General features: G+C 34.4%; 1 pseudogene; it reads right to left on the bottom strand.

The window, feature by feature from the left end:
- Positions 1-109,459: 109,459 nt before the first annotated feature.
- On the bottom strand, positions 109,460-110,474 carry LOC149207382 (protein EXORDIUM-like 3 pseudogene; annotated as a pseudogene).
- Positions 110,475-144,179: the final 33,705 nt, after the last annotated feature.

The following is a 144,179-nucleotide window of genomic DNA, read 5'->3' as shown; positions in this document are numbered from 1 at the left end:
TACTTGTCTACCCGGATTTCCTCTCCTTAGAATTCTTGAGCTAGTTGGCCAGTGGAATTCTATGTTAGACCTGGTAAGGTCTCTATAAAAGAAACTATCTGGATGTGAAAATGACTCGATTTGGTTGTGGAAACCAGATCCCATGGGTTGGGAATTCTTTAGCCTATTATGGTACTCATAGCTAAAGAAATTAACGAATCATCTATATGATATGTTGAAGATGAATTCTATGTATAGTTGTGTAAAATATGTTATGCACATTTAACAGGAAATGAATTTAGTACTCAATAAGGAGTTATTGGAAATTTTAATTTCCTTTATTGTATCATTAATCTTGTAGGATATTTTAATTCCTTTGTTGTATTACTAATCTTGTGAAAGTCTTAGTAGGGGCTAAGACCATTTTCAAATGATGCAGTGATTGACTGTTTTGATGATTAGAGAGCTAGGTTCTCTTTTGGTACTTCTAGAAGTACTTTGTGGATGTATTTAGTGAAAATTCATTCAGTGTGCACGTAGAGTAGTGATTTATCATTTGATGATTAGTGTTAGTGCTCTTTAAGTAGTTGTAAAAGTACTGCGATTTAAAAATCATCTAACAATGCACAATTGATTGATAGTCAAAAGTATTTCATTTGACTCAAAATATATTAGCTAATGCGATTGAATTTTGTTAGTCATATATTACAGGGATTACTTACCATGGAGGGTTGAAGAGTTGTTCAACCACTATTAAATGTTTACGTGAAAGTGCTCATGATTTTCAGGAGTAGATGGTACGTAATGGTAAGTTGATATAAAGTTGTTTTTTGAATTTGAATAAAGTGGTGGCAATTAGAACCTGCATATTTTTGCAATTATGAATGCTTATGACTGTTGACGCTTATAACTAATGATCTTTTTTTATGATTATATCAATTCTATTTTGTTTGTCGTCTTTTCTTGGAATGAAATCGTTGATTTTAAAGAGGAAGGATCACATTTTGTGTGGTTTAGATGGTAATACCATGAGTAAAATCTAAAGTTCCAATGAAAGATGAACACCGAGGACGGTGTTCCTGTTAAGGGGGGGAGTATGTAACATCCCTACGGTAATAACTCAATGTAAATTTTCAGTTATGAGTAGTTGATAGTTAGTTACGAAACCGATTCTCAGTACGCAAAAACTGAATGAGAAGCATGGACGCCACATGGACTGACTGGTCAGAAACATGGACGCAATTCCATTATATGTGAAGGTCAGAAAGTTTATTTCAGTTCTACATTCTAGGTAACATGGGTTTTGTGGACTGGGATTCATGGAAGAGTTTAGCCTACTGTACCGTTTATGCCTCGGAGCTTCGGTTCTCTATCTCTTTCATTGATTCTTTCTCTGTAGAAGTTAGATACCGAGAGTAAAAGAGGAGGCACTTTAGAGCGTCTTGTAAAGTTGGTATTTGAAAAGGTCTGGTTTTGTTGCTTATCGTGGACTGTTGTCGTCCATTAAACCCACAGATGAACCCTGTTACAGGGATGACATGATATTTTCTTTAATATAAAGTATACAAGAAACTGGACCATTCATGCTCGGCATGTTCATCAATGTACCTGACTCGTCCCATGTGGAGAATATGTTTCTTCTTAGCGTCACATTCAATCATGATATGCCTCAGCACGCTGGTGATAAACGCAAAGTAGTTTTATTTTCTTGTCACCGGAGGAATGTGCAACTGTTTAAACGGAAAACCAGCCGCTCTCTATGCTCAGCTTGACGGTTATCATAGCGTAACTGGAACTCTACTCGACGTTGATATTCTGAGCGTATAAAGGGCAAGAAATCCGACATCTCAGCTTCGATATTGAATAGAGATGTTCCTTACGAATGGTGTTCTTTTCCTTGGGGAAACATGCAACCAAACCCATTGGGAAATGTTGCAGTTGATAATTACCATGGCGAGGTGAGAGAAGAAGAGAGTTCATATAGTTTCTCCTTTATGCAGGGAGACTACAGATTGAGCACCTTCAGTACTTTTTCTACTGCTGAACGAAACTACGTATCCCAGGTCTGTGAGAATTTAGCTGGACAAAAACACCCCAACAACGACCATGAAGGTCTTCAAGATCTGGCTTCGGCACTTCTTCGCAGAAGTAGATGAACCTGGACATGGACCGAGTTTTTTCCAAATGACATCTGGGAGAACGTGAAATAAATGTGTGGACATAAAAGCTAAGTATATGTAGTTTTTCCTTCTATAAAATTACATGTGAATCTTGTGTTAAATGCTTTATGATTCTAGCTAACTTTCGATGTTTTGAAAATGCATTACATGCATGAGGGAGTTAGCTAATGACGTGCTTTTGGCACATAGTTATTAATTTTTGTAGTTTCTTTTTGGTAAAAGAATGCATATTTCAAGCATGAAGATGAAGGATTCCAAGGGAGTTTTCTTGGAAACAAAATAGAGGTTCTTTCTTTTAAAAAATATATGAATAGTGTTCCTAATATATTGAAAACCCTTACTTGTATCATTAAAAGATTATGTGCACTGCATATACTAAAGAAGGGCTATTAGGATAAGCTAATGGATGCTCAAAGAATGGTCATTGTGTTATGGAGATGTGTTCTTTGTATGTTAGCAAAACTATGTTAATTTCTTGAAAATAACTATGTGAAAGGAACACATGTGCAAGGGCGTAGAACAATAGTTATTACCTGGTATGTAAACATAATCATTGTGTTATATGTTTTAAAAAGAAAATATGGACTTGTAAAACTAATGATTAGATCTCTTAGAGAGTGATATGTACCAGTGTGAATAAGCATTGTGAAAAGTAGAACAAGAATTTACTTGAATAGATGTACTAGTTAGCTAGTATGTTATGCCTGCTCATGCAGATGAGTAGATGTTAAAAGATCACTTTTAGAGATTGTTTAATGAATTATTAATAATGTATCTAATATTGTTGCCAAAGCTTGTTGACAACTACATTGACATGAAACAATGGCTGTTGGTGCCAAAGGGGAAGTGATGTTTAACATTATGGCAGGAAAAGGATTATTGGTCCATGCAGACGAGTTCAAGTTGCAGGGTTGTCCATTACTAGAACAATCATGCCACAAGGAATGTTGCATGTGGCGGTATGTAAGCGAAAGATTACATGGAAATTGTATTAGCTTTTAGCTAGTTATGTGATAACTTAATGATAACTCATTGTAATGATTTTATAACAATGTTTAAGGGATGGAATCCCTTATAAGCGATTGAGTGAGGGGTGAAATCCCTCACGAGCGTTCAATAATAAGATTAAACGTTTGCTAGTTTTCACCCTACGGGGTTTCCAGGGTGAATTGGTGTTCAAATGGTGTGATTGCCTTTTGTGTCAGTTTGATAATGATGAGTCCTTGATGTTGATGGTTCTTTATTTGATGTGACAACCATAATGTCCTAGTACATGATTATTTAATATGGTTAAGGATATCAAGAAATGGATGCAAGGATTCATGAGACAATTTATGTCATTACACTACCACAGTGGTGGTTAAAGGTTATGCAATGGTTATGCAACTTACTGTCTTGATGGGAATTTACTTGATGTACTAATGAATATTATATTTAATGGTTACTGATGAATTGTGGAGTTGTGAATTGGTTAATTACTTGTGGTAATTTGTATAAAAAAATTCTAACTCCCTACTTTTACATGCGAGGTTACCGGGGTATGTGACAAAAAATTACAAAAGGATTCATTCTTCCCATCGATCTAAAAGAATCTCAAGAATTTTACGCAATCTTCTCAAATTTGAGGAAAATTTCTATAGTATGCCTACCATATATTATTAGATATATTATCATAATGTAATAATTAAATATCGTGTGATAATTGCTCTCTAGCTAATCATTAAAACATATTAATGATTACACTATATAATAATTGTCATATGCCTATTGTTATATAATATTTGTTTATTATATTATAATCATAAATCTAATAAGATATATAAAGTATATTACACTTTTACAGAGAATAAAAAAATGACCAATAATTAAGAACCTGTGTCTTTTCATAAAAAAAACAGAGATTCAAATATAAAGGGCTTTTCCATAAACAAGTGTCTCATACAACAATTTTGGTTCAAACTTCGCTATGGCTTTAAAATTAATTATTATTATTATTATTTGTTGAACAACCATGAAAGATGTAAAACTAAATTTTCCTTTAATTGAAGAGAGTTATATTCTTAAACTTAAGTGTAGAATTTTACGTATTTAAAATAATGAATAATATATGTATATATATTTAAAGATCAATGTTTTTCATAGATTTGTAAGGAAATATAGAAAAGAGTATTCTCTATGATAAAATAGTTTCAATATTCACTAGTATAGATTCATTTTAACCCGAAATCTATCAAATGTGGAGAGGGATTAAATCCTTATGTGTTAATTTCTTTTAGAGGGCAGTGTACATTTTTTCATTGTTTAAATTGCATCCTTTTAAATATATAAATCTAATAAATGCCTTGAAAATCTGGTTGAGCACTTGGATTATGTAGAGTGCACAACTTAAATTTACAATTCCAACAAATTTTTACTACATTTCAAATGACTGAAAAATATACCCCAAAGGAGCTAACATGTAGAATAGTAAGACTAATTAAAATGTTTTAACCATTTTTTATTAATATATTTGATTTAAAACTCAATTTTTTTTTTTTTTTTATTAATAGTTTTTAAATGGCACATTAATTTTATATTAAGAATTTAACAAATTGCATATGTCTCTTTTATTATTCTTATTAAGAAATAACTAGTTTTTTCTTTATTTCAATTACTTATTTTATTTATACATTTAAATAATTTACCTAAATCCTATATTGAAATATCTTTGTGAAGTATAATGACTGTATATCTTCCACACTCAATGAAATATTTTTACCACATCTTTTGAGCTGTAATGTCAATAATAAATGGAGCTAGCATAGTGAAAACAAGATTAGTAATATTTTTTATTTTTTAATTATAATTAACCAAATGGATATATTCACTTTTATTTCTAATTATAGTTGGCATTTTTTTATTTAAAAAATATTTTTTCTCTTCTAAAAGATACATGTGTCAACTGGATGCACATAAATGTGTTTCTGAGCTTAATACTATTATTTTTTACTTTTAGTTACTTTTATTAGTTTGATATAAAGTTATATTATTTCAAATGAACATTGAAATACTTTATGTATGGTTGAGAGTAAGAATGAAATATTCTTACACATCTTTTGAGTAATAATAATGCATTTAATTAAAACTAATTGCTAACTAAATATATATATCCTTTTTTGTTTTTAATTATCGCGAACATTAAAAAAACTGATTTTTGTTTAAAAAGCATCAACTAAAAATTTGACATTGAACACATTTAAGTTATTAACTTTCTAAAAAATTAGGAAAAAAATAAATTATAAAAATTTAATATTCAATTTTTTTTATAAATTTTCAAATATAAAAAACTTTTGGTAAAATGTAACATCCCTAAATAACTGGGTGTAAAATTATTCAGTTGAGTAAATAGTAATTTTTAAAAAGAGTTACGAATCAGTTCAAAAACTGATTCTTGATTTCCGCTAATTTGGAATAAGGATGCACATATAGACTTAACCGCTACTGAAAACGAGGAGGAAGTTAGGAACATTCATCCTGGTATCCAATGAGGCCTCGTGGAAGTTGAAGTAATTACATTCATCTTCAGGGGATCCCCAAAATGTCATGATGATGAGATAAAAACTATGATACAACTTGACAACCATTTCCTAAAAATGGGTTTCACGAGGCAACTCTAATCAAAGATTCCTTTTTCCTCTCACTTATTAATTACATTACGTAGTTTTATTATACAGCAAGATGTTTTCTCTTCAACGTTTTTTATTTTTATTTTTATTATTAAATTTCCAAGGTAATATTTATTTTTACATTATACAGTTTTATTAATTATATAGTAAGATGTTTTCTTTTTCAACTCTTTTTATTAAATTTCCAATGCAATATTTATTTTTATGAAGAGAAATATATTTACCAACAATTTGCCTTGCCTATTTAGAATTTTACTAGATTATTCATTATTTTATTTTATATTTTAATTTGAAAAATACATATAACATTTAATGGTTGAGAATTTTATTTACTCAATAAATTTTTATTAATAAAAATATGTTATTGTTGTATTGAAGTTAAAAGATAATAAATATATATTTTTTATTTACTTTTAATATGTAATGGTTACATTTATTTGTTATTATATTAAATTTATAAATTATATTATACTTGTATCACTTTACATAATAATATTGATTCATGTTTTTTTCTTAATATTTTCTATGTATTATGGGTTTATGATTTTATATATATATATATATATATATATATATATATTATTGATTTTTTTTTATGAATTGTGTATTTAATTATGTTACAAGTTGTTATGAAAGGTTTGTATGCTAACAATATCATTTTAATGTTGTATGTTGCAGAAAATTTATTAATACCAAAGTTGCTTGAGGAAGACATTATCTATTTTTATGTTTTGTAATGTTGTAATTAGAAGAAATTATATATATTTTGTTTAGATGGGCCCATCAAAGAATGTACATGAACACAAACTATCATTAATAAAATGAGTAGGCTTTTTTGTTGTTGTTGGAGGGGAATTCAACCCCCCCAAAAGCCTCTTAGGAAGATTAAATGGTAACCCTCCTTTGAGTTGTTTTCCTTGTGCTCATGGTTTTCATGATCTTTATTTTATAGTAACTCCAATATGCACAAACACAGATATATCATTTTATTATAATAATAATTTATAAACATGTTTTAAACATCTTCCAAACATACACACAAATGGCAAAATAACTTTTATTCACATAAATCATTTTACATTGTTTCAATGTTTTAAACATCTTCCCCACATACACACAAATACCATAGTCACTCTTATATTTCACAAAAATTACTTAACATTTTTTCAATATTTTAAACAACTTCCCCACATGCACACAAATGGAAAAACCAATCTTATTGACATAAATTATATAACATTTATAACCTAAATTTATTTATATTTTTTGATTTTTTTTTTTTTTTTTTAAATTTTGAATTGGCTATATATTTTTATTTTAAGTATGTTATTATGATATTTATATTATATTTTTTCCTTCTTTTAATATATATATATATATATATATATATATATATATATATATATATATATATATATAATTTAATATTTTTATTGATATTTTTATAAATTTAAATTAAATATTAATATATTATTTAGAGTGTTTGTGTTTGTAATATTTAAATGTTTTTATTATTTATTTGTATAAATTTACTATATTTAAATATTTGTGTATTGGTTTTATTATTTATATATAATAAATATATTTTTAAAGGCTTTTATATATATATATATATATATATATATATATATATGAATATGTTCTTTATGTGTATATAAATCTATTCTTTGCTACACTCTTGTTTACTTATTCTTGGTATGTATATGAATATATTCTTTGCCACATCTGTATGTGTCTTGTTTACTTGTATTATTTGTATTTGTATGTGTCTTGTTTACTTGTATTCTAGATATGTGTATGAATGTATTCTTTGATGCATTTGTATGTGTATGAATATGTTCTTTATGTGTATATAAATCTATTCTTTGCTATACTCTTGTTTACTTGTATTCTTGGTATGTATATGAATATATTCTTTGCTACATCTGTATGTGTCTTGTTTACTTATATTCCTTGTATGTGTATGAATATATTCTTCATGTGTGTATGAATCTATTCTTTGCTATACTTGTATGTGTCTTGCATAATTGTATTCTTTGTATGTACGTGTCTTGTATACTTCTATGTGTCTTGCATAATTGTATTCTTTGTATGTATGTGTTTTGCATAATTGTATTATTTCTATGTGTATGAATCTATTCTTTATGTGTCTATGAATCTTTCTTTGTTATATTTGTGTATATATTATCTGTAGATATATGAATGTAATTTGTGTGAATATATATATATATATATATATATATATATATATATATATATATATATATATATATATATATATATAAATATTTATTTATATGATTATAAATATACTATCATTATTTCTATAGATAAATATATTATTTAGAATATTAACTTGTAAATACATTAGTTTAAAAATTTGTGAAAATATTATTATTTATTTTAATTTATTTTTTAATCAATTTTTTATTATTTTGTTTTTAACTTTTGATTTTTTTCCTATCAAAATTTGAAAGATTCATAATATTAATTTATCATTTTTAAAATGAAAAATAATATACATATTAAATAAACATTAAAAAGTACATAATATTAGCTTTCCAAGTACAACCTAATTAATGATTATCATGTTATAAAATATTATGCAAACCATGAGACTCAAGGTTAAAATCCCCTAGAAAAGAAGAAACAATAACATGACATTCCTAATAACATCAATTTGTAAAAACACATATCAATTAATTATTTAATATTTTTTTTTCTCAGCAAAGACTAATATCTATTAACTTAAAATAAAAATATTTTTAGAAGTAATCGAGGCCTCAGAAGATTCATGAGGCCTCATTACACAACAATTTCACCTCAGAATGGAAGGGTTCTGAGCATAGGTGCTACAAAAAACTACATGACAAAAGAACATGTCAGAGAAGGACTAGTAGATAAGAAGATTGTGCATGAGAGCACGGAAGCACGAAAGCGAGTAACCATTGCGAGTCTGACTGTAAAAAAATTGCCACTACCCTGGAACTGACCAAAATCATCAAGCTGATGGAATTGAGCAATGTGTGCCTTCAATGAAACCTGGAAGCGATCATCTGCTTGACAGACAAAAAGCAAAATGAAACAGAACCATGTCGCATGGCCTTAGGCTCCCTTGTCCCCTCCAGGAGTCTTCTCTTCTACTGGACGGTCACTAACCAAAAACAAAACTTCATTGTCAGCCTTATCATCCTCTGGGATCGAAATTGGGTGATTAGAGTCATTCAGAGTTCCATCCCCCTCAGCAGGGAAATTTCCTACATGGGGCAGAGTAATTCTTGGGCTGTCAATATGGCCTGGCTGATCCACCAGAACTTTCTCCAGGCTACCCATGGTTAATTTTTGTATGAAAACATATAATATTAAAAATAAAAGAATTAAGGATGAAAGAAAAATATATAAAATTTAAATAATCTAATAAAAGTTTTACAAAATAAAGATAATTTATTAATTAAGTTATAAGAATATAATATTTCATTTTGGCTTTTACACACTCTTCTATATTTCTCTAAGTGTGGGGTCCTTGTCATGGAAACCATTCCATACATTATGTTATATTAATGACCCATATGATAGGATGTAGATTTCATCTACTTTGAGTTGTCATGTTGGTTCCTCATTGAGGGTCTTTTTGGTACGCGCATCCCTTCCCTTATCAGACAAATGTGTCTCAAAGGAATTGAAGGAGTACCTATCTCTATCACCAGTGGCTTTACTGATTAACGTGTCTAAAAACACAAATGTATCGAAATTATTATCATCCACCACTTAAAGGACTCGTTGAGATGACTTTTGCACCCACTGCTTCTTCTTAGGTTTCTTGCCCATGTACAACATTATTGAATAGCTATCAGAATGAATTGACTGTAACAAGGAGGAAAATCAGAGTTATGGCATAATTTAGCAGTTCGGGGCTTATTTAGAACTATGAAACAAGACAATTATTGAAACTAAGGCTGAAATGAAGGATATTAACTATAAAAAAGAAGTGGTTGTATGTAGGACGATACTGACATGGACGATGGATAAACTTAATTTAAGTTGAAATGACCTATATTTACTTATGGAGACATTGTTATTAAACAAAATATTAAAGTTAAACATTTGATTAATCATTCATTAAGATTAACCCTAATTCGCATCATGGGAGTAAGGCCAGGTTTAGGTAATATGTTATAAGAAGGCCACGATGAGACAAAGAATTGTCTGTCGAGAATTTTAGCATATATGTACAAAGAATATGGCTATTTGTCATATATTGACATGGCGTAATGTGATAGATGGTAGCATCTGATAAGAGCATGTCTAAAGCATTCCATGTAGAAACAATGGCCATGTCATCCCACGAAAGGTTTCTCGAAAGGAAGTTAGATTTCAACATTTAAAAAGGGCCTAGGTCTGAGAACTAACAGAGTCTAAGAGACAAAATGTTTCAAGATATTTATTAGAAAAAATTATCATCCTGCAATGGGGCTTTGCGTAAGGTAAAATACTTGACAAGTGAATGGGCTAGAATGAGATTGACATAAAATTTTCTGAGAAAATATCAGTAATATGTCAAGAAATTTTGTGTCCTGCCATGGGATGATCAAGAAGTAAACGTGGAAGGGTCAGCTCGAGAAATGAGAGTCGGGATGGGAACAAAGATTGTTAATTAAAAAACAAGGTTTTGTCACACCTCGGGGTTTTGCCAAAAGTATTCCAATAAAAGAGAGTGTGTTTCGAGATATTCATGTCTTGGGAGACAAGAAGAATTGTTTATTGATGGCACACTTAAGAACTTAGACATTTTTTTTTGAAAACTTTATAAGTGATTTGTCTATGAAATATGTACAAGGTGGAAAGCGATTGAATTATATATATAAGTAGGATATGAAAACTTAAAAGGGTCCCCATTTTTTATGGATTAAGTACAAAATGGGGAGTTGTTGTTTTACTACAACAAAACCCTAAACTATTTAAAGTATTAATCTCTTAATCTATCTATGTATTGTGCTTACCCAATGACGACCACCACTAGTATACCAACATAATATGTATTTAATATATATTACTACTACATGAATGTTGGTATGTATACTACTATATATATAAACATAATATGTGAGTATATATATTGGTATATATACAACCATAATATGTTGATATATAATAAATGATATCTATATAGTATTATTTTGGTGTATATATACCAGTATATATATACCTTTACATATATTGGTATATATATGTTGACATATATATGAACATAATATTGATATATATATATATATGTGTGTGTGTGTGTGTGTGTGTGTGTGTGTGTGTGTGTGTGTGTGTACATACATATATACCTAATTTTGGTTATTCACCTAAGATTTCATGAGGACTTACAAAGTCTCAGGTGTGAGAAAGACATTGGAATTTCATTTTGAGGCCTTCACTACTATCAAAAGTGTGAGTTTTTCCCTTTAGACTCCCTCTTGTAGCCAATGATCATTCCTATTTTTTCACAATTACTTGCATTATGGTCATGACATGCTAATGTGTGATGTTAAATTCAAAGCTCTTCCCTTATTTTTAATTGAGTTATTTGAGCTAGAGCTTGACCTTTCTAATATGAGTATTAGATCTTATAACCTAGTAAAGATCTAGTAACCAAAATCATTAGTTGTCATATATATGCACCCCCAGGGTGAAAATTTCCACATGGTTTTCATTGTTAGGTAGTTTGAGATGGATTAATGTTGGTTGGATTTCTCCTAGTTTAAACAAGAAAGGCATTGAGTTACAATTAATGCTCTAGTCAAACACATGGTGGAAATGCATACAACACAAGCAAAGTTGGATAATTAATCAATTTCAAGGTTTTGGAAAATGGAATGGATATTTTCATGCATGCCATGTCATGAAAATATCCTATTCCAAAGTACAAGTAATTACCCACATTAGTGAGAGCTATATTTTCCAATGGCATTACAGCCTACTCTACTTTTGGGATGTAAACAATTAAGAAGTATTTTTGTACTCGAGAGGTATTCATGGTTAAATACACCCTCCCTATACTATATAACATCTATAATAAGTAAAGGTCAAAGGTCAATGTTTATAATATTACATGATTGGTCAAGAAAGAAATCAAACTGTGTATTGCAAAATTGTTCAAACGTTCCAATATGAAGGCCATATGTTGGTGTATATTACAGTTCAATGACAAGGCATATGTGGATCCATGCCAAGTATATGCATATTGTCTTTACAATTGTAATGCGGACTTATGTATTCCTCTTTTAAATGATGTTATTCTAAGTTTTATTTCATATAAGTACTTATACTATTGATCTAGAATGGATCTTGTTAAGTCAAGTCGAAGTTCGATCTATGTTTGAAGTCCAAGATGGACCTAGGTAGAAATAATGTTCTCGACATGCGTAGAGTTTTAACATCGCAGTTTCTTGCAAAATCAGCGACAGGTTGAAGAGCTCAACACACTGATTCCGGTGGTATTTCTAGATTCGTATTTGGCCTCCATACGAGGGAGAAAACACCCATTGAAGTTTATGGTGAATAGGTGAAAAGGGCCTTATTGACCATGTGGAATTCATGCAGTTCAACACGTGGCAATGGTCAAGTCAACAAGTCAAAGTTCATATCCGGTGCATATATCCAGGTGAATGGTGATATTTTGTGTTTTGGTTGGTTAAAGATTCATATTATAAGTTACGGGTGTATTAATAAGTTATTGTGTAGTTGCAAACCTATGGTTTCTAAACCATATGACATACCATATACGAAAATAAAGGTGCACAATTTTTTTAATGTTAAAACATGCCTAAGGTTCAAACTATGTGTAAAAACCATGGTGGGCGCAAGGGATAGATATGTTTTACAAACCATATAGTTATATGATAGGTGGGCGCAAAGAATTATGTTATCAAACCATGGTGGTAGAATATGTAATGAACCTATGGAAAATACGCAATATGGCGGAGTAAATAAAAACTTATGGAAAAAAGGTTATAAACTATGGTGTAGAATTATAACAAGGTATAAACAGGTTCATACATGGCAGATCCCAGTCTAGTCACATGGCACGAAGGTCCAGTCACATGGTGGTAGAGTTAATGGCCATGACCATTGAGGATGTGAGTCAACTTGCCAACAAAGTGCCGAATATATGGTGTTAAACCATATTTCAAATATATATGTTAAAGTCTAATGGAAAATATATATTAAAACAAAAACTATGGCTTTTATACAACGCAGAGGTGGCAACCATGTGGCCCGGTGATATAGCATGAAAAGGATGAGAACACACAATATGTGGTCTAGTCAACACGTCAGAGTAGGTCGAGACCACCAGGGTTAGATGCCATAGGTCTGTGGTTCTATAGACTATCGGTTATGTGGTTACAACAAGTGTTATCCGGTATAGAGATGTGTCACATGACACGGAGATGTGGACACAATTAAAACAACATGTCGAGTTATTGCCATGACTGTCAGAGGTTGTGAACGTGGAGTATTGAGTCAACATTTCCATGGGAGATGCCATCGAATCATTAGGAACAGGTAAGGAGTAGGTCCTGTTCATGTGGAAAATAGTGTACGACTATGTGGCATGGGGTTACTATTGAAAGCAGTTCACATGGCTACGGGTTGCCATAACACTTGACTGCCACACAGATGAGAGTTGAGTTATGATATGTTCTTTTGTCGAGTTATATGATAAAACTTTGGATTATCATTGTAACAAAAGCCACTAGTCCAATCTATATGCACCATGAATAAACCTTAGGATAAGACATTACATCATTGCGCGGAGGATATTGTATTCAATCCAACCTTTGTAAACCATATGCATTATATGGTTAGACCATACTAAAATGAAATTTTCCAAAGTTAATAGTTGTTATAACTATAGCAATTAATGTAATTTTGTTATTGCACCGAGTATAGGTTTGTTGACCTAATTAAAACAACTTGCCTTGTATATCTCGGTGGGTTCGAATCTGGGACTTGACCGAGGCATTATAAAAGGATTGCCATTGCACCACTGCAGAGGGGAGTTGAACAATGAGCTCCAAAATAGTCATATTGGTGCCTGTAATGTTCATTTAAGCATATCTTGGTCATCCTTGGGCATTTTTGTGAATGGCGACAAGCATTGGAAAGCTGAGATAGAGGCCTCCTTTCTGACAGTCACCAATAGTGCCTACGTGCATAGTTCTGCTGGGTGTAACTCTATTTAAAGAAGCAGTTCGAAGCCATTTCAGAGGCAAGAAGTTGTCAAGTTAGTTTTTGGCTTTCCAAAAGCATCCAAAAGCTGATTTGGAAACTTGAAGAGCCGAAACAAGGGTTTTGACACATTCCAGATTCAACGATAATACTTGTTCGTCAGTAGTAGTAGTGAAGTCTGCAGAAGTCTGTAATAGAATTGTGTCTCACTTAGACAAGTGGAGATAATCAATGTATTGATTAAACTTGAATTCTCGATTTTAGTAGAGGTCAGAGTCATTGTTAGAGACTCCATGTTTTTTCTATAAACGACAAGTCCTTTGTAGAATGTCAAGTGAAATTGCGAGAGTTCCCTAAAGGAGAACATTTCCATACTGGGGAAATAGCTACAATTGTATCAACAATTTTGATCTACCTCTTCTTATTCACTGAAATACGAGCGACCTAGCCTTTTAGAGGTGGCCCAAGGGGGGTGAATTCTGTCAACAATCTCAATGTCTTTCTATTTTACATTGCATGCTTATATGTGTCATGTCCTTTTTGGATAACTTTTTCAACTATATTAAATTACTGTTTTGAAAGGCCCATTTAAAACTTGCGAAGTGTCAGGCAACGATCTAATTCTGCAATTTCATATCAACTATAGTTTTATTTTGTAGCGCAAGTCAGTAGGTAAGGCTCCCTAGCTGGTTTGTATTGTGAATTCATTTATTTCTTAGTTAGATTATCTAATTAGATAATTTGTATTTCTATTTATCTGTAGATTAATATTTTAATTCTCTGTAATTTTAGTTCTTGAACTTTCATACATTCTTTATTGCAAAAGTGTGGATTCCCTATAGAGGTTAGGCACTGAAGGTTGATGAACAAAAGTTCTTTTTAAGGAATTGCAAAAATATTTGATGCTTATGCAAAACAAAGTATTGTGATAAGAGATCATAATATTGTTTTGTAAATGTTATCCTAGTGATCGCACAAGCCTGTAGCCTTTTACTTTCTTCTTGATTGAATTTTATCTTTCAAGTGTAAAGTGTGGATTCCCCCCTACAAAAGTTAGGCATTGAAGGTTGAAGAATGAAAGTGATTCATAATTAATCATAGAATCATTTTATGAAAAACAAAGGAATATGATTGGAGTCCACAAAGTTGTCTTGAAAACATAAGCTCATTGATCCAACAAATCTTTGTATCCCTTTAATTTTCAGTCTGATAGTTCATTTTATTGCCAATGCATGCCTTGGAGCATTAGATTGTAAAAGTTCTTTCATAGCTTGAAAATAATTTATGTACTAGTTCCACACATACAATGTTGGTGTTTAAAATTTTATGACCATAGATTGACAATTAAATATAATGGAATTTAAGTAGCTAAATTTCTTAACAATAACCTTCTCAAACTAAAGGAGATTGTATACAATCAATTTTGAGCAACCTCCTCAAATCAAAATAGGTTACTATAATGTAAAGTTCCTCAAATTTGATGTGGAATCTAGGAACCCTCTCCAAATTTAACAATAAGGGGTGACACCAAATCTATTTTAAATATCCTTCTCAAAAATCAATTTTGAACAGCCTCTTTAAACACATTTTATGTGGATAAACTTTCAAAAATCTAGGAAACCCTTCAAATTTGAGGACAAAATCTTAATATGAGGCATGTCTATCATAATAAACACATTTTAATTGAGAAAAACTACAAAAGGACTCATTCTTCCTATTGATTTAAAAAATATCAAGAATTTTACGCATTCTTCTCAAATTTGAGGAAAATTTCTATAGTATGCCTACCATATATTATTAGATATATTATAAATAAATATAGTGTGATAATTGTTCTATAGCTAATCATTAAAACATATTAGTGATTACATTATATAATAATTGTCATATGCCCATTGTTATATAATATTTGTTTATTATATTATAATCATAAATCTAATAAGATATATAAAGTATATTACACTTTTATAAAGAATAAAAAAATGACTAGTAGTTAAGAACCTGTGTTTTTTCCTAAAAAGACGAAGATTCAAATATAAAGGACTTTTCCATCAACAAGTGTTTCATACAACAATTTTGGTTTCAAACTTGGCTATGACTTAAAAATTAATTATTATTATTATTATTTGTTGAAAAACTATGAAAGATGTAAAACTAAATTTTCCTTTAATTGAAGAAAGTTATATTCTTAAACTTAAGTGTAGAATTTTGCGTATTTAAAATAATGAATAATATATGTATATATATTTAAAGATCAATATTTTTCATATATTTGTAAGGAAATATAAAAAAGAGTATTCTCTATGATAAAATAATTTCTATATTCACTAGTATAGATTCATTTTTACCTGAAATCTATCAATTGTGTTAATTTCTTTTAGAGGGTAGTGTACATTTTTTCGTTTTTTTAAATTGCATCTTTTTTAATGTATAAATCTAATAAATGCCTTGAAAATATGGTTGAGCACTTGGATTATGTAGAGTGCACAACTTAAACTTACAATTCCAACTAAGTGAGGAAGATATGATGTTAAACCATATTTCAAACATATATGTTAAAATCCGATGGAAAATATATATTAAAACAAAAACTATGGATTTTATACAACGCGGAGGTGGTAACTATGTGGCCCGATGATATAGCATGACAAGGATGAGAACGCACAATATGTGGTCCAGTCAACACGTCAGAGCAGGTCGAGACCACTGGGGTTAGATGCCATGGGTTTGTGGTTCTATAGATCATTGGGTATGCGGTTACAACAAGTGTTATCTAGCGCGGAGATGTGGCACATGACACAGAGATGCGAGCACAGTTAAAACAACATGTCGAGTTATTGCCATGACCATTGGAGGTTGTGAACGTGGAGTACTGAGTCAACATTTCCATGGGATATGCCATCGAATCGTCGGGAACAGGTAAGGAGTAGGTCCGATTCATGTGGAAAATAGTGTACGACTATGTGGCACGGGGTTACCAATGAAATCAGTTCGCATGGCTGCGGGTTGCCATAACATTTGACTGCCACACCGATCAGAGTTGAGTTATGATATGGTCTTTCGCCGAGTTATATGATACAACTTTGGATTATCATTGTAACAAAAGCCACCGGTCCAATCTATATGCACCATGAATAAACCTTAGTATAAGGCATTACATCAATGCGCTAAGGATATTGTATTCGGTCCAACCTTTGTAAACCATATGCATTAGATGGTTAGACTGTACTAAAATTTTTTTTGATAAAGTTAATAGTTGTTATAACTATAACACTAAGTGTAATTTTTTTATTACACCGAGTATAGGTTTTTCCACCTAATTAAAACAACTTTCCATCTATATGCTGGTGGGTTTGAATCTGGAACTTGGTCGAGGCATTATAAAAGGATTACCATTGCACCACTGCAGAGGCAGAGTTAAGCAATGAGCTCCAGAACAGAGTCATATTGGTGCCTGTAATGTTCATTTGAGCATATCTTGGTCATTCTTGGGCATTTTTGCGAATGGAGACAAGCATTGGAAAGCTGAGATAGAGGCCTCCTTTCTAACAGTCACCAATAGTGGCTGCATGCATAGTTCAGCTGGGTGTAACTCTATGTAAAGAAGAAGTTCGAAGCCATTTCAAAGGCAAGAAGTTGTCAAGTTAGTTTTTGGCTTTCTGGAAGCATCTGAAAGCTGATTTGGAAACTTGAAGAGCCAAAACGGGGGTTTTGACACATTCCAGATTCAACGACAGTACTTGTTTGTCAGTAGCAGCAGTGAATTCCGCAGAAATCTATACCTGAATTGTGTCCCACTTAGACAAGTGGAGACGAGGTAAATAATCAATGTATTGATGAAACTCAAACTTTCGATTTCAGTAGAGGTCAGAGTCATTGTTAGAGACTCTATGTTTTTGCTATAAATGACAAGTCCTTTGTAGAATGTCAAATGAAATTGTGAGAATTCCCTAAGGGAGAACATTTCCATTTGGGGAAATAGTTGCAATTTTATCAACAATTTTGATGTACCTCTTCTTATTCATTGAAATACGAGTGGCCTAGCCTTTTAGAGGTAGCCCAAGGGGGGTGAACTCTGTCAACAATCTTGGTGTCTTTCTATTTGACATTGCATGCTTATGTGTGTCATGTCCTTTTTGGATAACTTGTTCAGATGTATTAAATTACTGTTTTGAAAGGCCCATTTAAAACTTGCAAAGTGTCAGGTAGCGATCTAATTCCGCAATTTCATATCAACTATAGTTTTCTTTTGTAGCGCAAGTCAGTAGGTAAGGCTCCCTACCTGGTTTGCGTTGTGAATTCATTTATTTCTTAGTTAGATTATCTAATTAGATAATTTGTATTTCTATTTATCTATAGATTAATATTTTAATTCTCTGTAATTTTAGTTCTTGAACTTTCATACGTTCTTTATTGCAAAAGCATCGATTCCCTATAGAGGTTAGGCACTGAAGGTTGATGAACAAAAGTGATTTTTAAGGAATTGCAAAACTATTTGATGCTTATGCAAAACAAAGTATTGTGATCAGAGATCATAAAATTGTTTTGTAAATGTAATCCTAGTGATCACGCAAGCCTGTAGCATTTTACTTTCTTCCTGATTGAATTTTATCTTTCAAGTGTAAAGTGTGGATTCCCCCCTACAAAAGTTAGGCATTGAAGGTTGAAGAATGAAAGTGCTTCTTAATTAATCATAGAATCATTTTATGACAAACAAAGGAATATGATTGGAGTCCACAAAGTTGTCTTGAAAACATAAGCTCATTGATCCAACAAATCTTTGTATCCCTTTAATTTTTAGTCTGATAGTTCATTTTATTGCCAATGCATGCCTTGGAGCATTAGATTGTAAAATTTCTTTCATAGCTTCAGAATAATTTATGTACTAGTTCCACACATACAATGTTGGTGTTTAAAAGTTTATGACCATAGATTGACAATTAAATATAATGGAATTTAAGTAGCTAAATTTCTTAACAATAACCTTCTCAAACTAAAGGAGGTTGTATACAATCAATTTTGAGCAACCTCCTCAAATCAAAATAGGTTACTATAATGTAAAGTTCCTCAAATTTGATGTGGAATCTAGGAACCCTCTCCAGATTTAACAATAAGGGGTGGCACCAAATCATTTTTAAATATCCTTCTCAAAAATCAATTTTGATCAACCTCCTTAAACACATTTTATGTGGATAAACTTTCGAAAATCTAGGAAACCCTTCAAATTTGAGGAGATAATCTTAATATGAGGCATGTCTATCACAATAAACACATTTTAATTGAGGAAAAATTACAAAAGGATTCATTCTTCCTGTCGATCTAAAAGAATCTCAAGAATTTTACGCAATCTTCTCAAATTTGAGGAAAATTTCTATAGTATGCCTACCATATATTATTAGATATATGATCATAATGTAATAATTAAATATCTTGTGATAATTGCTCTCTAGCTAATCATTAAAACATATTAATGATTACACTATATAATAATTGTCATATGCCTATTGTTATATAATATTTGTTTATTATATTATAATCATAAATCTAAGAACCTATGTCTTTTCATAAAAAAAACAGAGATTCAAATATAAAGGGCTTTTCCATAAACAAGTGTCTCATACAACAATTTTGGTTCAAACTTCACTATGGCTTTAAAATTAGTTATTATTATTATTATTTGTTGAACAACCATGAAAGATGTAAAGCTAAATTTTCCTTTAATTGAAGAGAGTTATATTCTTAAACTTAAGTGTAGAATTTTACGTATTTAAAATAATGAATAATATATGTATATATATTTAAAGATCAATGTTTTTCATAGATTTGTAAGGAAATATAGGAAAGAGTATTCTCTATGATAAAATAGTTTCAATATTCACTAGTATAGATTCATTTTAACCCGAAATCTATCAACTCTGGAGAGGGATTAAATCCCTTATGTGTTAATTTCTTTTAGAGGGTAGTGTACATTTTTTCATTGTTTAAATTGCATCAATGCCTTGAAAATCTGGTTGAGCACTTGGATTATGTAGAGTGCACAACTTAAACTTACAATTCCAACAAATTTTTACTACATTTCAAATGACTGAAAAATATACCCCAAAGGAGCCAACATGTAGAATAGTAAGACTAATTAAAATGTTTTAACCATTTTTTTATTGATATATTTGATTTAAAACTCAATTTTTTTTATTTATTATTAATAGTTTTTAAATGCCACATTAATTTTATATTAAGAATTGAACAAATTGCATATGTCTCTTTTATTATTCTTATTAAGAAATAACTAGTTTTTTCTTTATTTCAATTATTTATTTTCTTTATACATTTAAATAATTTACCTAAATCTTATATTGAAATATCTTTGTGAAGTATAATAATTGTATATCTTCCACACTCAATGAAATATTTTTACCACATCTTTTGAGCTGTAATGTCAATAATAAATGGAGCTAGCATAGTGAAAATAAGATTAGTAATATTTTTTTATTTTTTAATTATAATTAACCAAATGGATATATTCACTTTTATTTTTAATTATAGTTGGCATTTTTTTATTTAAAAAATATTTTTTTCCTCTTCTAACAGATACATGTGTCAACTGGATGCACATAAATGTGTTTCTGAGCTTAATACTATTATTTTTTACTTTTAGTTACTTTTATTAGTTTGATATAAAGTTATATTATTTCAAATGAACATTGAAATACTTTATGTATGGTTGAGAGTAAGAATGAAATATTCTTACACATCTTTTGAGTAATAATAATGCATTTAATTAAAACTAATTGTTAAATATATATATATATATATATATATATATATATATATATATATATATATATATATATATATATATATCCTTTTTGTTTTTAATTATAGCGAACATTTAAAAAAAGTGATTTTTGTTTAAAAAGCATCAACTAAAAATTTGACATTGAACACATTTAAGTTATTAACTTTCTAAAAAATTAGAAAAAAAATAAATTATAAAAATTTAATATTCAATTTTTTTTATAAATTTTCAAATGTAAAAAACTTTTGGTAAAATGTAACATCCCTAAATAACTGGGTGTAAAATTATACAATTGAGTAAATAGTAATTTTTAAAAAAGTTACGAATCAGTTCAAAAACTGATTCTTGATTTCCGCTAATTTGGAATAAGGATGCACATATAGACTTCACCGCTACTGAAAACGAGGAGGAAGTTAGGAACATTCATCTTGGTATCCAGTGAGGCCTCGTGGAAGTTGAAGTAATTACATTCATCTTCAGGGCATCCCCAAAATGTCATGATGATGAGATAAAAACTATGATACAACTTGACAACCATTTCCTAAAAATGGGTTTCACGGGGCAACTCTAATCAAAGATTCCTTTTTCTTCTCTCCTATTAATTACATTATGTAGTTTCATTTATTATATAGCAACATGTTTTCTCTTTCATTACATTATGTAGTTTCATTTATTATATAGCAACATGTTTTCTCTTTCAGCGTTTTTTATTTTTATTTTTATTATTAAATTTCCAAGGTAATATTTATTTTTACATTATACAGTTTTATTAATTATATAGTAAGATGTTTTTTCTTTCAACTCTTTTTATTAAATTTCCAATGCAATATTTATTTTTATTAAGAGAAATATATTTACCAACAATCTGCCTTGTCTATTTAGAATTTTACTAGATTATTCATTATTTTATTTTATATTTTAATTTGAAAAATACATATAACATTTAATGGTTGAGAATTTTATTTATTCAATAAATTTTTATTAATAAAAATATGTTATTGTTATATTGAAGTTAAAAGATACTAAATATATATTTTTTATTTACTCTTAATATGTAATGGTTACATTTATTTGTTATTATATTAAATTTATAAATTATATTATACTTGTATCACTTTACATAATAATATTGTATTCATGTTTTTTTCTTAATATTTTCCATGCATTATGGGTTTATGATTATATATATATATATATATATATATATATAATATGGATTTTTTTTATGAATTGTGCATTTAATTATGTTACAAGTTGTTATGAAAGGTTTGTATACTAACAATATCATTTCAATGTTGTATGTTGCAGAAAATTTATCAATACCAAAGTTGCTCGTGGAAGACATTATCTATTTTTATGTTTTGTAATGTTGTAATTAGAAAAAATTATATATATTTTGTTTAGATGGGCCCATCAAAAAATGTACATGAACACAAACTATCATTAATAAAATGAGTAGGCTTTTTTTTTGTTGTTGGAGGGGAATTCAACCCCTCCAAAAGGCTCTTAGGAAGGTTAAATGGTAACCCTCCTTTGAGTTGTGTTCCTTGTGCTCATGGTTTTCATGATCTTTAGTTTATAGTAACTCCAATATGCACAAACACACATATATCCTTTTATTATAATAATAATTTATAAACATGTTTTAAACATCTTCCCAACATACACACAAATGGCAAAATCACTTTTATTCACATAAATCATTTAACATTTTTTCAATGTTTTAAACATCTTCCCCACATACACACAAATACCAAAGTCACTCTTATATTTCACATAAATTACTTAACATTTTTTCAATGTTTTAAACAACTTCCCCACATGCACACAAATGGAAAAACCAATCTTATTGACATAAATTATATAACATTTATAACCTAAATTTATTTATATTTTTTGGTTTTTTTTTTTTTAAGATTTTGAATTGGCTTTGATTTTTTTTATTTGTTTAATTATATATTTTTATTTTAAGTATGTTATTATGATATTTATATTATATTTTTCCCTTCTTTTCATATATATATATATATATATATATATATATATAATTTAATATTTATATTCATATTTTTATAGATTTAAATTAAATATTAATATATTATTTAGAGTGTTTGTGTTTGTAATATTTAAATGTTTTTATTATTTATTTGTATAAATTTACTATATTTAAATATTTGTGTATTGGTTTTATTATTTATATATAATAAATATACTTTTAAAGGCTTATATATATATGAATATGTTCTATATGTGTATATAAATCTATTCTTTGCTACACTCTTGTTTACTTATTCTTGGTATGTATATGAATATATTCTTTGCTACATCTGTATGTGTCTTTTTTACTTGTATTATTTGTATTTGTATTTGTATGTGTCGTGTTTACTTGTATTCCTTGTATGTGTATGAATGTATTCTTTGTTGTATTTGTATGAGTATTATTCACTTGTATTCTAGATATGTGTATGAATGTATTCTTTGCTGCATTTGTATGTGTATGAATATGTTCTTTATGTGTATATAAATCTATTCTTTGCTACACTCTTGTTTACTTGTATTCTTGGTATGTATATGAATATATTCTTTGCTACATCTGTATGTGTCTTGTTTACTTGTATTATTTGTATTTGTGTGTGTCTTGTTGACTTATATTCCTTGTATGTGTATGAATATAGTCTTCATGTGTGTATGAATCTATTCTTTGCTATACTTGTATCTTGTTTACTTGTATTATTTGTATTTGTGTGTGTCTTGTTTACTTATATTCCTTGTATGTGTATGAATATAGTCTTCATGTGTGTATGAATCTATTCTTTGCTATACTTGTATGTGTCTTGCATAATTGTATTCTTTGTATGTATCTGTCTTGTATACTTGCATGTGTCTTGTATACTTGCATGTGTCTTGCATAATTGTATTCTTTATATGTATGTGTCTTGTTTACTTGCATTCTTTGTATGTGTATGAATGTATTCTTCATGTGTGTATGAATTGATTCTTTGCTACACTTGTATGTGTCTTGCATAATTGTATTCTTTCTATGTGTATGAATATATTCTTTATGTGTCTATGAATATTTCTTTGTTATATTTGTATATATATTATCTGTAGATATATGAATGTAATTTGTTTGAAGATATATATATATATATATATATGATTATAAATATACTATCATTATTTCTATATATAAATATATTATTTAGAATATTAACTTGTAAATACATTAGTTTAAATATTTGTGAAAATATTATTATTATTATTATTTTTTATTTTAATTTTTTTTTTAATCAATTTTTTATTATTTTGTTTTTAACTTTTGATTTTTTTCCTATCAAAATTTGAAAGATTCATAATATTAATTTATCATTTTTAAAATGAAAAATAATATACATATTAAATTAACATTAAAAAGTACATAATATTAGCTTTCCAAGTACAACCTAATTAATGATTATCATGTTATAAAATATTATGCAAACCATGAGACTCAAGGTTCAAATCCCCTAGAAAAGAAGAAACAATAACATGACATTCCTACTAACATCAATTTGTAAAAACACATTTCAATTAATTATTTAATATTTTTTTTTCTCGGCAAAGACTAATATCTATTAACTTAAAATAAAAATATTTTTACAAGTAATCGAGGCCTCAGAAGATTCATGAGGCCTCTTTACACAGCAAGTTCGCCTCAGAATGGAAGGATTCTGAGCATAGGTGCTACAAAAAACTACATGACAGAAGAACATGTCAGAGAAGGACCAGTAGATAAGAAGATTGTGCATGAGAGCACGGAAGCGAGTAACCATTGCGAGTCTGACTGTAAAAACATTACCACTGCCCTGGAACTGACCAAAATCATCAAGCTGACGGAATTGAGCCATGTGTGTCTTCAATGAAACCTGGAAGCGATCATCTGCTTGACAGACAAAAAGCAAAATGAAACAGAACCGTGCCGCGTGGCCTTAGGCTTCCTTGTCCCCGCCAGGAGTCTTCTCTTCTGCTGGACGGTCACTAACCAAACACAGAACTTCATTGCCGGCCTTATCGTCCTCTGGGATCGAAATTGGGTGATTAGAGTCATTCAGAGTTCCATCCCCCTCAGCAGGGAAATTTCCTACATGGGGCAGAGTAATTCTTGGGCTGTCAATATGGCCTGGCTGATCCACCAGAACTTTCTCCGGGCTACCCATGGTTAATTTTTGTATGAAAACATATAATATTAAAAATAAAAGAATTAAGGATGAAAGAAAAATATATAAAATTTAAATAATCTAATAAAAGCTTTACAAAATAAAGATAATTTATTAATTAAGTTATAAGAATATAATATTTCATTTTGGCTTTTACACACTCTTCTATATTTCTCTATGTGTGGGGTCCTCGTCATGGAAACCATTACATACATTATGTTATATTAATGACCCATATGATAGGATGTAGATTTCATCTACTTTGAGTTGTCATGTTGGTTCCTCATTGAGGGTCTTTTTGGTACACACATCCCTTCCCTTATCAGACAAATGTGTCTCAAAGGAATTGAAGGAGTACCTATCTCTATCACCAGTGGCTTTACTGATTAACGTGTCTAAAAACATAAATGTATCGAAATTATTATCATCTACCACTTAAAGGACTGGTTGAGATGACTTTTCAACCCACTGCTTCTTTTTAGGTTTCTTGCCCATGTACAACATTCTTGCATAGCTAGCAGAATGAATTGACTGTAACAAGGAGGAAAATTGGAGTTATGGTATAATTTAGTAGTTCGGGGCTTATTTAGAACTATGAAACAAGACAATTATTGAAACTAAGGCTGAAATGAAGGATATTAACTATAAAAAAGAAGTGGTTGTATGTAGGACGATACTGACATGGACGATGGATAAACTTAATTTAAGTTGAAATGACCTATATTTACTTATGGAGGTGTCGTTATTAAACAAAAATATTAAATTTAACCATTTGATTAATCATTCATTAAGATTAACCCTAATTTGCATCATGGGAGTAAGGCCAGGTTTAGGTAATATGTTATAAGAAGGCCACGATGAGACAAAGAATTGTTTGTCAAGAATTTTAGCATATATGTACAAAGAATATGGCTATTTGTCATATATTGACATGGTGTAATGTGATAGATGGTAGCATCTGATAAGAGCATGTCTAAAGCATTCCATGTAGAAACAATGGCCATGTCATCCCACGAAGGATTTCTCGAGTGGAAGTTAGGTTTCAACATTTAAAAAGGGCCTAGGTCTGAGAACTAACAGAGTCTAAGAGACAAAATGTTTCAAGAGATTTGTTAGAAAAAATTGTCATCCTACCATGGGGCTTTGCGTAAGGTAAAACACTTGACAAGTGAATGGGCTAGAATGAGATTGACATAAAATTTTCTGAGAAAATATCAGTAATATGTCGGGAAATTTTGTGTCCTGCCATGGGATGATCAAGAAGTAAACGTGGAAGGGTCAGCTCGAGAAATGAGAGTCGGGATGGGAACAAAGATTGTTAATTAAAAAACAAGGTTTTTTCGCACCTCGGGGTTTTGCCAAAAGTATTCCAATAAAAGAGAGTGTGGTCCGAGATATTCATGTCTTGGGAGACAAGAAGAATTGTTTATTGATGACACAATTAAGAACTTAGACATTTTTTTATGAAAAATTTATAAGTGATTTGTCTATGAAATATGTACAAGGTGGAAAGCGATCGAATTATATATATAAGTAGGATATGAAAACTTAAAAGGGTCCCCATTTTTTAGGATTAAGTACAAAATGGGGGTTTGTTTTTTTATTACAACAAAACCCTAAACTATTTAAAATATTATCTCTTAATCTATTTATGTATTGTGCTTACCCAATGACGACCACCACTAGTATAACAACATAATATGTATTTAATATATACTACTACTACATGAACGTTGGTATGTATACTACTATATATATAAACATAATATGTGAGTATATATATTGGTATATATACAACCATAATATGTTGATATATAATAAATGATATCTCTATAGTATTATTTTGGTGTATATCTACCAGTATATATATACCTTTACATATATTGGTATATATATGTTGACATATATATGAACATAATATTGATATATATATATGTGTGTGTGTGTGTGTGTACATACATATATACCTAATTTTGGTTATTCACCTAAGATTTCATGAGGACTTACAAAGTCTCAGGTGTGAGAAAGACATTGGACTTTCATTTTGAGGCCTTCACTACTATCAGAAGTGTGAGTTTTTCCCTTTATACTTCCTCTTGTAGCCAATGATCATTCCTATTTTTTAACAATTACTTGCATTATGGTCATGATATGCTGATAAGGTGCGATGTTAAATTCAAAGCTCTTCCCTTATTTTTAATTGAGTTATTTGAGCTAGAGCTTGACTTTTCTAATATGAGTATTAGATCTTATAACCCTAGTAAATATCTAGTAACCAAAATCATTAGTTGTCATATATATGCACCCCCAGGGTGAAAATTTCCACATGGTTTTCATTGTTAGGTAGTTTGAGATGGATTAATGTTGGTTTGATTTCTCCTAGTTTAAACAAGAAAGGCATTGAGTTACAATTAATGCTCTAGTCAAACACATGGTGGAAATGCATACAACACAAGCAAAGTTGGATAATTAATCAATTTCAAGGTTTTGGAAAATGGAATGGATATTTTCGTGCATGCCATGTCATGAAAATATCCTATTCCAAAGTACAAGAAATTACCCACATTAGTGAGAGCTATATTTGCCAATGGCATTACAGCCTACTCTACTTTTGGGATGTAAACAATTCGGAAGTATTTTTGTACTCGGGAGGTATTCATGGTTCAATACACCCTCCCTATACTATATAACATCTATAATAAGTAAAGGTCAAAGGTCAATGTTTATAATATTACATGATTGGTCAAGAAAGAAATCAAACTGTGTATTGCAAAATTGTTCAAACGTTCCAATATGAAGGCCATATGTTGGTGTATATTACAATTCAATGATAAGGCATATGTGGATCCATACCAAGTATATGCAGATTGTATTTACAATTGTAATGCGGACTTATGTATTCCTCTTTTAAATGATGTTATTCTAAGTTTTATTTCATATAAGTACTTACACTATTCATCTACAATGGATCTTGTTAAGTCAAGTCGAAGTTTGATCTATGTTTGAAGTCCATGATGGACCTAGGTAGAAATAATGTTCTCGAAGTGTGTAGAGTTTTAACATCCCAGTTTCTTGCAAAATTAGCGCCAAGTTGAAGAGCTCAACACACTGATTTTGGTGGTATTTCTAGATTCGTATTTGGTCTTCGTACGAGGGAGAAAATGCCCATTGAAGTTTATGGTGAACAGGTGAAAAGGGGCCTTACTGACCATGTGGAATTCATGCAGTTCAACACGTGGCAATGGTTAAGTCAACACGTCAAAGTTCATATCCAGTGCATATATCCAGGTGAATGGTGATATTTTGTGTTTTGGTTGGTTAAAGATTCATATTATAAGTTATGGGTGTATTAATAAGTTATTGTGTAGTTGCAAACCTATGGTTTCTAAACCATATGACATACCATATATGAAAATAAAGGTGCACATTTTTTTTAATGTTAAAGCATGCCTAAGGTTCAAACTATGTGTAAAAACCATGGTGGGCGCAAGGGATAGATATGTTTTACAAATCATATAAATATATGATATGTGGGCGCAAAGACTTATGTTATTAAACCATGGTGGTAGAATATGTAATGAACCTATGGAAAATACACAATATGGCGAAGTAAATAAAAACCTAGGGAAAAAAGTTATAAACTATGGTGCAGAATTATAACAAAGTATAAACAGGTTCATACATGGCGAATCCCAGTCTAGTCACATGGAACGAAGGTCTAGTCACACGGTGGTGGAGTTAATGGCCATGACCATTGAGGATGTGAGTCAACTTGCCAACAAAGTGTCGAAGATATGGTGTTAAACCATATTTCAAATATATATGTTAAAGTCTAATGGAAAATATATATTAAAACAAAAACTATGGATTTTATACAACGCAGAGGTGGCAAGAGTGTGGCCTTGTGATATAGCACGACAAGGATGAGAACACACAATATGTGGTCTAGTCAACACATCAGAGCAGGTCAAGACCACAGGGGTTAGATGCCATAGGTCTGTGGTTCTATAGACTATCGGGTATGCGGTTACAACGAGTGTTATCCAGTACAAAGATGTGTCACATGACACAGAGATTTGGACATAATTAAAACAACATGTCGAGTTATTGCCATGACTATTAGAGGTTGTGAACGTGGAGTATTGAGTCAACATTTCCATGGGATATGCCATCGAATCATTGGGAACAGGTAAGGAGTAGGTCCAGTTCATGTGGAAAATAGTGTACGACTATGTGGCATGGGGTTACTGTTGAAAGCAGTTCACATGGCTACGGGTTGCCATAACACTTGACTGCCACACCGATGAGAGTTGAGTTATGATATTTTCTTTTGCCGAGTTATATGATAAAACTTTGGATTATCATTGTAACAAAAGACACTAGTCCAATCTATATGCACCATGAATAAACCTTAGGATAAGGCATTACATCAATGCGCAGAGGATATTGTATTCAATCCAACCTTTGTAAACCATATGCATTATATGGTTAGACCATACTAAAATGAAATTTGCCAAAGTTAATAGTTGTTATAACTATAGCAATAAGTGTAATTTTGTTATTGCACCGAGTATAGGTTTGTTGACCTAATTAAAACAACTTGCCATGTATATCTCGGTGGGTTCGAATCTGGAACTTGACCGAGGCATTATAAAAGGATTACCATTGCACCACTGTAGAGGGGAGTTGAACAATGAGCTCCAAAACAGTCATATTGGTGCCTGTAATGTTCATTTAAGCATATCTTGGTCATCCTTGGGCATTGTTTTGAATGGCGACAAGCATTGGAAAGCTGAGATAGAGGCCTCCTTTCTGACAGTCACCAATAGTGCCTACGTGCATAGTTCAGCTGGGTGAAACTCTATGTAAAGAAGCAGTTCGAAGCCATTTCAGAGGCAAGAAGTTGTCAAGTTAGTTTTTGGCTTTACAGAAGCATCCAAAAGCTGATTTGGAAACTTGAAGAGCCGAAACAGGGGTTTTGACACATTCCGGATTCAACGATAATACTTGTTCGTCAGTAGTAGTAGTGAAGTCTGCATAAGTCTGTACTAGAATTGTGTCTCACTTAGACAAGTGGAGATGAGGTAAATAATCAATGTATTGATGAAACTCGAATTCTCGATTTTAGTAGAGGTCAGAGTCATTGTTAGAGACTCTATGTTTTTTCTATAAATGACAAGTCCTTTATAGAATGTCAAGTGAAATTGTGAGAGTTCGCTAAAGGAGAGCATTTCCATACTGGGGAAATAGCTACAATTGTATCAACAATTTTGATCTACCTCTTCTTATTCACTGAAATATGAGCGACCTAGCCTTTTAGAGGTGGCCCAAGGGGGGTGAACTTTGTCAACAATCTCAATGTCTTTCTATTTTACATTGCATGCTTATATGTGTCATGTCCTTTTTGGATAACTTGTTCAACTGTATTAAATTACTGTTTTGAAAGGCCCATTTAAAACTTGCAAAGTGTCAGGTAGCGATCTAATTCTGCAATTTCATATCAACTATAGTTTTCTTTTGTAGCGCAAGTCAGTAGGTAAGGCTCCCTACCTGGTTTGTGTTGTGAATTCATTTATTTCTTAGTTAGATTATCTAATTAGATAATTTCTATTTGTATTTATCTGTAGATTAATATTTTAATTCTCTATAATTTCAGTTCTTGAACTTTCATACATTCTTTATTGCAAAAGTGTGGATTCCCTATAGAATTCTCTGTAATTTCAGTTCTTGAACTTTCATACATTCTTTATTGCAAAAGTGTGGATTCCCTATAGAGGTTAGGCACTGAAGGTTGATGAACAAAAGTTCTTTTTAAGGAATTGCAAAACTATTTGATGCTTATGCAAAACAAAGTATTGTGATAAGAGATCATAATATTGTTTTGTAAATGTTATCCTAGTGACCACACAAGCCTGTAGCATTTTACTTTCTTCTTGATTGAATTTTATCTTTCAAGTGTAAAGTGTGGATTCCCCCCTACAAAAGTTAGGCATTGAAGGTTGAAGAATGAAAGTGATTCTTAATTAATCATAGAATCATTTTATGACAAACAAAGGAATATGATTGGAGTCCACAAAGATGTCTTGAAAACATAAGCTCATTGATCCAACAAATCTTTGTATCCCTTTAATTTTTAGTCTGATAGTTCATTTTATTGCCAATGCATGCCTTGGAGCATTAGATTGTAAAAGTTCTTTCATAGCTTGAGAATAATTTATGTACTAGTTCCACACATACAATGTTGGTGTTTAAAAGTTTATGACCATAGATTGACAATTAAATATAATGGAATTTAAGTAGCTAAATTTCTTAGCAATAACCTTCTCAAACTAAACGAGATTGTATACAATCAATTTTGAGCAACCTCCTCAAATTAAAATAGGTTACTATAATGTAAATTTCCTCAAATTTGATGTGGAATCTAGGAACCCTCTCCAAATTTAACAATAAGGGGTGACACCAAATCTATTTTAAATATCCTTCTCAAAAATAAATTTTGAACAACCTCCTTAAACACATTTTATGTGGATAAACTTTCGAAAATCTAGGAAACCTTTCAAATTTGAGGACAAAATCTTAATATGAGGCATGTCTATCATAATAAACACATTTTAATTGAGAAAAACTACAAAAGGACTCATTCTTCCTATTGATTTAAAAAATATCAAGAATTTTACGCATTCTTCTCAAATTTGAGGAAAATTTCTATAGTATGCCTACCATATATTATTAGATATATTATAAATAAATATAGTGTGATAATTGTTCTATAGCTAATCATTAAAACATATTAATGATTACAATATATAATAATTGTCATATGCCTATTGTTATATAATACTTGTTTATTATATTATAATCATAAACCTAATAAGATATATAAAGTATATTACACTTTTATAAAGAATAAAAAAATGACCAATAGTTAAGAACCTGTGTTTTTTCCTAAAAAGACGAAGATTCAAATATAAAAGGGCTTTTCCATAAACAAGTGTTTCATACAACAATTTTGGTTTCAAACTTGGCTATGACTTAAAAATTAATTATTATTATTATTATTTGTTGAAAAACTATGAAAGATGTAAAACTAAATTTTCCTTTAATTGAAGAGAGTTATATTCTTAAACTTAAGTGTAGAATTTTGCGTATTTAAAATAATGAATAATATATGTATATATATTTAAAGATCAATTTTTTTCATAGATTTGTAAGGAAATATAAAAAAGAGTATTCTCTATGATAAAATAATTTCAATATTCACTAGTATAGATTCATTTTAAATTGCATCTTTTTTAATGTATAAATCTAATAAATGCTTTGAAAATCTGGTTGAGCACTTGGAATATGTAGAGTGCACAACTTAAACTTACAATTCCAACAAATTTTTACTACATTTCAAATGACTGAAAAATATACCCAAAAGGAGCCAACATGTAGAGTAGTAAGACTAATTAAAATGTTTTAACCATTTTTTTTATTAATATATTTGATTTAAAACTCAATGTTTTAATTTATTATTAATAGTTTTTAAATGCCACATTAATTTTATATTAAGAATTGAACAAATTGCATATGTCTCTTTTTATTATTCTTATTAATAAATAACTAATTTTTTCTTTATTTCAATTATTTATTTTCTTTATACATTTAAATAATTTACCTAAATCTTATATTGAAATATCTTTGTGAAGTATAATAATTGTATATCTTCCACACTCAATGAAATATGTTTACCACTTCTTTTGAGCTGTAATGTCAATAATAAATGGAGCTAGCATAGTGAGAATAAGATTATTAATATTTTTTTAATTATAATTAACCAAATGGATATATTCACTTTTATTTTTAATTATAGTTGGCATTTTTTAATTTAAAAATATTTTATTTTTCTTCTAAAAGGTACATGTGTCAACTCGATACACATAATGTGTTTATGAGCTTAATACTATTATTTTTTACTTTTAGTTACTTTTATTAGTTTGATATAAAGTTATATTATTTCAAATGAAAATTGAAATATTTTATGTATGGTTGAGAGTAAGAATGAAATATTCTTACACATCTTTTGAGTAGTAATAATGCATTTAATTTAAACTAATTGCTATCTCTCTCTTTCTATATATATATATATATATATATATATATATATATATATATACTTTTTTGTTTTTAATTATAGCGAACATTTAAAAAAAATGATTTTTGTTTAAAAAAAATCAACTAAAAATTTAACATTGAACACATTTAAGTTATTAACTTTCTAGAAAGTTAGAAAAAAAAAATAAATTATAAAAATTTAATATTCAATTTTTTTATAAGTTTTCAAATATAAAAACTTTTGGTAAAATTTCTAAGATAATTATTAACGTATCAATAATAATTAAATTTATAAATAATACTAATATTAATTTTAAGTATGACTTTTCCATAAATCTAAACTAATCATGTTTTAAATTTTAAATAAAAAATTCCAATAATTAAATGTAAATTGGCTTCACATGAGCCACTCCGGAAGCCAACAACTCAATCCAGTATGATATTATTTTTTTTTACCCAAAATTAGTGTTAAACATTTCTCTAGTTTGAATTGAATTCCCTATCTTGAGTTTTCCACCACATTTATACATGATCAGGTTTTCCAACCATAAGCAATTCCGATGAAGAGGTTAACTTCCATTTCTGTAAAAGGAGACGGCGAAGCGGGCCAAAACAGCCAGGTAAGTAAGTTTGGGAATCTGCAATCCAGATAAGGGTTGCCGAAACAGAGAACGGAAAAGCGCAGTAGGTAAAAACAAACTACACCAATATCCTAAATTATAAAATAGAATACTCAAATATACTGGAAAAGTAGAAAGTGAGAACTGAAAAACGCAGCCGGTGAAAAAAGTTACAACAATATCATAATTATAAAATAATAATACTGAGTTAAAAGATTGGTAATTAAAAGATCGGTTTAATGAATAGTAATTAAAAGATTGGTTAAAGCTAAGTTTGAACACAAAGGTCCAAGAACTCAAGCATAAAACTCCGGAATGCCCTAGTCATTATATACTGGGGCCTGATGAGTGAAGAATGAGAGGGATCAGTGATTGTGATGAATGAAGAATGAGAGGAGGAAATTCACATACAAAGACAATGTGATCGTAATTTTTGCAATCCAGTCCGAAAACAACAGCAGGGTGATCGAATGGATTATTGGTAATTTTCTGTTCCTTTTAATTTGTTTTGTCTATCTCTGTTTGGTTAACCAGGGAAAGGCTATTTTTATGTAACCTCACAAATCGTTTTCTCTGTGCAATCTACAGGTTAATCATGGGTGTTCTTTCTCTCTCAAGCAGTGCAAGGTAAAATTGTCTTGTCTTATGGAGCGCTCCATAAATGTTATGTTCTGTGTAGTGTTGTATGCATCAATTTACTGTGTAGTGTTGTGGTTGTGTCTTGTGTAGTGTGTAAATGTTTGTTTTGTGTGTTTGTTAATTTAGAGAGAAAGTCTACCTAGAAGACAATATGAACTGGAGGAGAATATGAACTGGTGGTTGAAGGGCCTAACTTCATCACCAAATAACGCATGCAGAGTGAGTTGGTACTCATGGCAATATTTTCATGAATTATTTTTATATTCATTCCAGGCCTTTTTTATGTTTCATTTTCTGATGAGTTGGAATTTTATATACAGGAGTTGGAGTAGCGTTTCCAGTGCTTTTGTAGCAAAGAACGAGGAATAGCGTTTCCAGTGCTTTTGTAGCAGAGAACAAGGATTTTCCAGCGCCATTAGTTTGCAGAGTTTCAATAGAAAATGAAAAATTCCTAAGAAGCAAGGTTAGTACAGCCTTGTTCTCCTTTGTTTCAGGATTTGTGTTTATTTCTAAATTTTGAGACGAAGGCTAACCTGTAATCTATTTAGTACAAAATATTAAAAATTATATAATAAAAGGTGTACAATTACTTATAAAATATGCATTAGAAACGATTTTATAAGATGTACATTCTTTAATAGTAAATTTTATAAGATATTTCTAGAGTATGTACAAGACCTAACGCACACCATAGCTGTTTTCAAAAACTACATTTATTGGGTGCTTTCTCCCGCTATCCTCACTGCCTTATTGGGTGCTTTTTCCCGCTATCCTCACTGCCTTAGTGCTTTTGGTCCTATAATCGAGGAGAAGACCGCTAAAATATCTCGAAAGCATATGTGATCATCCTTCCTTGACATTTCTGTTTGCGAATATTTTTCCATTTTGATTTAGAAAATCTATACAGAGAGTGCATCTCTGTCATCCCTTCTATATGGAATTTTAGTTACCGTTTGAATTTAATACCCTGAACTTTCACCATTGGTGTATATTATTATGTTCATCTAGCAAGTATCACCTACTACAACCTATGTTCTGCATCCATACTTATCATCTGTTCATCGACGTGTTTCCAAGTCCTCATCGATGTGTTCAAAGCCGATATAATGTGTTCAAAGCCGATATAACTGGTTGGTAGTCAATGAATTGTTAAGAAAGCGGGGTGAATTCCTTTTGATGGCGTTTTCTCCACACTCATGTTGGTCTGGTCTTATTATTGTTATTTATGATGCATCTGAATCATAAGGTTAACAAAATCTCTGCGTTATTATTGTTATTTATTATTTATAATGCATCTGAATCTCTCAACATTTTGGAATAACTGCAAGAAATTGAGTGGTAATTTCCTCTACCTAGCTCTTGTAAATACAAGTTAGGTTAACAAAATCTCCGCGTTATTATTGTAACTTCTGCCCGTCTCACGACTTTTCATTGCATACATAAACTTGTGGCAAGGGCTAACGAGCCTGCCATAGTTCATTGCATACATAAACTTGTGGCAAGGGCTAACGAGCTTGCCATAGGGCATCCTTAGCCATATTTAACGTTAGCCATATTTAACATGGGCGCGCGGTGACTTTAAGAACACTCCGTACTCACCCTCGTGTTATATGGCTAACGAACTTACAGGCATTTAATGCCCCATGGCAGGCTCGTTAGCCCTGGCCTAAACTTGTACCATTCTGTTGTGTTGGAAGTTTCCAGAGTCACATCTGCGCGTATCGTTGTGTTGGAAGTTTCTAGAGTCACTGCATCTGCTTCTAACCAGTCTGCTTACACTTGTAACTCCATAGGCGGCGTCTCGTCTGTCACTTGTACCTTATTACTTTACTTTAATTAAGCCTATATGCCTCAGATTAAGATAAGTCAAGGATGGGGATTTATTTAACATTCAACCAACATGTTGGTAATATTCTTAATAATATTTGAAAATAGAAAATTAAATTGATTTTAAAAATAATTAATACGATAAACACAACATAAAATAGAAAATTAAATTGATTTTAAAAATAATTAATATGATGAACACAACCCATAGCTGCCTGATCCATAAAGAGCATGGCCTCGTGCCCAATACAGTACCAATTAGCCACATAGGAAACCTAGAAACCAACACTTTGGCTAACGCCGAGGGCAGCCAAGATATGCATCATACATTACATAATTGATCGACTGATCGAAGAGTTTGCCATGGATGGTACGAGCAATAGTTTTGAGGTACTTCATATGTATATGTTTTTCCTATTAAACCAAATTCTACTTTCAATATATCCAACGAGAGAGGTGTACAACTTTCGTCCTCTACACAGGCCTCTTTGTCATCCTTCCACTTTCACTCATCCTTCCTCTTGGTTATAGCGGATCGACTCCCTCGGCTATCCATGGAGAGCATCTTCAAGCGGAATCTGTGGTGCTGCCTGCTCATCATCTCCCGCATGATCCGAGGCGGGGGAGCAGATTCTTTGGCCATTCACAAGTCGAGGATTTCGTGTCAGGGCAGCGACGCTCGATCTTCGCTACCTCTTCCAGAAAACCCCGACGGAGGGAGGATTTAGGATTTCGTGTCAGGACAACGGCGCCCGATCTTCACTACCTCTTCCAGAAAACCCCGACGGAGGGATGGTTGAGAAAGATTGAGAGCGGTGATATCGATCCGGGGAAGAAACCCGTAGTCGTCTTGAGGTTGTTGAAGCCCTGCATCGGCTCCTACCAACAAATTGAATCACCCTCTCTTTATCTTCTTCATTATTTTAGTTTATCCACCTCTTATTAATTTTAGTTTATTATCCTCTCTTTATCTTCTTCATTATTTTAGTTTATCCACCTGTTATTAATTTTAGTTTATTCTTTCTAATAAATTTAGTTCTTTCTGTCTCTGTTTCTTTTCACCTCAAACCCAAGCATTGCTTGTTTGAATTTATTCTTGAATAAATTCATCGAAGATTTTGTTTAAATCTATTCAAGGGCACCTCAAACTCAAGCAGCTGTCCCTGAATTTGAAACTTGTTGCTTTGGGTACGTTGGTTTGTTCTCATTGAAGATCTATTAGTCCACCTCAAACCCAAGCATTGCTTGTTTGAATTTATTCTTGAATAAATTCATCGAAGATTTTGTTTAAATCTGTTCAAGGGAACCTCAAACTCAAGCAGCTGTCCCTGATTTTGAATCTTGTTGTTTTGGGTACGTTGGTTCGTTCTCATTGAAGATCTATTAGCCTTTTGCTTTAAATTAGTAGGAGTTAACTGTTTTTACTTGGCAAGGATTTGTGGCTGGAAGCTCCAGCTTCTTCAAATAGAGAAGAACCCAGAAATTCCTACAACTTTATTTTTAATATTTATTTATTTCTTGTTATTTTCATTTCTAATATTTGTTTATTTCTTGTTATTTCCATTGTTCCTGTATCACAAAATGAAATTTAGAAAAAATATGTGGAAAGTCTTTATTAAGACCCACTAATGTCATTAGCTGTTCTTGATCAAAACAGCTAACACATTACCATTTTCATACGCCTAGAAAAGAAAATACAGAAAGAGAAACACCCACCCAACAACACCCACAAAGTTAGAGGACAAAGTATAATGTACGATGCATTCCAAATACCTGTGAAAACATTCGAAACAAAAATGAAATGCATTATAATTTGACATACGCCTATCACATTTCATGTGGTTGTTCAGCATAGTTTGACGTACGCCTCTCATTACTCTAGAGAGGGGTATCCTCATCAATTGTCATCCTTGATGCGTCACTTCCTCATCGGAGTTTCGAAGTAGATGTATTGTTTCTACTTCAAGCGGACATAACTAGTTAGTGGTTAGTAGTGAAGAGGAGGTAGTCATAAGTGGTTATGAGATGAAGCCCGCCGAATCCCAAGACAACATGGTAGTTTTATTAATTAGGACAGATCATATGTAATAATGGGCAACCCCAAAATGTAAAAACTATGATACAGCTTCACAACCATCTCCTAAAAATGGGTTTCACGGGGCAACTCTAATCAAATATTCCTTTTTTCTCTCTTTTATTAATTATATTACGTAGTTTCATTAATTATATAGCAACATGTTTTCTCTTTCAACCTTTTTTATTATTATTAAATTTCCAATCTAATATTTATTTTTACATTTTATAGTTTTATTAATTATATAATAAGATGTTTTCTTTTTCCACTTTTTTTTTAATTAAATTTTTAAGGCAACATTTATTTTTATTAAAAGAAATATATTTACCAAAAATCTGCGTTGTCTATTTAAAATTTTACCATGTTATTCATTATTTTATTTTATATTTTAATTTATATATATATATATATATATATATATATATATATATATATATATAGATATAGATATAGATATAGATATAGATATAGATATAGATATATAACATTTAATTGGTGAGAAATTTATTTACTCAATAAATTTTTATTAAAAAAAATATGTTGTTGTATTGAAGTTAAAAGTTATTAAATATGTTTTTTTATTTATTTTTAATATGTAATGGTTAAATTTAATTGTTATTATATTAAATTTATAAATTATATCATACTTGTATCACTTTACATAATAATATTGTATTCATGTTTTTTGCCTTAATATTTTTCATGTATTATGGGTTTATGATTATATATATATATATATATATATATATATATATATATAATATGGATTTTTTTTTTCTTTTTTTATATGAATTGTGCATTTAATTATGTTACAAGTTGTTAGGAAAGGTTTGTATACTAACAATATCATTTCAATGTTGTATGTTGCAGAAAATTTATCAATACCAAAGTTGCTCGTGGGTGGGTGGAAGACATTATCTATTTTTATGTTTTGTAATGTTGTAATTAGAAAAAATTATATATATTTTGTTTAGATGGGCCCATCAAAGAATGTACATGAATAGAAACTATCATTAATATCATTAATAAAATGAGTAGGCATTTTTTTTGTCGGAGGGGAATTCAACCCCTCCAAAAGACTCTTAGGAAGGTTAAATGGTAACCCTCCTTTGAGTTGTGTTCCTTGTGCTCATGGTTTTCGTGATCTTTAGTTTATAGTAACTCCAATATGCACGAACACAAATATATATAATAATAATTTGTAAACATGTTTTAAACATCTTCCCAACATACACACAAATGGCAAAATCACTTTTATTCACATAAATAATTTTACATTTTTTTAATGTTTTAAACATCTTCCCCATATATACACACTCTTATATTTCACATAAATTACTTAACATTTTTTCAATGTTTTAAACAACTTCCCCACATACACAAAAATGGAAAAACCATCTTATTGACATAAATTATATAACATTTATAGCCTAAATTTATTTATATTTTTTAATTTCTATATTTTTTGGTTTTTTTTTTTAAGATTTTAAATTGGCTTTGATTTTTCTTATTTGTTTAATTATATATATTTTTATTATAAGTATGTTATTATGATATTTATATTATATTTTTTTCCCACATATATATATATATATATAATTTAATATCTATATTGATATTTTTATAAATTTAAATTAAATCTTAATATATTATTTAGAGTGTTTGTGTTTGTAATATTTAAATGTTTTTATTATTTATTTGTATAAATTTACTATATTTAGAAATTTGTGTATTGGTTTTATTATTTTTATATAACAAATATATTTTTAGAGGTTTATATATATGAATATGTTATTTTGTGTATATAATTCTATTCTTTGCTACACTCTTGTTTACTTTTATTATTTGTATTTGTATGTGTCTTGTTTACTTGTATTCCTTGTATATGTATGAATGTATTCTTTGTTGTATTTGTATGAGTATTATTCACTTGTATTCTAGATATGTGTATGAATGTATTCTTTGCTGCATTTGTATGTGTATGAATATGTTCTTTATGTGTATATAAATCTATTCTTTGCTACACTCTTGTTTACTTGTATTATTTGTATTTGTATGTGTCTTATTTACTTGTATTCCTTGTATGTGTATGAATGTATTCTTCATGTGTGTATAAATCTATTCTTTTCTATACTTGTATGTGTCTTGCATAATTATATTCTTTGTATGCATGTGTCTTGTATACTTGTATGTGTCTTGCATAATTGTATTCTTTGTAGGTATGTGTCTTGTTTACTTGCATTCTTTGTATGTGTATGAATGTATTATTCGTGTTTGTATAAATATAATCTTTGCTACACTTGTATGTGTCTTTCATAATTGTATTCTTTCTATGTGTATGAATCTATTCTTTATGTGTCTATGAATCTTTCTTTGTTATATTTGTATATATATTATTTGTAGATATATGAATGTAAGTTGTGTGAATATTTGTAGATATATGAATGTAATTTGTGTGAATATATATATATATATATATATATATATATATATATATATATATATATATATATATATATATAGATATATATTATTTAGAATATTAACTTGTAAATACATTAGTTTAAAAATCTGTGAAAATATTATTATTATTGTTTTTTATTTTAATTTTTTTAAAATCAATTTTTTATTATTTTGTTTTTAACTTTTGATTTTTTTCCTATCAAAATTTGAAAGATTCATAATATTAATTTAGCATTTTTAAAATGGAAAATAATATAGATATTAAATAAACATTAAAAAGTACATAATATTAGCTTTTCAAGTACAACCTAATTAATGATTATCATGTTATAAAATATTATGCAAACCATGAGACTCAAGGTTCAAATCCCTTAGAAAAGAAGAAACAATAAAGAAACAATAACATGACATTCCTAATAATATCAATTTGTAAAAACACATATCAATTAATTATTTAATATTAAAATCAATACAATAAATAAATTTAATTAATTTTATTTAAAAAAATCCTTAATTTTAATAATTTATAATTTTATTTTTCATAATACTAAAATTTAATAATATGTGGAAAAAATATTAATTCTAAAATTTTGTTAATGATAATTATTGTTTTACAAATAATAAAGAAAATAAATACTTCTCAATTTTCATAATATATTAATTAATTGTAGAGTTGAGGCTTCTGTGATCCATAACAAGTTAATGATAGATTTTTCGGCGAAAATCACATGAGAAACCATTTGTCGACGCGTTTCGAACCAACCAGTGTGGTTCATCGTCAGGACAAGTTGAAAAACAGATCCAGTGATGAACCACACTGGTTGGTTCGAAACACGTCGACAAATGGTTTCTCATGTGATTTTCGCCGAAAAATCTATCATTAATATATTAATTAACTTATAAAATAAACGTAATTGTCAACATCATAATATATATAGATCTTCATGACAAGGTGTGTAATGTTTGTGGGTATGTGTATGTTTGTGTGCACCCTTTGTCTGTTGTATGAATGTATGCATGTGAGTAATGTCAACATCATAATATATATAGATCTCCATCACATGTATAAAATAATATTAATTCTCACACATATAAAATAATATTAATTCTAAAATTCATAATAAACATAATAAATGTGATGTGTGTGAACATGCCACCATGTGAGTCAAGGTGTGTAATGTTTGTGGATATGTGTATGTTTGTGTGCACCCTTTTTTTGTTGTATGAATGTATGCATGTATGCATGTGAGTAACTGTGCCTCATTGACAATGGATTGTGATGTTAGTCCCATGTCAATGATGGACCATTTTTGGGGTCATATAAGCTCTCACCTTCATGTGGAGGAGCTTTCTATATAGTGCTTTTTAATTAATTTAAAACATAACATTTTTTTTTGTAAGCTGCGGTAGATCTATTAATTATGAACAAATATAGTACAAAACAGAGGAGCCTCAATCTGCCCCGAGGGGAAACCAGATCTGTTGGCTCCTAACCGTCCAAGAGACAATTCTGTTTTCATTTTGAACACTATTTACTAGCACAAGACTAACACACCTCTTTCCCCCAATTGTCCAAAAGATGAACCAGATTTTCTCAGTCCTACTGATCCTGACTATGATCCTATTCATTTCTATTATAGATCCATTATACTATTCATATCTACTATAGACTCAAAAGCAAAATATTGGTTTTTAAAACAGGAGAAGAAACAGGAAACCAGCCTCTTAATCCTCTGCGAATCCACGGTCCCTTGCGTTGCTGTCTCGGTCTTTCTTCATCTCCATCAGCATTGATTTAATTTCTTTGAGGAGATCAATCTGCTGTCGCACCAGCTCCCCCATACTTTCAGCTTCCTGTTTTGCAATTGCAGAAGCTTGCGCTATCTCCAGCATTTCTGACGCCACCTGCTCCAGAGCTTTGGCGAGGAGGTGCTTGAGGACCCAATATGTGTGCAGGGCTCGGCGATACATCGTTAGCCTGCCTCTCGTGTTGCCAGGGTCTGGCAGTTGAGAGGCCCACTCGTTCATTTCAGGGTCCGAGGGCTCTTCTAAGACCCTCGCCTCCATCGCGTCCATAATGTTTCTGATGTCCGCATTGGTCTCCATGTTGTAAGCTTTTTCCGCTGCTTGCATTGCTGTGCTGGTCGTCCTATTACCCCTCCTTCTCCTGGTCGGCGGCCTGTTACCTTCCTCCGTGCTTGTTTGTTGCCGGGTATGCCCTCTTCCCCCCTGCTCCTTCCTCTTCCGTCCGCCTTCTTTGCTAACATGCCTCGGTCCCCTGCTGCTTTGGCCCGAATCGAACTGTTCCCCCTTGCCGGCTTCTTCTTGCATGTAATCCATCTCCTCGGAACTCTCTATGTCAATTCTCACACAGTCTTGCTCCGGGTACCTTCCCTCTACCGCTTCCTTTCCTTTTTGGCTCGCTAACCTCTTCCGGTCACTCATTGTCGGTTTTTGGGGTCGCTGGTTGCTATCCCTCTTCCCGAATTCCTCTGTTTTCTCCAACTCTCTCGGGCTAACAATGCCTGTTCTTCTTCCTTTGCTGCCCCTTATACTTATTTCGCCACCTTTGCTTGAATGATGGGATTTCTTCCCACTTCGTCTTGCGTCTTTACTTCGCATGATGTCTGTTTTCATGGGAATTGTTTTTTGCTTTGGGCGTCGTCCCTGTCTTGCTGCCAAATCATTAATTCCTGCTGTCCGTAATTTGAATGTGCCGTCCTTTTGTCCTCTAAAATTTTCCGCCTGCTCTTGCCAATTACTCCCTTGCCCGATCCACGCGGGGTAAAGATTATCCTTGTCCTGCATCATTGATATCACTGTCCAGCAGCTGCCTTAATCCTTCCCATTTCACCAACGTGGATTGGGTTGTCCAGCTGGCATCTATTTTGTCCGTTGGTTCCTTGCACCCCCAATTTGCCAAGCAATCAGCGGGTCTATTACCCTCCCTCCGGACATGCGCCGTTATTTTGTAATCAATATCTGTTAGCAGCTCTCCAATGTCCCTAACTATGCTGGCACTCCTCCAGCTTGTCACCACTTTCTCCCACGTCTTCCCTTGAATTAGTTTCCGGATCGTCTCAATGACCAGGGTGGAGTCTCCCTCGATTTCGACCTTCCTGTATGCATTTCGTCTGGCAATTTTAAGTCCTTGGTAGACGGCCGTAAACTCGGCCTCATTATTGGTCATAGTGCCTCCATTTTCCGCATATATCCACTCTGCTTCCCCCTGCTCATTTCTGAAAATTCCACCGAACCCCGCTGGACCCGGGTTTCCTTTTGCAGCACCATCAAAATTGAGTTTCACAAACCCTTCTGGAGGTTTTCTAAACACTGTCCTGCTTTGATTAGCTAAAGGTTGTCTCTGTTTGGTTCCCCGATGATATATCATTCCCTGCTCTAGGTTCAGTTTCTTTAATATTGCTGTCTCTGCTTCCGATGTTTTCCAGTCCTCATCATCCCAGTTCTCTGCTAAAATTGATTCCCGAATTTGACTTAGCGTATGCTTCCACACCTCCTCTGGCCCTGTTGCCTTCCCTCTGAATATGCGGTTGTTTCTCTCCTTCCACAAATTCCAAATGTTAAAACCCGCAGTAACACTCCACGCTTTTCTAACTATTTTGCTATGGAATTTACCTTCTCCCCAATCCGTAATAGTTTGAATTATGTCATTTGGGTTTCTGTTTGTTGTGGAAAAGAGATTTAACGTTTTTCCCCATTGAAATTGCGCCACGCTACAGCCGTTGAGGATATGTTCCTGCTCTTCTAAAGCCGATTCACAAAGATGACATCTGGATGGACCAGAGAAACCTCTTTTCTGTATTCTATCCCATGTTAGAATTCTCTTTCTACCTACCAACCAGGCGAATAATTTAACCTTTGGCCACCATTTGGGTCTCCAGATCTTTTTCCAGATTTGGTCTTCCTCTCCCTGATCTTCATGGATTTTTGTTTTGTAGGCCTCCTTTATAGTAAATATCCCTTTTGTTTCTTTGCCCCACCGGAGTATGTCTCTACCTTCTCTGTTCTTTATTTTCCTAGAGTCCATTTCCTTTTTAAAGGTTGTTCTTTGTTCTTCAGTTGGGCTCCTTTCCCATTCCTCCAAAGGTTTCCAGTGTCGCCACTCCTCATTGTCTTGCTCCTCAAGCCAGTAATCGTTAACCGTGATCAGGTTTCTGTGCATCCCTATTCTTTGGAGTTCTTGCATACCTGGAAGATTCACCATTTTTCCTCGCTGTTGCCAGGCTTCATCCCAAAACCTTGCTGTCTGTCCCCCTTTGATTTCCCAGAATATATTGCTATCCACTAAGTCCCTGTTTTGAATGGATAAGTTCCAAATATCTGATCCTCGGGGCATGTCCTGCTTCCTGATAATTTCTTCCGGATTGTTGGGCATATTATATTTGATTGTCCAAATTTCCTTCCACAAATCCTGTCCTCCTTGTAGCCATCTCCAGCGTATCTTGGCTGCTAACACCTGGTTTAAAATCCCTGGGTCTCTGAGGCCTAAGCCTCCCTTTTCCTTAGGTTTGGTTAGGCTCTCCCAAGAGCAAAGGGCCCACTTCTTTTCTTGCTTCGGCCCCCCCCATAGAAATTTCCTGTACATCTCGACAAGTTTGTTACATATTCCTTTAGGAGCGTTCATCACTGATAGGGAGTATATCGGTATTGCCTGGATGGTGGCTTTAAGAAGAACCACCCTTGCTGCTAAGTTCAGGGCTCTGAAAGTCCAATTTTCCATTCTCTTCTTGATTTTCTCAAGGATATTTTTCCAGTTCCCTATCCTGAGGGAAGAGGAATCTAGCATTGTACCTAAATATTTGGTCGGGAGCTCTCCTTTCCGGTATCCCAGGACTCTGGTTAGATGATTCTGTATAGGTTCCGCTATGTTGAAGAAGAAGGTTCTGGATTTCTCATTATTAACCTCCATCCCTGTGCCTTCCATAAATACCTCAAGGATTTTCTTTATCCTTTTCACTTCTCGCAGGGTTGCTTTGCAATATATCATTATGTCGTCCACAAACTGTTGGTGGGTGACAGTGGTTCGGTTGCCCCATAATCTTAGCCCTTGAAGGTTTCTGTCCCTTAATTCTTTTTTGATATATCTACCTAAACCTTCTGCTGCAATGATGAAAATAAAGGGAGATAAAGGATCCCCTTGTCTGAGGCCTCTAGTTGCATTGAATGTTGCTGTAGGCGCTCCATTTAGCAGAATGGAGAAATTTGGTGTAGAGATCATGCTTAGCACCCAATTTACCCATCTGTCACAAAATCCGAAAGCTTTTAGGATCACTGTTAAGTATTTCCAGCTTAGCCTATCATAGGCCTTTGATAGGTCTAATTTGATCAGCATGCCTTTTTCTTTTTTTGTTTTCAACGTGTGAATAACTTCTTGAGCCACCACTAGCCCATCCAAGATCTGTCGCCCTTCAACAAACCCTGTTTGCTCAGGGGAAATAATGCTTGGAAGGATGAGTTTCAGTCTTTGAGCCACTATGGATGCCACAATCTTATAAATGACATTACAGAGGGCTATGGGTCTGAATCCTTCTGCCTGGTCTGCCTGATTAGTTTTTGGAATAAGAGACAAAAGGGTAGCATTTACTCCTGGCCAGATTCTCTGATTTATCCTTGCTTCCTCTACAACATCCACTACTTCATCAGCAATGAAGTGCCATCCAGCTTGGAAGAACTCCACCGTATACCCGTCGGGTCCGGGAGCTTTATTTCGCTTCATATTTTTGACAATCTCTTCCACTTCCTCTTTAGTAATCTTCCTCATTAGAGCCTGATTTTGGTCTCTTGTCACAATTTGCGGTATTTCTCCGCTTATCTTGGCTATAGCCTCTGTTCTATTTGGCTGAGGTTCCTTCAATATATCTTTGAAGTGGTTCACTAGCACTTTCTCAATCTCTTCCTGTTGAAGAACTCTTTGTCCTTCTTTGTTTTTTATTGAGAATATTCTGTTTCCTTGTCGGTGCTGGACCATTGCTTTGTGGAAGAACTTTGTATTTCTTTCGCCCTCCCTTAGCCATTGAACCCTTGATTTCTGCTTCCATAAAATTTCCTCTTGTTTCCTTCTTTCCTCAAGCTGATTTAGAACCATTCCTGCTTCTTTTGTTCTCTCTTCCTGTATACCTTCTAAGATGTCCAATTGTTGTAGATCTTCCATTTTCTGTTCCAATTTCTTTTTTTCCTCTAAAATATTCCCGAATTCTTCTTTGTTCCACTTCTTTAATTTGGTTTTCATTTCCTTCAGTTTGAGTTGAAAAGTATGCATCTTGTTTTTGCCCCTTTGTTCACTCTTTCGCCACCAGTCTTCTAATTTTTCCATCAATCCTTCATTTCTTAGCCAAAAGGCTTCAAATCTGAAGGGTTTGTTGGGGGGCCTTTGCTTTAGGTCTATTTCTAGTTTGATTGGCCAATGGTCCGATCCTGCAACAGGTAGGATTGATGCTTCAATGAATATATCCTTTATCATTATTTGTTCTGAGATTAAGAATCTGTCGAGGCGCGAAGCTATTTGATTGGCTCCTCCCCTTCGATTGTTCCATGTGTGATTTCCATTTATGGTCTGGATATCTATCAGTTTTTGATCTCTTATTAGGTCTCCGAATTGTTCCGAAACCTTATCCAGTCTCCTTATTCCTCCTCGTTTTTCCCCTGTGGTTTTAATCATGTTAAAATCCCCACCTATTATCCACTGTTTTCCTGGCATCAGGCATCTTAATGCCTTTAAGTTCTGAAGGAAGTTTTCCTTTTCATTCTGGATGTGCGGGCCATACACCCCTGTCACAATGACCTCCTCTGTCGTTCCTAGTATGTGTGCTGTTCCTGTTAAAATTCTTGGGAAACTCATCCAGTTACTGAACTGTATTTCTTCTGGATTCCACATTACTACCAATCCGCCAGCGCTTCCAATAGCATCTTGTCCCATCATATCATATCTGTTTCTGTTTCTGTTTAAAATTTCTCTCATCTTCTCAGTACTTACTTTGGTTTCCTGTACTATCATTATACTGGGTTTTTCTTTTCTCAATCTCTCATTTAGATACCTCTGTTTGCCTCTGCTGTTGAGGCCTCTTATATTCCAAGTTGTAATTATCATCTTAACAGTTTTCGGGGGATTTGGAATACCTCTGAAAGGGGTATCACTCTTCCTGAGCTTACAAGCGCCTCTCCTACATCTTGTATGGCTTCACTGAGAGGTTTCCTTCCATGCTTTTTCCCTACTTTGCCAGCGCTGCCCGCTCCCACATCTGATTTCTCTGTTTTCTGACTTTCCCTCTCACCTGTAATTCCTTTTTTTTCCTTGTATCTTTGAAAAGCTTCCTTATACCTCTGTTTCTGTTCTTCTGGGATGAATCTATCATCTAGCCTCCTCCATTCTTGTATCAGTTTTACCATTTCTTGTTCTTCCTCTTCACCTTTCATGCTCTGTGTGTCTATCTCCATTTCTCTGAGGTCTTCTTGAGTTTCGCTTAGGTTTTCAGTACTCTGCTCTTTATCTCTTTTGTCCTTCTCTTTGCTTGCCTTTTCTCCAGTTATCTCCATTTCTTCCACTTCTTCTTCCTCGCTAACCTCTGTCTCAAGATCTTCCTCCTGTAGGACTGAGAACTTGTTTTGTGTTGCAGTTTTCTGAGGCTCCTTTTGTTTCGCCATCGGCATCCTTTTATTTCCTCCTCTTCTCCTCCTTTGTACCTCCCTGAATTCCTCTTCTTCTCCCTCTGTTGGCCTTGTTGCATTTTTCCTTGTGATCTCTGCTTCCCTCTCTTTTTCAGCTAGTGTTATGGGGCAGTCTCTGACTAGATGGCCATACTCGTGGCATCTTCTACAGCGGAATGGGATATGTTCGTAATCTATGGTTTGCTTCCATATCTCATCGTGATATTCCAGTTCAATAGATTCTGGGAGAGGTTCAGTTATGTTCATGTAGGCACATATTCTAGCATAGGTATTGTATTTGCCGCGCTTAGTTGATTCTGCTACTTTAACAAACGATCCTATTGAATTTCCAATACCTTTAAGGATATCCGGATTCCAGAATTCTGATGGTAGGCCAAAGAGTCTTATCCAGATTGGAACAGCTAATAGTTTTTCCTTGTCAGGGTTGTAGCATTCGACCCAGTGTCTCATGAACAGCCCCGCATTATTCATGAAGTAGGGTCCTTCCTCAAATATCCTAGTCCTATCTTCTAGATTAGAAAATATGACCGTAAAAAACCCCTTCGCACCCAACTTGACCTCTACATGGCCTTTTGGTTTCCATTTCAGATTAATCCACCTCATAAGGTCTTTCTCAGCTGGCCAGTAACCTATGAATTTACAAATCAATGCATAATCTCGCATATATGTTCTGTAGTTTTCTAATTTATTGGGCGGGATTACGAACCTTGGTGTGTTCGTTGACCGAGGTAGGCATTTGCTCTGTATTCCTGCTCGTCTTTGTTCTCCAGCTTCTGAAGTCTCTCCTGCAGTGGTTCGAGCTCCTTCATCTTTCCTTTCTTTCCTTGCTTCGCCTGTTATTACTTCTTTGTAGGAGGGGATCTCTCCCCTCCCTGCCTCCATCCCCATTCCTTTGGGTCAGTAGCCGTGTTCATTGTTTCACAGGTTGATATGCTCCCGTAGATGCGAAGGAAGAGGTCAGGTCATCACGAGTTGTCCTGCTGCTCAGGACTCCGTCCTCGATGCACTCCTCGACCAGAGAAGCGGCTGACCCTGATCCCCTGCTATCGTGTGGCCGACCCGCCGACGAAACCCTAGCACCGTCTGCTACCCCATCGCTCCAGCCCGCCTCCTAAATTGAATTCATCCTCAACATATCTTCAATTTAAAACATAACATTAACTTTAAAACATTAAAACAATTTTTAAAAATAATATTTAAATATTTTTTATTATTATTTAAAAAAGTTTAAATCTACAACCTTACAATAAAATAAATTGAAATATTCATTCATATATATATAATTAATTATTAAAATAAACAAATATAATTTAAACACACACATACATCAACATTTTGTAAACTATATTAATTATTAAAATAAACTAATATAATTTAAACAAATATATAATTTGAACAAATATGTAATTGTTGATTATTATCGTGTCTTATTATAAAATTTATTAAAAAAATACAAATATCAAGAATAATATGTTATTATATTTATCATTCACAAATAATTATTAAATTATAATAATAAAATAAAATAAATTATAATATTTGTTGTTATAATAAATATATATTTGTTTTGAGAAGTGCTCTCTAATTTAGTATGCTAGAGATGTTATAATAATAATAAAAAATAAATAAATTAAAAAGTTAATGTAATGTAAAATTTTTATTATAAAATAAAATAAAAATAAACCCATTAAAATAAAATAATAATAAAAACAAAAATGACCCATGGTATTGAAAACTCATGGTATTCATGTGGAGCTATACGACAAAGTTCCATCTCAAGATATTTTATTATTTTAAAAACCTATAAATATACCAACTTAATAAAATTATAACACAATAAAATAAATAAAATATTCATTAAAATATATATACTAAATTTTATTGGTTATATTAGTTTATTACTTCGTAGATATATTAAATTTTATTAAATATATATATTAAATTTTATTGGTTATATTAGTTTCCTACTTCATAGAGATTTTTAGTAAAGATTTTACATCTATGAACCAAAAGTTTTAGTAAAGATTTTACATCTTTAAACCAAAAAGAGTTTTACTTAAAACATAACATGAACTTCAAAACATTAATATAGTTTTTTAATAATATTTAAATAATAATTTTATTATTTTAAAAACTTATTTACATCTTTAAACCAAAAAGAGTGCTAGAGTGTTTTTTAATTTATTTAAAACATAACATTAACTTCAAAACATTAAAACAATTTTTTTAATAATGTTTAAATAATAATGTTATTATTTTGAAAACCTATAGATATACAACTTAATAAAATTATAACACAATAAAATAAATAAAATATTCATATATATATATATATATATATATATATATATATATAAAATTTTAGATATAATTTGAATAAATAAAATATTCATTAAAATATATATAATAAATTTTAGATGTAATTTGAATAAATATATAATTATTCATTACTATCATGTTTTATTATAAAAAGTATTTAAAAAAATATAAATATCAATAATATATTATTATATTTATCATTTGCATTTAATTATTAAATAATAATACTAAAGTAAAATAAGATAAGATAAATTATTTTGTTATTTATTTTATTAAATTTAAAATATATAAAATGTAATTAAAAATGATTTAAAATTAAATTATTAATAATTATTTTGAACTAAAATTAAAATAAATATAATTTGAATAAATATATAATTGTTCACTATTATCATTCAAAAGAGGTTGGTATAAAGACACCAGGGCCTGGTTAAACCATTGGAAGATCCACGAAAATGTTGCATTTCAAAACATTAATAACATTAAAAATATTGTTACTTCTAAGTTCAAAGAAAAAATGTGGTGTGAGAAAGATTTAGCAGTTAAAATAAAATTAAGATATTATAAAGAGGTCATCAACCCCACCCTAGAAGATCAAAAGTATTTCTGTCTTTCAACTAGCTTAAAGAAGAAAATTAATATAGCCAAGATTAGAATGAACTCTCATGAGCTCCATAGTGAAATCAGAAGAAAATTAATATAGCCAAGATTAGAATGAACTCTCATGAGCTCCATAGTGAAATCGGTCATTGGGCAGTTCCTAAAACAACATGGATGGAAAGGTTTTGCCATCATAGCCAAGATTAGAATGAACGCTCATGAGCTCCATAGTGAAATGGGTTGTTGGGCAGTTTCTAAAACAACATGGATGGAAAGGTTCTTCCATCTCTGTGAGAATAAGAACATGAGGATGAAAATCACTTCCTCTTAGAGTGCCTCACATAAAACCACATTAGATCTCAGTTTCAAAATCTTTGTTGCAATATTGACCTTCCTAGCCTTTTACAATGTCAAAATTAAGAACATGAGGATGAAAATCACTTCCTCTTAGAGTGCCTCACATAAAACCACATTAGATCACATAAAACCACATTAGATCTCAGTTTCAAAATCTTTGTTGCAATACTGACCTTCCTAGCCTTTTACAATGTCAAAATTAAGAACATGAGGATGAAAATCACTTCCTCTTAGAGTGCCTCACATAAAACCACATTAGATCTCAGTTTCAAAATCTTTGTTGCAATACTGACCTTCCTAGCCTTTTACAATGTCAAAATTACAGTGAGCTCGGGAGGCTTCTCTCCAAGTTTTTTGAGCATAGGAATAAAATCATCTTTGTTGCAATAGTGAACTTCCTAGCCTTTTATGATGTCAAAATTATAGTGAGCTCGGGAGGCTTCTCTCCAATCTTTTTGAGTATAGGAATAAAATCTTGAATCAAACTAAATAATTCGTTTCTTTAGGTCCGATAGACCAAAGTTTGGTCTCAGTGGATGTTAACCACCACCATCATCATCATTATTATAAAAAATATTTAAAAATAAATTATAAATATCAATAATATATTATTATATTTATCATTCAGATTTAATTATTAAATAATAATAATAAAATATATAAAATATTTTGTTATTTATTTTACTAAAATTTAAAATATATAAAATGTAATTAAAAATGATTTAAAATTAAATTATTAAATATTATTTTAAACTAAAAATAAAATAAATATATATTTGTTTGGGAGGTGCTCTCTCAAATATATAGTAGATATGTTGCCATCTCTGAATAAAAAATAAACATTTTTTTTTAAATAAAAGAAAATAAAATGAAAATATTAATGTAAAGTAAATATTTTAAAAGTTAAAATAAAAATAAAAATGAAAAAAAAAAGAAAATAAAAATTAAATAAAAATTAAAGAATGACTCATGGTATTTATGTGGAGTATAGCCTATTTAAAGGGTTAAATAAACTAACCTAGATCTAGAACTACAAAGCATCAAGAGAGATCCAAAGTGAGAAAATGAAAACAAAAATAGAAAAATAAAAATTAAATAAAAATAAAAAAATGACTCATGGTATTTATGTGGAGCATAGCCTATTTAAAGGGTTAAATAAACTAACCTAGATCTAGAATTACAAAGCATCAAGAGAGATCAAAAGTGAGAAAATGAAAAAAAAAATAGAAAAATAAAAATTAAATAAAAATAAAAAATTGATTCATGGTATTTATGTGGAGCATAGCCTATTTAAAGGGTTAAATAAACTAACCTAGATCTCGAAGAGAGATCAAAAGTGAGAAAATGAAAACAAAAATAGAAAAATAAAAATTAAATAAAAATAAAAAAATGACTCATGGTATTTATGTGGAGCATAGCCTATTTAAAGGGTTAAATAAACTAACCTAGATCTGGAACTACAAAGCATCAAGAGAGATCAAAAGTGAGATCAAATCTCCTCTAAAAAAAAAGTTTATGAAGAGATTTGATCCCTCTTGCTTGGCAAACCTAGTGTTAAGATAAAATCTAGATAAGTTAGGTGCTCTCTCAACTATATAGTAGAGATGTTGTAATCTCCAAATAAAAAAAAAAAAAAATTAAAAATTAAAAAATGACTCATGGTATTGAAAACCCATGGTATTCATGTGGAGCATAGCCTATTTAAAGGGTGAAATAAACTATATCCGGAACTACAAAGCATCAAGAGAGAACAAATCTCCTCTATATCAAGAAATTTGATCCCTCTTCCTCTTGCTTGGCAAATCTAGTGTTAAGATAAAATCTAGATAAGTTATATTAGTTTGTTGCCTAATACAAATTTTGGTAGAGATTTTACATCTGATTTTTAAATTATTTAAAATATAGCATTAACTTCAAAACATAAAAATGTTTTTTCTAATCATATTTAAATAATATTTTTATACCAACTTAATAAAATTAACACACACATTTTAAACTATATTAATTATAAAAATAAAAAATTGAATAAATATTTAACCTTTTAATTATGGTCATATTTTACTATAAAAAATATTTTAAAAAATTATAAATATCAATAATATATTATTATATTTATCAATCACATTTAATATCAATAAAATATTATTATATTTTAGGATCTAGAACATGAACATCCAAGATGAAAATCACTTCCTTTTAGAGTGCCTCGCGAACATGAACATGAGGATGAAAATCACTTCCTCTTAGACTGCCCCGTGTACAACCACATTATAGCTTAGTTTCATAATCTTTGTTGCAATACTCACCTTCCTAACCTTCTACAATGTAAATAATTCATTTCTTTAGATCTGATAACCAAAGTTTGGTCTTAGTGGACATTAACCATTATCATCATCATCATTAAATAATAATAATAAAATAAAATAAATTATTTTGTTATTTATTTGATTAAAATTCAAAATATATAAAATGAAATTAAAAAATATTTAAAATTAAATTCATGTATTCCGGCCATAATGAATTAAGAAAAGTCTTTCAGTAATGAATTAAAAAAAGTCTTTCATTAATGAATTAAGAAAAGTCTTTTAGTAGAAATCACATCAAAGAATGGCCGAATCATAAGACCAAATTAAAATTAAAATCATTAATTATTATTAAATTATTAAATTTAAAATTTAAAATTAAATTATTAAATATTAGAAACGTCATTATAAATATCAATAAAATATTATTATATATATCAATCACATTTACTTATTAAATAATAATAATAAAATAAAATAAATTATTTTGTTATTTAATTTATTAAAATTCAAAATATATAAAATGAAATTAAAAAAATTTAAAATTAAATAATAAATATTATTTAAAAATTAAAAATAAAATAAATATATATTTTATCTTGATGGTGAACCTCAATTAAGAGTTAGGAATGTAATCTTCAAAATATGAAAATATGGATTCAAAATATGAAAATATGGATGGGATGAATCGAGAGAAATTTTAAATATGAAAATATATATTTGTTTTGAGAAGTGCTTTCTAACCTATATTGTAGAGATGTTGTAACCTCCAAATAAGATAAAAAAATATTTTGTTTTTAAATCAAATAAAATTAAATGAAAAGATTAATGTAATGTAAATGCTTTAACCAAGTCAACACAAAATAAAAAATAAAAGTAAAAATAACAAAATAAAAATAAAAAATGACTCATGGTATTAAAAACCCATGGTATGAAAAATTATTACAAGCTAATAATCCGAGAAATCTTAAATATGAAAGTATATATTTGTTCTGAGAATTTCTCTCTAACCTATATGGTAGAGATGTTGTAACCTCCAAATAAAATAAAATAAAATAAAATAAATTGAAAAGATTGATGTAATGTAAACATTTTAACAAGTCAACACAGAATAAAAAATTAAATTAAAAATAACAAAATAAAAATAAAATAAGCTATGTTCCACATGAATACCATGAATTTTCAATGCCATAGATGATTTTTATTTTTATTTTTATTTTATTTTTATGGGTTTATTTTTATTATATTTTGACTTAATTAAAATGTTTACATTACATTAATTTATTATTATTATTATTATTAAAATTAAAATGAACACCTCTCAAAAAAAATATATATTTATTATAACAACAAATATTATCATTTATTTTATTTTATTTTATTATTATGATTTAATAATTAATTGTGAATGATAAATATAATAACATATTATTGATATTTATATATATTTTTAATAAATTTTATAATAAGACAGGATAATCAGCTGTTCAAATTATATATTTGTTTAAATTATACTCATTTATTTTAATAATTAATATAATTAATTTTAAATATTTATATTTCTATATATATATTTAAATTATATTAGAATATTTTAATAATTAATATAGATTTCAAATGTTTTTATATATATATATATATAGATGAATGAATATTTATTTTATAGTAAGTTTGTATATTTAAATGTTTTTAAAATAATAAAAAAAGTATTTAAATATTATTTAAAAAAACCATTTTAATGTTTTAAAGTTAATGTTATGTTTTAAATTAATTAAAAAGAATTATATAGAAAGCTCCTCTTGGTTTGGAGATGTAAAATCTCTACTAACAGGGTCAACCACGTGAAGGTGAGAGCTTATATGACCCCAAAAACGGTCCATCATTGACATGGGACTAACCACTGACGTGCACCCACACAATCCATTGTCAATGAGGCACAATTACTCACATGCATACATTCATACAACAAACAAAGGGTGCACACAAACATACACATACCCACAAACATTACACATATTGACTCACATGTTCACACACATCACATTTATTATGCTTATTATGAATTTTAGAATTAACATTATTTTATATATGTGATGATGTTGACAATTACATTTATTTTATAAGTTAATTAGTATATTATGAAAGTTGAGAAGTATTTATTTTCTTTATTATTTTTAGAACAATAATTATCATTTATTATTCTTATTATGAATTTTAGAATTAGCATTATTTTATATATGTGATGATGTTGACAATTACGTTTATTTTATAAGTTAATTAGTATATTATGAAAATTGAGAAGTATGTATTTTCTTTATTATTTTTAAAACAATAATTATCATTAACAAAATTTTAGAATTAATAAATTTTCTACATATTGATGATGATGATGATGGTTAACGTCCACTAAGACCAAACATTGGTCTATCGGACCTAAAGAAACAAATTATTTATTTTGATTTAAGATTTTATTCCTATGCTCAAAAAGCTTGGAGAGAAGCCTCCTGAGCTCACTATAATTTTGACATTGTAAAAGGCTAGGAAGGTCAGTATTGTAACAAAGATTGTGAAACTGAGATCTAATGTGGTTGTACGCGGGAAACTCTAAGAGGAAGTGGTTTTCATCCTCGTTGTTCCTATTCTCGCATATATGGCAGATCCTTTCCATCCATGGCATTTTAGGAACTGCCCAATGACCTGTTTCACTATGGAGCTCATGGGAATTCGTTCTAATATTTGCTATATTAATTTTCTTCTTTGAGCTAGTTAAAATAGAGAGATACTTTTGATCTTCTAGGGTGGGGTTGATGACCTTCTTATAATAACTTAATTTTCTTTTAGCCGCTAAATCTTTCTCACACCACATTTTTTCTTTGAACTTAGAAGTAACAATATCTTTAATGTTATATATGTTTTGCAATGCATCATTCTCATTGATCTCCCAATAGTTTAACCAGGCCCTTGTGTCATTATGCCACCCCCGATTGAGCCTTAGGTGGTTTTGGCTGGAATTTAAAGCTAGCTTAGGAAGTCTATGATTGTCTATGTTATTGAGTTTGTGCTTGTACAATAGAAACCTAATCATAGCTAGGCTCTCAATAGGGGAAATACCTCCTTCTATAAGGAGAATAGTATAGGGTGTATTACTTTTAATTTTTAGGTTATATAATTAGGCTTTGAAATTTTATATAATATGTAAATTTTTTATGTATATATATTTTTTAAATTTATAATATTGAGTAAGTTAATAAAACATTTTTAAAATATAGTAAATGATTTTTGTAAATAATAAAATTATATAATTTTATGACAGCAAAGCAGATCTCCTAGACCAAACTTATTCTCCGACTATTTTCAAAAGGATGAACACAATAGATCACAAAGCTAAGACACCAATGTCCCAAGAACGAGAAGAGATGAAGGAGATGCAAGATAAAGGAAGTTGGAAGACTGTAGAGAAAAAAAAAGAAAGCTACAGCACCAATCTCGCCAAGAAAGACGAGGAGACAAACAATTAAAAACTAAGAAAATTATAGGTCCGATAGACCAATTTGGTCTCAGTGGATGTTAACCACCACCATCACCATCATAAATATTGTTTTTGTTTGTTGCGTTTCTATTACAATGTTTCATTGAACTTGGGAGGATTATCGCCTTATTTGTAAAAGTGTGGTATATTCAAAGCATTTTGTTTGGGTGTATCTGGTTGATGTTTCCAGAGTAATTTGAGCCTTTGTATTAGGCCTTCACTCGATTAATTCAAGTGCAATTCTATTTATTTATTTTGGGTTTCACCTTGTTGGTGACATTGTTTGCTTTGGGTGTTAGAATTACTCTAGCCGTTAGTCTGGGTATCTCGAGCTTTCATGGTTTGGTATGGCTCTGAGGAATTCAGTGTACTATGTATCTACACTACGGTGAATTTTGAATTACTTGAATTTGTTCCTTTGGTGTGGCAATTGGGGGATGATTTGTTAGATTTTAGGTCAGGGGTTCAAGGGTCGGTATTCTGTCAGTTTTCTTATTTCTCAAGTCGAGGTTCTCTTAATGGTTGTATCATCAATCCCTTGCTACTACTATCATGCCTTCTCATCATATAATGATGAAAAAGAGAGGTGGCATAGGTAATGTCAAGTTCAAAAGAATTTGTCCTTTTACATATGACTCAGTTGCAACTTTCTTTGATGTTGTTCTTATTGAGGTGAGGAAAGAAATTTTATTGCTGAAGTATAAAGAAACACAGGAACACCCTTATTATTATGATATGGAGGTGGAAAGTGAATATATGAAATGGGTTCTAGATCTGGGTAGATTCTAGAAAATGTGACTTCATTTCATGCACTCTTTGGCTTTGCATCAAAAAATGGATACACTTTTGCATTTAATTTTTAAATACAAGCAAGTTGAAAACTATAATGTGTTCTTTAGGTTGGAGGACATCAAACACATGTTATGGAACCAAATATTCTGTCTAGATAATGTGGACTCTTGATTGGCTCATATGGAAAGCTTTCTGGTGTCAAATTCAACTTCTAGTGATCTTACAAATCCCCTGGTGATCCCACTGATCTGCCGATTGATAATGCTTAAGATCTAACTATCATTTCTTCTGATTAGGATTATAAATTGGTCTCAAGATTTTTTTCGCTATTTTGATAATCTTGTTCAAGTGTTGTAGATGGTTTTCTTATTTCTTAGAACATGGGCTTGCTAGGTATGAGGTGCTTTTTGTGGCCTTCCTGGATCTTTAACAGTTTTGGTGCAAGCAGGAATTTGAATCTTATTTATGCTCCTAGTTTGTTTTATGTAGGTTATTTTTACAACTCAAATTTGTTTGGAGCTTGTATGTAACAACAGCAATTTGTTTTATACCTATTCTTTCTTTGTGCTATGCATCCTAAGATAGTTTTCAATTTTGTCATGGAAATTAGTAAATGATGGCTGGTGCGTACACATGTTGTTTATGGATTGGATACATTACTCTTCATTGGTGCGAATTTGGTCTTCCTCATTGAGCATTATATATCCGGTGTGTTATAATTATGTCTTTGAAGTCTTGCCAAACATGGTACCATGGTTGTGCGTTTTTTGGTAACAATTCCATATACTAAACGGTTCATGGAGAAAAATGAATGCTATGCTGTATTGGAGATAGCTTTGGCTCTCATCTTCAAGGGATATGGTCCAAATTATCTTGTTCTTTCTAGTGTTGTCTCATCTTGTTGGAAAATGGTCTATCGTCTCATGCTGTCATGAGGAGAAATTTACTCCTCTGTCTCTGTAGTTCTTGCTACCAAGACTGTATGGTTCTGTATGTGATCCTTATGTAATCTCCTTTTTTCTAATGAATATCAATTGCTACAATTAAAAAAAAATACCCAAAAAAAATGTATGTTCATTTATCTCATGTAATTCTTCTCATCATTCTTTTAATTTTAAAAAAAGTAATTTTTTATTTGATTTATATTTTATTATTGAGTTTATATGGGTTTGTCCCAACTTGTATGAAGGAGATAATTTAAGGTTTAATATACTTAAAATATTCTAATAAAATAATATATATATATATATATATATATATATATATATATATATATATATATATATATATATATATTTATTTATTTATTTGTGAAAAGTTTAGTTTCATGTTTTTTTGATTAGTTTAGTTTCATGTTTTGTTTAATTCTTTGTTTGTTTGTTTTCTTAATATTAGAAAGATGATTATTTTTTAAAAGATTAATGTAAAATTTGCACATAACATTAAAAAAAGAAATTAAGGGTGATAATAAATTATATGTTCTAATGTTCACATTAAATAAAATATTTCAACACCAAATCAATATTTAAAAAATACAAAAAAATAATTAAAAGCTAGAGAAATGTTTAGAGATCAAAGCCTAAATTACTAATTTAAAAATGATAAAAAGAGAAACAATATAATGTAAAATTTAAAGCTTCCTTATCTTCATACTCTTCCCCAAAATACCTAAGGCCTCCTATTGATACATTTTATACTCACTAAATCCCCAACACCTATCATATTATATAAGACCCCATTATTTATATATTGGTTTGTGCTAGTAATGTTTCAAATTCAATTGTAAATAGACCAATGATATAATGAAATCCTTGCATCCACCTTAGATGGGGTTACCAACATGATGGATGGGGGGAACAAGATGCCATGACCCCACTTGGAAAACATGTGAGGGGACATGACACTGCCCTCTAGGGAGGTGTAATGAAGAGTTTGCATGAACTAAGGACTGTGCTTATGTGTAGGTTAATGAGGCCACTAATGGAGTTTAGTGCGCGGGAAGTGGATGGAGAGACAAGCCAGGGCCCATGAAGTGGATGGAGAGACAAGACAATGAACTTATGTGGAATTAATGAATTGAAACATGGTGAAAATCCTATAAAATCCATGGCAGAAGATAGAGTTGAAGTAGTTTGTGGGAAAATGTAAAATCAAGGAAAAAGCTAGCACCCTCTTGGCAACAACAAGTTTGGTTTATGAGGAGATAGGAAGAGAGGAGACTTGTGAGGCACAATCGACTCCATTTCCATTTCCTTGGAATGTGCATGTCCAAAGGATTTTGTTACAAAAGAAAAGGGACTATAGGATTCTACAAAAGTTAGAGTTGAAGCTTTTCAGAGCATCTTTTTATCCTAAGTTTTAGGAGACAATACGACAGGTGAGAAATTCTCTTATGCGCTTGGTTGTTGGTATTGGAATTTTCCTTTCCCCACTTTGCAAGTCAACCAACCTAAACCAGACATAGGGATGGCTCGGGGTCTTGGTCTGGAGTAATGAAGCAAGTGGTTAGAGGTTATGTGGATGTTGCATTTCTACTGTGGGTTGAGTTAGGTAGATACAAGTTGGTTTCTCTTTCCCCGCTTGTATCTCCTTTATGTTTGATATTAAGGCAGACTTTATCCCCTTGGATTTGAAAGGGAACATTTTGGTAAATATGAATGTAAGTAATGGTATGGGATTGTAGGAATTCTAAGGGGGTGAGGAGCCTGAATTGTGTTATTTTGTTCTTAGAATGGTTAATGTATGTCTGTAAGAGTAGGGGTACTTTGTTTTTGTTCTTCATACTCTCCAATATTCAAATAGAAGAGGGAGGGACTTCACCAACATGTTGTAATTTTATTCAATTATATAATCTCATTGTTCACTCATATGTTGTAGGTTTGAATTTGAATGCGTTGACCTTGGGTAAGGGGGGGATTTCTTTGTAATAGTTAATTTTAACATCAATATACCCAGTAAGAAGGTAGGGGATGATTCCCCTTCCAGGGGGAGGAAGACTAGTTTTATGATTTGGTGATAAGATCCAAGAATTTGGGAAATTGTTCTGACTCTGTAGATGAATATTTTGGATATGGGGGAGGTCTCAAAGCAAGCTCGTCTGGGTTAATCATATTGCAGGTGGATTCTAGAACCTGTGTTATATGACTGCTATACTTTTATGCTAGTAGACTTGATTGTCATTTGGCAATCATTCAAACCTACAATGCCTAACCTTGGATAAGTTGCACAAGAAACTCTTATAATTGACTTGCTAACATCGTGGGATATTTTCAGCTCTTTGGTCATTCCTGTTGGATGAAAATAGAGGTTGTATTGTTACTAAGAAGAATTAAGCGGGTTGGAAGCATAAATGTCCCTTGCATAGTTGGATGAGGGAGTTTGGAATCTATTTTTTGGATCCTTCTGTCCAAAACATGACATTCTTGATGGGATTTCAGGAGATAGGTGCATCACTCGAAGCCAAATCCTCAGATGTGACAAAAGTTTTGGGATCAATTTATTTTAGTTAAGATGCCACGTTAATGTGCTAGAGTTTGTAGGGGGGCTACTTATTATTAGGAGAGAGCTCAAAGGGGACAATCTCATAGGAAACGTCGATTGCAAGAATTTGCAGGGAACTTCAGAAGCTTACTCATGATCCTATTCATGAAGAAATAGCTAGAGTTGAGAGTGAGGCCCCCTCTCACATATCCTCTCTCTATGAAATAGAAGGGTTGTCTGGATCCCAAATATAGATCACACCAGAGGAAGATTCACCTCGTACATGAAAACCATTGATTTATATTGGAAAATGAAGTTTATTCTGGGGTACACACTAATAAACAAACATGAGTATAGGGATGATTCCCTCAACTCTATAGAGTGCCTCCACATCCACCTGAACACCATAGATCACATATTGGATCATATAAAACAACACCTAGGCTTGCCTCTTTTAGGAAGCATCACCCAGGAGAAGGGAAAAGCACTTGTTCAGATTGTTGTTTATGATTTGGAGCCTTTAGAGTAACTTCACATGTCTTTTGTTTTCATGTTTTTATTGTTTCTTTGTTTTTCAATGCATCTCAAGAATGATATCTAGGTATAAGGAGTCTTTTGTATTGTCTTTTTTCTCTATGGTATCTTAGTCCTCTCTTAGGAGAATACTTTTTTGGCTGTGGTTAGGACTCTGTAGCGAGAGACTTACATTGAATATCAATTTTATGATGCAATCTCTAGCTTTCTAGTTAATATAATATTCACCTTAACAAAAATAATGGAAGCTTTGCATCATTGAAACACTGGGATAAGAATCAAAGGGTTTTATTAAAATGTTAATTGGCATTTAATGAATTCGTTGCAAAAATCACATCGGGGTTTGCAAGACATCTTGCTCATTGGTGGGAATAGTTTGAGAAAATAAACAAACATGGAATAATCAAAGGTCCCAATCTAATGGAATATTTTGATGAATGCTCTTGGGAAAAAAAATATAATAATGTTAAATTTATAGGTAAATATTTTTTAATCTCTTCTCATTTGAAAAATTGTGTAACTTGCCACTTTGAAATAAGTAAAAATATATGATGTAAAATATCTTATATGCCATAGACATGTGACCCTACATATAAGATTGAATGAACACCATAGAACTTACAAACTCTATCAAAAAGGTATTGGAAAAGAAGAAAAAGTACTTTTTTTAGTCATATTTTAACTTATCTATTTGTAGGTTTACTCAAATTTTAAGTGTATATGTTTGTTGGATGTAAAATTAGATTTCAAATCCAACAAGTACCTACTCGACATACTTTTGATTACATCCACATTGAGAGTATTTTTAATTTATTTTGAATTTTTCTTGGTGTGAATGTACTCAAAAGTATGTCGAGTAGGTACTTGTTGGCTTTGTACATCCAACAAGTGACCCAGAATGAGATATATCCAAAATACAATAGGAAATATAGTTTTCTTTCTTTTCTTTTAAAAATTCATAACTTTAATTTTATTATTTTTACTATTATTTTATTATTTTCCTTAGGAGGCCCATTTTATATCTCAAAATTACCCTAATGGTTACTAGTAAATATTGTACAATAGACTGACTAAAACCAATAAATTCAAGGCCAAAAGAAATGTGAATAGATATGGAGAATTGGGAAGTACCTCAATGGTAGCATTCGACGTTGTCCAAAACTTCAAATGCTGCAAAACTAAAGATGGGGAGGTGACCACTGCAACAGAAAACACCAACTTCAGAATAAACCACAACATCCAGTGAGAAATCCCATAGGCATAGCTAGAATTTCCTACTCTCTCTACGAGCACCAAGTCGTCAAAAATCCATAAACTAGTTCAGGGCACAAACAAAACCAGACCACCCCCACTCTATTATCTGCCATAGGAAAGCATGTTTCAAGAAAATGTAGGAAGGGATTCACAATTATTACATGTAAATCGCCATGCACATGCCCCTCAATGCCGAAAGACCCTAGAAGTAATCCCGTCTACAACTGGGGAAGGACCATAACACACCATAAAAGTCACAGGGAGGAAGCTCTATAAACAGAGTTGAGACAGGAGTGAAGGCTTACCATGTTCATAAATTTAGAAAGGAACACTCACATGTTTGGTGCATGGGGTGTGTTGGCCACACCTCTACCCCTCTTAAATGAATTGTGAGGTGGTGCGGGGACGGGTTCACCACAACCTCCTGTGTACTCTCATTGGTGCGGTGACGGGTTCACCACAACCTCCTACATACTCTCATTAGCCACACTGGTTGGGGGAATAATAATATAATAATAATAATAATAATAACAATAACAACAACAACAACAACAAGATCATTTAAATAATATAAATTGTTACAGTGGTAATGGTATTAAATAGTTGTTATTAATGTTAATGTTAATATTATGTTTTTCATATTATTATTAACATTAATATTAGTAATATTATTATTAATTTTTTTTTTTTTTGGAGGAAATAACCTTTAGAGTGTTTAGAAAATTTAACCTAGGATCCTCGACCAATTGAGCTAACCGTGAAAGTTATATTTGTAAAATTTTTAATATTAAATTAATAATATTAATATTAATATAATAATTTCATTAATTGGTTATTTATTTTTATTGATAATTAGATTTTTATCCATAACTTTTAGATAAAATAATGAAATACTTAATGATTTGGAATTATCTTAAATGGTTGAGAAAAAAAAATAAAACATAAATAAAAAATATAGTACTTGAATACATTTTTTAAATTACTATAACCATAGTAGTTGACTTTCAAAGCAAGCACGGTTAACAAAATGGTAAATCCTTCAAGAATCCCTAATGATGTCGCCAAGATACAACTAATTCAACAGTTCACCACGGGAAACCCTACGACAACTAATTCAACAGTTCACCACGGGAAACCCTACGACAGCGGAATCCTACTGTTTTATCCACTTCGGCTTTTTATCCCATTTCTGGCAACTAATAAACAACCTTGATTATTGATTTTTTTATTGTTTTATTCCAATGTTGCAGGTAACCACTACGACGTGAGGCAGCGAGGAGAATGCAAGGCCGAGAAGGTTTATTACGCCAAGACAGGTTTCACAAACCACGTTAGCCAAGAAAATGCCAAGGGGGGGAAGGTTTCATATTCAAAGCAGGTTTCACAAACCACGTTAGCCAAGATAACGGATAAGGTTTTATATACCAAAGCAGGTTTCACAAACCACGTTAGCCAGAGAATGCAGGGGGAGGAGGTTTTATATGCCAAAGCAGGTTTCACAAACCACGTTTCAAGGCAGGTTTTATAAGTTAGGTTTGAAATCCACCTCTCATTAATTCATTCTGGTGGTTAACAACTAATTCTTGTGGTTAACGACCAGCATCACTGTAAATTTTATATTTAGTAAATGTAAACATATTTAATTCTCAGGATTAGAATCTATAATGAAGAAAAAATTATAACATGAATAATTTTTTTACATAATTTAATTTTTTATTATTATTATTATTAGTTTATTTTTTCAAGTTGTTTATGTTTTAAAGAGATAATTATAGGTTTAATTTTTGGTTGACCATCAAAATCACTTAAAATTCTTATTTAACTTTAACCACATCAACTTTTAACATGATTGAATTTTTGTCTACTAAATTTCAAAGAAATAACATTCACAATACATCATAACTTAACAACTTATTATTATTTTTAATTTATTAAATTTCTTTAAATTATAATCTAATTTATTTTATATAGATAGATATATATAGATATATAATGATATTTCCTCTAATTTTCCTATAAAACTATTTTAGTAAAATATCATAATGTAAGTGTAAATATCGTGAAACTGATTTACTTAAAAAAAAAACATATAAAAAATATTAATAATAAGCATCTTCTCAGTATGACCACCTAGCCTTTGCCAGGCAACCAATGCAAGTATGGGAAACCTTTGATCTACAGGTTCACTTTGAAAGCACACTTTCACTCACGTCAAGTAAAAGATGAGGGCCGTTGCATGGCAAATTTATCTTATGAATGAAATTTAGATGTTGAATTTTCCTGTATAAATCTGCCCATATCAGATACAAAGCTTGTTAATCAGAATGTATCAGAGACTTAGCCTGTCAATACATAAGTTGCCTTGTCAATACATAAGTTACCAAGGCAGCAAGTTCTCGCTATTAGTGTGAACAGTTATTACGAGGTCATGTTTACAAAGTATAAATTTTTGCACACTCTCTGATTATAATGCTGATCATTGAAATTATAATATGGATTATTGGAAAGAGATGTACATTTTACAGTTACGTATACCGTTATGTGTTATTTTGTTCGGTAAAGTTGATATATATTTTTCTTAAAATAAAAATAAAATATTTTTTAAATTGAAAAATAATTTCAGTTATAATTAAAAGAAAAATAAGATATATATATTTAATCAATTTTAATTAAAAACAATATAAAATATTAATAATTCCAATTTGATTGTGGATATTGCAATTTTAAGGTAAAAATATTTTACTCTTTTAATCATCAATAACATATTTCACTATCCACCAATCATAATATAATTTCATATATACTTTTCAAAAATATAAACTATTTAAGATCTATATTAACTAATTTATGTCCACATCAACTATATATATATAAAATATAGAAAGAAAATGTTAATAAAAAATATTTTATTATTGTATATAATAAAATTTTCAGTTTCCAAATAAAAAAAGAAATTGAATGATAAAAATAAAATAAAAACCTGTAACACAAATTTGCAAAAATATATTAATTTGTAAAAATATGTTACTTAATTTTTAATATGAACCAAGTGATTCAAAAACATTTAATTTACTACTCCCAACACCTAGTATGAGGGCATGAGTAAGTATGTGAGTGTCCAATAAATTAATAAAAAAAAATGTTGGCCCAAAAAAAATAAAAATTACCATAGATAACAATTCAACACAGAATAGAAAATCCTGCTCCAAAATCTTTTAATATTTATTTTAATTAAATATTTGTAAAATGAATCTTCAAAAAGAAAAACCACATCTTATGAATATATTAAAATATTTAAAGACATAAATATTTCCATGTCAAAGTTGTAATATTTCAAAATATTAGTTTGATGTAGTTTTATTATAAATTTTGTTATCATGCTATGTAAAAAAAATCATTAAATCTAATATTAATATGAAAAGATTAATATTAATATTATTATATTTCACAATTATGGATTAATAATTTGAGTTAAGGTTAGAATCCCAATGGATTTGATCTCTTTGGGGCATGTTAGATCCAGAGTGAGATGGATCTGGTGTATGAAGTTACATGAAATTATATTAATCTTTTTGTGTAATTGATTTACATATAACACAAAAATATATTATTTTAGCCTAAACTAGGTAATTACAAAAACATTTAATTTAATTAATGTATGACATACATGAGTTGAATCTTTATAACCTTATCTTAATGATTTTGTGTAATTAATCTAGACACATCTAAATGAACTTAACCTAAACTTGAATTTATAATTAATTATCTTCATAAAAATATTCAAATAAAATTATGTTCTATTAATTATCCAAAACATTATCACAAAGGAAATAACAAGTTTATATTTTTTTAATATATAAGAAACAATAATATACTTTATGTTTTTTTAAATATATAATAAACAATAATATATAAAAATGGTGAAATAACATTTTTTAAAATTTTCATATATATATATATATATATATATATATATATATATATATAACGCTTTAGTCACACTACATTATCATTATGTTTAATGAAATTGAACATGTGACTTCATATCATGGAGTGTCTTAATAAAGCATCTTATCACTATCTATCCAAGACCCATGAACAAATATTTATATATTTAAAAAATAAAAAACTATATATAAATATTAAAAAATATAATAACTAAAATTTTATTTTGTGCTTATTAATAACTTTTGTAATTAATTTTTTTAATAATTTTTAAAAATAAAATTATTATAATTTATTTTAAGTTTTATTAATAATTTATATAAATATTAAAAAATGTAATAACTAAAATTTAAAAATATATTTAAAAAAGTTTATGATACAGCTAAAAGAATATTGAATTATAACCCCTAAAAAAATAAACCCAACAACTCCAACTAATAGGACGAGATTTGATATAACTCAAAAAAATATAATATAGTTTCGAACAACCCAATAGTGTATAAAACTGTTATAACTCAAAAAAATATAATATAGTTTTGAACAACCCAATAGTGTATAAAATAAACTTATTGTAATTTATTTTATGTTTTATTAATAATTTATATAAATATTAAAAAATGTAATAACTAAAATTTAAGTAAAAAAATTTATGATATAGTTAAAAAATATTAAATTATAACCAAAAAAATATCAAATTAAAAATATAGTTTTAAACAACCCAACAACGGCAACTAATAGGACGAGCTCTGATATAACTCAAAAAAATATAATATAGTTTTGAACAACCCAATAATGTATAAAATGAGTTGTGATCTTACATTATTGATATTTTCTCATAAGTGTGAACAATTAAATTTGAAAACCATGAAACCATGGTAAATCATTGCTATTTTCCAATGCCACAACAAATATGGTGAATTGTTGTTACAAACAAGAATAAAAAGCACACAGATGCCACTAGTATCATACCAGACATTTGGACGAAGTATGGAAGTTCTATTTCAAAAAAGCATAAATGCCACTAGTATCATACCAGAAATTTGGTACAAATCATGGAAGTTCTATTTAACAACATGCTTTTAAATTTGTAAATTTACAAAAGTTGTAAATAATCTACGCGAAACTATAAAAAGTTGTACTTTTCGCGCAATAGACAAAGTTAGAAATCAATCGTCATATATTTAATAAAATCTACACAACTTGTTACCGTGGTGCACACTTCATCAAAACATGAAGGCAAGTGTATAGTCCAGAAATCAACTACATTCTCATGCTGGCATTCGTCTTTGTGATGCTACCAAGATCCGCAATGCCAAGTATCTATGTACGATTCGTGTTAAATTAAAATATATAACATAACCTTGCATTTAAATTGTATTTCACAAAAATTGATGTCAGTGTGCTTATTTGTTTCAACAACTGGTTGGAACATGTAATCTTATTCATACCACCACCATTGGAACATGTAATCTTATTCATACCACCACCATTCAGTGGAACTGTAATGTTTTTTTTGGGTTGATAAGTGGAACTGTAATGTTTTTTTGGGTTGATAAGTGGGTGAATTTTGAAAATCACTTGTACTGTGTAGTTGAGAGGCCACGGCTCAGGGCATCAAAGTCACCCGGGGACCACACCTTGCCTAAGCCGCATCATTGGAAACCATGCTGGATTTTTGGTATCTGAGAGACTAGAACCGGTGACCTTTGATTACAGAGCGCCTTATTGTTCTAAATCTCTTTCACAGTGAAACATGTAATGTTATTCATACGTAAACTATTCATTTTTCCGAAGTGAAATTTTTTAATAATGTAATGGAAATTAGTATAATCATATTAAAAAATATGGTTAACATCAACATTATTTTTCTTGTGTTTTATTATTTAACAATTTATATGCTAATTTTTTATAAAAATGAAAAGATAACTATATATTTAGAAATGTAATGCAATTAATATTAGAAATATTAATAGTTAATGTAGAGGATGTTATTTGGTAATTTATATGATAATTTTTTTTATGAAAATAAAAAAATAGATATACATTGAGAAATGTAATGTACCTTATATTAGAAATTTTAATAGTTATGTAAAAGATACTAAGTAAATAGTTATGTAAAAGATACTAAGTAAATATATTAATATAGTAAACCTAAAAATAAATAAATATTTTAATATTTTTATTTTATTTAAAAAATAAATAATGTTAAATGTGTATTTTTTTAAATAATAAATAAATTTATGATTAATGTTTCAAAATAATAATAATAATAATAATAATAATAATAAATATTTGAAATAATAAGTATTGATAAATCACATAATTATATTTAATTCCACAAATTAAATAAACTTAATGTTCAAATGAAACAACTTAAATTCACATATCTTCTTAGTGCATTAAATCCAATAAGCCATGGGTGTTTTAGCATATTAGTTATTAACAAGCCACAAGTAATTTATTTCAGAGCACTCTAACAATGCCACAATTTAGCTTTGAAAATAATCAAAATTTTAACAAAAATCTGGTTAAAATATTTAGAAATATAGATTATAGTGATCTAAGTTTAAGATTTTGAGTGCGTTAGACATTTTTGTTTTTAATATACTAAATCTATTTCACTATTAAAAATTATTCATGCTAATATATTTTTTGAAAACTTTCCCAACAAATAAAATTATAACCCCAATAAAATTATTGCATTAATTTCTTTGTTTTATTAGTGCTTGAATGCATCTTACCTGAAACGCAGGTGAATTCTCCCAAATTTTTGAATGCTGAGCAGATGTAGTCTCCTTTGCTTTATGCCCCATGACATCGACATTGCGAGTCCGTTAAAATTTGAGAGTTGCACTCGCCAGACATTAGAGGCCGAATAAGCGGTTCTTGAGTTGGAAGTCGTGATTTGATAGCAAGGTCAAATTAATGAAATTCGTTAAGATAATTTGAACATTTTCTTGAATTTTGTTCTTTGATGCAGGTTTTGTTTTTTGTTTTTTTGTTTTTTTATGCAGGTTTTGTTGGAGTCACGATTGCCGTTACAGTAAAACTCACAAAACTCACAAGTGTTAGTAAACAAACACATTGTTAGAGTTAACAGATCCACAAAACAACACAAGAGCGTTGGAGCGTTGGATCAAAACGGCCATTAACGGGGAGCATAACAATCTCCCCAGCTAGGTGTGTTTCGAAATCAAGACCTTTGGCTCTGATACCACTTGATTGCCTACACTAAAACTCACAAGTGTTAGTAAACAAACACATTGCTAGACTTAACAGATCCACAAAACAACACACAAGAGCGTTGGAGGGTTGGATCAACACGGCCATTAACGGTGAGCGTAACAATCTCCAATCTCCCCAGCTAGGTGTGTTTCGAAATCAAGACCTTTGGCTCTGATACTACTTGTTGGAGTCACTTACACCAAAACTCGCAGGTATTAGTAAACATACACATCGCTAGAGTTAATGGATCCACGAAACAGATGGGAACGTTGGATCAACACCATCATTAGGGAGCAGAACAGGTTTACATCTCCGCATAAAAATGTTAAAGTTTTTTTTAAGCTGGAATTGGAACGAGAATCATACATTTTGCTCCTACAATGGCAGTTGGCGCTTAGATTATCCTTCAAAAAGCCCCTAGTTCTGTAGATTTCCTACCACATTTAGCAAGAAAACATGACCAACAGATCTGCAGACACAAGGGGCGCTAGTCATTGTATCTATAAGTCAAAGATGGGCTGCCCCACAACCAGATCTGGGCCCTTATGAAACGTTGGATTGGTCGTTTCTCAAAACTCTGAAACATGCCACGTAATAGGAAAGGAAATACCGTTCTCGTTTTTTTTCTGATAACTCCGCCCGCACAGCTCTCAAATCTCTAGTTTTCAATCAATGCCCGTCACTGGTTCAACTTTGAACTGCCTGGTGAAATTTAAAATACCTGGCTAGCCTAAGCATAGATTTTGCTCCTATGCTCAACCTGAACACTGTTGAAAAGATCTTTGGGATTGTTTTCTTGATTGACTTCTGCGAAGGAGCTTCGCTGGGCCCTTCCTGTTGCCAACTTGGCTCCAGAAGAATTTGGTCTCGAATCCTAGCATCTTGTACAGAACAAAACATTATGCATATTGTATAAAACAGTATTATTCTGAGTAGTTACTCAATTCTAATTTTTCAATAATTCCTAGATATTTGAAAAACAAATACCTCATAAAGAACTGAAAAACAGTTACATTAATGAATCTCAATCGAAATAGTTACATTAATGAATCTCAATCGAAATAGTTAAATTAACAAAGCTCCCCTGCCCTAAGGAAAATGCAGTTGCAAAAATCTATTATTTCATTATACTTCATAGCTCGTGTTATGACGATGGAAATAAGATTTTCAAATATAAACCAATCATTACAAATTGATATTTTAATATATATATCTATATATATATATATATATATATATATATATATATATATATATATATATATATTATATTATATTATATTATATTATGAAATTAAACATTAGAAAATATATTGGTCAAAGCTCAAATAATCTGTAGTAGAAAGTAAATCAATTATTAAAGTTTTGCTTTGGTAAGAACTAATAATAATAAGAGGAAGATGTCTCATTCATTTAATTATTAACATAAAATTAATTTGTAACATTTAAAAAATTCACAATAATCAAAAATTTAATACACAAGATTAAGTAATATTAATAGTATACTTTAAAATATATATATATATATATATATATATATATATATATATATATATATATCCACTTTAATGTGAGAAACTAGTTCAAGATAAAATGTGTCAATGATATTTGAAATATTTTAAAGTCAATTATATATATATATATATATATATATATATATATATATATATATATATATAGTTTAAAAAGTATTATGTATATATCATATAAAATAATTGAAAAAAATATTCTTTTATGGTTAAAGCATTGATGTATTATCACTATTTCATAATGTAATATTCACATCTTATAAATTTTAAAAAATAACATAATACATTAAAAAAAAAATGTTTAACATGAAAACCTTAGTTATGGATATATATTACTCTGCGTAAAACATTAATGTTGATTAATGCCGCCGTAACAACAGACAACTTGCATTCATAACTTGTATGTGCTTAATATTTGTATAGTCCACAATGTTTCTAAGGTGGCTAGTGTTAAATGTTCACATGGCCTCTAGTGTTTTAGCCATTACTACCCAACGTTGGGTTAGCTGGTCCTTGCATGGTGGGACATGCGGCGTGATCTCGACTGAGGTTGTTGAATGCATATGCCATCTGGTTCTACTCTCCTGTGCCATTTGTCTTGTTTCATCTCCGTCGATTCCTGCCTGGCGACCCAACGATGGTGTGGGTCTAGGGTTTTACCCCCTAACCACTTTCTCACGCCCAACACTCGGTGGGGTCATTGTTACTATCGACCCGAGTTTTCTTGCTGTTCTGCAATGATGGTTTGGTATGTTGAAGGTTTCAGACCGACAACTACTCCTCCTATGACTTGCGCTGGTTATGATGTTCAGTCCGGAGAAGGCAAGTAACCTTGGTCATGTGGTTTTGAGCAAAGTCGATAGTTTCCCTTTTTTATGTGTCTTTGGAAATTCGCCCGATAACGAGACTGACAGGCTTCCGCCTCTGTTGATGGTATATCAAAAATATGGGAGAGGTTCTTCTCCAAGATTTGGATGGTAAGCTCATAAACCTCGAAATATTCTTGAGTAATGGATAATATTTGAAATTAGAACTATTCATTGAGGAGGTTTGATGTGATTGCAGGTGGTCGCTTGGTGAGGAAACCCTCCAATTTTAGGTATGACCCATTCCTCTTTCTAATATATGAATTTTGTAATTTTCACTATCAAATAACCTCATATTAACTCCATACTTATTTGTGCTTATTGGCAGGTATTATCCCCTCTCTGCTCCATTCGCGCAAGATTGGAACATCCTCTTAGGAGTTTAATCGCTTACAATTTTATTGGTCGTTTCCAGGTTGGCACTCTGGTTCACAACTGTTTAGTTTTCAAAGGGATTATTGCTCCATTGAGCTGAGCATTGAACATTACCTAGATTTCCCTTTCTTCTTAATTAGTTAGTTGTTTAAGAGAGTCGAGAGGCTCTATGCATGGCTTGACCAATTCGCGAAAATATCAGTCCCTGAGTCGACCATGAGCTTTTATGGAAATATCTATTTTGCATCTTATTCTTTTTGTGTTAAGTTATCAATTGAAAAGAACTCTGCGGGTTTTGGTCATATCGAACCAATAGAGTTATTCTTGAACTGTAAGCTATTTTCACAGTGAAAACATAAATATATATATGTGTGTGTGTGTGTGTGTGTGTTGTGTATTTTTAGTTTTGAATAATACTCTTGTTATGTCGTTTCAAATTTAATAATGGGCCAAAGTTGCCTCTGTTCTACTACTCAGAGTATTAAGATTTATTGACTTGATATAGTTCGCTCGGTCCCTATGGAATAATTGGTTTAGTTTGGGTTTATACTAGGAGTCACCTGGGTTACTTCTAGATAGACTTATAGTCTTTCATGCCTTCCATTTTTGCCATAGGCCTATAGCTTTTCACATGGATGATTATTGAGAATACACCTCTATTCGTTTGGTATTCCCGAACAGTTATTATTGTTATTGAATTTTACATAGGGTAAATGGATTATGTTGTGTTAATTAGAATGCGTTTGATTTCGAAAGTATAATACGCAAATGGATTTGTTAGAAAACCTGTAAGGTTTTGCATGTGCAGTTTGTTCCGTTGTTTATTGAATGAGAAGTACACTAAATATTTAAGAGCATAGGCTTGTTTATGTACTCTGTAAAGTCGTTATTCATACTAAAATTACTTGCTAAATCTTTTTCATAGTATCATCAGATATTTTCTATTGTTTTATTTACTGAGAAAATAGATAATCCATGTTTGTTGTTTTTAATGTACTTTTAGAGGGTTTCTTTGTTCAATCGTTCTAAATACAGAAAATTCTACTAGCATTAAATTGAAATGAGAATTCCTATTTTTTCATTTAAATCATTATTCCATAGTCCAACATCAATTCTTAATTAAAACATTTCATGGTACTTATTTGTTTAGTAATAGCACCCGCAATAATCAGTCCTCTCTAGAAAGTCTCTCCTCCCAGCCACGAGTCTGGCAATTATGTCCAGACCCTCCCTTGAGCACTTTCTTTGGTTCATAGTTAATTATTTCCATCTACAGTCAAGTACCTTCCTGTCTCACCTCAAGTCCTGTACTTTTTTCTGACTATTCTTGGGAATTCTCCCACTGGTTTATTTCACCCAGCTCAAGGATCTCCCCTGGATTCTTTTTCCCCCATTTAAATCTCCCTTCAGGGAAGATGGGTAACTATCTTTTGTAACTATTTCTTTTAATTAATGTAAACAATTTCTATTTTTGTTAAAGTATCATTACCAATAATTTAGGTAACCACAATATATATTTCTTGGCCTTCCAGCCTCAGTCACTTATTGTTTAACAACATAATGTAATAAAACTTAAAGTAACAAATAGTAAAGATCAACTTAGTAACCTCAGTAATTTTATGCATTTTGGGGTGTTACATCTTGCCCCCCATATGAGGAACATCGTCCTTGGTGTTCTCTCAACTTTCAGAAAACAACGCCGAATAAGCTTTCCACATAAATTCCTCTTCTTCCCAGGTGGCTTCATCCGGGCCAAAGTGATTCCACTGCACTTTAACCTGGGTGATGACTCGCTTCCGCAAGGTGGTTTCTCTCTGACCAAGAATACGGAGAGGTTATGCTAGAAATTCTCCTTCCGGTTCGACCTGCACAAAACAACTCATAGTCACAACCTCGTTTTTTTTTAAAACAATATATCCAAAATTCATATATCCCACTTAACCGTTTACCTGAATATTTTCCCAGTTAATGATATGCTGAGGGTTATACACATATTTTTTTAGTAAGGACACATGGAACACATTGTGGACCCGAATGTGGCTTGGTAGCACAAGCTTATAGGCCACCGACCCAATTCATTCCAAGACTTGAAAATATCCACAGTATCGGGGTGCTAACTTAGCATAACCCCACCACTGTAAGGAACTTTTCTGAGGCTTTACTCTTAAATATACGTGATCTCTCGGTTGAAATTCTCTATATGTCCTATTTTTGTCTACATACACTTTCTGTCTATCTTGGGCTGCCCTTAGATTTTGTCGAACCTTCTTAACAGTCTCCTCCATTTCTGCTAGCATGTCAGGACCCAATGCTAGCTTATTAACTAGGTTATTCTAGTCTATGGGCACCCTGCACTTTCTTCCATACAACACCTCAAAGGGGTTTGTCATGCGGAAAGAGTCAATTTTGCGGACAAAACCGACCTCCCTAGAAAACAAGGCTTTTCTAGTGACAAACAAAAAAATCAAGCACTATCTTTCCCTAAATATGAATTTAAAATAAAAGCAACCAGGTGTTTAAGGCTTACCCCTAGTCCAACGCTGTTTGTAGCAGCCAAGCCTCTTCGATCCAGATGAGATCCTTCTCCTTGAAGCCTGCATTCACTAACAAGCAAACAATTACATAGCACCTGAATAACTCATATAATAAAACATATTCATCATAAATACCAAGGAGTTTATGAAACAAATTATATATAACAACTTGTTGAGAAAAATGAACTTAATTGTATTAATTGGAAACAAAGGAAACCTTACAACCAGTGCCTTGGTGTTGTGCAGGTCCCTCTCAGGGTCCAGCAAGAGTTCTCCTCTACTTTGATCAGCTCACCCACTTCCAAATGAAGCTAAGAAAGGATTGGGATCTCTCCTCTCAAGCTCTATAAGGGAGTCCTAATTCCAACAGCATCTACCCTTAGGAATGTTTAGCTTTCAACCTCCCCTCCCTCTGGCCCAATGCCTGTATTTATAATGCTTTGGAGGAAGTTAAACAGGTCCACCATCAATGGGATAAGCCCCTCTTTCAAAGGGATATCTCCCCTCTTCACGGGATAAGTTCCTCTTTCATTGGGATGCATGAACCATCAGGAGGCACTCAATCCACATCAAACCATCTTCTAGAAGGCTCTAGAATCGACCACAAGTAATTTTTTTGAAGTAAAACTTGCGCCTTTTGAATTTTACAGGGGTACGCACCCACCCCTTTACAGATAGAGCGTACAAGTATGCCGGTATTATGTACTTGAGGTGCGTACACGCAGGTAAGAGTAAGAGAAAGTGCGGAACCAGAGTTATGTTGATTTTAAAAGGCTTTCTCTCTTTTTTGGAGTTTGACATGAGGAGCAGAGGTATAAGACTTGCCAAGGAGGACAGTATGGTTATTGATGGAGCCATACTGACTGCAAATAGTCATGGTGACAAATTTTAGTGTAACAGAATGCCCCCTAAAGTGCGAGGTCTGTAGTAGATTAGGGTTTTATATCATCTAGGAAGGGTGAAGCACTTTATCATTTCAAGGATTATCTTGTGGAGAGCCCAGTTGGAACCTGCAAATATTCAACACAAAATACATATATGAGATCATATCATCGCTGAGGTAGGCATTCCCATACTCAGATCAAAAACTTAACTAACAAACTAACTACTGCTCTGATATAGGAATGATTTCGCAGTACATCATAATCATAGACATATGTAGACACAGTATGGATGCAGCCATCTGTTTATGATTAGTCTACTGTATAATGAATACAAAACTCCTCGCAGCCTGGATGGCAGAAACTAGATCCAGGGTCTTCATTTCTACTTCCCAAAATAGTATGATTCTATCCATGCGAATAAATGAGTTGATGTCGAACATGGTAGAAACCACTTGATTACCAGTCAATGATGTAAACTGTTAACAAGTGTGAGAGAAACCACCAGTGATGTCAATGGCTCTCAAAGTACTCAGTACAATCCATGAGATGTGAATGAATGTGTTGATGTCGAACATGTCACAGAATCCCTTGATCGAAGGTCGTTGATGTAACCTGTCGTCAAAGGTGAGAAACCTACCATTGAGGCATGCAGATTTCAAGGTACTGACGATTTCTAGATCATCTTTCTAGATAATGAGCTGATGTCAATAGAAAGCAATCCGTCATAGGCAAGCCCACAACACGAAATCATAGATCAAGTTGAAGAAATGTAGCTGTAAGGACTGACTTAGGGATGGTCAAGATGGATGACAGATATTTTGCAGATGAATGGCTTATTTGCAGTGACCTCTTGAACACATAACGACACAACAGATGGCTTGGTGACAATTGACCCAAAGTTAATACCCAGAAACCGGCTGAAGACTTTCAATGTGGTTTGATCAACTATTAGGCAAAGGATTTCCCAACCCAGGTGAATGAAAAGTGTCGTGTTCAAGAGTGGTGATAAGGTTTTTTCGAGATAGAGTATAACAAATAGGCTCATTTTTCTCTCTTTTCCCCTACCATTTATGGCAAGTACCTCTTTATTTTTTTACAAGCTTGAGGAGGATAACATTTGCTTGATTATAAGCTCATCCTTCAGATGAGTCCAACTTAGTTTAGATTCGAACCCTAAGAAGGAGTGGTCTGTTCCTGTTTGTAATCGAACAGGTCCTTTACTGTGAAATTTTAACAAGTCCAGTATAGGAGAAACTCGACGTTTTTCAATTTTAGAGAGTCTGAAAAACTTAAGAAGACTCCAGGGTTGACCTTTTTCGTAAATTTGTGTCTCCCAAGCCTGAAAAAGTATAAAATAATACTTGAGAGAACCGCTTGATCTTTACGACCAAGGAGTACTTTCATGATTAGTGTCTCTGATCTGAAAAGTAGAAAGCGATCAAGGACACGTCGTTTTATTTCCAATATCGAATTTGAAACGACAAAAATCCAGCAATCTTTTCATGTTTTTATGATCAGAAAAGGGCTGTAAGAGGACCGTCTTTTTAATTTCATTTTAATGAGCTAAAAAGAAAACTCAGCAATCTTTTCACATTTTAGGAGTCAAAAAAGGGCTTAAAAGAGAACTCCAAGGATTCATTTTTTTGTAAGTTTTAATGAGTTCGAAAAAATGACAAAAATGTACTCATGGTTTTCACTTTTTCGTAAGTTTTAATGAGTTCGAAAAAATGATAAAAATGTACTCATATGGTCGACTTTCAATTTAATTTACGAGCAGGAAAAGACAGAAAGAACTCGGCATTTTCATTTGTTTTATGAAAATGAAAGATAGAAAAATAATCTCGGCATTTTCATGAGTTTAACGAGTCTTGAAAATAACTGAAATTGACTCGAAATAGGTTTCATTTTTACAAAAGCTTGAAACAGAGAAAAACTATGCTTCAAAGTAGTTTCATTTTTACAGAAGCTTGAAACAGAGAGAAAACTGTGCTTGATGTCCCCTAAGCATAATTGCTAGAGTGCATGCCCCCCCAACTTCATTTCATTCAACTAAGTACACTGCTGGTAATTATTAGCTGGATCGAATGAAGGTTCAGTTACGAGAATGAAAGATTCGACCTAAAACTGCAAGAAAATTATGCAAAAAACTGAAATAACTAACCTAAATATACAACTTAACATTTATGATATCTAGTCAAACTCTCAACTTAATTAGAGGAGGATTTGTTTCATTTTTTAACGAGCTTGACACAGGAAAAGAACTATGCTCGGATTTGGTTTCATGTTTACGCAAGCTTGAAACGAAAAACCATGCTTGTTATAAGTTCGCATGCCCCCATGTTATCGGGAAAAGTGTCTATTTAGAACTGCTCTATCCCACTAAGGTGTGACAGCTACCTTAGAAACAAACAGAGAAAACTACTTTTGTATTCTTCTTTATGAACTATAAACAAAGAGAAATAGGATGAACCAACCTGTGTCTTGCGCTAGTCCTTTGATCCAATCTCTCTCCTCTTTGATAGCTTCCAGCTACTTTCTCCCTTACTTGTCCAGCTTCACCAAGTACCTGTAAGATCACAGAAGAAGGAAACTATACAAAGACATGGGTTTATATTCATAAATAACTTAGGATCAGATTTAAGTTAACCATACAAATGTAACAAGCATCAATGAAACACAAGCATGGAGAAGAAACTCAAATAGTTTTATTGATATACAAGAAGATCCAGGAGGAGTTACAACCGATGACTCCTGACCCAGCATCAACCTCCCAGCAAAGAAGTCCGTTCTTCAACCCCAACAAAGCATAGATCACCCAATTCACTGATATGTATCTCAAAACCAACAGCAATTCCTTACAATGTGCAAAATTCCAGCCTCCGGATCTCTGGGATGAGGGATACATATATAGATGTATGCAAGGAGGATGAGTCAGCTCATGATTTGATTAGTGGCTTCTCTCTGTCAGTTCTTGCTTCCACTTGGAGACTGAAAGCCTCTTACTCATCCTTGGTCGAATTCAGTGAGGCAAGTGTCATTGGAGAAGATTCTGGAAGCTTCCATTGTCTCTCCACCTCGCGGAATGACACTGCCATTTGTCATTTCCCGCTCAATGCACCCTGGTAGTGCATTTAGGTGCATTGCAATGCACCTAGCTAGTGGACTTAGGTGCTATGCAACGCACTTGGCTAGTGGAGCAGCTGAAATGATCCTGATTTGACTTATTCTGAGCAGTTTCTGGTGGAGAACTTCTGGGAGAAGCTGTAATTTGTTGACCTTGTTCCTTTAGGGGTTGGAACAACACTTTTAGGGACTTAGGAGCCCTTGGTTTATGGACATTTCATGCTTAGAGCTGTAAGGCACAAAAATGTCTATAACAGTTGCCCCCTAAAGTATGAGGCCGTTTATCGGGTGAAATGCTTTATGGGGAGGATCCAAAGTTCTTTCAATGCTGGGAGGAGACCTGTAATAAGATACAATACAATACATTATCTTCATACTGTTTTCATGATCTAGCTGAGGCAGGCATTCCCATGCTCAGCTTTATAAATTCATTTTCATGTACATAGGACAGACAATTGTCTGATGGTAGATTGATGATTCTGATAGAGCCATCATCCTTTTGGTAGGATGATTATCTGTGCTGCAATGCTGTACATTTCAAGGTCTTTATTTTCTTGAATATATATCGTAGCCCAGATGGATGAAACTAGATCCAGGGTCTTCAATCTCGTCCGATCTTCACTCGAAGTACAAGTCGATCCATGTGAGAAATGTTTTGAAGTCGAACATGGAAAGACATCGCTTGATTACCAGTCAATGATGTAAACTGTTAACAAGCGCGAGAGGAATCATCGATAATGATAATGACCCTCAAGGTACTACAGTACAATTCACGTGGTGTGAATAAAGGACTTGGCGTCGAACACCATGCAAAATCTTTCAGTCGAAGGTCATTGATGTAAACCTGTCGCCGGAAGTGAGAAACTTGCCATTGAGGCATGCAAGCTTCAAAGTACTAAATGGGGTGTTCCTAGACCAACTTCTTGGATAATGAGCTGATGTCGAAAAGAAGTGATCCATCATAGGAGGGCCTTAATGAATCCCACATCAATGACACGGAACGGAGTAAATGATTTTGATGGAGGTGAAAACGATCTGATGATATATGGTTCAGGGTGGCGGTCATGAAAGGATGAAGTATAATGTATGGTAGTGGGCTAGACACAGGTGGCCTTTCTGGATGACTTCTCTTGAACATGTTGGCGACACTTATGTGATGGATTGGTAGCATTAACCCTAAATGTGGATGGTATGGCGAGACCATGATGATGTGACCGGTGAATGAAACGACCCAACCCAACTTGGGTACGGAGTGGAAGTGTCATGTTCAAGAGCGACTTGCTACCAATAAATATTCTTTGAGTTTTCTTCCCAATTTTTCCCCAGTCATTGCTGACCAGTACCTCTTTATTTTTTTCAAGCTTGAGGAGGATAACATATGCTTGTTCTATAATTTTCCCTTCGGGCAAACCCATCGCTATGTTTTAACGAGCCTAGCGATAGTGAAACTCGTTCTCGTCTAAAGACAAGTTTGTCGCTATTAATCTTTTTAACGAGTCTAACGACAAAGATAACTCGGTCCTTTTCATTTTTAGAGAGTCTGAAATGGTACGTAAAGATAACTCCAAAATTCCTTTTTCGTCATCTAATCCCTTAAGTCCGAAAAAGTATAAAACAATACAGAAGGGATGAATTTTCGATAGTTTTAACGAGCTGAACAAAACAAACGCTCGATCTTTTTGTGCAATAATCCCTTAGGTCCAAAAAGATTAAAATCTAGATGAGGGATAGCACTTCCTGTCCCTTTAACGAGCTGGAAGGCCAAGGACTCGACAATCTTTTCATATTTTACGAGTCAGTTGAAAAGAGCTTAAAGAAGACTCGTCTTTTGAGGAACGAGTGATAAAATGGGTAGCAGCTGATTCCAGGTAAGGTTTGGAATTTTCCAATCACAGCAGTGTCACAAGGATGGCTAGTGAAATCACTCTTCGCAGCTATTCCTCAAAATGGGTAAAAAATCAAATGGAGGTGAATGATCGGCCAATGAAAAAGTGGAGGTGACGGTGCAAACACGACCAAGGCTTTAATGGCTGAAGTACGACATTCATGGTGGTTATTTACCAGGGAATAGTTCATTTTTTAACGAGCTTAAACGCGGGTGGAAACATTTGCTCGGTGCGGGTTTATTTTTTAACGAGCTTGAACCTTGCGGTAACACTGCTCGATGCGGGTTTATTTTTTAACGAGCTTGAACCTTGTGGTAACACTGCTCGATTAATCTAGTCATATGATAAGAATGTCTCATAAAAATGGCAACTTTTAGAGTTTTGCCCCACATCGTTTCTTTATGCAAGTTAGGAAAACGATTAATCCAAAAAAACAGATAAATAATCGCTCTTTGCTTGCACTCGAAAAGGTTTGCATGCCCCCAGGTATAAAACAGAGTTTCAAGGTTACCTCTACTTCATTTCCACCAAAACATTTGTTTTACCAAGAGAGGCGTACCTCTTACAGGTTACCCAAAGATTGTTCTATTCACACTGCAAACAAAACACTTCTTCGGCGATGTCTATCGAAACAAACAAAGGTGAGAGACGATGCCCGCCAACTCACATAACTTTGACAAAAGAATCTTGTTCTAGAATAACCTCTCTTCCAATCACGGACGGGGTATAGACTAGTCATATTCTCCCGCGGAAACCTACCCTATACCCGAAGTCTTCCTGTCGAAGCAGACCAGGATGCATGCCCCCTGGGTTTCAGTCATATCTCTCCGAATTACTCGCGCTCATTGGGAGGACGGACTGGAGACCGAGACATTTCTTGCGTGAAAAGACCATTTAGGGATGGTATATGACTATTTTCTATGCGTGATCCGGGAAATGAAAGTTGGTCCACGAGCTTGACCACTCTTCCTTCGTGCGGAAAACACATTACTCTAAAGAGTGAGGAGACAATCGCTCCCATGCAATAAATATAGTCTCTTCCAAGGAGTAGATTGTAATCTAAGGGTCCTTGAACTACCATTACGTTCATGCGAACTGTCTTCCTTCTCAATGTTATGGGCACATCGGGAAGGATCCCTAAAGGTCGACTGGTTCCTTTATCAAAGCCTGTCAGATTTCTCATCTCAGGCAAAAGCGATGGCGAACCAAGCGCTTTCCAAGCAGTCGAGGAAAGGATACTCACAGAAGCCCCCTAATCTATGATGGTACCAACCATAACCATTCTATATATTTGAACGATAATTCAGAATGGTATGCTTGCTGGTAAACGGGGTCTGCCTAGTTGATTCTAGTCGAAGGAGAAAACTAGGTTGCTTGGAGGTGGGACCGAATAGACGGCCGTGTACGGCTCTGACAAACTTCCTTCCTACGGTAAAGGTACGGGTAAATTGCCCCCATGTTCATCGGAGTCTGTGTTTATGAAGAGAATTTGGACGGTGTCATCCTTGTTCTCTTCAGTGACTGTATCATCTGAAGATGAAACCTCTGAAGGCAAGACCGGGTCAACTGCCACCTCGACCTTTTGGCTTTCGTTTGGTATGGATCCAGATGGTTTATCTTCAATGATAGGTGCTTCAGCCGACCACCTGAGCGGGCCAGCTGGATTCTCAACTAGTGACGGACTTGGCAAGAGTTTTTTATATCCAGGAGGAAGTCGTAATGGTGAAACCGGACGATCATCCAAAACTCTTTTAGCTTCGTCTAAGAAGGGACAACGGTGGACGGCATGATTGCCTTCGCACAGTTTACAGGGAAATGTAGCTTTCCCTTTTTGTCCTGAGGCTTCACTTTCACTAGTTGACGGTGTGCTTTCAACATGATCATCAGAGGTTAATGACACCGGGTTGTGCAAACGAGGAGACCAGTCCCTTAGTATCTGGGGGATGCAAGGACAATCTCTGTGAAAGTGGTCTCCTTTGCAAATGACACATGGCGATTTAGGCCTGGTCGGTGCAGTGTGTGGATTTTCGTTAGACGACACTCGTTTTCCCACATTTGCCTTTGGCTCCTTCTTCTTCTTCTCTTTCTTCTTCTTTTTCTTCTTCTCCTTAGGAACTTGACTTTTGGCTTTACCAGCCCCATCAAGCGAAGAGGAAGGAGGAGAGGAAGAATTAGAGGAAGTAGAAGGTTGGTGGGTAACTCTGGACTCGTCTAATTGCTGATTCGATTGTTCAAGAATAGTGGTGTTCTGAACGACAGAGGTAGAGAAGAGCCATACAGGAAAACCAATTGTCAGTCCTGGAAGCGACAATGTGGCCATATGGGGCACACCAACATCTCCCCAAGAGGAGAAGGGACTAGGATTTCCACCAAGGGGAATTCCTTGGTTGGTAGGCTCCATTTTCTCAACCTAAGATCAACATAGGAAAGGGGTATGAATATTCCATTTAAAATAAATTTTAACACGCTTTGACACAACTTGTTTTTTCAGTTTTTAAGAGTCGAGAAAAAACAAAAGATGACTCTAGTCTCCTTCGATTTTTAATGAGCCTAAAGTGACAAGTGCTCAGATGGACCTTTTCCGTTAAAGAGTCTGAAAAGAAATGAAAGGGACTGCTCTGGATGTCTAGGTAGAGGGAGTACCAAACCAATCGCAAAACTGCAGAATGCTTTTTACGGTACGGAAGTCAATCTTCCCGAATTCTGTGTTCGGTGCATTGCAATCAGTAGGGCGGCCGACACGACTTCCTATGGATAAAGGATTTAAGCCTATAGGGGTCTCCCAATATGCACTCGACAGTACGTGGGAGCACAAGTCCGTACTGGCACTTATCGTCTCAAAGTGGAGGAATCACCCAACCATCAATGAGGACAATAGTTACCAGGCTTTACGACGCCGGAATACGTCTCTAGCCTAGACCTCTAAATGCTGTGCATTAAGTTCCAAAGCGTTGTTAGGTTCATTGAATTTATTTTAAGTTGATCTTTCTTATGAAGTTTTCCTTTTGGGATCACCACGAGATGTAGATGTAATTCCTAAAATGCAATCTAAAGATGATAAACAAACTTTTATCTCTTTTCAGCAATGAAAATCCTAGCTACTTAGGGGAAAAGAAAGACACAATCTTTTCGCAAAGAGCAAAGAGCACACTGTAAATGCACTTTCCTAAATCAAGCCAAATAGACTGTCAATATGCAAATGCACATGCATGTATTTGTTTTTCACTTTCTTAATATTGATGCCTAAAAAGAAAGTTGATGTACAAATCTGAATTTGCTTTCAAGTGACAAACACAAACAAGCTTCTTTTCGAAATCAAAAGGTAGAGATGATTACGACACTTTATGATTTTGAAATAAATACTCGTTTCGACACTAGAAAGTTACAAATTCAAACCAAAGGCAAAAGTAAAAGCATAATCAACCATCAACAGCAAATAAACTTTATCCTATGATCAAAATCGACACTTGCGACAAATCTAAATCAAAGGACGATAGTACGACTATTCTACTTTTGCAATGGAAAACTGTAAACGACTCAACAAACACATAAAAACATCTACAATTCTTTTATACAAATGAGGCAGAATATCAGTAAGGAAAAGGGGTCTGAAACAGTCATATACTGATCACAGGCTGCAAAAATCAGAGACAAAACTGGAAAGAATGAAGCAAAGAACCTCAGCTGCACAGGGCTAGGCTGATCAGCACACCTGTTACATAGAGAAACTGCATTGCAGTGTAGGTAGCCCTCTCGGGAAGTGCGTTGAAATGCAAAACCTCTTCACAGAGCCTGCGCTGGGGCAGAAACGAGAATTCTATCTGGGTTCTAGGTCACAGTTTGCAGTTTAATCTATGGTTTTTGGCCGAGTAAAAGCAATCAGTAATGCATAATCAGAGGTAGATCTAAGGGGGGGTCTAAGAGCTATCACAAGGGCAACCAGTTAGTCTATGAATCAGCTGTTCAAATCATAAATAGATCCAGTGAATGGATTGAAGCAGCAGATGTCTACTTTGCATTTGTTAATGGCAAATGCAGTTCGATTGCTACTTATAAGTTTATGAAATAAACAACAGGAGAAACACAAACAAACTAATTAGACACGATCCCCAGCAGAGTCGCCATTTTGTTATCAGGAAAAGTGTCTATTTAGAACTGCTCTCTCCCACTAAGGTGTGACAACTACCTTAGAAACAAACAGAGAAAACTAATTTTGTATTCTTCTTTATGAACTATAAACAAAGAGAAATAGGATGAACCAACCTGTGTCTTGCGCTAGTCCTTTGATCCAATCTCTCTCCTCTTTGACAGCTTCGAGCTACTTGCTCCCTTACTTGTCCAGCTTCACCAAGTACCTGTAAGATCACAGAAGAAGGAAACTATACAAAGACATGGGTTTATATTCATAAATAACTTAGGATCAGATTTAAGTTAACCATACAAATGTAACAAGCATCAATGAAACACAAGCATGGAGAAGAAACTCAAATAGTTTTATTGATATACAAGAAGATCCAGGAGGAGTTACAACCGATGATTCCTGACCCAGCATCAACCTCCCAGCAAAGAAGTCCCTTCTTCAACCCCAACAAAGCATAGATCACCCAATTCTCTGATATGTATCTCAAAACCAACAACAATTCCTTACAATGTGCAAAATTCCAGCCTCCGGATCTCTGGGATGAGGGATCCATATATAGATGTATGCAAGGAGGATGAGTCAGCTCATGATTTGATTAGTGGCTTCTCTCTATCAGTTCTTGCTTCCACTTGGAGACTGAAAGCCTCTTACTCATCCTTGGTCGAATTCAGTGAGGCAAGTGTCATTGGAGAAGATTCTGGAAGCTTCCATTGTCTCTCCACCTCGCGGAATGACACTACCATTTGTCATTTCCCACTCAACGCACCATGGTAGTGCATTTAGGTGCGTTGCAACGCACCTAGCTAGTGGACTTAGGTGCTATGCAACGCACTTGGCTAGTGGAGCAGCTGAAATGATCCCGATTTGACTTATTCTGAGCAGTTTCTGGTGGAGAACTTCTGGGAGAAGCTGTAATTTGTTGACCTTGTTCCTCTAGGGGTTGGAACAACACTTTTAGGGACTTAGGAGCCCTTGGTTTATGGACATTTCATGCTTAGAGCTGTAAGGCACAAAAATGTCTATAACACCCCAGCATAATGATGCAAATCAAGGTACATGCCCCCCAAGCTTCATTGCATTCAACCAGGTGGATGAAATGAAGGTTTACTTTCGAAATATTGGAAAGACTAGTGGGAGTTGTTTCATTTTTTAGTGAGGTTGACACAGGAAAATAACTATCCTCAAAACCCTTGTTTCATTTTTTAAACGAGCTTGACACAAGATAAGGAACTATGCTCATGTCTACTCTCTACAATCTACCTATATAACCTATCCTTATTTTATTTTTTAACGAGGTTGACACAAGACAAGGAACTATCCTCAAACCTGATTCATTTTTTAACGAGGTTGACTCAGTAACAGGAACTTTCCTCAAACAAATGATTCATTTTTTAATGAGGTTGACACAGGAAAAGAACTGTCCTCATACTCACTGATTCATTTTTTAATGAGGTCGACACAGTAAAAGGAACTTTCCTCGAATAACTGATTCATTTTTTAACGAGGTTGACACAGGAAAAGAACTGTCCTCATACTCACTGATTCATTTTTTAACGAGGTCGACACAGTAAAAGGAACTTTCCTCGAACCAACTGATTCATTTTTTAACGAGGTTGACACAGGAAAAGAACTGTCCTCATGGCAGCCTGTTTCATTTTTTAACGAGGTTGATACAGGAAAAAACTATCCTTGCCTAACTGATTCATTTTTTAACGAGGTTGACACAGTAATAGGAACTATCCTCATAACATCCAATTTCATTTTTTAACGAGGTTGAGAGAGGAACAAACTATCCTCGCTTCTACTCTCTACAATCTACCTAACAAAAACTCTACTCTAAAAACCTTGATTCATTTTTTAACGAGCTTGACACAAGACAAGGAACTATGCTCATGACGCCTTGTTTCTTTTTTTTAACGAGCTTGACACAAGACAAGGAACTATGCTATAAAAATCCTTGATTCATTTTTTAAGGAGGTTGACTCAGTAATAGGAACTATCCTCTAAGCTTCATTGATCATGGCTTCCAACTGGAAGAAAGACATGTCAATGGACACACCTTGATCATGGCTTCCAAGAGGTCTTCATCGGAAGGAAGAATAGTTCTCTGGAAAGAACATATGTCAAGGGACTCAAAAGGGATAAGAACATCGTGTTCAAGTAATCCCATAGAGTTTTCCATGTCAATTGCTGGATCTAAATCAAAGGAAGATGAGCAAACAGTGGGAGGCTCACTTACATTAGTAACTGAAAACATGGGACCAGTTGCCACATAATTAACCCGTGGCGGGGTAGATACCACTTTAGAATCAGGAACATTTAGGAGTGTCATATTATTGGTAGTTGAAACAAGACTAGGGAACGAAAGCTGATCTACAGTCAGAATATTTCCATTGTGAGGGAAAGACATCATGCAAAAGAGTGTCGATACGATAGCTTTCATTGCATAAACATAGTCTCGCCCAAGGAGTAAATTGAAATCCAAGGGACCTCGAACTACTATAAGATCAATACAGACAGTTTTACCTTCCAAGGTAATAGAAAAATTAGGAAGGATCCCTAAAGGTTCACTAATGGTTCTGTTAAAAGCTTTCAGATTCTGCGTAATAGGTGCAAGCTGAGGAGAACCCAAAGCTTTCCAAGAAGTTGAGGATAAAATACTAACAGAAGCACCTTCATCTACCTGTGTGTGGTGTATGTCCCTACCACCAACCTTGACAATGATTTGGAAAGGGATGGAGGAAGGAAGACGAGGTTTTGTCAGTCTATTCCAATCAAAGGAAAAGACCTCAGTACTTGGAGGGGGTTCTATAGAAATAGGTGAAATGCCCCCCGACATAGAAGAATCTGATGTAACAAGAAGAACCTGAGCGGTATGAAGTTCACTCTCTAAAGGGAAAGTGGGATCGATCGAATGTGAAATTGAATCGACCACTTGATCAACTAATGGATCATCAACCTGAGTGATATGAGTTTCACTCTCCAATGGAAGAGTGTGATCAACTGTACTTGAAACTAGATCAATCACTCCATCAGTTGACGGTAGGTTGGGAGAAAGTTTACGGTAACCAGTTGGAAATTCTTGCTGTGGAATAGTAAGGTTTTCCAACAATTTCGAGGCTTCATCCATGTGAGGGAAAATGTGAGTTTGATGACTCCCTTTGCATAACTTACAAGGAAACCTAACTTTACCCTTTTTCCCAGGAACCTGACTATCACTGGTTGATGGATCAATGGAAAGTTGATGTGATTTTTCTGACCATACTTCCAAGACCTTTGGAATACTAGGACAATTGATAAGGAAGTGGTCACCCTTACAAAGCCTGCAAGGGTATTTGGGTTTACGATGCATGTCAGAGTTTTCCTGAACACAACTAACACTTACAGCCACGGTTGGTTGGTTGACTTCTTTCTTATCTTGCTTCTTCTTCTTCTTTTTCTTCTTCCCTTTCTTCTTCTTCTTAGCCACCTGGTTACTAACATCAAGGCTTTTACCAAGCAAAGAGGAAGAAATGGAGGAAGAAAAATTAGGCGAAGAAGGTAAAGGGTCAACAGAAGGTTGTTGATGTTGAGATGGTGAACTTTGTTGAGGTGAAGCATTCGGTTGAGGTGGAACAATTGGAGTATTTGGGGCCAACGAAGTTGAAAATAACCATATCGGTAAACCTATTGTAAATCCAGGTAATGACAAAGTAGCCATGTAAGGCAGACCAACATTTCCAAAGTAAGGAAAAGTACTAGGATTCTCGTCAAGAGGGATTCCTTGGTTGGTAAATTCTGGAACATTTCCCATTATATTCAACTTCAGTGAATTTTATTAACAATTTTAAAACTAAAATTAATAATTCACAATTCACACCTAACAATTAAAATTCACAATTCACACCTATGGTCTCTAAAAGTAAAAACAAACAAATTAACACGCACTATCAAATATAGGAGTCAAACCACACACAAACAGTAACTTTCCGTACCGAAAACACTAGTTGGTGATGAAATCCAACGTCGCAGAATCCAATACAGAAATGGCGGTTGGAATAGTTACCCCGACAACCTGCTTAATGAATAGACTGGCACAAGTTCCTCCACTAAACCGTCTCGAGTGAAGAGAACCCCCCAGAAAATCCAAGTGAGTCTAGTCGATGTCTGCTCCAGGTACAGTGGGATCTTCCCACCACTGTCACCTTAGGAAGAATCCTAAAGAATATGGCCACTAAGGTTACCAACTAAAACAAATATACTTGGGGCAACATTCTACGATCCGATACGCACGCAAGGGCAGAGTAGCAAGCTCAATCCCCTTGAAGGCTCCTTGACATAATCCAAGGTTTACCAACAAGTGACCCCAGGCTCCTTGACAATGGTTAATCTGAGGTTTACTGTTTTTAATACGTGAATATCTGGCGTCGTTCCCAATGAGGAAGGATTGATTCCCACACTGGTTCAGACACGATCTCGTGCTTCTCCTTTAAGAGGAGCTTTCCCAGAGCATAAATGCAACAATTGGATTTCTTCCCTACCACAAGATACTGCTACTTGTTTTTTTTTACTGTCTTGGAGAGTTAATTACTCTCCTACTCCAAGACACTAGCCTAAGCTATGTTGGTGTATCAGAGCCCTAGAAATGTAAAGATTACTAGATGAATTTTAATTAAGCGCTGTGTTATTTAGGCTGTTATTACTCAAAGGGGTAAATGGATACGAAACCAATGGTGTTATGACCCGACTCAAAACTGAATGCAATCGAATATGATAATGTAATCCTTTCAATTCGATGAATCCTAACTAAAGTAAGGAGAGAGTTTCCATTCACTTCCAACAATGCAAAAAATTGATCACTAAGAGAAAATATAACAAATTCTCTAATGCACTAATTTCATCAAGAAAAACTAATGCAAATCAATTCCAAAATAGTTTTTTTATTTTTATTTTTGTGTAAATTCAAATCAAAGAAAACTGATCTAAATCTACGATTGATTTTTCAGAATGTAAACTATGCAATTGTAATCTATGCACAATTCACTTGAAAAGTATGCAAATGTAATCTATGCACATTTTTCATTCATATTCTGAAAATGAGAATTCTAATTATGCAAATGTGATCTATGCAAGAGAATTCTCAAACACAAGATGATTCTAATGTAATCTAAGAATCAATCAAGTGCAAGTCGAGAAAATTGGGTGAGAGTTCCAAAGATAAAAAAATAAAAACACTCAAAGGTGATTAACACTCATACACAATTTAGCCCCCCCCCCCCCCAGCGAATGAGGGGGAATTTTTTTTTGCAAAAACAAAAGCAAAAAGATGCAAAATTGTGAAAATACTGAGACAAACCTCGAAGTAATGACCAAAGGAAATCAAATTTAGAATTTCTCAAAAAAGAGACTCAAAACACCCAATTGATAAAAGCTTAAAGCAGGAATGCCAATGGAATTAACCAAGGAAAGTTTCTGACAAGTCACATGCAGGTCTGGGCAGTGGCTAAAACCTATAAACAAATTCTAAACTGATAAAAAAGAGAAAAATTTAAAATTTTTCAAATTTTTGACAGGGTACGCAGGCAACCTGTTTACACAGGTGCGTCCACGCTCTGTGCACAAAGCAAAAGTGCGTACAGGTACGCACTGTGCTTAACTCAGAGGGTGCGTACCTCTCCCAAAACTATGAAAAATGAAAACTAACTCAAAATTAATTAAATTCACCCAATCCCACAATCATCAAGTCAAAAACAGAAACAAAAAATACAGTTTCTCAGGTCAAAGTATAGACAAGGAAAACAATCAAGTTCCCCAGTGGAGTCGCCATTTTGTCATGCGGAAAGAGTCAATTTTGCGGACAAAACCGACCTCCCTAGAAAACAAGGCTTTTCTAGTGACAAACAAAACAATCAAGCACTATCTTTCCCTAAATATGCATTTAAAATAAAAGCAACCAGGTGTTTAAGGCTTACCTCTAGTCCAACATTGTTTGTAGCAGCCAAGCCTCTTCGATCCAGATGAGCTCCTTCTCCTTGAAGCCTACATTCACTAACAAGCAAACGATTACATAGCACCTGAATAACTCATATAATAAAACATATTCATCATAAAGACCAAGGAGTTTATGAAACAAATTATATATAACAACTTGTTGAGAAAAATGAACTTAATTGTATTAATTGGAAACAAAGGAAACCTTACAACCAGTGCCTTGGTGTTGTGCAGGTCCCTCCCAGGGTCCAGCAAGAGTTCTCCTCTACTTTGATCAGCTCACCCACTTCCAAATGAAGCTAAGAAAGGATTGGGATCTCTCCTCTCAAGCTCTATAAGGGAGTCCTAATTCCAGCATCATCTACCCTTAGGAATGTTCAGCTTTCAACCTCCCCTCCCTCTGGCCCAATGTCTGTATTTATAATGCTTTGGAGGAAGTTAAACAGGTCCACCATCAATGGGATAAGCCCCTCTTTCAAAGGGATAGCTCCCCTCTTCATGGGATAAGTTCCTCTTTCATTGGGATGCATGAACTATCTGGAGGCGCTCAATCCACGTCAAACCATCTTCTAGAGGGCTTTAGAATCGACCGCAAGTAAGTTTTTTGAAGTAAAACTTGCGCCTTTTGACTTTTACAGGGGTACGCACCCACCCCTTTACAGACAGAGCGTACAAGTACGCAGGTATTATGTACTTGAGGTGCGTACACGCAGGTAAGAGTAAGAGAAAGTGCGGAACCAGAGTTATGTTGATTTTAAAAGGCTTTCTCTCTTTTTTGGAGTTTGACATGAGGAGCAGAGGTATAAGACTTGCCAAGGAGGACAGTATGGTTATTGATGGAGCCATACTGACTGCAAATAGTCATGGTGACAAATTTTAGTGTAACAGATTCATGTACCTTGATTTGCATCATTATGCTGGGGGCATGCGAACTTATAACAAGCATGGTTTTTTGTTTCAAGCTTGCGTAAACATGAAACTGAATCCGAGCATAGTTCTTTTCTTGTGTCAAGCTCGTTAAAAAATGAAACAAATCCTCCTCTAATTAAGTTGAGAGTTTGAGTAGATCTCATAAATGTTAAGTTGTATATTTAGGTTAGTTATTTCAGTTTTTTGCATAATTTTCTTACAGGTTTAGGTCGAATCTTTCATTCTCGTAACTGAACCTTCATTCCATCCAGCTAATAATTACCAGCAGTGTACTTAGTTGAATGAAATGAAGCTGGGGGGGCATGCACTCTAGCAATTATGCTTAGGGGGCATCAAGCACAGTTTTCTCTCTGTTTCAAGCTTGTGTAAAAATGAAACTACTTTGAAGCATAGTTTTTCTCTGTTTCAAGCTTTTGTAAAAATGAAACCTATTTCGAGTCAATTTCAGTTATTTTCAAGACTCGTTAAACTCATGAAAATACCGAGATTATTTTGTTATCTTTCATTCTCGTAAAACAAATGAAAATGCCGAGTTCTTTCCGTCTTTTCCTGCTCGTAAATTAAATTGAAAGTCGGCCATATGAGTACATTTTTATCATTTTTTCAAACTCATTAAGACTTACGAAAAAGTGAAAACCATGAGTACATTTTTGTCATTTTTTCGAACTCGTTAAAACTTACGAAAAAATGAATCCTTGGAGTTCTCTTTTAAGCCCTTTTCTGACTCCTAAAATGTGAAAAGATTGCCGAGTTTTCTTTTTAGCTCGTTAAAACAGAATTAAAAATACGGTCCTCTTACAACCCTTTTCTGACCGTAAAAACATGAAAAGATTGCCGGATTTTTGTCGTTTCAAATTCGATATTGGAAATAAAACGACGTGTCCTTGATTGCTTTCTACTTTTCAGATCATAGACACTAATCATGAAAGTACTCCTTGGTCGTAAAGATCAAGCGGTTCTCTCAAGTATTATTTTATACTTTTTCGGGCTTGGGAGACACAAATTTACGAAAAAGGTCAACCCTGGAGTCTTCTTAAGTTTTTCAGACTCTCTAAAATTGAAAAACACTGAGTTTCTCCTATACTGGACTCGTTAAAATTTCACAGTAAAGGACCTGTTCGATTACAAACAGGAACAGACCACTCCTTCTTAGGGTACGAATCTAAACTAAGTTGGACTCATCTGAAGGATGAACTTATAATCAAGCAAATGTTATCCTCCTCAAGCTTGTAAAAAAATAAAGAGGTACTTGCCAGAAATGGTGGGGGAAAAGAGAGAAAAATGAGCCTATTTGTTATACTCTGTCTCGAAAAGACCTTATCACCACTCTTGAACACGACACTTTTCATTCACCTGGGTTGGGAAATCCTTTGCCTAATAGTTGATCAAACCACATTGAAAGTCTTCAGCCGGTTTCTGGGTATTAACTTTGGGTCAATTGTCACCAAGCCATCTGTTGTGTCGTTATGTGTTCAAGAGGTCACTGCAAATAAGCCATTCATCTGCAAAATATCTGTCATCCATCTTGACCATCCTTGAGTCAGTCCTTACAGCTACATTTCTTCAACTTGATCTATGATTTCGTGTTGTGGGATTGCCTACGACGGATCGCTTTCTATCGACATCAGCTCATTATCTAGAAAGATGATCTAGAAATCGTCAGTACCTTGAAATCTACATGCCTCAATGGCAGGTTTCTCGACTTTGACGACAGGTTACATCAACGACCTTCGATCAAGGGATTCTGTGACATGTTCGACATCAACACATTCATTCACATCTCATGGATTGTACTGAGTACTTTGAGAGCCATTGACATCACTGGTGGTTTCTCTCACACTTGTTAACAGTTTACATCATTGACTGGTAATCAAGTGGTTTCTACCATGTTCAACATCAACTCATTTATTCGCATGGATAGAATCGTACTATTTTGGGAAGCAGAAATGAAGACCCTGGATCTAGTTTCTACCATCCAGGCTGCGAGGAGTTTTGTATTCATTATACAGTAGACTAATCATAAACAGATGGCTGCGTCCATACTGTGTCTACATATGTCTATGATTATGATGTACTGCGAAATCATTCCTATATCAGAGTAGTAGTTAGTTTGTTAGTTAAGTTTTTGATCTGAGTATGGGAATGCCTACCTCAGCGATGATATGATCTCATATATGTATTTTGTGTTGAATATTTGCAGGTTCCAACTGGGCTCTCCACAAGATAATCCTCAAAATGATAAAGTGCTTCACCCTTCCTAGATGATATAAAACCCTAATCTACTACAGACCTCGCACTTTAGGGGGCATTCTGTTACACTAAAATTTGTCACCATGACTATTTGCAGTCAGTATGGCTCCATCAATAACCATACTGTCCTCCTTGGCAAGTCTTATACCTCTGCTCCTCATGTCAAACTCCAAAAAAGAGAGAAAGCCTTTTAAAATCAACATAACTCTGGTTCCGCACTTTCTCTTACTCTTACCTGCGTGTACGCACCTCAAGTACATAATACCGGCATACTTGTACGCTCTATCTGTAAAGGGGTGGGTGCGTACCCCTGTAAAATTCAAAAGGCGCAAGTTTTACTTCAAAAAAATTACTTGCGGTCGATTCTAGAGCCTTCTAGAAGATGGTTTGACGTGGATTGAGTGCCTCCTGATGGTTCATGCATCCCAATGAAAGAGGAACTTATCCCGTGAAGAGGGGAGATATCCCTTTGAAAGAGGGGCTTATCCCATTGATGGTGGACCTGTTTAACTTCCTCCAAAGCATTATAAATACAGGCATTGGGCCAGAGGGAGGGGAGGTTGAAAGCTGAACATTCCTAAGGGTAGATGCTGTTGGAATTAGGACTCCCTTATAAAGTTCGAGAGGAGAGATCCCAATCCTTTCTTAGCTTCATTTGGAAGTGGGTGAGCTGATCAAAGTAGAGGAGAACTCTTGCTGGACCCTGGGAGGGACCTGCACAACACCAAGGCACTGGTTGTAAGGTTTCCTTTGTTCCCCAGATTCTGCGAAACCAAAGATTCTGGGTTCGATCCCTAGCGGAGTCGCCATTTTGTCATGTAGAAAGAGTCAATTTTGCGGACAAAACCGACCTCCCTAGAAAACAAGGCTTTTCTAGTGACAAACAAAACAATCAAGCACTATCTTTCCCTAAATATGCATTTAAAATAAAAGCAAACAGGTGTCTAAGGCTTACCTTTAGTCCAACGCTGTTTGTAGGGGCCAAGCCTCTTGGATCCAGATGAGCTCCTCTCCTTGAAGCCTGCATACACAAACAAGCAAACGATTACATAGCACCTGAATAACTCATATAATAAAACATATTCATCATAAAGACCAAGGAGTTTATGAAACAAATTATATATAACAACTTGTTGAGAAAAATGAACTTAATTGTATTAATTGGAAACAAAAGAAACCTTACAACTAGTGCCTTGGTGTTGTGCAGGTCCCTCCCAGGGTCAAGCAAGAGTTCTCCTCTACTTTGATCAGCTCACCCACTTCCAAATGAAGCTAAGAAAGGAATGGGATCTCTCCTCTCAAGCTCTATAAGGGAGTCCTAATTTTAGCAGCATCTACCCTTAGGAATGTTCAACTTTCAACCTCCCCTCCCTATGGCCCAATGCCTGTATTTATAATGCTTTGGAGGAAGTTAAACAGGTCCACCATCAATGGGATAAGCCCCTCTTTCAAAGAGATAGCTCCCCTCTTCATGGGATAAGTTCCTCTTTCATTGGGATGCATGAACCATCTGGAGGCGCTCAATCCACGTCAAACCATCTTCTAGAAGGCTCTAGAATCGACCGCAAGTAAGTTTTTTGAAGTAAAACTTGCGCCTTTTGACTTTTATAGGGGTACGAACCCACCCCTTTACAGACAGAGCATACAAGTACGCAAGTATTATGTAGTTGAGGTGCATACACGCAGGTAAGAGTAAGAGAAAGTGCGGAACCAGAGTTATGTTGATTTTAAAAGGCTTTCTCTCTTTTTTGGAGTTTGACATGAGGAGTAGAGGTATAAGACTTGCCAAGGAGGACAGTATGGTTATCGATGGAGCCATACTGACTGCAAATAGTCATGGTGACAAATTTTAGTGTAACAGGGTTCATGCCCAGTGATTCATGATGTCCATTGTTATACGCAAATTCAACTAGATGGAGATAATCCTCCCACTTATGTGGCTGCTGCATCACAAACATGCGTAACATGTCCTCAAACACTTGATTTACCCGTTCGATTTGTCCATTCCTTTGGGGGTGATAGGCAGTGCTAAATTGGATCTGAGTACCCAATCCTGAAAAGAGAGTTTTCCAGAAGGTGGATGTAAATTTTACATCCCTATCGGAAATCACCACTTTGGGTATTCCGTGTAAGCGAAAAATTTCCTTCATAAATATGTCTGTGATCTCCACAGTTTTGTAAGTGGATTTCACAAGTATGAAGTGAGAAATTTTACTCAATTTGTCTACTACCACCATAATTGAGTCATGTTGCTTCTTAGTGTGAGGTAAGCCAGTGATGAAATCTAGAGATATGGTCTCCCATTTCCATTTCGGAATGGGCAATGGTTGCAACAAACCTGCAGGATGCTGATGTTCTGCCTTCACCAGCTGACACTCCAAACATTTGGACAAGTACTCTGTGACATCCTTCCTTAACCCAGGCCAAAAATACCCTTTCTTGATGGCTGAAAATAATTTCTGGTAACTTGGGTGGCCAACACATGGTTTTCTATGAAACTCATCCAATATCAATTGCTTAACTGAATTTTGGTTAGGGACATAAATTATGTTCTTAAAAGTAAGAAGGTTGTCGGAATTTATTTCGAACTCTAATGTTTCCTTTTTCATCAGGGCTTCCTTTATCTGTTGCCAATGGAAATTATACTCTAGATCTTTGATAGATGCTTCCTTTATGATTTCAGGAATATTTGAGCTTACTTGACTATTTGTCGGAATTTATTTCGAACTCTGATGTTTCCTTTTTTCATCAGGGCTTCCTTTTTCTATTGCCAATGGAAAGTATACTCCGGATCTTTGATAGATGCTTCCTTTATGATTTCAAGAATATTTGAGCTTACTTGACTCATTTGGACCTCATAAATACAATGTACCTTTCTGCTCAATGCGTCGGCCACATAGTTTTCCTTCCCTTTAAGATGTTTCATGTCAAAATCAAATTCACTTAAGAATGTTGTCCATCTAGCCTATTGAGCTTTTAAGCTAGACTGGTTGAAGAAATTGGTAAGGTTGCTATGATCCGTTAATAGAAGAAATTTCTTCCCCAACAGGTAGTGTCACCACATTTTAAGAGCATGCACTACTGCTGTCAATTCAAGGTCATAAGTAGAATATCATTGTTCATACACCTTCAACTTCCATGACTCATAAGCAATAACCTTTCCTTCTTATGTCAGCACTCCGCCAACACCCTCTTTACTTTCATTCATGCAAACCACGAAAGACTTTTCCGGGTTTTCCACTTTTAACACTGGTGCGGTGGTAAGTAGGTGTTTCAATTTTTCAAAACTTTGCTGATACTCCGCTATCCATTGGAAAGTGCACCCCTTTTTCTATAAGGAGGTCATTGGGAAGGCGATTTTTGAAAATTCCTTAATGAACTGACAATAGTATCCAGCTAAACCCAAGAATGATCTGATATCAATGACATTATTTGGGGCTGTCCATTCCATGATTGCTTTGATCTTCTCCTGGTCCACCGCTATTCCATCTGCTGATATAACGTGACCCAAGTACTGAATTTGATCTTTGGAAAAGTCACATTTGTTGATTTTAACATATAACCTATTTTCTCATTGCGTTTGCAATACTATTCTCAGGTGTTCTTTATGCTCCTCTTGGTTCTTAGAGTATATTAAAATGTCATCAATGAAAATCAGTACAAATTTATCAAGGTAGGGCTGGAAAATACCATGCATCAAACTCATAAAGGTGGTTGGGGCATTTGTGAGGTCAAATGGCAACACCACGAACTCATAATGACCATAACGAGTACAGAATGTTGTCTTGTAAATGTCCTCCTCTTTTATTCTTATTTTATGGTAGCCAGATCTTAAGTCGATTTTCAAGAATACTTTAGCTCCTTGCACCTGATCAAATAGATCATCAATACGGGGTAAAGGATATTTATTCTTAATGGTTAGTTTGTTTAATTGACGATAATCGATGCATAATCTCAGGGTCCCATCCTTTTTCCGTACAAATAATATGGGAGCTCCCCAAGGGGACACACTAGGGCAGATATACTTTTTGTCTAGAAGCTCCTGAAGCTGCATTTTGAGTTCTATTAACTTAGGTATGCTCATGTGATAAGGGGCCCTGGATATAGGGGCTGCACCCAGAATTAGCTCAATGGTGAAATCAATATCACGCTTTGGTGGTAAACCTGGAATGGATTCCAGGAATACATCAACAAATTCCTGAATGACAGGAATGTTTTCCAAGGAGGTCATTTTATTTTTGGTATTTGTAAACCCCACCTGAACAACATATATTTGACAAACTTTTTTGATACATTTCCCTAACTGATTAGCAGTAATAGGATGTAACTTGGTACTGGTTTTAATTCCTTGGAGTTCCTTCCTTTGGCCTGATTCAGCAATAAAACTGATAGTTTTCTGTTTGCAATCCACTAGGGACCAACATTTTTCCAACCAGTCCATCCTGATTAAAATGTCATAAGAACCCAAAGGAAGTATATTAAGGTCAACATAAATAGGATTCCCTAAAATTTTTATGGGACAACGTTCTGATTTTGCGATTACCCTTCTTTTTGTCCCAGTGGCTAATTGAACTAGCCATGGTTTTGAAAGCTTACTGCTCTACAGTTGACACTTTTCTAGCACCTTAGGACTAACATAGCTTAAGCTAGCACCTGGATCAAATAAAACAAATATAGGTTGCTTAGCAATCATACCTTCACATTCGATCATGGTGGGCTAAAATTCGACCTGATGATCATCTAGAGCAGCGTTAATTCTGGGCATGCTCCTTGCCACTTCCCCAATCATGGATGATTCTTGCATATTTTCTAGTTGTTCTGTCATTGCCTTACGCATAATTTTTTTGTAATAATGGGGTTCTCCACATTCCCAGCATTACAGCGACGGTTTGGAGTGCTGGTCATTAACAGATCTAGTGACTCCTTCTACTGGTTTGTTTTCAGAATATGCAACTTTGGGTTGATTCCTAGCTGGAAACTTGCTGAGAGGTTTTTGCTGTACATTCCCACCACTAGAAAATTTTGGGTGTCTGTTTGGAATCAGGCTTCTACCCTTCTTATTTAACCCCCCTTTAGGTCCTTCATTCTTCTGTTTCATTTGCTGGTAGCAAATGCGGGCTTTCCGCACTGCATCATCCATTGTCTTGGGGTAGTCAAATTCTAGTTTCTCCTTCATAAAGTTGGGTAAGCTACTGATGAAGCACTGAATTTTGGCCTTTTCCTCTTGCATGTAAGGCACATAACACAACAAGGAAGTGAATCGTGTCACATATTCATCCATGGTTAAGGCTCCCAATCTTAACTCATGAAATTCCTTTTCTTTTTCTTCATAATAGTGCTCAGTTAAATACTTGTCTTTGAAATGTTTTTGAAACTCATTCCATGTAACCTGCTCTTTGTCAATTTTCCTTACTGTCTTGATTTCTTCCCACCAAAGGGTAGCCTTTCCCCTTAGCTGATAAACTACCAATCATGCCTTCAGTTTATCAGTGTACTCATAAATCTGAAAATACTTTCCCATATCGATTAACCAGGCCTCTGCTGCCTCTTTAGATTCTCCTTCAAAGAGTAAGGGTTTAATTTTTTTAAATTCTCCTTGTAATTCAGATTTTTGTCTTTTCATTTTGCGCTAGTCGTAGACATTGTCCAAATGTCCCTCTTCGTCTTCCCCATGTTTTTCAGCTGACTCAACATTTTCTTCTCCATGTTGAGCCATTGGGGTCTTCTCTTGGTCTTCTGCACTGGGGTCTGGGTGTTGTTGATTCTATCAATTGGACATAATTCTTAGAATTGTCTCCTATTCTAAATGTATCCATTCATTATCCGTTCTTAAACTTGTCATTTCAACGCGCAACTGCTGAATAATTTTGAGTAACATCTCATTAGCTTGACGGGATTCCTCGCCTAGCTGTATCCAAATATCTGAATTAGGATTCACATACGTTGTCCCAGGAGATGCGGGTGGTCCGGGGCTCCTCTGCATTCTGATCTTTTCTTTATTGTTATGGTCTCTGTGTTCACACATACATTTACTTAGTTAAATGTTATATAAATTTTTTTTTGTTATAAAAAACAACACATTTGCTTTAGGCATATTTATACATATATCCTAGAGAGTGTCAATGTACGAACTTGAGCTCTAATACCATTTGTAATAGTCATATCTTATAAATTTTAAAAAATAACATAATACATAAAAAAAATGTTTAACATGAAAATCTCGGTTATGGATATATATTACTCTACGTAAAACATTAATGTTGATTAATGTCGCCGTAACACCGGAAAGCTCACATTCATAACTCATATGTGCTTAATATTTGCACAGTCCACAATGTTTCTATGATGGCCAGCGTTAAATGTTCACCTGGCCTCCAGTGCTCTAGCCATTACTGCCTAGCCTTGGGTTAGCTGGTCCTCGCACGGTGGGACATGCGACGTGATCTTGACTGAGGTTGTCGAATGCATATGCCATCTTGTTCTACTCTCTTCTTCCATTTGTCTTGCTTCATCTCCATTGATTCCTGCCTGGCGATCCAACGATGGTGTGGGTCTAGGGTTTTACTCCCTAACAACTTTCTCGTGCCCAACACTTGGTGGGTTCATCATTACCATTGACCCAAGTTTTCTTGATGTTTTACAATGGTGGTTTAGTTTTTTGAAGGTTTCAGACTGACAACTACTCCTCTTGCAGCTTTCCCTAGTTATGATGTTCAGCTTGGAGAAGGAAAGTAACCTTATTCATGTGGTTTCAAGCAAAGTTGATAGTTTCCCTTTTCTGTGTGCATTTAGAAATTCGCCCGATAACGAGACTGATAGGATGTCGCCTCTGTCGAGGGTATATCAAAACTATGGGAGAGGTTCTACTCCAAGATTTATAAAGTAAGCTCATAAACCCTGAAATATTCTTGAGTAATGGATAATCTTTGAACTTAGAACTATTCATTGAGGAGGTTTGATGTGATTGCAGGTTGTCGCTTGGTGAGGAAACCCTCTAGTTTCAGGTATGACCCATTTCTCTTTCTGGTATACGCATTTTGTAATTTTCGCTATCAGATAGCCTTATATTAAATCCATACTTATTTGTGATTATTGGTAGGTATTTTCCCCTTTGCTCCGTTCGCACAAGATTAGAACATGCTCTTAGGAGTTTAATGACTTACGATTTTATTGGTCGTTTCCAGGTTGGAACTCTAGTTCACAACTGTTTAGTTTTCGAAGGTATTATTGCTCCATCGAGCCGAGCTCTGAACATTTCTTAGATTTCCATTTCTTCTTAATTAGTTAGTTGTTTAAGAGAGTGGGAAACCTCTGTGCACGGCTTGAGCAATTGGGGAAAATATCAGTCCTTGAGTCGACCATGAGTTTTTATGGACATATCTATTTTACTTCTTATTCTTTTTGTGTTAAGTTATCAATTGAAAAGAACTCTGCAGGTTTTAGTCATATCAACCCAATAGAGTTATTCTGGAAATTTAAGCTATTTCCACAGTAAAAACATACATATATATATGCTATGTATTTTCAGTTTTGAATGATACTCTTGTTATGTCATTTCAAATTTAATAATGGGCTGAAGTTGCCTCTGTTCGACTACTCAGAGTATTAAGATTTATCAACTTGATATAGTTCGCTCGGTCCCTCCGGAATAATTGGTTTAGTGTGGGTTTATACCATGAGTCACCTGGGTCACTTCTAGATAGACTTATAGTATTTCATGCCTTCCATTTTTGTTGTAGGCATGTAGCTTTTCACATGGATGATTGCTGAGAATACACCTCTACTTAGTTGGTATTCCCGAACAATTCTTGTTGTTATTGAATTTTATATAGGGTAACTAGATTATGTTGCATTAATTGGAATGTGTTTGATTTTCAGAGCATAATACACAAATGGATTTGGTATAAAACTTGTAGGGTTTTTCACAGTTTGTTCTGTTGTTTATTGAATGATAAGTACACTAAATATTTAAGAGCGTAAGCTTGTTTATGTACTGTGTAAAGTCATTCTTCATACTAAAATTACTTGCTGAATCTTTTTCATAGTATCATCAGATATTTTCTATAGTTTTATATACTAAGAAAATAGATAATCCTTGTCTGTTGTTTTTAATGTACTTTTAAAGGGTTTCTTTGTTCAATCGTTCTGCATACAGAAAATTCTACTAGCATTAAATTGAAATGAGAATTCCCATTTTGTCATTTAAATCATTATTCCATAGTCCAACATTAATTCTTCATTAAAACGTTTCATGGGACTTATCTGTTTAGTAATAGCACTCGTAATAATAAATCATCTCTAGAAAGTCTCTCCTCCCAACCACGAGTCTGGAAATTACGTCTAGACCCTCCCCCAAGCACTTTCTTTGGTTCACAGTTAATTATTTCTAGCTACAGTCAAGTACCTTGAGCCTCTGGACTCCTGTCCTGCCTCAAGTCTTGTACTCTTTTCTGACTATTCTTGGGAATTCTCCCACTAGTTTATTTCACCTAGCTCAAGGATCTCCCCTGGATTCTTTTTCTCCCATTTAAATATCCCTTCAGGGCAGATGGGTAACTATCTTTTGTAACTGTTTCTTTTAATTAATGTAAAAAATTTCTATTTTTTTTTTAAAGTATCATTACTAATAATTTAGGTAACCATAATATATATTTCTTGGCCTTCCAGCCTCGGTCACTTATTGTTTAACATCATAATGTAATAAAACTTAAAGTAACAAACAGTAAAGATCAACTTAGTAACCTCAATAACTTTATGCATTTTGGGGTGTTACACATATCTTGGTAGTGGGTATATTTTTAGTTTTGTTAATTTTTCTTGCAATTCAATAAATAATTTTTGGAATTACATGTTTTAAGTTATGTATTGTATAGTATTCAAAAACACAATTTAAATAATGAAAAATTAGTGATTGAGCCCAAAGGCTCCTTCTACAATCCAGTGCGAGGGGGTGTGTAAGTTTGTACGTCAGTTTATGGCCCTTTAAAATAAAAATAAAAAATAAAAATTTTGTTCTACATAGAAAAATAATATCTGCTATAATTAAAAAAAAATGAATATGTTGTAAATTAATTAGAAGTAAAAAAAATGTGGTCTTATATATATTCTATTTAGCATTCAAAAATACAATTTTAACAATGAAAAATAATACATTGTATTTTTCACTCTAAAAATGTTTGCACTTGAAGAAATTCGATCCCTCTCAGCTCATATTATATCCGTACTTAAGATGGATTTATGTTGGTTGTATATATATATATATAAAGAACCACTATATAAGTTTATTGGGATCTATGAAGAGTTGATAGGGATACAATTTTTTTTTCAAAATTTACACTCTAAATTGGGACAAGATCCCTCCTATCAAGTCATGATCACTATCCATATTTAAAATAGATTTATACTAGTATGTTATTACCATCACTTAAATCGAGATCAGAATATTTACGCCGATATGCATTTCCTTTGTTGGCTTTGGGTGGGCAAACACTGTTCACCCAGCTAATCATAATGCTTAGATTTTTCCCTTTTGGCCAATAGAATTGTGACATGTGTTTTCCCTTCATCTTTCCATCTGTCAAAATGTCAAACTACATTTCTGCACCATTTATTTCTCCTGCAGAATAGAAAGGAAAACTGTTAAACTACATTTCTACAGCATTTATTTCTCCTGTAGAATGGCAAGGCAAACTGTCAAACTACCTTTCTGCACCATTTATTTCTCCTGTAGAATGGCAAGGCAGGGTTTCAGTATAGTAGGACGACAAAAGTGAATATGTTCGAACAGACTCCTATAGCTTGGAACCTTGACGAGCATTCCCTGCAGCTTCATATCGACGACCATCCCCCGGAATTAATGTTACCTACACCTTGTCCACCTTGTATCTTGATGAGCATTCCCTAAATGAAGACTGCTTGGTAGAAATTTGGGGCACAAGTATGAAATTTTAGGAAATATTGACGAAATTTGAAGCTGAGACTTGCGATTTGCTATAAATTGCACGCCATCCCAACATGGAGGGTTCTTATAGACATTTATGTAATTTTCCTGCATAATACAAGTGTCTCTATCACACCAGCATAGAGCTATGCATCTCTATCACACCAGCATAGAGCTAAAGAAGGTCCAAGAAAAGGCTTATCATGGCATCCCAGCATGGAGAGAGAAAAAATCTTATAATGTAATATGTTACAACTTGCAAGTAGTTTATGATCCAAATAGTTGATAGGAAGAAGACCTCCAGTGTTCGAGTTCAAGTTTCACAGCGTCCACCGTACTACTTTCTTTCTTGCTTTTTGAAAACAAGAGGTACATTATGTCTCTTTCAATGCATATCTTCCTGTTGCTCTGTTTTGATTCACCCTACTGGATTAAAATCAGAAAGTGATACAGAACAAAGAGCATGGCTAATCCTATTCTCTCTCCAAAGAAGAGCACAACATTCTTCAAAGGCCATCTTCTTCCAAGAGTTAAAAATTTCGAGAACTAATTCCTGAAGCTTTGAATGCAGATGTGTAAATCCATCTAAATTTCCATTTGATTCCTAGGTACAGATTGCATGGACACAATATGTAACAACAAGTTGGTGACGCACACAATTCAGGAAAAAAATATTGTCATTAGGAGTATATTATTCATATAGCACATCTATCAAAAGTAAGATGGCATCTAACAGACAATCCATGCATCTGCCTGAACCTGCAGCACCACTCAATCTAGCTATCTTCGTCTACTCCAAGAGAACTCTTGATCTCTCTAATCACAAATTTAACCCCTCTCAGAGTCTTCAAAAGTTCCTATGCAATTTTAACATCACTTGGCTACCAATGATTTTGTCCAATTGACAAAGATCTTGTCATTTCCTCCATAGCCTTGTGAACTTTTTCACTCTCTATATAGGCCTCGAAAAGGCTTTCCCAGGTAATGGCATTTTTTTTTCCTCCATTCTTCATAATACGCTGAAGGAAGACTTTTGCTTTTTGCAAATACCCTTATCTGATATAAGCACATAGACTATGAGAGATACTTCTACTACTCTTCCATCCATGTAAATGCACTATGTTGTCTATCACTAGTGCGATCCTTTTCATCCATAATCAATGAAATTCGTTTTCAGTTAGTCACTCCTCCTCTTTTACCTTCAGTAGAAATGTTTTTGAGTAGCAAAGGAATGAAAATTTGAGAGAGTGTAAAAGGTCATTGATTGTGTGTTTCAGTGGTGATTTGCACACATCCAACGTTGACGACAACATTCAAACTGAAATTGATATTGTGTCATGGTACTAGATGTCATGTTTTTTGTTTCATACACAGCTAACACGTATAAATGAAAACACTTCATTTACAACCACTTAAGTCTAATATGTGTCACATAAACAATTTTCATTTCGCTCTTACTTGTATAAAAGGAATGCATATATGCTTATTTTTAGTTCCTTTATCCTTCCGTTACAATCTTTCCAACTTGTTTAGAAGCCTCGCATAGTTGTGGAGAAATATGTCTTCAAAGGCCTTAAAGGATTCAATAGATATTACATAGGAAATTGGAGTTTTGGGTATGAAATTTGTTGAGATTTGTATGTCTCCCATCTCCCGAACCAGAAATCTCATTTCCACCGGGTGGTTTTTGACACTTCCCTCTGTAGTATTTGTTTTGGAACATGACACTTCCCTCTGTAGTATTAGTTTTGACTTCCTCAGTTTCTTTCAATTTTTCTAGCATGTTTTATAGTACATATTAGAATGTCTTTCTAGTTCCCAGCCTTTCAACAGCTGTGACTTGCCAGTCTAACATTGGAATGGACACAATATTTTTTCTAGCATGTTTTATAGTACATATCAGAATGTCTTTCTGGTTCCCAGCCTTTCAACAACTGTGACTTTCCAGTCTAACATTGGAATGGACACAATAATTGCATAGTAGTTTCTGATTATGTTGTTGCAAGCATGACAACTCTTCACTATTTTGATCATTTTCTAAGGTTCCATGGTAATAATGAGAACTACAATGGAAAACATCTTGCCAATGTAGCATTGTATATAGTTTTATTGTCCTCCATATCATTTGATATAATGTTTGTTTTAGGAAAATACCTAGCTTATTTCATCCATATTTGTGTGCAAGGCAGCAATATATTAAAAGAATGAGCTTCTCATTTGAAATGAAATGAAAATCGGAGCTGGCACCTCTTCCAACTTATTAAGTGAATGGTTCGTTTAAAACCCATTCTGATTTGAAATGAAAATCAGAGCTAGCACCTCTTCCAACTTATTATGTAAATGGTTTGTTTAGAACCCATAGATGAGTAAAAACATGGATTGATAATTAATTTGTATTTTAGATAATGAAGATGAAAGCAATATAACTAATATTGTAACTATTATTATAAAACACAGTGATGAGAAAAGAAATGAAAGGCATGAGATTCTAATTTAAAATAACATTTGGTGCTGGTACATCTTCCAACTTGAGGAGAGGCTACTATTATGTGGATGGTTTGTTGATAATCTTCCAATAGCTAGCGCACCTCCTCACAAAGAGGGTTGAGAGAGTTGGAGCTGGCATCCTCACAGAGAGGGTAGAGAGAGTTGGAGCTAGATTCCTCTAGTTGAAAGAGCGGGTATTATTTGAATGCTTTGTTTAAAATTTTCCAACTTAAAGAGGGTATTAAGTGAATGGTTAGTTTGGAATCAAGTTGATGGTGGATGGCATCATAGATAGGCACAAGGTAAATCCAGAGACAAATGTATATTCTCAAGTTGTAGGTGTTGATTATTTAGATTTTTACTTGGATTATTAACACATTTCAAACACATTGCAATAGTAAATAGTAAAGACAACACAAAATCAAATCTAGAGCCAAAACAAGTGTTTTTGAGCATTAGCTTTTGCAAATCAAGTGTTTCTGAGAATTAGCTAGGCTAGAGCCAAAAACAAGTGTTTATAAGCATTAGATTTTGAAAATCAAATGCTTCTGAAAGTTAGCTTTTTGAGAAATGATATACATGGAGGTAGATATGAAGGTGGTCTTTCAAAGAATTCAAGCCTATGAATTTGAAGGTAAAATGGAGCCAAAAAAATAAAAATGACTTTTAGACTTTAGTTTTGTAATCCAAAGAATCTGGTAGTAAATGTTCTTACAATTCAAAGAATCTGGTAGTAAATGTTCTTACAAAAGTTTTTCTTGTCATTAGCTGATATAAAACACACTCCATTGATACAAATCCTACTCTACACTGGTGCTTCATGTTTCTGTAAAACCTATTCTACGTTGTTGCTTCATGTTTCTATAATAGACATTTACTAATGCAACATGTTTCAGTCATTCATGGAATATTATTAAACAAGAATTTCATTTAACATTATTACACAAAAATTTCATGGACTTGGAAAGACTTTCGTGCTATAATTTGGAATTTTGGGTGCCCTAGGAAACTAGAAGAGAACAGACTTCGTTGCCTCTTAGATATTTCAGAATTAGATAATCAAATGGAGATCTTAAGGATTCAATCCATCTAGCCATTTAGATCTTATATGTCAAACCAATATCCCCTATATCTACTAAATATTTATGCAGATGTCGAGAGGATTCAAACACCATTCAAAGCAACAAATTCCATTTCTAAATTTTACAAAATGTATCCAAGTGAGTCCTGACCAGTGAAAAATACGCAACATTGACATCATTCTAAAAACCTAGTCACCATAAATGGAAATTCTAGTACAATTTGATGTGAATATAGAATTACTTTACTTAATCAAAATAGATCTTAAAAATTCAATAGACATGAATGCTCTTTGATCAATATTTCTCTGAATAGTATAAATAGATTAAGCTGTATAGATAAATGCTCTCTGTTTAATATTTCTCTGAATAGTCTAAATAGATAGAGCTATATAGACACACGCAAGTAAATATAGTGGGATGACTGTTAAAATAAGAATACTTAGTACATACTGTCAAGAAATACAAATTGGATTAGAGCCTCCAGTGTTCCACAACACTTTGTTGCATTTTTGGGTACAATAATCCTAAGGCATATTGAGGTCTATAGCAATAAAGAAGCCATGAATAAGTTGTCTAGATCCAACCCACAAATAGAATTTGTGATAGTAAGGCTTGATAAAAACCACTGAGTCTGACCATAACACTAGCAAACCCATTTTCCACTAACAACAGCACTACAACATCTTCAACTATCCAATGCATTTGGTATCAAGCATGCATTCAAAATAGGACTCCATATCCATTGCACTAAATACTTCCTCCTGATGCCATTGAAATTGTAATTAGCCCTAAATTTGTTTGTTAGGACTTGTCTAATGTAAGATCCACCACCTCGAGTCACATAAAGACCTTCACAAAGATCTGTAATCTCAGTAGGAGAAGTAGGATCCTTACCATCATACCAGGCATTGATCAGGGGATTCATGGGCAATCACACTTATCATCATATCGATACCGACATCCCCATTAGGTGCCTTCAATGCCTTCATTCTAGTCATGTAGCTTGGCACTGCAAAAGGATAAGCACAGACTTCCAGGCACTATTTTCCAGAATTCCCAACCCATGCATAAGGCAATGTGTATCCTACAATGGATGGGAATGTAAAATAATGAAATCCGCAGACTTCTCTGCAGAAGTCCTAGACAACAACATCACCAGAAGTGAGGAGGAGGTAAATACCATTCTTGGAATCAATGGGAAGGGGAATACTCTTGGCGGTTATGACATTCTTTATCACTTCCTGAACAGTAAGCCTACTCAGTACCTTACCATGGGAGTAGTAATCATCGTGCTGACTAGTAATCACTATGTTTCTGCTAATATTGGCACCAGTCTGATCAGTATATAGCTGCAATGCTTTCCACCACTAACCCACAAAAGGGCTCTTTGTATTATTAGAGATAGATAGACGAAACTCATTGATAACCCTCTTCTCCTTCTTACTCCACCTACCATGCCAAATTGAAAGGACATTGATAGCATAAGTCAACACATGCCCCATGTGGTACTTCATATTCATATATAGTGAGGACCCTTCATTTTTATTCGAAGTCCCAAACTGCATATCTGCCTTATTGGGCTATTGTCCCAGTGCCAAAGCAGTAGTATTCCAATTGAAATATTGAGTCCATGGCCCCCATGCTTTAACTGAGGATAATACAATGAAAAAAAAAAAACCAACACATGCAAACACACCCATTTTCTCTCTGGAACAACACACAAAGCAACAATGCAATGGATACAATGAAATGAGATTCAATGGTTTCTTCTCCATAACATGCATGCATGGGAAATACATGTACCCTGTGCTTTATGCATATACAACAACATCCAAGTTCCTACTTTGACCTGTTTCTTTAATTGCTTTATTCATCTTAATTATGTTCCAAGCAATTACCAGTTGTGGATGCCATGTTTGTTGTTGCATAGACAAGTAACACGTATATATGAAAACACTTGGAAGCAATTTATCGACTTCATATTGATAGCAACATATTTCCGATGGGAGCATGTGTGTTGCTACCTTACAAACATTGACTGTACATTTCGAGATTCAAAACTAGAACACTTATTGTGAAACATGACCAGAAAATCCTCTAGAAAGGCTGTCTCAATATAATACTCTTTGTTGTACTAGGAAAATATCTCCAAACTTTGTAGACAATTTTCATAGTTCCCAGACTGGAGATAGAAATTTCCCGCAAACTTTCCAACAGTAGCGATAGTCATGCTAAAATAACGTCTCAAAATAATTCCAACTATGTTTTTCTGGGCACAGGGATATTATGTGGAGACTAGAGAGTCCAAATGTTTTTCACAATAGACAAAATATTAGCCTTAGTGAGTACTAGAAGTTCATGCTTCTCATGTCACAACATGTCTCCCAATTGTTAAATACAATAGCCCTGATGAACAACATATTACTGGTGTCCGATCTATGGACATAAACATAAATTTGGATCACTTGTGTATATTCATCACACTTTTGTTCCATATTGACAAATGAATTTTTTTGAAACGTATTATTCATAGTGTTCATGCCCGGAAGAGTTCGTGCTAATGAACAAACAAACCAGAATGTTATCTGAACCCCATATCCATCTAAAATCCATATGTATCATGTTGTAGATCATATCTTGTGTTCAAAATCACAAGAGGTGCTATCATTACATATCAGAGATAATGGGCCTATTTAAAGCTCATGTCACAGTAATATTTTAAAGCATAATTAAGTCTAAATATTAAACTAATTATAATAATTGTGCTAGCAATTTCACCCTATAGTTATAAATAGAGCACAAGAGGAATTAGAGGTTAACTCTGACCTATTTCTTGACATCTTGAAATAGAGCACAAAAGGAATTAAAGGTTAACTTTTATATATTACCTAAGAACTAGAAAAAAAGCACAAGAGGACCTAGAGTTAAGGTTAACTCTGACTTATTGAAGGAATCAGAGTGGCCCAGTGAAACCAACGATTGAAGACCTAGAATTGATCAGACTAACTATAAATCTAAAGCAATATTTGAAGAGCCATGAGAGAGGATTTATTAAAATCCTGCAACAAATTATTTCTTGCAGTCATTACAAGTAACAAAATTCTTGTAAGGATAGAAATTTATCATAGAAGTAGAGAGTTCGAGATAACTGTCAAGGGTTGAAAAAAACCCTCATTTGGCATCATTTACTCTGTGTTTAGAAGTAGAGAGTTCGATATATCTGTCAAGGGTTGAAAAATATTGATATTTTTCTTTCATAAAATTAATATTGTAATTATTATAAAAAAAATCTTGTTATCTTGACGGTTAGCACAATTTGTTAGACAAGGAATCCTTTTGTTCTTCTTTGAATACAGATTATCCCTCTTCATATTGTTCTTTTATAACTTCACTTCTTTTGGAGGAAAAATTTGTTGCTACTTTTCAAATTATTCATGGTATTTTACAAATGTTGCAATTAGAGGCATTACTTGGCCAAACTGGTTCCTTGTTGGTGCAACTGGATATAACTCCTTTACTCATGATTGATACTTTGTTGTTATTTCACATTCTCACCTTGGATTTTAGTGATTCAATTTTTTTTTCCTTTTTAGTGATAGTTTCTACAACCATCATTACTACCATACCCCTTTATTTCTTTCTTATGCTATATTGCAACAAAAATTGATTCTCTTCACTTATTTTTTCAAATATTTCCTTAATGAAATTTGCATTTTGTTTATCCATACCATTTTTTCCCTACATTCATATGCATAATGTTCAAACCTTCTACAATAATGAGATTGGACATTGCATTTGTCATACCTCTGAGAAAAGATCCCAAGTGACTTGCCACTATGTCTTTCTCTTCCATGTGATTCTAAAAGGATAATAAGTCCTCCTTCATTTCTCTACTAATTAAAAAGGTTCTCACATCTTGTTGTTAGCTTCACAGTTAGCATAATTTGTTGGACAAGGAATCCTTATATTCCCCTTTGCATACAACTGACCCCTTTTCATATTGTTCTTTTATAACTTCACTTCTTTTAGAGGAAAAAACTGATGCTACTTTATAAATGATTCATGGTATTTTACAAATGTCGCAATTAGAGGCATTACTTGGTCAAACCAGTTTAGTCATTTTCCTTGTAATTTTTAAATACCACTTACCTAACACAAATCTATTTTGACCTGGCAGGATATCTTGTGCTATTCCCTGCTAAGAGGTACAAATCTTTGGCTTTTCCTCTTTACTGCATTGCTTTTTTACATATTGATAGGTATGCATTTACACTTTTCCTATCATTAGGAAATTATTTTAACATTGCTTTTCCCCTATTGTGGAAGTTTTTCCTTTATGGTTGTTATCTCTTATTATGTTACACTATTTATGGTTGCTATCTAATTGGTGTTACATGTTATCTGGAAACACATCTTATTCCATTATTTGTACCCTCTATTTTCCTTCTCACTTCTTGTTTTCCTAGAATGCCTCATGCTCTTTTATTTTGAATATAGTCAGAAATTTTCTCTCACAAAAAAGTGCATATCTTTTTTTTTTTACTACTTTTATTTGCTTGCATCCATAGATCCATTTCATCTGAAAAGTTGCAAGGTCGCTTGAATAGGTTGCAAATTGTAATTGTCATCAATCGAGAAAGACACTTTGATTTACACACAAAAACCATAATCAAAACAATGCTTCCTACTTTTCCTTGCTACTGCCAAACCTCTTTGTTTGAACAAGCCCTCAATGTTTGCTGGATATCTCATTCAATTGCTTACCCCTTCCTCTCTTCCTTCCAAAATCGTCCTTCACTCAACAAATAACAATATCATGGTGGGTGTTGTTTTCTTCTTGCTTTTCTTTCTTACCCGTGAAACATTTAACTTTGTCACATGAAAATTGCAAAAATCATAAGGACAATAGTCTAGCTATCTATTCATTTCTTGTAACACACTTGTTCTTTCCTATTCTTCCTTCCCCCTCATTTTTTTTTTATCTTCCACACTTTTCCCTTCAATTTCTATTGTTGCTTCATCTCATTTTAGATAAACTCTTTAACATTTTCCTTTGTTTTTACTACATAAATTGTTCTTCACTTTTATACAATTACAATTGATATTCTCTTGCATCACCTTTATTTCAACAATAAAGACATATCACCATGGAACCAACCTTGAATACCAATGCACTTTCATTGTTGTTCGCTGGCTCTACCGAGATGCAACCAATCCTCCAGGTTGTTTTTGTCGAAGAAGTACGCCTTGCTAGGATGTCAACCCCTTACTACCATGTCTCCCTTTCTGATGGTGTTCATAGCCATGTGGTCTTCCTTATTCACATGATGCACTTGCAAAAAATGAATACTTGCAAATAGGATCTATCGTGCTCTTAAAAAATGCTCATGCACATATGCACATCATACTATGTATGTTGCGCACGGGGAATCTTGCCCAATCTTCCCTGGCTTTCCTTTCCTTTTATGTATGCTTTAGAATCTATTTTCTTTTATCTTGTTTTACTTCCCCTCTATATTCACATATGATCTTTCTTGCAGGTCACTTTCTGTCCTTGAACTTGAAATACTCCACCATGTGACAACTTTTATCAGTGAGCCAATCCCTCTTATTCTCTTCGCTAAACAAATTCTCCATGCGCCCTCGTCCTCATCCATTGTCTCTTACCTTTCATCAACCGCCCCCCATTGAAAGAGAATCCACCAACTTCAAAAATTTTCTTGCTTCATTTGAAACAACTCTCCCTTTTAAGGCACTTACCCCAACCCATACATTTTGGTCCAGCCAAGGTAGAGTTCTCGCAAAAATAACCCTTCCAGCATACACCTGTTAGGCCCCTATACTACTAGTGTAACCCCTTATTGTTATTAGTATAGCCCCCTTATTATATTGTTGTACCCATGTAGTCCCCATATTGTTACTATTGTGCCCCATAGAAGCCCACTATTGTTATTATTGTGCCCTTACATTATTATTGTTATGTCGGCTCTGATTATATTATGACTCCTTAAACTCCTATATATAGAAAGGAGGTCTTGTCATTTGTATCATCCAAGAATTATTCATTTGTGTAATGTAAAGGACGTTTCCCCCTCGAAGAGGCTAAATTCTAAGGCATTCAACTATCTTTTCTATCTATTTGTGAGTTGGTTTCATAACATTTGGTATCAGAGCAAGGGATGAATGGAAGAAGGACGAAGAAGTGTCGCCACTCATTCAAAAGTTGCAAAAGATCCCAATTCAAACAATATTGCCAGAACTTAAAGAGGAAGGAAAAATCATATTGGAACCTGGAGCAGTCATAGAAACAAGAACCCGACAGCTACGAAATCGATCAATTTCAGAGTATCTCATCAAGTGGAAGAACTTACCCACTGAAGATTCCACATGGGAGGACAAGAATATTCTACAGAAGCATTAAGAACTACTCAAGCATTGAGGACAACACTTTTTGAAGGAGAGGGGCATGTTAGGCCCCTATACTACTAGTGTAACCCCTTATTGTTATTAGTATAGCCCCCTTATTATATTGTTGTACCCATGTAGTCCCCATATTGTTACTATTGTGCCCCATAGAAGCCCACTATTGTTATTATTGTTCCCTTACATTATTATTGTTATGTCGGCTCTAATTATATTATGACTCCTTAGATTCCAATATATAGAAAGGAGGTCTTGTCATTTGTATCATCCAAGAATTATTCATTTGTGTAATGTAAAGGAGGTTGCCTCCTTGAAGAGGCTGAATTCTAAGGCGTTTAACTATCTTTTCTATCTATTTGTGAGTTGTTTTCATAACAACACCAATGCATGTGACTCTGGGAAATCCTTTCGGTTTGACCTTGTTGATTGTGATGGTGACAAAATCCATGTATCTGCATTTAATGGCTTGGCAGACTCACTCCATGCTCTCATCCAGCTTAGCCAAATATACACAATTTCTAATGGCTCCATAAAGGTATCGAACCCTATGTACAACCATCTTAAACACCCTTTCAAAATCCTCCTCTTCTCCACATCAAATGTATCTCACCTTTTAGATGGAGACCAAACAATACCTTCCCATACCTTCCATTTTGCACTCAAACTTGTGTCTCTCGACTCATTTGTTGATGTTATCGATGTCGTTAGCTCGACCTCCTTCCTAGATCATTTGCATACATGACAGTTTTGAAACTCCTAGAAAAACTATTTCCCTATGCGACAAGTCTGGTAGTAGCATCGATGTCACCTTATGGGGAGAACAGTACCACACCGAAGGACTCATGCTCTCTAAACTCTGCATGGAACGTACCATCCTAGTCCTTGCGATTAGAGGGGGCCAGCTTGTTGAGTTCAATGGGCGAACTATTAGAACTATCCCAATGACGTGCCTTATTATAGATCCAAATATCTCTAAAACACACCAACTCAAGAAATGGATTCAAGAAGAAGGCATCAAATCTTCCTCTTCGTCACTTAGCCAGAAATACACTAGCACAGCCAACAGGCCAATGCAAAAAAAAAAAATATTTGCCATTCGTGCAATGCTCGATGTTGAAACATCTGCATGGGTTGCCCTCTATGTTATTGTTACAACAACTGACTTGGATGAATTCTACTTCCTCACATGCCCCCCTTATCATTGATGGGTTGCAATGCATGAAAAATGATGTTCAACAACCTGACAAGACATGGAATTGTTCAAAATGTGAAGGCTCCTTTCTCGAATGTGACTATCGCTATGTTCTCCGGCTTGAATTGCACGACCACACTGGCCAAATCAAAAATGTGGCTTCTTTTGACAATGTTTCCCTTGGCCTTTTGGGCATATCTGTAAAGGATTTTTTCCTCCTTTCAAGTGAGCTAGGAGTTGTCAGATACATATCCAATGGGGTCACATCACGTCGATTCTTCTTCACACTAGGTGTCAAAACATACACTTTCAATGGCATTGAATGCCTCCACCCAACCCTCATGCACTCTAAAGAACTCCCTTATGCCTCTGTGTCAGCTCTCCTCCTGTAATACCTTCAACCCACTCCTCCCCCTAGAAAAAAATTCTTGTTGCCTATAAACATATATTTCTCCCCTCTCCCTCACTATTCCTCATTTCTTGCTATATATACTCTTTCCCTTTAACACTTTTCTTCCCATACTCTCCCCCCCCTCTCTATTGATTCCCATCCTTAAATTTATAAACACTTTCCCTATTATGCCCCTTCCTTTCCCGATTTCCGACTCCTTTCCCACCCTTCACTCTCATTAAGCCCCAGTTTCCCTTTTGCACCTTATTGAACCCTCTTGTATGCAATTTAAACTTTACTTTTTCTAGGCCTCATCTTCAACAATGCTTCAGCCTTTTGTATTTCTTTCTTGTTACTATATGCACCCTCTCTCAAGTGTGTTGGTTCTCATGAAAAAATGGGCAGCAATTTTTTTTTTCTCACTGGCATACATGCCCATTTTCTCACTTGTAATGTCTCTTCTATATACATGGCCATTCACTCACTTTCTTTTCACGATCCTTGTTCATCATTTAAGCTTCTTTGCAACACACACACATTATTCAAATGCACATATGAATATGATATGCTATATATGAAAAACAATACACACCTAATGCTTCTAATTATGGTCACATGTACAAATGCGCTTCCTTTAGTCTAGGCCAAATATGCATCATGTGGTTGCATTTACAATTACTAATAATAATTTGAACATCCCATGATGGATTACTTTACTTCGAAAAAGTCTAACAACCAAACAAAACAAATATCATTCTCTCCTGTCTTCGTACTGCACTTGCAATTCGCATTCATCATGTTACATAATGCATACACTTTCCATAAAAGAAACACTCGCACCATATATATGCTACTATACTTTGTAATGCAAAACAAAACACAACAAAAATAAAAAAATAAAACAAACACAACTTTAAACAAGCAGGAAGAAAAAAAAAAAACTTGTCATGCATGCTTTACTTGCCTTTTCTCCTACTTCACTTACACCTCTGATGTTGAGACAAATTTTCTTGTTTGAAACAACTATGTAACCCACCCTAGTGAATAATGCACAGAAGGAACAACGACAACACCACTAGGCACTTAACAAGGATAAAATAAATGCATGTCGTTGTCTTCTCTACAACAATTGTCGATTCAACCTTCCCTCTCAAACCAACCCAAACCGAATGCCTCTTCCTTGCCAGGTTCATCTCCCTCCCCTCGCATCCACCTAAAGTCTTCAGCTTTCCCTTCCATGTCCAATCGCTTCCCAATCAATTCCAATCAATGTCATTTTTTCACCTACTACTTTTCATGTGCAATCATCCCCCCATGTGGATTCCTCTTCAATTCCAACCAATGCCCTTTTGTCACCTCCCAATTTCCATGTGCATTCATCTCCCCTTGTGGTTTCCTCTTTAACTACTCAACAATTCCCCAACAACCATCTCCATCATGCACATCGTTGCTTTCATGAAATAATTGATGCACTTAGCCCCATACAAGTCTACTCCACTTGTCATGAAGCTTACCCATCCATGAAAACAAAAAAAAGAAATGACAACATTGTTTGTTCTTGTTGTGCCTCTAAGCTACCTATGCATCACTTCTCCTCCTCAAACAACATAGCCCTAGGCAACCAACCCCATGTCCTCACTTGCCTAAATAAAGTTGAAGAGATACTCATTTCCTGTGTCAACCCTGTTCTTCAAGTAACACGTGCACGTGGAGGGCAATTCAAATATTCTGGCCATACTGTTAGCTTCCCTCAAGATATAACTAACATTGTCACCTCCCTTCCTCACACGCTCTTAGAAATAGACATCCTTGTTGTAAATAAAACCAACAATGACCACATATCCTATGAATTCTTTGTTAGTAGATCACATGTTCTCGCAGATTTACAGTTCAAGTTAGCAAACAACCCATACTATAAAGATGTAAAACTTAACCCGGTTGCACTTTCCTCTCTGCCTGATTCCCCTTCAGACGTTTTTGGTATGTTATGTCGTCTCTCCCAATTCCATTAGACCCCAAGAAGCCCTCTCTGAAAATCTTGAGCATGAACTTCTCCACCCAAACTTGTCTAACCTTCAACCATCCTCCTTTGTTGCAAATTTACCAAATTCTCATACATAAATTGATGAGATACTTGCCTACATAGAATCCTCCAATTCAAGACCCACCCATTCACTTCAATGGCCCATCATTGACCTTTCTCCAGTCAACGAATACAACACAGAGGGCCTCTTCTCCATGGCCTTCCCCACCCTATTCCCCACCGAAGATGTGATGATTAACCAACCAAGAATTGAAAAAATTTGATATGTAAAAATATGCTTTTCATCTAATGCGCTTCCATGACAATCACTTTGGCCAACACCCTAGGTTTCGGTATTACTTATACAACCTTATCATGTGACATCGAAACCAGGAAACTACTTATGTCTTCATTAAAAGGGAACTTGTAAATACCTTACCAACAACCGTAGTAGACCTTTGCCTCCACCTTCATTAGCTTTTGCCTTCCACAATTCCGGACCAGATTATGCTCTTCGGCTCATCCCTTCACGGGAACCATTCTTTTTGGACCAGTGCTAGAGGGGAGCTAAGCAACATGATCATTAAATATGGTAACCCTACCTTATTCTTTGCACTAAGTGCAACTGATACCAAATGACATGACTTGCATATGGCCATGCCTTCCAATCCTCCATCTAATGCACAAGATCTGTCTCGATGGAGAATCCAAAACATTGTTACAAACCCACATCGTGCATCTCAATACATCCATTACAGATTCAAAATAATCTTAGAAGAGGTTCTACAAAAGGATTTCTTGTAAAGGATTTTTGGTGTAGGTATGGCTCTACCATTGCTTACACTTTAGTTTTCTTTTATTTCTTTACTTCTCCTTTTCATGCATCCCTCTTAATTTTTTTCATCTTTGTTACTAAGGTATGAATGGAAGCATAGAGGCCTTGCACATGTACATGGGTTTATATGGTTCGAAGACACACCTAATATGGATGCCCTCAATTAGGCTAACATTGCAGACATTCATGTGGCCAAAACATTTTTCGATACCTACATCACTGCTTGGAACCCTCAGCCTCTCCAGAACATGACTCTAGGATTGCATTGCTCATTTATACGCGATCCATGCCTGGCGACAAATGAAATATTTGCATCAAATGAACTCCAAGACTATGAGGAACTTATCAGAAATAGGAAGTTTAGCACCTGGGTGGAAAGGCATTCGTCAGTTTGTTCTGTTCCAAGAGAATTTCATTCCTCTACATTTCTTCGCAAAAAAAACAACTCTTTTGCTTGCTGCTATGGAGCCCCTTGGGAATTATGTGAAAATTCTTCTCTCCAAATCGATGCTTCTGGGTGGAAAACGTACACTCCTGCTAGAAATGACGACAAGATAAATGTGCACAATTCTCATATGCTTGAAATTTGGAGGGCCAACATTGACTTCCAACCCGTTTTTTCGCGCCATGTTGTATTCAACTACATTGCAAAGTATGCAGTGAAAGCAAAGGCAAAATCTAAAAGTTGCCACCAAATTCTTGCACAAATTTCACAAAGTTCCCCCTCTGACGTGCCTACTGTGTCTATCCTCCACAAAATCATTACCGAACTTATTTCTAATAGGGACATTGGTGCACAAGAAACATGTCATATGCTCCAAAAACTACCGCTAACCCAATGAAACTGTTCTTTTGTCTCCCTTAATGTTAAGAAAAAAAAATCTAACGTGTATCAAACAATTTATATGCCCATCTTCCAACAACACCCTTCATCACCTCACACATGCAAAGATCTCCTTTACTAGAGTCATTTCCACTTATTGAAGTCACATGGGACTGGTCATTGTCCTCTGATGGGAAAACATCATCGTGGAAGTGCATTTTCCCTCCCATGGTTGTGCGCATCATTCCTTGATACACTGCAATCCCAAATAAAGATTCGACATCCTATGTAGACTTTTACTGTAGTGAACTACTCTTGTACTTACCTTTTCATAGATTTCCTAACGACATTGGCGAAATTGATGAGGCAACTTTTTCTCATTGGGAGAAAATTTCCAACATGTATCAAGCATGGCATGTTCACCGAGATCCGTTAGAACCACCCATGTTTGACTCTAATGATCAGTCCCCTGATGCAATGCACCCTCCCTCCCGCCCACCATATTCATGGAAGAATGGAAATTCCTTTCTCAACTCCACACAGGTAACAACATCCTCCTTGATGAGCTTGACATGCTTGGCCATCGTGACTTCGATGCAGACCATAATTGGTATTACTCCCTTATCCCTTTTCACTTGCAAGAAATGACCATTTTCTTCATAGGATTCAACCGCTCTTCCACAACACTCCACCAAATCCACATTCCCTTTCCTCCTTGTACCCAAGCCAACTCATAGCATTCAATATCGTTTTTTCCCACTTCTCCAACAATGGTTCCACCACACCATTAAGGATGCTCATCCAAGACACTGCTAGCATTAGGGGAATTTTGAGGTCTAAAATAGGCTTCCTAAGAAAAATGTAGAACCAAAATAAACTTTATAAGAACCAATAGGATTTAAGATGATGATGTCAACCATGTGGGATGATTCACCATTTTTGGAGTAAAAAAGTAAAAATATTAAAAGATAATAAAATAATAAAACTACTTTTTCAACACATATTTTCAACTTATCTCCTTAAGGTTTTACTCAAATTTCAAGCAAGAGTACTCGTTGGATGCAAAATTTACTTCCTCATCAAAGGAATACCTATGGTGCATACTTTCGATGGACCTTGCTACACAAAAAAAAGAGAAATACTTGAAAATATGTTATTGCAATGATGTTTTTCATGTATTTCTCATTTTTTGTGTAGCAAGGTCAATCGAAGTATGAAACATGGGTAATTATTGAATGAGGAATCAAATTCTTCATCCAACAGGTGTTGCCACTCGAAATTTGAGTAAACCCATAGGGAGATAAGTTGAAAATACAAGTTGAAAAAATAGTTTTATATTTTTTCCCTCTAAAATTTGGTGATGTAATATAATCTTATTTTATTATTTCCACTATTATTTTATAATTACCTTAGGAGGCCCATTTTAGACCTCAAAATTCCCCTAATGCACCAACAAATATTTCCTAATTGATTGCCTCAAAAATTCCTTCCTATCCAACTCTGTCAATGGGAAAAACCCACTACTCTTGCTTGCTCCAACTGGTATTGTGACATTCCAAATCAATGCTCTAACCATACACTCTGGCCTCCGCATCCCTATCTCCTATATGCACCCTCTGAAAGGTCAATCCCTACTGAACTGTCAAGAACAACTCCATCATGTAAAATACAGTCTCGTTGATGAAAGGAGCTTCATTGGTCCTAAAATGCTTGTTCAAATTGATAAGCATTTATGAGAGGCCTTCCATCCAATAGAAACACTCCATTTGGTGGTCGATCTATAATCCTTGTGGGGGACCTCACCCAATTTCCACCTGTTAAAGATACACCAATGTATGTAGGCATGTCTCGTGGCAATGATCTTTGGCAGAGCTTCGATACTGTTGTCACGCTTTCCAAAATTTTCTGCCAACAAGGTACAGGTCCTACGCAAGTTTTATTTTCGAAACACCTTTCCAGCCTTCGCAATGCAACCCCCACATTGGATGATTGGAACCTTCTAATGACATGCTCAAAATATAATCTTCCAGAAGACAAGTTAGCAAAATTCACTAATTCTATTCACCTCTATGCAACTAATGAATCTGTTGTGCTACACAATAAAACCATGCTCAAGAAATTGAACCTACCTATTTCACACTGTTGTGCCGAGGAAAGGAAACAAATGCCCTCCTCCAACCAAGAAGATGAAAAACTTGCTATACAAGTGCTTCTCTGCATTGTTCAACATGTCATTCTAACAAGCAACTTGTGGGTTGAAGCAGGCCTCGTGAATGGTTCTCTCCGGAAAGTTGTCGCTATTCCTTACACAATTGGTTTTCACCCTCCAGAACTCCCCTCATTTGTTGTGGTTGATTTCATGCACTACAAAGGTCCAACATGGGATGGCTCAAATCCAAAATGTGTGCCCATCTCCCCTGTAACAAGGGGTTCTCTAAGGCAGTTTCCCCTCCGCATGGCATGGGCCCTAACAATCCATAAATCACAAGTCATGACGGTACAAAAGGCAACAATCGACATTGGAAACATTGATTGTGAGGGCCTTACATTCTCAACCATATCTAGAGTTAGATAATTGAATGATCTTTTCATTTCTCCATCTTTCTCCTTCACACACTACGCATGCATGCAAGATAATCCGTATGTCCTTCGCAGGAAAAAAGAAGAAGCATACCTTGCCTCCAAATCTGTGAATCGGCCTGCTTGAAGGCCTTCTCTTCTTGGTTACTTTCCTTCCTTTGCATTCCACTCGCAAATGTTTCATCTATTCTCTAATGTTAACATCTTCAAATCTGTAAGTTTTTTTAACCTATTCTATTTCTACTATACTTTTAACTTCAAAAGGTTAGTCATATTTTTTTCTTCTATGCTTTCCCTTTCAATTAATGAATTTATACATGTTCACTTACATTCTTTCCTGTTGTTTACAAAAACAAATGGATCCACAATATCTTTCTGAGCTCTACACATTTTTCCATCATATACATGAACAAGAGGCTTCTCTTTTAGATATACAGACCCGATTCCTATGTTCTCATACTTTTCCACTATATCGGATGCGCCCAACTCTCCAACTACTTAAAAGGATTAAATATTTCATGCATGTCCTCATCCATGTACATGAAATGGATGCAAACATTTAGATTTGCATATATTACCTCGACCGCGTCCCAAATCTAAATGTCAAATGGTGTTGTAGATGCCACACATCACCTTGTATTTATGACTAGGCATTCACCCTACAGGAAAAGTAGTCAAAATCAACATGCATTTTGGTTGAAGGAATTCAATATTTTTTCACCACTCTGCTACATACTTCTACTTTTATAGCAAACAATACATGTTTTTTCGTCAAATCTTACCCACTCTACAGTGACTCTTATAGAATAGTCCCATACTTGCATGGCATTCATGCTACCTGCTTTCCCTGTTTCCTTGTCTATTTGCCAACATAATTTTCCATTCTTAAATAGAACATGTTTGTCTACTTTTTCATGTCATGGATAGCCAACAATTATAATCTAGAACTTTATATGGAAAAGATAACCAACAATTAGATTCTTGAAATTAATATGGAAGAAACCATACTGCCAATAGTTTTTTGTCCACCCATGAATATGAAAGCATTTCCAATGAACCTCTTCTACTATACATTTCAATTTAAATGATAATTAAGAGGTTTCTATGCACATGCTTACTCTTTCTTGAAAAAAAAATGTTGCATGGATATGCTACTAGAATAAGATGTGTACTTACTTTTGCATCCTTTCACAACAGCATGGCTATGTTTCTGATGTATCACAATGAGTTTTAACTTTTGTGATATACCCATGAAATGACTATGCAAACCAAAATTCCCAATGTTTTGCTTCTAATGACAACCTTCCCCTTGTTTTTTGCTATTTCATTATAATGCAACATGCAGCCATGTTCATTCCTAATAAGTTTTATGAGCTTTACCTCTTTAGTATTATTCATGCAAGATGTAACCATGTTCAACCCTCCTACGAATGTATGTCGGTGTGTTTCATTGAAGACTACAACCTTTCAAACACTTGAATTTGCTCATGTCAATTAATTATTTCCAAAATTTCATCTTATACATGCTCTAACAAATGCTACAAAAAACCATTTGAATATGTTCTCAGTTTGAAACCAAAAAAATAACACATCAAATTTAAATATGGTTTCTTTCTCACTTGTTAAGCTGATTTGCGTGATTAGGCAGATTGAAATTGCACTATTATGATTTTGTTTAGTATTGTTTCAATAGATTTTGTCTTGTTCTTATTCGTGTGACCACAATAAAAAAACTCAACTCACAACATTATATATGGTAACCTATACACTAATCGTTGAATTACAAATTTAGTACCTTCACAATGTTGACAAGACATGGATTAGCAATGTTGAAAAGGTAATGGTCCACTCAATGGAATGATTATAAAAAATGCAATTGCTTGAATGTCTTTCATTGTTAACCCTCAACTTCGTACAAGCCTATATATTTATACAACACTACATCCAATACAACCATGTTGTTACCAAACATGCTTGCCCCAATTGAGAAGGTAGCAATATAAGGGAATCCAATAAAAGGTTTTTTATTCTTTGTAACTAGCTTGCCTTAGCTGAGTAAATAGGCTAGTTATTTTATCCCCATAATTTTTTTTCCATACTTGCAAACAAACTATTTTGTTCATCTCTAGTTCTAGTCTTCGTATAAATAATGAATTTCTTGTTGTAGATTTTAGGAGTGTTTATTGTTATATATATGGATGCTTTTCGGGTGCAATTTCATGCCCACAACAATTGTATTGTTGTTGTTATTCTTTGTCAACTATAAACCATAAGGGTTTGAAAATCAATTTCTACTTAGTTAATCAAATTTTCATATATACCTGGGGCGTTTTCGTTAAGTTTGATTCCTCTTGTCCTTGGAGGAATTGTTGGTCCTGTTGGATTATTCATTAAATTTGTTTGGTTTTGTTTTTGGCACAAGTATATATATGGTCATTTTCTCAATATAATATAACATCTTAAATGCAATACATAGCACGTGTGTTATTTCAATCAAACGTTCTGAATTGTTTGAATATGAGAAACATAATTGGTGTCATATTTCAGTGATTAAATGCATTGTAACCAATTTAGAATTCTCAAATGAAGCCTTAAGGTTGTATATCACAATTCTCACTTCATATTTCCCATCGCATTGGATGGCATTGCCATTTCTCATGTTTTTTTTCCAATGAATTGACAGAAAGTATTTTATTTTTTGGTTGATTGATGTGATATCCAAATCTTACAATGCTGATCTTCGAAGATTCCATCAAATGATGGGTGCAAAAATCGGAATCTTCAAGCAATTCTTATAGATTTTCATCATTTTTCGTGTAATTGACAAACACACTCACAGGGCTACAAAATCCATTGTAATGTTGTTATTTCGAACATACACTTCAAACAACATTATAATACTAATGTTTACCAATTAAATACTGCAGGCTGCTAATGTGCTAGTTAGAAGTGTCATTCCTGATGAGAACAAAATTAATCAATGAAGCCTTATAAAATTTTGAAGCTATTATCTTCTTATTGTGTTCCATTCATATTGGTTAATTCTTGGTTCATTTCTTTGTGAACATTAGAATAATTTTCTCAATGTTTGCTCCAAAATTGTTCAACTACACTACTAGGTTTACAATGGCTTTCTCCATCCTTAAAAAACCCAACACAGATTATTGACATTTCTTTGCAGCTCCCAGTGCAAATACTAGTATATAGTATCACCATCGGTTACCTGTGGGATGCAGCTATGATGGCACGAAAACAACAAAATCCCTTTCTATCTTACTTTAAAAGCAGGCCGACCATTTCATGCAATTGTTTTTTGTCCAAATTATGGAATCAATATCCATCTCTTCCAGCCCCGACATTATAGAAAGATTATCACATTTCTCTTTCTGCCATTCACAGAAGGTGTCTTCGAATCAATGCAACCTGAAAGAATTCGATCACATCACGAGAAAGGGACAAAAACAAGTAAGCCCATATAGAAGGCTTGTTTGCAATAATTTTCGACAATATTTACGTACACAAACAGCTAAACCAAAGTAAACAAAGCCTCTTCACCCTTTCTATGTTTCTTCCAAATGGGACCGGCCCTTTTAATGTTTCTTGGACATGGGACCGACCCTCCGACGACTGGACCAGAATCTACGATCAGGTTAAGGATTGCCCCAACTAGGATTGATCTGAAACGGTGAAAAGCCATCATGCCATTTTCTACTTTCTCAGTTTGATGTGAAATCCACCTTCTTTTGTTTGTTACAGCTCTGTGAATGAGATGAAGTTGAAAATGAAGATGAAAAGGAAGTTGATGATTGCTTTAACCAATCTTGCAAAACAAGCGCTGAGAGCTCTGCCCAAAGCTCTCGGTCGCTAAATTCCTCTGTATAAATCTGCCCATATCACATATAATGGCTTTTAGGCAGAATATATCAGAATTTGATACTGTAAATCCATAAATTACCAAGGCAGCACACTCTTAATATTAAATCTGAACATTGATAACAATTTTCCAATTTGCAGATCATAAACTTTTGAACACTCTAACTATAACGCTGATCATATAGTATTGAACGAAGAGGAGTAGAAGAAATATGAGGAGGCGAAATATGGAGGAGAAGACAGGAACTTCACGGCTGCCATGGCTACAACTTCAACCGATCAGAATACACCGTCGCGCAATTCAAGAAACCCATTAGTGACTGCTGATTTACTGGATCATTATGTAGAAGATATGGATAGGCAGGGGATGCTTGCATAAAAAAAATCTGTAAACAGTGGGCACTGGAGAAACAGCCTAGAGGAGTGAAGGGCTATGCAATGTTGATATATATATGCCTTGTCTCTAACTTCTTTTGCTTTCTGGGTGTAAGATCTCTTAAACTTCAACCCTCCCACATAAAAAAAATTGCATAGTAATTAGATGTGCCAACATGAAAAACACTAACTTTTCCTCAATACTTGAACACGTCGCGTGATCATTGAGCCCTTTAGTGATGGAAAGATTATCCATATCTCCTTGTTATTGCTATTTTCATACTGATATATATTTCAATGATTGCTCTTTGTTGTATATGATCGTGGTCATAACTCTAATCCGATGGACACTTTATGATCTGGTTTAATGTTAATGTTCACGAAATGGAGGTCTCTTGAGATCATATAACTATAACGAGTAAGTTGCAGTCGAGCGCCGCTCCCATTCGACTACAGTCTTTACTCCATACATGAATTTTATTTTTCCTGTTGCATTAGCTAGACCGCTGGAAATTTCTGGAGCCTCAGCTGTAGACACGATGACCTTCCCAATTTGCACCTCACAGATGATGCGTTGTCATTCATACAACGAAGGGAAATTAGGCTTAGATTGCGACCGTCGATTGGAATGGGAAGTTAAGAAGGTAACAACCCTCCCCTTCCCGCAGGCCATCGCTGTTCATTCACACTCTCACACACTCGCGGTTTGAGCTCTGCATATGAAACGCTTGTCGTGAATTCCAAGCATCCAGGTACTAACCGAACCTGACCCTCCACTCTGTGTTCCTAGCTACGATTGTCCAGACCCTCTTTGATAATTATGGCACTCATATAGTTCTGTTAAATGACAAATCAGAAAATCAGAAAATCAATGAAGACACTCTAACTATTATCGCAGTTTAATGACAAATTCCAATCATCGGACCAGATTCCTCTTATCTAGAGGACCAATATTAGGATTGAAGTGCTCAATTTAGACAAGGGAAAATGTACTTTTGAATTAAAGCCCACTTGTGCACAAAAGGAAAGGTCGGCCCAAAAGATAAATTTGACACCCATGGATGGGTATAAATACAAGTGACCTCAAGCTCATTTGGACAATCATCATGAATCATTCTTCTATTCTCTTCTTTGTTTTTGCCTCGCATAAGTTTGAAGTAGGTCCGCGGAGAATTGGTTCACATGAAGTTGAAATTGCAGGGTCCTAAGTTCACATTTCTGTTTTAGGGGTTTGAGTCTCAGCTGAAGGCTTGCCACGGTGAAATCTTCACTGCAACTGCAGGCAGGCCAGCTCATTTGTGCGAATGAAGCTATTCAGTGGCACACAAAACTTGTCTTCCCTCCGGTTGGAAAGTAGGGTTTGTTTTTGACATTTGTCATAGTTAACCACAGTGGACCGCTGATACCTAAGGTTGACTACAGTGTAATGAAGTGATATTTGATCGCTGGAATAATCTCTTGAATGTTGTTTAGTTTTTTTTTTTGTTGTTGGATAGTTGTATAGAAAATTCCACCTAGAGATTGTTTAATTAAAATAATTAACTTTTTAAAATGGTTCCCTAAGTCTAAACTTAAGAAATCTAGTTAATTAAAGGGTATTAATTAAATCAGGTGTGAATATTTTAGAAGAAGACAAAGAATCAACTCCCAGTTAATCTTAGCTCTTGATTTTGTTTTAATCTCGGTCGTTGGATCTCCAATGAGAGATTATAAGGAGTTCGGCGGGCACTTGGAGAACACATCGAATGAGAGATCAGAGATCAGTTTTCTCAAGACTAGCAACGTTGAGTTGCCGGAGTGAGATTGAGTGATGTTCTTGCAGTGAGGGGCGGGAATAGTAGTTCAGATGAGAGTTTTCTTGATCTGGAGAGTGCAAGGTAGATAAGGCATATAGCAGTTTAGAGAAGCAGCACTGCACTTCAAAGGGAGTTCAAAATTTAGCTGGGAGAGCCAAGATCTAGTGCCAGAAGCCGGGATGTGAGACCAGAGGGCCAGAGGGTCAAATTTCCAAACAACAAGATCAAAAGAGGAGGTGAAGCAGAGCCCAACAAGTGTGACGCAGAGCTACGTAGGATTGATGCAGAAGCTGCACAGAGGTAGCATCGGGCCAGCCATCCTATCGCTAATCAGTGTCAGACCTCCCGAGGCAGTGCGAGATTTTTCTCACTAACCCTTTGCTGGTTTTTCTCTATGTCGGATAGCCAGTTTAGGCATCCAACAATTTGTACTTTGAAACTACTACATAATAATAAAACCCTCAGCTGCTGCATCGGTTTTCCCGAGTTAGGTTTTTCTGGGGACATTGTCCAAAAATAACTGTGTAGACATGTGTGTGTTTATTTCTCTCTTGTGCCATATTTAGTTTCTGCAACATTGATTTTGTGTAGATTGTAGTGTATGTATTTCGATATCTGTTGTAGAAAACTGCAAGTAATTTGTTCAAGTAATTAACAAACAGGAGAAATATCATCAGTTTTCTACAGTAGGAATCGAGTAACCATTTCTTCACATGGTATCAGAGCATTGATTGTGAGTAGAAGAGCTTAGAGCAGAAAGGAAAAAGGAGGTTCGAAATCCTACCTTGGCAGAAGTTCAAAACCCCAGAGGTAGCGAAGTCCTTGAGCCAAGGAGGTTGAAGTTTTGAGTGAGATCGATTTCTCTGAGTGAGTCGACAGAGAAACTTGATTCTCGAGATCGAAGCTTTCCAGAGGCAGAAGGGAACAATGCAGTTTCCTTGCAGATCAGATCTTTAGCTGAGATGAAGTTATTTTGCAGCAGTTGCTGGCAGAATAACGTCAGAAGGATATAGTAGCACATCTTGAGGGAATTTCTTCGTCAGAGGACTTCTAGCCAAGAAGTTCAAATTTTCCAAGTAGAGCAACAATAGTTATGTGCGGGTTTTCTCACTCCAGAAGGGAGTGCAAATAGTTGGGCAACAACTGCACAGAGGAGAAGAGGGAGAAGTTTGACTTTTTCAGGAGAGATGGCATCGACTGGGTTGAGAGATCAAGATCGGTTGGATGGAGCCTCCAACTATGTGATCTGGAAGGCTAAGATCTCCTACCTTCTAGATGGGCATGATCTCAAAACATATGTCGATAGTGTGGTAGATGTACTTGCCGATGAAAATAAGCTCATGAAGTATAAGGATGAGATGGCGAAGACTAATAGGATCATTCTCAATGGGTTTTGAGATCATGTAATATCCCATATAGTTAGCAAGGATACTGTCTAGCAGATGTGGAAAGCCTTAGCTATGCTATACGAAGGATCTTTCGAGCAACGGAAGGTGTACTTAGAGGAGAAGATGAGATGCACGAGGATGTAGAAAGGGGAGCATGTAGACCGCTTTCTTATGAGGCTTCAGGATGTCTGGAACCAACTGGCTTCAGTAGGGTCAACACCCCAACCCTCAGATTTTGGACAGTTAGCGTTGAATAACATTTCTGAAGATTGGCAAGTTTTCATCCATAGCATCCTGGGTAGAGAAAAACTACTAGATTGGGAACGTGTGTGGGCTGATCTACAACAGTAGGAAATGAGGCGTGATATGGTAAAGGCCACCATCAGTGGTTGTAGCTGCAGTGGGACAAAGCAGGTGAAGGAAGAGGAGGACATGGCCATTGCATCAAAGGGGCAGCAGGAGCAATGCGAAAGGAAGAAGGATATTTTGAAGATCATGTTCTTTAGGTGTGGCGAGTTGGACCACTACAACACTTAATGTCCTCTCGAAAAGAAGGACAAGGAGTAGAAGCAGGATCAACAAGTTGCATCCACAGAGATCGACAGGATGTCCTCCAGACTGGAGGAAGAGTTTGTCATGATTGCTGAGATGCCTATAGGGGTGAGGTGGGGTGATCTGGAGTTGTAGCCTCAGAGAGCTACAAGATTGGCATGATCCTTGAGGATTCCACCTCTTAGATCAAGACCTTGCTATGGGAGCACATAGTCAGCAGTAGCAAGATGGACCAGTGTCAGTTAGTGTATTCAGGTACCAGAGTGATAGATGCAGTAGCTAGTAGTGGTCAAATTCTGAGCAGAGTTGGTAGTAGTGCAGTTGGCACAGAGCAAAGTCAGCAACAACACAAAGGCTTTAGTGAAAGCATAGAGACTAGTAGTAGTTAGAACTCGGACGATGGATGCATCATAATGAACACAGTTGGTTTAGTACTTTGGATGCTTTTCTATTGCAGATGTTGCAGTTGCAACATCAATAGATGGAGAGAGGGTTGCAGTGCAGATGCAGTGTTGGTAGTTGTTCAACAGGGCCATCGACAACACAAATGCAACAATCACAGTTGCGCAGTAGTTGGTGGGCACTAAAGGCATACATCAACAACATAGTAGGAGATGATGCAGAGACAGAGTGATGCTTCAGTAGGTTGCAACAGTAAAGCACATTCCTCTCTAAGAGGGAGTGTTGATTTCTATAGCATCGGATGTGATCATGCCTCAAGATTTTGTGGAGATGTTAAGACACATACATTCTCCAATACCTAGAAATCGTTTGGGAAAATTCCACCTAGAGATGGTTTAATTAAAATAATTAACTTTTTAAAATAGTTCTTTAAGTCCAAACTTAGGAAATCTGGTTAATTTAAGGGTATTAATTAAATTAGGTGTGAATCTTCTAGAAGAAGATGAGGATCAACTCCCAGTTAATCTTAGCGCTTGATTATGTTTTAATCTTGGCCGTTGGAGCTCTAACGAGATATTATAAGAAAGAGTTCGATGGGCACTTGGAGAACACATCGAATGAGAGATCAATGATCGAATTTCTTAAGAGTTGTAGTGTTGAGTTTCATGAGTGAGATCGAGTATATTCTTGTAGTGAGGGGTAGGGATAGTAGTTTGGAGGAGGATTTTCCAGATCCAGAGAGTGCAAGGCAGAGAAGGCATAGAGCAGTTAAGAGAGGTAGTGCAGTGCCATGCAGAGGCAACGTAAGGCTTTAGAGGGAGTTCGAATTTTAGCTAGGAGAGTCGAGATCTAGTGCCAGAAGCTGAGGTGTGAGACTGGAGGGACAAAGGCTCGATTTTCCAGACAACAGGAGATCAAAAGAGGAGGTGATGCAAAGCTACGTAGGATTGACACAGAAGCTGTGCAGAGGCATCGTGGGGCCAACCTGCTTGTCCCTGATCAGTGTCAGATCTCTTAAATCAATGTGACCTTTTTCTCACTAAATCTTTGCCAGTTTTTCTCTATATCGAATACCTAGTTTGGGAATCCAATGATTTGTACTCAGAAACTACTACATAATAATAAAACCCTTAGCTACTACACCGGTTTTCTCGAGTTGCGTTTTTCTAGGGACATTGTCCAAAAACAACTATGTAGATCTGTGTATGTTTATTTTCCTCTTGTGTCTTTTTTAGTTTCTGCAACATTTATTTTGTGAAGACTGCAGTGTATGTATTTTGATATTTGTTGTAGAAAACTATAAGTAATTTGTTCAATTAATTAATAAATAGGAGAAATATCATCAATTTGCTGCAGTAGGAATCGATTAACCGATTTTTCACAATGAAAAGTTGACAAAGTGCTCCAAATGCCAATGTCAAGGTGCATAGGTATTTGAATACTACAAGGTATGTAGTGTGTATTGTTTCAATGTTATGTTTCAACTGCAATATTGGAGGGCAATATGAGTGTGAAAATTTCTTAAACACGATAATTCCTACTACAATACTGATGATATTTATTCTACTTGTTAGATTTACATGAACAAGTTATTTCCAGTTTCCTACAAAAACATAGAAATACATACACTTCATCCTACGCCATTTAAATAATACGCTAAAACAAGAGACTGAACAATAGAGAAAGATACAACACAAATGACACAATTGTTTTTGGACAAAATTCCCCGGAAAAACCCAATGTAGGAAAACTGGTGCAACAGACCTGAGGGTTTTCATGATTAAGCTGAAGTGTTTTTGAATACAACTACTGGATGCCTTCCCGAAAATCCAGTTATAGAGAATATCACTCAACAAAAGAAGTTAGTGAGATTACCTCACTTTACACTACAAGTCCCGACTGATTCGATAATTGAACCAACTAGTCCCCGGCTACTTTTGCGTTGCCCCTACACAGGCCCTACGTTAGCCTCTAAGGCACTGCGTCACCTCTGATGGGAATCAATTTTCCCTTTGGAGCTGATTCCATCCCTCTCGACTTAGAATATCCAGCTTCCCAGTAAATTTCGGACTTTTGCGTAGGAGGCTCTACACTGCTCTGTGTGGGCCTTGTGTGAGCCCTTCTTGGTTTTGTGTTACCCTCCTTGGCCTCTTACTTGCCTCCTCCATGTGTGTCTCTACCTCTCTGCTAAGTATCCTTGGCTCTAGAGAAGATCCTCCAGCGAAAATTCCCCCTGCCTCTCTCTGCATGATCACTACAAATCACTGTGCTACCTCTAGCTTTAGTAATTCGATTTGACTGATCAACTCTCTGTATGTCTTCCAAATGACCCACAAGCTTCCTTAAATAATCTCCTCGTTGACATTCAATGACCCGGATTAGAAGCTAATCAATGGCTAAGATCATTTCTGCTTCATCCTCATCTTCTTCTAGAAGTTACACCCATAGTTATATTAATACCCATTAATTATTTTATTTTCCTATGTTTAGACTTAGGATCCAATTAAAAATAATTAATTATTTTAATAAATCTGTTTCTAGGTGGAATTCCCAAAACACTTTTTGGGTTCTTTGGAATAAATGTGCCTAAGCCTCCCTACAAAATTTGAGACTTAGAGCACATTTGATGCTACCAGAAATCAACGCTCCATCTTAGCGAGGAATGTGCTCTAGCAATGCCTCCCACTGAAGCATCACCTTGAATTCATAACATCATCCTCTGCACTACTGATGTCTGACATGTTATCCACAAACCACTACACAAATGCTACATCTGTACTGTTGTTGACCTTGCTACTATCAACACTTCATCCATACTGCAACTCCCTCTGAATTTATGCATTTGTGTTGTTGCTGGCACTAGCACTGCCAACTGCCCCTGCACTGCAAACTATTGCTGCTATTGTATCAACAATGGAAAAACATCCAAAATATCTAAACTAGTGTTCAACATAGATGCATCTCGATGTTGAAGATCTGACTGCTTCTAGCCACACGCTGTCCCTCTGAAGCCATTGTGCTGCTATTGCTACTGCATTGTGCCTCCCCACACTGCTGCAACTCTGCACTACGCTGCTCATTCTTGGTGATATAGCCACTACATATGTTGCTCCAACACTCCTCTGCATCATATGACACTTCATCCATCCTGCTACTACTGATCTGATCTCCCATAAAAAAGTATTGATCCAAGAGGTGGACTCCTCAAGGATCCTGCCCATCTGTAGCTCTTTCGAACTACAACTCTAAATCAGAGCACCTCCCTCCTAGTGGTATCTAGGTTGTCATGGTGAACTCATCTTCTTCGATATTCACAGGTGCAGCTTTCGGATCGTGCTTCTCATATTTTTTTCATTTGTCTGAGAGGACACTGCATTGCGCAATGCCCATTTCACCACACCTAAAGCATTTGATCTTTTGAGACATCCTTCATCTGCCTCCACTGCTCCAACTGCCCCTTCGATGCAAGGGCTGCATTCTCATCCTCCTCCCTGGGCTTCAACCCACTGTTTCTGCTTCTGTCAAGTTTACTCTTGGCCAAGTCTCTCCTCATCTCCTCTTGCTTCAGAGCAGCCTACATCTCATCCTAATTTGCCAAAGTCATCCTCCCAAGGATACTTTGGACAAAGACATGCCACTCATCTGAGACTGAATTAAGGGTCATTCTAACCAACTGGGACCCTTGAGGTGTATACCCCACAACTTCTAACTCGTATTGGGTCTCTTGAAGCTTTGTGAGGAACAAATCTGTGCACTCCCCCTTCTACATCTGTGCAAATCTCAGTTTCTGCTCTAAGTACATCTTTCGATGCTCATAAGACTCCTGATATAGCGTAGACAATGCATCCCACATGTCCTTAGTAGTCCCTCTACTAGCAATGTGATATACTACATGATCCTTCACTCCATCAAGGATCATTCTCTTTGCCTTTGCCATTTCTACTTTGTACTTCTTCACCGAATCTTGATCTACAGGTACAACCACCACAATGTCGACATAGGTCTTGAGAGATTGCTCATCTAGAAGGAATGGCATCCTTTCCTTCCAGATGACGTAATTGAATGCCCCATTCAACTTGTCTTGATTTCTCATCCCACTGGTTTCCATCTCTGCCATGAAAATGTCGAACCGCTCCTCTTTGCTTCCTACTGCCGTTGCTCAGCCAATAAGAAAACAAACTTCTTGGCAGTAAGTTTACTAAGGAAAAATTCCCTCACTGTGCTTCTCTCTCTCTCTTCTGACATCTTTCTACCCAGCAAAAAAATGACCTGCAGAAAAACTACAACCCACCAGCTCTTCCTTACGTTGAGGCTTCAAAGTTGCTCCCTCTACCACGACAAAATTTCGACAGGAAGCCCTTCCTCCCTATCAACTCACTGAGAGAGAGACTGCTTCAAAATTCAACCCTTTGGCTTGGACTGCACAAACGCCTCTCGGGATTCAAACGACTACCTTTTGTAGCTATTTCTATCTCCTTGTTTGCTCAGCGTTGGGTTCCCTGGCATTGTTCTTCTTGCTTGACCTGCACTCCTCTGATACCATGTAGAAATTCATTAAACCCCAGAATTCCTACTGAAACACTGATGATATTTCTTCTACTTGTTAGATTTACATGAATAAGTTATTTGCAGTTTCCTAGGGTAAACATCGAAATACATAAACTGCAGCCTACACCACTTAAATAATATGCCGAAACAAGACACTGAAAAATAGAGAAATATACAATGCAAATGACACACTTGATTTTGGACAAACTTCCTCGGAAAAACCCAATGCGGGAAAACCAGTGCAACGGATCTGAGTGTTTTTATTATTAAGAATAAGTATTTCTGAATACAACTATTGGATGCCTTCGTGACAATTCGGTTACACAGAATAACACTCGGTAGAAGAAATTAGTGAGATTACCTCACTCTACACTATAAGTCTCGACTGATTGGACAGTTGAACTAATGAGTCCCCAACTACTTTTGCACTGCCCCTGCGTGGGCCCTACGTCAGCCTCTAAGGCATTGTGTCACCTCTGCTAGGAATCACCTTTCCCTCTAGAGTTGATTCCAATCCTCCCAGCTCAGAATATCCAACTCCCCAGAAAATTTCCAATTCCTGCATAGGAGGCTCTCACTACTCTGCGTGGGCCCTGCGTGGCTCTACGTCACCCTCTCTAGCCTCTTCGATGTCTCTTCTGTGTGTCTCTCTACCTCTCTGCTAAGTATCCCTATCTCTGGAGAAGATCCTCCAACCAAAACTCCCTCTGCTGCTCTTTGCGTGATCAGTACAAATCACTGCATTGCCTCTAGCTTCAGCAATTCGATTTGACTGATCAACTCTCTATATGTCTTCCAAATGACCCACAAGCTTCCTTAAATAATCTTCTCATTGACATTCAACGGCCCAGATTATAATCTAATCAATGACTAAGATCATTTATGCTTGATCCTCATCTTCTTCTAGAAATTACATCCACAGTTAGATTAATACCCATTAATTATTTTATTTTCCTAAGTTTAGACTTAGGGTCCATTAAAAATAATTAATTATTTTAATAAAACTTTTTCTGGGTGGAATTTCCAAAAACGCTTTTTGGGTTCTTTGGAATACATGTGCCTAAGCCTCCTTGCAAAATGTGATACTTAGATCACATCCAATTCTACCATAAATCAACAATAAGTTCTAAGGTATGATGAGAATATCATCCTCACAAATAGCTCATGCATATATATGAAAGTAAGTTTGATTTATGGTATATGTGATATATTGGTATACTTTATATTTGGAAAAACATATCACATCTTAGACATGATGGATTTCCTGATTTCATAAATAAGGTTAGCACATTGATTCTTATATATGGTGGCTTGATACTATTGATAATGTTTGTGATAAGCATGGTAACCTTGATGACAAAAGTGCAACAATAAGATTGATATTCAGGATCTTGTTGTTGACCTTGGTTAGGTTTTGATACACTTAGTAATTTTGAAAATATAGTAAATCTGGATGCCCTCATTTGATGGATTGAGTTATGTGATAAACAAATGATGTTGTAAACTCCTATTTGCTGTTCTAATTATTTCACTCTAAACCTTGATGAAAGTTTGATGTCATGTTCATATGTGATGATGAAGTAGATGATGCTGACATGTTATGACCATGATGAATATATGTGTTAAAACTTGATATAGTTGGATTTCATGATATAACATTTCTCTTGATGCATGAAAGTATTATGATAGAGATGTTGATGTCTTGAATGATGATGACTGAATTGGATACGAATTTAGAGGGAGGAATTGTTCTATGAGATTTTAACACCTATTTTCATTTAATGTATAGAAGATTCTTTATTGTTGAAGTAAGATTTTTGAGATAAATAGAAAAATGTCTGATATTGTTGGTTTGCAGCAAATTCTAGTATGAGAAAATAAAATTTCTCCTAGTCTATGCCTCAACTGATAGCAGAGAGGGTTAATAATGCAGTTATAGGCCTCCCAACTACATAGAAGAAGGCCTATGGTGTGATTGTGCCTGTAGGACATGAAATTTGAATCCCTATGCATAAAACCAAAAGTATAATATTCCTACAGATATGGAGCAGGAAATAGAAATTTGTATGAGCAAGGAAGTTTGAATAGAGAATGTGAATGTGTTGACTAGTGTTTGCAGCAGATCAGAATATGCATATTAGTATGCCATGTTTTATTTGATCATAGAAGCTACTATATGACAATAATTGATAACAATTGAAAGGGCTTGAATATATTTGGCTAGATGATAAGTATTATAGTTTTGACATGATGCTTTATAGTTCATAGATATGTTTTAGCTTATGATGAATTCATTTCAATTACAAGTTAGGGTTTTGATTTGGTACTTGATAACTGATGATTTTCCTTGATGACAGTGTTATGTGGGCATAGTGACTTTTAGTGACTAATATTGGTATTCAATAGAGATTTTGTATTGGCATCATCACCTTTGACACATTGGTTGAAGTATAAACAATTGTGACTTAACCTTGGTATATGCATTTTCATATAGTGACAAAAATGATTTAAATTATGATCATGAGGATGGCCTGATGGAGTTTGAAAATGATTAATGAAAATTTGTTGACATGCCAATAGATGAAGTGATAGCTTGGTATTTGGATGTGAACTCTCCCTATCACTTGGTCTGAAGAGTTTGTCACAGGGATATTGGCAGAAACTTTTATGACTTTGACATGAGATCTGGTTAGGAATCTTTAAAGGCCTGATAAGCTGACTTAGTTGATTTGATTGCACATTGTTGATTTGTGTGAGGATGAATATATTAGTTTGATCAGTATAATGTTTGTAGATAACATTGTATGGTTTGAAGTAAGCTTCTCGAGCCTGGTATGTGCGCATTAACAGTTACCTGGTGAAGCCAGGAAGATGTGCCAATCTAAACCTCTACTTCAAAAGTGGTCCAAGGTATGAATTTGATTTTGGTTTTATATACTGATGGTCTATTCTTGACAGGTAATGAGCCTTTGATGATCAAAGTAAGAGGGAGTTGGCCTCTGAAGTTTGAAATGAATAATCATGGCATGATGAATTACTTTTTGAAGTTTGGAAAATAAAATCTATATCGTGAAGCTATTAAAGATTTTTTGGAAAGTGGAAATGCAAATCCTTGGACACTTCAATTGAATTTCAAGAAGTTATGAAGAGATATTGTTGAACCTGACTTGGCAACCGATAGTTGATTGAAGCATTGATGTTCCATGTGAACACTTGTCTGTATATATATGTTTTGGATAGAACAACCTGAGTGAATTCATGATTGAGTTTCTTCATACACATTGGTTTACCGCCAAGAAGATTTCGAGATGTTTTCATGGGACGATCAAAATTTTGGTATGGGATATTCTTCTTATGGTATGTGACTGAATAGATGCACTAATTCTTTTTTGGGATCGTTATTGATGAGATGGACACATATAGGTTCTACTTTAGTATGAGGTCTACCATGATATTTTGGATGAGAAGTCTATAGCGTTAAGCATAAGCGAGGTTGAGTATGATGTTGCTAGCATGGCTAATTATGAGACAAGTTGAAGAAACTCTTTGGAAAGCTATTTTGAATAGATTCTGGATGTGACAATGATACATTGCAATAATAATGAGTGGGATATGATTGGTAGAGAATCTTTTATATAGATGGGACTAAGATAGCTTCATATATTGAGACAATGATGTTGTACAAAACAAGCATATGATTGTGGTTGCTGCCTCCGTGAGAGGGAGGATGAATAAGGTATCTTTTTTGTGATCTATATTTGTTCTAGTGTAATATTTGATTTGATGTCCTGCATGAATAAGAGACTTATGTTATTAAGACATTATTATTGAACTCTTCAATGAGTTGTTTAAGCCAATACTAAATATGAGCATGATGATATGTTTTTGAACTACAAAGAGCAGGACTGATCGAGGAAACTGAGCCAACTCTTCCCCCTTGTATGAGCTCCCAGGGTGAGGAATTAAGATGGAGGGCTCCTGGGGTTGAGGGATCTCTGGAAAATAGGGTATCACCCCTATATATTACCCATAGGGTTGGATATGGTTCTCCCCTATATTGGTCTATATAGAGTATACCCTAGTTGGCATCATACCACAAGTTGGGCTTGTTGTGAATACTGTTCTCGGTCTGGCCAATGGGTTGAGAGAGTGATTGGAGGTGTGTCATACAAGATGATTATGATGCATGTGTTCTACCACATAACTCTTGAGGGTCATTGTTGGGAATATCAGTGGGAAATAGGATGGAGGAGACATTGCATTGAAACATGGTGGAAGATGGTTGTTTCTCGATGTAATGACTCCTATTTCTCGAAATAGGGTGGAAGTTGTTTTCTCCCCTATGAGATGAATTGTGGTGAGAGTGTCCAATAAGACCTTCCCCATAGTCATGGAGATGAGGTGAGAGTGTCCAATAGGATCTTCATCATTATCATTTTGGGTTGAGACTGAGCTCCCCGATATGGTTCTAGGTTGAGAAGGGCTCCCTTATGATAAGATCTTTGTTGTTTCCTGGGTTGTAGCATTGGGATCCCCATTGATAGTCATTCTAGGTGGTAGAAGTGGCTCCCCGATGAATAGAGGGTTTTAGCATAGGCTCCCCTCCAATGTCAAATTATTCTTCTTTTAGATTCAAGAATGTTCAACATTTGAGTAGGGACATCCAAGAGATAAGAAAGAATAAGCATAGATGAAATGAGATGAACAATGATGACATTTGATAATGAGATACTTGAGATAAGATATGATTTGATGACAATTTACTTCCGATAGTTACGTGATATAGTTGGAATTTTTCCCTAGTTGAGAGGGAGTGTTAATTTGGCAGCTTAGTGACAAATTCCAATTATGGGATTAGATTCGTCTTTTTGAGAGGAACAATTTTGACTATTGAAGTTCTAAATTTGGACAAGGAAAAGTGTACTTTTGAATTAAAGCCCACATATACATAAAAGGACAGGTTAGACCAAAAGATAAATTAGACACCCATGGATAAGTAACCTAAACCACATTTGTACAATCATCATGAATCATTCTTCTATTCTCTTCTTTGTTTTTGGCTCACACAGGTCTAAGGCAGGTTCGCAGAGAATTGGTTTGCATGAAGTTGAAATTGCATGGTCCGAAGTTCACATTTCTATTTTAGGGTTTTGAGCCTCAGCTGAAGGCTTGCCATGATGAAATCTCAGATGCAACTGCACATAAGCTAACTCATCTGTGTAGTTGAAAATTTTCAGCCACACACATAACTCATCTTCCCCGTAGTTGGAAAGTAGGGTTTATTTTTTAAATTTGTCATAGTTGACCACATTTGAACACTGATTCGTGTAGTTGACTATAGTATGGTGAAGTGCTATCTAATCAGTGCATTTGTTGGAATCATCTCTTGAATGTTGTTTAATTTTTTTTTTTTGCTGGATAAATTTGTAGATGAAGATATGGACCATTGTACTCTATTTTGCTGAATCATTCAATGAAAATCTAATAAGAAGAAGAATTTGAAAGGGTTTTCCCCATAGTGGGTTTTGCACTGGTCTCTGACCAATCTTGGTGTCTCTGTGTGTGAATTATTTTATTATATTGTTCCTTTATGTCCCACCATTGATTATGATGATGTTATTTCTATATAATTTCATATGTTTTTGAATATTGTTGTAAAACTAAATAATGATATGATGCTATGAGGTGAATTCAATATGTAAGTGAAGAGATGCAATTATAAAAAGCAAAGAACAATATAGCCTTATTGTAGCGGTTACAACCACCCTCCAAAATTTTGCCTTAGCTTCATTTTGGAGCCTCCCTGAAAACCATCCTTAGCAGCATGCCTTGCACTGTCCAAGTACATATGCTTCAGTTGAGTTTTAGAGGCTCCCCACTTGTGCTTGTCAACTTGTTTGCTTCCCACCTGCAGGCTGGCACTCCAAGACTTAGTCATTTTTTGGTTGTGATGCTCACCTAGGAAATTGCGCAATTCTAGAGGGGAGCCAACCTTCCCTTTGGAAATTACACATTCCATATGGGCTATTTGTTAGGATCCAGAAATGTGCAATCTAGCCAGGCAACCTTCCCTCTGAAAACTGCACAATGCAGCCCAACACTTGGCTTCATCTAAAAAGATGCATAACTCTCACTGACAACCAGGGCTTCAGTCTAGAAATTGCATAATGCATGAGGGATAACTAGACTTGCTAAGCTCAGAAACTACGAAAATGTCATTCCCAGGCTTGCAGACTATTGCATGTGCTCCCAGCTTGACCAGTTCCCCCCGGACTGAGCAATCTTGATTTGCATGCATGGGTTGCTTTTCCTGAAAAAGAAAAAGGAAAAAAAAAAAAAAACATCCCTAGATTTTAGGGATCCATTTTTAGCAGTTGGAGGTTACATGCAAAAGCCATTTTAGAAACCTCCCACCAAGTGTCGCTTTTTCCTAGATTTGTGGCATGCGCGTCATAAGCCTCGATCTTATCAAACTTATTTATTCGACACTTTAGATCTCATTCCTCACATCGATATTGGAGCTTTGACATCCCACATCGCATCTAGGAGCATTCGGCACATTCAACTCAGCTTTTTCCAGGTAAGTATGCTTTTCATGTCTTTTGCTGCTTTTCTGTCGCTTTTTGTATTTCAGCTTGTGTGAGTGTTGTTTGCTTGGTTTTTTTGAAAGCTTTTTGTTTTTTTTAAGCACATTAGCTTATAGAAGCACTGTTTCAAGTTTTCTCATTGCATCTCACTGCTTTCGCATGCATGACATTGTTTCTGCACTAACGGTTGCTGTTGTGGCAACTCGCTTCACACACATGCTTGTTTTCCCATTTTCTAAATCCCGCACTCATTGTTTTCATGCATTATCATTCAATATTTTTTGCACTCAACTTCACCATGCATTCATACTTTTCATGTTTTTAGTTGCTCGTCAGCGGGTTTGGGCTGCCTTGGCCTAGACCTTGCCTTGCCTAGCTGGAAATGCACATTTCTAAGAGTGAAGGCTCTTCCTTCCTCCCAAAAATTATGCAAATATGGCCCAGCACTGGCCTCCAGGCTTGCTCTATGCAATTCTGAGAGATAGTGCCTTGCTGGCCCCAGCAATTGCGTAAATGTAGTTGCTGGTTTGCAGTCCTTATTGACTGAAACTGCGCATGTCCTCAGCAGGCCAGGCTAGATTGTGTATTGTGCAGTTTTAGCAATCAATCAACCTCCTGATATCCCAGACCATGCCTTGCGTAGTTTTGGTAGTCAGTCTTCCAGCCTCTCGTGAAAATTGCGCAATCTTTCTAGTCAGTCACCCAGGTATGTTTCATGTCAGTCCTCAAGTTGTTTTGGTTTTCAACTTACAGATTACTTGCCATGAGTGTTTCTACGTCTTTAGGTATCACAAGTGTTCATCCCTCTCTCAGCAGATGAGGTACAATGGCCTCCAAGAGATCAGGGTCAAAGGACACCCTTGAGAATGCAACTGGAGATGCAATTGAGCAAGTGTCTATGAGCTTGCCTATCTATGAAGACACCAAGATGTTCATAGACAAGGATATCAAGATGAAATGGAAGCACATCAACGAAACCTTTTTAGGCACATTTGATGAAAATCTAGAAGACTGCAGGGCCTATGTCAACATTCACAAGTCTGGTTTGTACCAAATTGCATGCAGGTATCCTGCATTTCCATGCGTGAACATGATCCACTGGATTGTCTCACATATTGACCCAGAGACAATGGTGTTGAGTAGTGCCAGTGGAACAAAACTTGCTACCTTCAGGGCAAAGGACTTTCAGGAGATGTATCACTTGCCACAGCCGGTGATCACGATGGAGAAACCCTTTAGCAGACCCAAGATCATAGCAAACTCATAAGACATTTTGAAGAGCTGGGTGAAAGAGCTAGCCAAGTTCAAGACAAAACCCAACTAGGTTTACAAGACAAAGATACTGCGGAAGGCATATCAGCTCTTGGTCATCTTTGCATGCTGCTTATATGACCAAGAGAGCACAAAAACCTTCCTGCAGAGTTGGGTGATCATGTTGGATCAACTGGCCAGCGAAGGAATACCTTGCAACTGGTCCGACATGTTGGAACTCAGGTTGAAGGAACGGGTAATAGAAGCCTGACATCTGCCCAAGGGTCATTAAGAAAAGATATACATGTCCGCTTACATATTGGATGTAGTCTATGGCCGTCAGTAGTTGCCAGGCTTGGGTTGGGC

Source organism: Pinus tabuliformis, chromosome 1_2, assembly GCF_031772625.1.
Source record: "Pinus tabuliformis cultivar Carrire ecotype Pingquan chromosome 1_2, CPIR1, whole genome shotgun sequence".
In the NCBI taxonomy this organism is placed as follows: Eukaryota; Viridiplantae; Streptophyta; class Pinopsida; order Pinales; family Pinaceae; genus Pinus; species Pinus tabuliformis.
The sequence above is the reverse complement of the archived record's forward strand: the minus strand, read 5'-3'. Positions and strand labels throughout refer to the sequence as shown.